Here is a 124,869-nt window from a genome sequence, read left to right as displayed (position 1 = left end):
TGAACTATAGAGTTTTAGCTGGCAACGGCGGATGGCACGGTGAATTGTGTTCACAGATAATGTTCTCTGGAAATATTCCTGAGCCCATTTTGTGATTTCCAATACAGAAGCATGCCTGTATGTGATGCAGTGCCGTCTAAGGGCCCGAAGATCACGGGCACCCAGTATGGTTTTCCGGCCTTGACCCTTACGCACAGAGATTCTTCCAAATTCTCTGAATCTTTTGATGATATTATGCACTGTAGATGATGATATGTTCAAACTCTTTGCAATTTTACACTGTCGAACTCCTTTCTGATATTGCTCCACTATTTGTCGGTGCAGAATTAGGGGGATTGGTGATCCTCTTCCCATCTTTACTTCTGAGAGCCGCTGCCACTCCAAGATGCTCTTTTTATACCCAGTCATGTTAATGACCTATTGCCAATTGACCTAATGAGTTGCAATTTGGTCCTCCAGCTGTTCCTTTTTTTGTACCTTTAACTTTTCCAGCCTCTTATTGCCCCTGTCCCAACTTTTTTGAGATGTGTTGCTGTCATGAAATTTCAAATGAGCCAATATTTGGCATGAAATTTCAAAATATCTCACTTTCGACGTTTGATATGTTGTCTATGTTCTACTGTGAATACAATATCAGTTTTTGAGATTTGTAAATTATTGTATTCGGTTTTTATTTACAATTTGTACTTCGTCCCAACTTTTTTGGAATCGGGGTTGTAGGTGAATATGTTTATTTTAACAATTTCAAAACTGCACGATCACAAAAGTATTTTGTGTGTGTGTGCATGCGTGAGTGAGTGAGTGTGGGTGAGTGAGAGAGAGTGTGTGAGAGTTTGAGTGAGTGATGGAATGTGAGTGAGTGAGAGAGAGAGAGAGAGAGAGAGTGTGAGAGTTTGAGTGATGGAGTGTGAGTGAGTGAGAGAGTGTGAGTGAGTGAGTGAGTGAGTGAGTGAGCGTGACAACGCAATCTAGCCGAGCCTGAATGGACTTCAATTGCTTTTTAAAAAATGTATGCCCTTTTCAATAGCAAAATACTAGACGGTTATTGGACAAAACCGACTAAAACGCTACATTCAGAGCCTCACTGGAGATGGGAGTCAATAAGAGGGGCGGGACAAGACTTCCCGAGAGGAGGCTCATCTCCAGCTGGTGATCAGAGGAGCAGCTGTGAACGCGGCTGGGCTGTTCATGATTGACAGAAAGCAGTCAGAGGTGGTACATCATGTTGTAAATAAAATGTGAACATAATAAGTTTGCTACCCGTTTTCATTTCCGTTCGAAAATACAACCAATGATCAAAACAATAGTGTCTTGTGTTCACGTTAGCCTATAGTCTGGTAAGTTAGCAAAATAGCTCAAGTCTCGTCAGCACCCAATAACTTCATAAACAGGTCACGACTGCCCAGCCTTTTCTGATCTGAAACGCACCAAATCAAATCGAGAGAGAGAATAAAAGAGTTTGTGCCGCCTGGAAAACGAAAATCCTATCTATAAGTGGCTTCGACTGTTGTTGCTTGAAATGCTAATTAAAATTGCACTGTTAATGATCATAAGCATTCCGGACTGGCAAAATTAACTCACCTTCTTCCCTCTTTCTTTTTCTCTCACTTGTTGACTTTCCTACTGCGGAGTCGGACCTTGATGAGAACACTTCTCAGCTCTTGTATATCCCGTGGTGCTTAGCTGACTAATATGAAATGTTTCCAACGTCGGATATTTCAGCTTCGTTTAAAAATGATTATGTGGACTTTATTTTTAGACAAACAAATGAGAACAGGGGGATGCAAGCTGAATTTAGAATTTTCCACCGATCAAAGTCAGAACGATTTTCATCATATATTAATTTCACATTTCTGAGTGAAAAAAAAAATACCGTGGGAAAAAAATGCTGAGGACATGACCTCGGTGTCCTCAATGGTAGTTACGGCCCTGTCCGGGTACTGAACTGGCCAGCCTGCAGTCCAGATCTTTCACCCATAGAAAACATTTGGGGCATCATAAAACGGAAGATACAACAAAAAAGACCTAAGACAGTTGAGCAACTAGAATCCTACATTAGACAAGAATGGGTTAACATTCCTATCCCTAAACTTGAGCAACTTGTCTCCTCAGTCCCCAGACGTTTACAGACTGTTGTAAAGAGAAAAGGGGATGTCTCACAGTGGTAAGTATGGCCTTGTCCCAACTTTTTTGAGATGTGTTGTTGTCATGAAATTTAAACTCACCTAATTTTTCTCTTTAAATGATACATTTTCTCAGTTTAAACATTTGATATAGCATCTATGTTCTATTCTGAATAAAATATGGAATTTTGAAACTTCCACATCATTGCATTCCATTTTTATTTACAATTTGTACTTTGTCCCAACTTTTTTGGAATCGGGGTTGTATGTCAGGGGAAGGGGCAGATAATTATCAAGGATATTCCAGAGTAAACACTTATCTTTTCAAGCCCCCAAGATGAGAAACTGCCAGTTCACTCAGTTCACAGCAGTCTTTCTCTGTAGCGCATGCGAGATGGAGAGATAGGTGGAGAGAGAGATATGCAAAACGTGGTGTTTACCTTTCATCATGGTTTCCTGAACAAAATTAAAAACAAATTGAGTCTTGCAATATTGCAGTCTGAGAGCATTTAACACGTTTCAGTTAATAATTAACAATCATTGTGCGCGCATTTTTCTTCCTGTTAAAGTGCATCAGATATGATAATATCAGATGTTGCGAGGGTGTAAATGTTGCTCATAATCGTACGTCTGGTGCAGGGGTGTGTGTGTGTGTGTGTGAGATAATGGGAGAATCGACGAACTGTCCAAACATCAAATCAAATGTCATTTATTAAATAAATGGGTTTCTTTTTGCTCCAATAATTCCCATGTGGTCATTCTGGTGGTGATGAACACTTGATGAATCAGGTCAGAGCCGGCCCGTGGCATAGGCAATATAGGCAAATGCTAAGGGCGCTGCGTCCATCCAGGGGCGCAGACACGGGGGGAGAAAAATTATGACTTCCACTATTCTGAAAACGAGTCAGCATTATAATGTCTTAGCCTAATTTAATTGTACAGCAAAGCATGTAGTCAGGGTGCGATTTGTCAAAAAAAGCGGGGTGGGGTGGGGTGGTTGTTAATCATGAAACAATAAGCGCTCAAGTGCGCATCCGCGGCTATTCTCTGTTTTGGCCATGTAATAGCCTAAAGTGTTGTTGGCTAAAGAGTGTTTTTGCATAACGTAGATAACTGATATAGATCTGTTGCTTGTTTTGAATATGGCTGCACTTGGAGCAGTCTGTCGGTGTCCTTGAGCAGTCTGGGCTGAAGTAAAGGTCTTTTATGCACCGAACACGTTTCGCAGCGAAATATTCCAATGGTGCCTGGCACGTTTTTTTTTTTTTTTTAAATAAAACAAAGTTGCTTTGTTGATCTGTGTTCTCATTAAAATGACAGTTTAGCAGCTCATTCAAGCAACCATGTTGCGAAGAGCTTCCTGGAGGAAAATATAATAAACGCGTTGAAAACAAGAAACAATCTCAGTGCGTCAAGACTGCAGGGAAACGAAACAAGCACTCAGATGTGTTCTCTTTACCAGCGCCGGCAATTGCCTAGAGTGCAAAGTGTGCCCAGGGGCGCCAAGGGCGACCAAAACCCCACCAAAAAGGAGGGATGGAGTTATTGAATGGAGATGTTACCAAGTGCATCAGTGGTGTACAGTGTTTTCAACCACTGTGCTGCCGAACTCTAGTACCGCGGAACACTAGTGTGCCGTGAGAGATCACCAAGTGTACTGTGGAAAATTATAGAATGACTGTATATTGTAAATATTGGCAACAGCGTTTTAGTTTCAGTCAACATTTTCTATTGGTGATGTGCCTTGAGATTTTTTCATTGAAAAAAGTGCGCCCTGGCTCATGAAAGTTTGAAAACCTTTTTTACAACACCTCTGATGCGGCTGGGGATGTAGAAATACGCGCTCCTTACCTCTGCTGTTACACTACCTGTGACAGTAGCTTCTGCTGAAAGAAGCTTTTCAAAATTAAAACTGCTGAAGACATACTTAAGGTCAACAATGAGTCAAGAACGTCTGAATGGGCTTGCTCTAATGAGCATCAACCAAGAGATCTCAAGAGAAATATCATTTGATGATATTATCAAGGAATTTGCCATTAGGAAGACCAGACGAGTCCCATTGTAATGTTACTTCAATAACAAAGTACCCATAATAGCACTTTTGTTTGAAAATACAGCCCATTGATGTCCTAACAGGGTGCTTAAGTTTGCACAATTTAGAATTGTAGAATTTTTTATTCATTTAATTTGTTAATTCTTCAGAGAGGTGGCACGGTGGTGTAGTGGTTAGCGCTGTCGCCTCACAGCAAGAAGGTCCGGATTCGAGCCCCGTGGCCGGCGAGGGCCTTTCTGTGCGGAGTTTGCATGTTCTCCCCGTGTCCGCGTGGGTTTCCTCCGGGTGCTCCAGTTTCCCCCAAAGACATGCAGGTTAGGTTAACTGGTGACTCTAAATTGACCGTAGGTGTGAATGGTTGTCTGTGTCTATGTGTCAGCCCTGTGATGACCTGGCGACTTGTCCAGGGTGTACCCCGCCTTTCGCCCGTAGTCAGCTGGGATAGGCTCCAGCTTGCCTGCGACTCTGTGGAACAGGATAAAGCGGCTAGAGATAATGAGATGAGATGAGAATTCTTCAGAGATAACTTTTAATAGCAAAAAAGAAACTAAAAATACTTTCTTGTTTATTGTCCATGCACTACACTTTGAACAGGGTGCGGAAGAGTTTTTGCCCATTATATGGAGATATGTATTGAATTTGTGTGGTCATTTTACTTTGTGACACTTTATGCGAATAATGATAACAATAATAACAATAATGAAAAGGATAAAAATGACTTCTTGTTTATTGTCCATGCACCGTACATTGTTTAATAGTAATAGAATATAGTGATTAGATTAAAGTGTTATTTAGATGTTATTAGAGGGTTTTTTTTTCTTGGGGGGGGCGCCAAAACTCAGTCTCGCCTAGGGCAGCCAAAGACCTAGAGCCTGCCCTGAATCAGGTTTATTATTAGTAGGTGACATGAAATCTGCCCACTTAGTTTGCACAAACCTCACCCAATGTCGCTTTAGATTAGTATCATTTCTCAGAAATTCGTGAACTGAATGTCCTGTTGTACATGGATTTGAACATCCAGACACAACGCAACACTTTACCATCGTTATTTTTGTAAGATTCCAATAACAATATCCAATTTCAGTGAGGAAACACACTGTAAAAAAAAAATAGTTGAGAATACTTGAAATTTCAAGGCAACAGTCTGCATTAAGAATTTTATGTTTTGCCAACGATGTGCCCATGATAATCCAAACTATGATAACACTGTTATCTTTATTAAGAATTCTTAATTAAGTCAATTTTCAATTCCTCATTCTGCCAACATAGATTTCTCTTTTTGCTGAACAGTGGCATTCACAGTAGTGCAAAAAGGCAATCACAATTTTTTTTTTTTTGGGGGGGGGGGTTGGGGTTTCACCTCTATTTGGATAGGACAGTGTAGAGACAGGAAATGAGTGGGAGAGAGACGGATCGGGAAATGACCTCAGGTCGGAACCGAACCCGGGTCCCCGGATTTATGGTATGGTGCCTTATCCACCTGAGCCACGACGCCCCTGCGGTTATCACAATTTATCATTAAACTATACATGCCTTTTTTCATTGTTCTACACAATTACAAAACTTCAATATTGAAATAAAGTTTTTAAAACCTACGTCGTGGGTGTGGCTCAGGTGGATAAGGCGCCATACCATAAATCCGGGGGCCCGGGTTTGATTCTGACCTGAGGTCATTTCCCGATCTGTCCCTCTCTCCTGCTCATTTCCTGTCTCTACACTGTCCTATCCAAATAAAGGTGAAAAAAGCCCCCCAAAAAAGTCTGATAACCTCAATTGCCTTTTTGTACTACTGTGAATGCCACTGTTCAGCAAAAAGAGAAATCTATGTTGGCAGAATGAGGAATTGAAAATTGACTTAATTAAGAATTCTTAATAAAGATAACAGTTTTATCATAGTTTGGATTATCATGGGCACATCGTTGGCAAAACATAAAATTCTTAATGCAGACTGTTGCCTTGAAATTTCAAGTATTCTCAACTATTCTTTTTTTACAGTGCAAGCACGGAGTCAGATGAACTGAAATGACCCAGATAACTGTGGTTCCACACGTGAAGTCATGTGAGATTAGTCCTGAGGCAAGGCTGCCTTTTTCTGGGATCCAGAAGCCGCGATTTATCGATAGTTTTGTGCTTGATAATAAAATAACAAATAATATTATTTTCCCCCTGCTTTATTAATTCAGTTTGGATATTACTAATGATATATATTCATTTTAAAGCATTACAATAAGGCATTACATAGGCTAGATTGAGAACCTCCCTGTAAACATTCCTGAAAGCAGTTTTGAGAGGTTATACATACTGTATACATACTGTATGGGCAGCACGGTGGTGTAGTGGTTAGCACTGTCGCCTCACAGCAAGAAGGTTCTGGATTGGAACCCAGAGGTCGGCGGGGGCCTTTCTGTGTGGAGTTTGCATGTTCTCCCCGTGTCTGCGTGGGTTTCCTTCGGGTGCTCTGGTTTCCCCCACAGTTCAAAGACATGCAGGTTAGGCTAATTGGTGGCTCTAAATTGTCCATAGGTGTGAATGTGTGGTTGAGAGGAGAAAACCTCTATAATAATCCAGTAGAAGGCAATGGGAAACCACTACTGTAATGTTCCCTAGAGACTTTGATGGCTGAAGTCATCAGAGCGGCCACGTCACTGTAGCGATATGCCAAAATGGATGGATGGATACATACTGTATATTACCTCTAACCATGGAGAAACATAACAGCTTTAATGGCTGATATTCTTCATATTAAGTATCTAGTATCTTTCACTAATATAAAAACAATGTTTCACATTATCTCAGGATATGAAGCTGGATAATTGGACAAGAACATCGCCCAAAAGTGTCAGTGCTACTGTGCTATAAAGTGTGAACACAACAGACAACACTGAAACACTACAATCTGCATTTTTTTAGACAGATTTCATTTAACAAAATGACCTTTGCTAAAAAATCTGTTAAAATTTCGAAGGCGTGAACTAACTGAGTCTCATCATTCTCTCAATGCTCGGAATTAACCTTACCCAACATCTGGTGTGGTTTTTGAAAGCAAGTCATTGCAGGAGAGGTGGGAAATGTCTGCAGGGCTTTCGCTGAGCTGAGGAGCTGCTGGAGTCAGAGCAGGAGTAGTAGCTGGAACTGGAGAGCTAATCACACAGTTCTAGTGCAAGTGTGAGTCTATACTCTCCAAAGGTCAATTTGTCTGAAAAGATAAGTGACCCTAGGTACTGTCCATATATTACTCCTGTGTGAATTGCTGTGTTCTAATGGGGTTATGATCACCATGTTTACAAGCTGATACTATAAGATATGTATTCATCTTTTCTCATATTTTATTGTTGGTAGGTTTTGGATCCTCTGTGAAGTACCAATTCATGGCTTATTTGAGGAATAGTTTGTATGCATTTGCAAATACCTCTGTCGAAAATCTTTATTTTGGGATTAAGATGGTAAATTAAATGACAGAAAGGCCAATGTACAAAATGTAGAAACATCGGATATGTCACGTATCAGGATTGCGATAAGAAGACTTGTCATATCGGGGAAACAAAGGGGTGGAAATTAGTTTTATAACCTCCCAGTTCTCATGAAAGCAGTGCAGCTACAGCAAGTGTCAACTTGTCCTTCTATTCTGGGGCATCTTCGTGCTTGGCACAGCAAGTGTTATGAAGATGTTCAACAATAAAATGAGCTCTGATAACTGTTGGAACTAAGACAACAACTATTTGCTACTTTTGAAACCTGTTTGTTTTTATAGTTCAGTTTACTATCAAAAAGATGTCACTTTTAACTTTGGAGTAAAGTAATTGAAATAATAATTGCCAGTAGCATGTCTGTGCATATAGTGTTATATGTAATTATGACCTGTTTGGTGTAATGCTTATTTTGGATCTGTGTTACTGTATACATCGACGATAATGGATAAGAGTGTACATTTCTATGCTGTAGAGAGTATTTTTGTTATTATTAGTAATGACTTGATGTTGTTGAAAGAGACGATATCCTAGACTGCCATGTTATCTGCCTGACAAAAAAGAATACTTCATCTCTTAATCTCACTTTGAGGAACAAAAATATTCACATAGTGTCTTTGGAACATTGATGCAAACTCCAAAAGCCCAAGAGACTGGATTGGAGCAACAGTTGCCTACATACAGGAATGTGAAAAACTGAACATTTTCTTCTCTTTTTGTGTCATTTTAGTGTTTATACCATTTACCTTGGACAGCATGTTGGTGTAGTGGCTAGCACTGTCGCCTCACAGCAAGAAGGTTCTGGGTTCGAGCCCAGTGGCCGACGGGGGCCTTTCTGTGTGGAGTTTGCATGTTCTCCCCATGTCTGTGTGGGTTTCCTCTCACAGTCCAAAGACATGTTGATTGGCTACTCTAAATTGCCCATAGGTGTCAAGTCAAGTTTATTTGTATAGCGCTTTTAACAATAAACATTGTCGCAAAGCGGCTTTACAGAATTTTAACGACTTAAAACATGAGCTAATTTTATCCCTAATCTATCCCCAATGAGCAAGCCTGTGGCGACGGTGGCAAGGAAAAACTCCCTCAGACGACATGAGGAAGAAACCTCGAGAGGAACCAGACTCAAAAGGGAACCCATCCTCATTTGGGCAACAACAGACAGCCTGACTATAATATTAACAGTTTTAACATGAGGACAGTTTCGTTGATGTTATAGCTCTTCATTGATGGAAACTTGAGTGCAAAACTGTTCATGATAACTGCAGTCCTAAAGTTAGCAAGACAACTGTAGTCCTCAGCCATAAAAGCATTACTGTAAGAGTCCAGAGCATCCTCCAGGTATAACCCTCAACTATCCTCATGGGACCGTCCTTCACAGGAGCAATGCGATAAAACTCCGACCAGACACAGGGCACCAGGATGGACCAAGCAGGCCCGAGGGGCAGAAGAGGCCAGCATCTCAATCCCAGGACCAACATGTAACTCAGAGGGACAGATGGGGGGGGGGAAGAGAGAGAGAGAAAGAAAACACATGTTAGGTATGCCCTAAAAATGACAAGTATTAAGTCTGTGTGGTAGGCTCACAGAGACGAGAGTCTTGACATCAGGCATAACACACAACAATAGCATGTTAATATGGTAAAAAATATATCAGGTGTGAATGTGTACTTGTCACCAGATGAGGGTTTGGGTCCCTCTGGTGTGCTATAATCACACAAGAGAATTCAGGGAAGCTAGTTGATAGCTTCCTGGATCGCCAACCCTCAACTATGAGGACAGTGACAGACAGACGTACCTGTCTACCTGTGCTCACTCTGTCCATGAACTCATTATGTGTGACTGGAGTCTTCCACAAGGTTAGACAGATATATTGAAGCTAGTGAGCTAGTCAACAGCTGTGAGTACAAACAAGAACCATGTTTGTTGTTGACATTCATTATGGTAACGTTAGTTGATTTTTTTGTTTGTTTTGTTTGTTTTACATGTGAGTGAGACATGAGATAGTTGGATATGACAACGATGTGCTCCTCCCCTCAACAATCTCTATCATGGACTCATTCTCCAGCAGTAGCCAGGCAGTGCACGTTCATATGTTTTGGAGGAGTGGTTTTGGAAGGAGAGCTGAAGGGAAAGGCAGGAATTTTTCAGTTGGATACTTTCAAAATCTAGCTTACTATTCCTGGTTTCTCCAAAATTACCTACCCTGCCTTTAATAATTACTATTTAACAGAGTATAAATAGAGAAAAATCACATATACACAAACATTACACCAACACTATTACTCTGGACTTGTCCAATGACAGGCCAGCCGTTAGCCAAGCAGTGACTGGGAAATGACCATGATAAATGATTTCCAGTTTATTTAACTGCCTATGTTGGAGTGCAACTGCTAGCTCAGCTAACTAAACCCATCCCTAACTCTCCTGTGAACTTTGTTAATAACCTTAATATGTTTTATTGGGATTTTATTTGATTGTAAGCTTGTTTTTTGTAAAAAAAAAAAAATAAATAAAAATAATAATACTCAGAAGCGGCGGCATTGTGGTGTAGTGGTTAGCGCTGTCGCCTCACAGCAAGAAGGTCCGGGTTCGAGCACCGTGGCCGGTGAGGGCCTTTCTGTGTGGCGTTTGCATGTTCTCCCCGTGTCCGCGTGGGTTTCCTCCGGGTGCTCCGGTTTCCCCCACAGTCCAAAGATATGCAGGTTAGGTTAACTGGTGACTCTAAATTGACCGTAGGTGTGAGTGTGTATGGTTGTCTGTGTCTATGTGTCAGCCCTGTGATGACCTGGCGACTTGTCCAGGGTGTACCCTGCCTTTTGCCTGTAGTCAGCTGGGATAGGCTCCAGCTTGCCTGCGACCCTGTAGAACAGGATAAAGCGGCTAGAGATAATGAGATGAGATGAGATACTCAGAAGCAAAGTTCTGCGAGACTACTGATGTTTGTTGTGTTGGAACTGTTTATAGTTGCAGTTGCATTTTCAGGCCTATAGAGGGCACAGTTTGTTTATTTATGTATTTTTCCCATAGTCTGTGTCAGCCAAAACCTAGTTACAGGAAGTTGTTCTTCTTCTGCTCCTTAGCGAGAGAAATGTTTTTAGCACACAGATGCTAACTCTTCCTCCAGCTGTTTGTTTGCACCCCTTGTAGTGGCAATATAATTTCACTGTACTGCTACACCCAGTGTGAATCCCACTGGGAGTCACACTGGGTGTAGCAGTACAGTGAAATTATAGCACTCGGTGAGGGACATCAACAAACTGTTGGACATTGACTAGAGAGCCAGTGACAGACACACACTCCCCTTCACCAGCTCTTCTCAGCCAAGCATAATGGAGACATCGAAGGCTCAAGGTCAAGATTGTGAGGAGACCAGATCACTCTCCGCTCACTCCTTAAAGTCCTCGAAATCTTCAGAAAGGCTGACTGTTAGATCATCAGCAGGAACTTTGAGAAGGTCAGTGTGGCGGTTCTAGTACAAGGGTGGAGCACAGAAGACGGCAGGACAGAGTACAGGTTGATATATAGCGTTTTATTGCTACACTTTTCAGTCTAACAATTAGGGAATTTACAGACACACACACACACTCAGCGTCTGGTTCGGGGAAGAGCTCCCTCTGCTCTCGCTCTCCCTCCTTAAGTAGGGCACGGTCACTGGGAAGACACACAAACACAGGTTAATTGCTCTCAGGTGTAGTGATTCTGCCACTTACCTTCCCTGACTCCGCCCCCCTGTCACCGACCAGCGCTTGACCACGCCCCTGCTGCCACATACCCCCACTGCCCGACTCAGGCCGGGCGGCTGTCCGGCCTGCAGCCGACTCCCCCCCCCCCCACTTGACGGGAGAGGAAGTCCGCCACGACCATCTGCGCCCCCGGCCTGTGGACCACCTTGAAATTAAAGGGTTGGAGTGCCAGATACCAACGGGTGATCCGTGCGTTGGCATCCTTCATGCGGTGGAGCCACTGGAGAGGCGCGTGGTCCGAACAGAGGTGAAAGGGCGTCCCAGCAGGTAGTAACGGAGGGCGAGGACCGCCCACTTGATCGCCAAGCACTCTTTCTCTATGGTGCTGTAGCGCCCCTCACGCACCGACAGCTTCCTGCTGATGTACAAGACTGGGCGGTCCTCCCCCTCCACCTCCTGGGACAAAACAGCCCCCAGCCCTCTGTCCGACGCATCTGTCTGCAACATAAAGGGGAGAGAGAAGTCAGGGGAGTGTAAAAGTGGCCCCCCACACAGTGCAGCCTTTACCTCAGAGAAGGCCCGCTGGCATTGCTCCGTCCACTGGACCGGATCTGGTGCCCCCTTTTTAGTCAGATCAGTCAGCGGGCTGGTAATGTCCGAATAATTAGGTATAAACCTACGGTAATAGCCAACCAGCCCCAGGAACTGTCTCACCCCCTTTTTGGTCTTGGGCCTCGGGCAGGCCGCAATTGCTGCCGTCTTATTAATTTGGGGACGCACCTGCCCGTTGCCCAAGTGGAAGCCCAGATACCATACTTCCACCCGCCCAATCGCACACTTCTTTGGGTTGGCTGTGAGCCCCGCTCGCCTCAGTGACCTAAGGACGGCCCTCAGATGTTCGAGGTGCCTCGGCCAGTCATTATTATAGACGATGATGTCATCGAGGTAAGCGGCCGCATAAGTGACGTGGGGGCGAAGGACCCTGTCCATCAGCCACTGAAACGTAGCGGGCACCCCAAACAGCCCAAAAGGAAGTGTGACGAATTGGTGTAATCCGAACGGTGTGGAAAAGGCCGTTTTTTCTCGGTATAGTGGAGTCAAGGGGATCTGCCAGTATCCCTTTGTCAAATTCAGTGTCGAATAAAAGCGAGCTGTGCCTAGTAGATCGAGCAACTCATCAATCCGAGGCATTGCGTACACGTCAAATTTAGACACCACGTTGACTTTTCTATAGTCCACACAGAACCGGACCGACCCGTCGGCCTTGGGTACCAAGACCACCGGGCTGCTCCAGTCACTGTGGGACTCCTCGACGATGCCCATTTTGAGCATGGCCTTGAGTTCTTCCCAAACCACCTTTTTTTTGTGTTCGGGTAGCCTGTAAGGGCGGCTACGCACTACCACCCCCGGGGGCGTCTCTATGTGGTGCTCTATGAGGTCAGTGCGACCGGGCAGGGGCAAGAACACATCTGAAAACTCGGTCTGCAACTGGCCGACCTCCGTGAGTTGGGTCGGGGAGAGGTGGTTTCCACAGGGTACCGGAGGGATACATGACGCTAATGCCCCTTTTTGAACCTCTGGCCCCAGCTCCGCCTTCTCCGGAACCACCGACACCAACGCCACATGGACCTCCTCATTCCAGAGTTTAAGCAGGTTGAGGTGGTAAATCTGTAGCGCCCCACCCCTGTCCGTTCGCCTCACCTCGTAGTCGACGTCCCCGACTCGCCGTGTGACCTCAAAGGGTCCTTGCCACTTCGCGACCAATTTGGAGCTCGATGTGGGCAGCAGTACGAGTACTTTATCTCCTGGTGCGAACTCTCTAAGGTGCGTACCCTTGTTGTACAGGCGGGTTTGACGTTCTTGGGCCTGCCGCAAATTCTCCTGGGTTAGGTGGGTGAGGGTGTGGAGTTTTGCACGCAGATCCATAATGTATTGAATTTCGTTTTTGCTTTGTGAAGGTCCCTCCTCCCAATTTTCCCGCAGCACATCTAGAATGCCGCGCGGCTTACGCCCATATAATAATTTGAATGGGGAGAACCCCGTGGAGGCTTGGGGGACCTGTCGCACTGAAAACAGCAAGGGCTCAAGCCACTTATCCCAATTACGTGCGTCCTCACTTACGAACTTTTTAATTATATTCTTGAGGGTGCGGTTGAACCGTTCAACTAAACCGTCCGTTTGTGGGTGATACACGCTGGTGCGGATCGGCTTAATCCCCAATAACCCATACAGTTCGCTCAGTGTTCGTGACATAAACGTGGTGCCTTGATCAGTCAGAATCTCTTTTGGGATTCCAACTCGGGAGATAACGCGGAAGAGCGCCTCCACAATACTGCGTGCTGAGATATTGCGCAGAGGCACTGCTTCCGGGTATCGCGTTGCATTGTCCACCAGAACTAATATAAAGCAGTACCCTCATGTCGACTGATCTAATGGCCCGACGAGATCCATCCCAACTCTTTTAAACGGGGTCTCGATTAATGGTGGGGGCGCAAAGGCGCTTTTGGAATGGCCGCTGGATTTACTAACTGGCATTCGCGGCACGCCGTACACCACCTACGAACGTCGCCGCAAATCCCCGGCCAATAGAATCAGGCCATTATTCGGGCTAGTGTCTTATCCTGCCCTAAGTGTCCAGCCATGGGATTAAAGTGAGCCGCCTGGAATACCAATTCCCGGCGGCTCTTCGGAATTAAAAGCTGCGTGACTTGCTCTTTCGTCTGAGTGTCCTGCATCACTCGGTATAATCTATCCTTCATAATAGAAAAATAGGGGAAGGACGGGGTGGCGTTCGGCGGGAGCGTTTGACCATCTATTACTCTCACTTGGTCAAACGCATGCCGCAGAGTCTCATCTCACGACTGTTCTAACGGGAAATCAGCAAGGGATTCCCCGAGAGAGAGAGGAGGAGCCTGTGGCTCCTCACTCTGACGCGGAGGTGACGTAGACGGCTCTGTGACAGCTGCTCCCGCCAAGGCGACACCGGGACCTCCCCCTGCTGAAGTACAGCAGGACCCACTCGCCACTAAATGGCTCATCAACTCCCCGAATCCCGGCCAATCAGTCCCTAAAATTATCGAGTGGGTGAGGCGAGGATTAACCGCCACCTTTACTATGAATTTTTCCCCTCGGAAAAAAATGTGGATCTACACCAAAGGGTAGCTGTGAACATCCCCGTGCACACACAACACCTTCACCCCTTGTGCTCCCCCCAATGCCTCGTTTTGCACCAGGCTTTGGTGAATTGAGGTTTGATTACACCCGGAATCCACCAACGCCTGATATGTATCCCCTTGAATACTCACCGGTATGCGATATGCTCTGACCCGATCGAGGGCGGCTTCTGGCGCGTCAGGGATCCGAACCACCACGCCCACCTCAATTGCCGTGCACTGCTGTTGGAGGTGGCCCGGCTCCCCGCAGCGCCAGCAAACCGGCCCGGGCTTCCTCTCTGCACCGGTGTTCTGGGGCTCACTCACCTGAGGGGGGGGAGAGACAGACACAGAAGGGAGAAATGGGAGGGCACCGCGGGTGCGGCGGGCCGGCTGGGGTGGTGCCGGCCCCTGCCTCCGCGGTGGGGGAATGGGGCGAGGATGGGACACAGGAGGAGGGAGAGAGAGAGAGAGAAAAGGAAAGAAGAGAAGAGAAGAGGCTGTCTGCTGTCCTGCCGCCGGAACAGCCGCCAAATGGTCCTCCGCCAGCCTGATGGCCTGATCCAGCGACGCCGGGCGGTGGCACTGGACCCACTCTGCGGTTCCTGTTGGCAAGCGCGCGATGAACTGCTCCAGCACCACCTGGTTGATGATCCCCTCGGCGTCGCAGTTGTCAGCCCTCAGCCACCGCCAGCAGGCCTCCCGGAGTTGCTGGCCAAACGCGAACGGCTGGCCGACTTCCTCCAAGCGCAAAGCGCAGAAGCGCTGGCGCTGCTGTTCGGGGGTGCGCCCCACACGCTGGAGGACGGTCCGGCAAAGGTCCACATAGCCCAGCCGGCGGTCGGCGGGGAGCTGTAGCGCAGCCAGCTGCGCCTCTCCCGTTAGCAGGGGGAGGAGGCACGCCGCGCGCTGATCCATCGGCCACCCCGAGGTCTCCGCGACTTGCTCAAAGAGCATGATGAAAGCCTCGGGGTCATCCTGCGGGCCCATCTTTGTCAGGGTGAGGGGGGACGGGCCCGCGGTGGGAGCGCCGGTAGACCCCGCCGACACGAGGAGGTGCCGGAACGCCCGTCGATCCTCTTGCTGGGCCAACACCAGGGCCTCGAAATGCTGCTCCTGCTCCTTCCTGGTGCTGGCTTTGCTGGGCCGTGGTGAGGGCGTGGACCAGGTCGGCGAACGGGGAAGACTCCATGGGGCGGTACGGCGTCTGCACTCCAGATTCCGGGTTTCAGCACCACTGTGGTGGTTCTAGTACAAGGGTGGAGCACAGAAGACGGCAGGACAGAGTACAGGTTGATATACAGTTAGGTCCATAAATATTTGGACAGAGACAACATTTTTCTAATTTTGGTTCTGTACATTACCACAATGAATTTTGAACAAAACAATTCAGATGCAGTTGAAGTTCAAACTTTTTGTTTGCTGTTTGTTTGTGGGCCTTTCTGTCTGAAGTTTAGTCTTTAATAAGTGAAATGCATGCTCAATTGGGTTGAGATCAGGTGACTGACTTGGCCATTCAAGAATATTCCACTTCTTTGCTTTAATAAACTTCTGGGTTGCTTTGGCTTTATGTTTTGGGTCATTGTCCATCTGTATTATGAAACGCCGACCAATCAGTTTGGCTGCATTTGGCTGGATTTGAGCACACAGTATGTCTCTGAATACCTCAGAATTAATCCGGCTGCTTCTGTCCTGTGTCACATCATCAATAAACACTAGTGACCCAGTGCCACTGGCAGTCATGCATGCCCAAGCCATCACACTGTCTCCGCCGTGTTTTACAGATGATGTGGTATGCTTTGGATCATGAGCTGTACCATGCCTTTGCCATACTTTTTTCTTTCCATCATTCTGGTAGAGGTTGATCTTGGTTTCATCTGTCCAAAGAATGTTCTTCCAGAACTGTGCTGGCTTTTTTAGATGTTTTTTAGCAAAGTCCAATCTAGACTTTTTATTCTTGAGGTTTATGAGTGGCTTGCACCGTGCAGTGAACCCTCTGTATTTACTTTCATGCAGTCTTCTCTTTATAGTAGATTTGGATATTGATATGCCTACCTCCTGGAGAGTGTTGTTCACTTGGTTGGCTGTTGTGAAGGGGTTTCTCTTCACCATGGAAATTATTCTGCGATCATCCACCACTGTTGTCTTCTGTGGGTGTCCAGGTCTTTTTGCATTGATGAGTTCACCAGTGCTTTCTTTCTTTCTCAGGATGTACCAAACTGTAGATTTTGCCACTCCTAATATTGTAGCAATTTCTCGGATGGGTTTTTTCTGTTTTCGCAGCTTAAGGATGGCTTGTTTCACCTGCATGGAGAGCTCCTTTGACCGTATGTTTTCTTCACAGCAAAATCTTCCAGATGCAAGCACCACACCTCAAATCAACTCCAGGCCTTTAACCCTTTGGTGACTGACCCCTTGAAAATGGTTCCTCCAGGAACGATGACGTTTCAGTTGTCAAGACAACGGAAAAACTAAAATACAAGAGCATTTTGTTTTGTGCACAAGAGCATTGTGACGTATCTTTCTGTTTTTGTATTTTAGTTTTTCCATTGTCTTGACAACTGAAAAGTCATCGTTCCTGGAGGAACCATTTTCAAGGGGTCAGTCACAAAAGGGTTAATCTGCTTAATTGAGAATGACATAACGCAGGAATTGCCCACACCAGCCCATGTAATAGCCTTGGAGTCAATTGTCCAATTACTTTTGGTCCCTTTAAAAACAGGGTGGCACATGTTAAGGAGCTGAAACTCCTAAACCCTTCATCCAGTTTTAATGTGGATACCCTCAAATGAAAGCTGAAAGTCTGGACTTTATGTCCATGTCCATTATATAACTATAACTTGAATATGTTTCAGTAAACAGGTAAAAAAACAAAATTTGTGTCAGTGTCCAAATATATATGGACCTAACTGTATAGCGTTTTATTGCTACACTTTTCAGTCTAACAATTAGGGAATTTACAGACACACACACTCGGCATCTGGTTCGGGAAAGAGCTCCCTCTGCTCTCGCTCTCCCTCCATAAGTAGGGCGCTGTCACTGGGAAGACACACAAACACAGGTTAATTGCCGTCAGGTGTAGTGATTCTGCCACTTACCTTCCCTGACTCCGCCCCCCTGTCACCGACCAGCGCTTGACCACGCCCCCACTGCCACAGTCAGCTCCATCAAGCAGAGCAAGTATGGCAGCAGCAAAAGCACAAGCAGAAGCACAGGCTGCTAAAGCCAGATTAGCCTATGCTGAGAAAGAAATGAACATCAAGCTTGAAAAGGCTCACTTAGAAGCAACTCTTGATGTACTTGAGCTCCAGAAAGAGGCTGATGCTGCCATGGCCAAAGTAGAGGTGATGGAGTTTGCTGCTGCTCAGCTCGACGCTGCAGAGCAAAGTGGTGAGTTTGAGTTCTTGCCTACCCAGGCAACCCCAGAGCAGAAAGTGACTGATTACATAAATAAACACTCCCACACTGAACTTCCTCAAAGTCAGAAAGACATGTTTATGTAGCATGATGACACCACCTATCAGCAGAAACAAGTGAAACCTTCGCCAACATTCATACCTTTTCAACAAGAACCAAATCGCCACCACTTCTCACCACTAGATGACAGTAAACCAACACTGCAAAGAGATGTAGTTCAACAAAGTCTTCCCCACAATGTGTCACAGCCACAGCATAGGTTTAGCGTGAACCACACAGCTACTGACAACACTGCCAGTGACCTCGCAAGGTTCTTGGCAAAGAGTCAACTCGTGACTGGAGGACTGACTAAGTTTGATGACCAACCAGAAAGCTACCTGAGCTGGACGACCACGTTTCAGAGTACCATTGCAGATATTGGACTCACTGCCAGTGAAGAAATAAACCTGCTCATCAAGTGACTGGGCCCTGAGTCCTCTGAACATGCTAAAAGGATGAAAGCAGTCAATATACATCACCCATCTGCTGGTCTAAGTATGACCTGGACAAGACTAGAAGAATTTTATGGTTCATCAGAAGCAATAGAAAGAGCCCCGTTTTCCACGATAGAAAACTTTCCAAAGCTCTCCAGCAAAGAACCTTGAAAGCTCCGTGAGCTGTCCGACCTGCTCTGTGAACTGGCAGCTGCAAAACTAGATGGATACTTACCTGGTTTAAGTTACTTTGACACAGCCAGGGGAGTGAGTCCAATTGTGGAAAAGCTATCCTTTCACCTTCAGGAAAAATGGACAGCAGTTGGGTCAAGGTTTAAAGAAGACTATAATGTTGCCTTCCCACCTTTCTCTTTCTTTTCTGAGTTTGTGAGGAAAGAGGCTAGAGCAAGGAATGACCCAAGCGTCACCACAGCTCATCTCTCGTCTGTCAGTTCCAAGAAAGAGAGGCTCCCAGGTAGTTACAACACAAGGCCATCAGTAACAGTGCACAAGACAGATGTGTCAACAGATGTAACCACAGCAGTTAAAAATGCAGCTGAAGATATAAGCAGGCAATGTCCCATACATCACAAACCACACCCACTGAAAAGATGCAGAGGTTTCCAAACTATGCTATTTGAAGACAGAAAGAAATTCATCAAAGACAATAACATCTGCTATCGTTGCCTTGCATCCACCAGTCATCAGACAAAAGATTGTAATGTCACCATTAAGTGTGTGGAGTGTGACAGTGGGAGGCACCTGGCAGCTCTCCACCCTGGCCCACCAACATAGACACCCAAGCTCCTCTCTTCCTCTAAAGAGCATGGTGCAGAGAGTGTGAGCTCATCAAACCCAGATGTTATGGCCACCTGCACAGAGGTATGTGGAAATGGAATCTCAGGAAAATCCTGCTCCAAGATTTGCCTGGTACATGTCTTTCCAGAAGGTCAGCGACATAACATCAAGAGGATGTACGCAATCATAGACAATCAAAGTAATCTGTCCCTTGCAAAGACTGAGTTTTTTGATATGTTTGACATCCAGGGCACAGTAGAACCATACACCCTGAAGACTTGTGCTGGCATAATAGAAACATCAGGTAGAAGAGCTTGTGGTTATACGGTGGAGTCAGCAGACGGGAAAATGAACTTTCCTTTCCTTGTACTCATCGAATGCAATGCCATCCCTAATAACAGGGAAGAAATACGTCCCTGAAGCCACACGTCACCACCACCATCTCAGGTCAATCGCTGCTGAGATACCACCCCTCGATCCAGATGTTGACATCCTCCTGCTCATTGGACGGAACCTTCTGAGAGCTCACAAGGTGAGAAAACAGTTGAATGGCAGACACAATGACCCATATGCACAGAAGCTTGACCTGGGTTGGGTTATCATCGGTGATGTGTGCCTCGGCAGCGCTCACAAGCCAACTGAAGTGAGTGCTCTAAAAACACATGTTAGATAATGGACGCCCCAGCTTTCTCACCCCCGTGACAACCGTTTCAGTGTGAAAGAGAATTTCAGCCTGATGGGTCACACAAAAGCGACTCCTCAACAGCCACAACCTTCAAACCCACACTCCAAGCCCACTGCAGAGAATTTAGGAGAGACTGTCTTTTGCCGCACTGTTACCGACAACCAGCTCGCACCTTCTGTTGAAGACACAATCTTTCTAAAGAAGATGGAAGGAGTCTTCAAAGATGAGACTAACAGCTGGGTTGGACCATTACCATTTAGGAGCCCCAGGCATCTGCTCCCAGACAACAGGCCCTATGCCTACAAGCGGCTTATGTCTCTTCACCGCACACTTGACAAGAAGGAAGATATGAGAGCCCACTTTGTCGAATTCATGCAGAAAATGATTGATAAACATGCAGAGCTTGCACCACCTTGTGATAAGGATAAAGAGAGATGGTATCTTCCAGTGGCGGCTGGTAGTCTTTCAAACAGGGGAGGCTGGTCGGTTATGATATTTCCAGATTTTAAAAGAAAAAAGAAAAAACACATCAATTTTGCCCATACTCTTGTCTCTGATCTGGCTGATTGTTGGCAGGGTCACAAACTGTGAAATAACAGGTTCTTTTGGCCCATTAGCCTACTGTCCAATATACATGATGGTGGTGTTTGGGGGGGTATATTTTAACATTTTATATTTTAAAATTGTGGCATGTTGTTTAAAAATTAATCATTATTGAAAGCAGCTCTTTGTCAGGAACCTCAGCAGTAACAGCAGAGTGTTCTGGAATAGGCACAAGCACTGACCTTGGGGAGCCAAACATAGAGCTGGGTGCCACACATTTCATTCAATGACACTTTCCCTATATTTTACTTATTTTGACTGAGAAATGTTTTATTGACAATTTTGATAACCCTTCACTTTTAATCCAGGTCTGTAGTGTGAAATGTTCTCGGCTGTGTTTTTGTTTAAAAATGTTTTCCAAATTGTAGCTGTGTTTAATTCATATCCAGAAAAATATATATTCCAATATAATATTGTGGCAGCGGGCGCGTGGTCAAGCGCCGGTCTGTGACAGGAGGGCGGAGTCAGGGAAGGTAAGTGGCAGAATCACTACACCTGACGGCAATTAACCTGTGTTTGTGTGTGTCTTCCCAGTGACCGCGCCCTATTTAAGGAGGGAGAGTGAGAGCGGAAGAGAGCTTCCCCAGAGGAGACTACAGTGTGTGTGTCTCTGATTGTTTATTTAAATTGTCAGAACTGAAAAGTACGGCAATAAAGCCTTCTGTTCACCCTGATCTCTGTCCTGCCGTCCTCTGTGCTCCACCCACCCGCAGGGAACGTTTACAAATATACTCAGCATAAACATTTTAAATAGATTCTATATTTTTGGTCCATCCATGACATATTACTAAAGTACCCTATTTACTGTTGTTGATGTGGGTCACTTGCTGTTAGCCAATTCACTTTCTCATACCAGGAGAGCTGAAAGGAACGAGTATTATTCCCTACCTTTTTCACCAAGTCAATTTGAGGCGTTGGTCTACCCTGCTCTTTAATTTTAATTTTTTCCTCGAAAGGAAGACTGGCAAATGGCTTCACCAAAATTAAATCAGCAATGCTTGGCATCCGTGCGCAGCTTTCTTGCTAGCTGACTAGCCCCCTCAAGTTCAAGTTCAGTCACTCAAATAAACGAAATTTCTGAAATTAAGATAGCAAACTTGACAACACTATATTTACACTTTATTTACAATGAAAATATATACAAACTAAAAAAGCTGGTAGAAACCGTATGTAATGAATGAAATCGAAATGTAAGCTGATCTCTTACAATACACCACAGCACTTGCGAATCCGCATGGGACTGAACTGAGATTCACTGCTGCCTGTCTATATTTGAAACAAGCTGTCAATCAAAGAAAATATCCGGCCGCTTTCACCAATCACCAGTCTCCTCGCGGAAAGCTTTGCCATGTCCCTCCCACTGTGAGGCTGGGAGTCCGTGGGCCAGGCGTTTTCGCAGTATTTGTCCAATAACCGTCTTGCATTTTGATATTGAAAAGCACATAGCTCCCAAATGCCATTGAAGTCCACTGAGGCTGGGAGTCCGTGGGGCGGGCGTTTTCGCAGTATTTGTCCAATAATCGTCTTGCATTTTGATATTAAAAAGCGCATGGCTCCCAAATGCCATTGAAGTCCACTGAGGCTGGGAGTCCGTGGGGCGGGCGTTTTCGCAGTATTTGTCCAATAATCGTCTTGCATTTTGATATTGAAAAGCGCATAGCTCCCAAATGCCATTGAAGTCCACTGAGGCTGGGCTGCATCGCGTTGTCACGAGGGGGAAAAACTCACACACACATTAGGCGAACTGGGGAAAGTTATAACGGAATGATTTCGCACTGTAGTTGGGTTGAGCACATATATTTCTATGATTCTGGATCTGAAATAACAATGTTATAAGGGCGGCTATAACATAAGCCTAGCGCAATTCATCCTACATGATGTTTGTCATTTTTAGAGGAGGCTGAGCCTCACTCGTTGTCTTAGAGCAATCGCCCGTGGTATCTTCCCATTTTTAGCATCTACCACCCACAGAAGCCTGGGAAGATTCGGGTGGTGTTTGACTCAAGTGCACAGTTCGATGGAGTGTCCCTCAACGACGTGCTGCTTAAGGGGCCCGACTTGAACAACACCCTTTTGGGCATGCTCCTCCAGTTTCGAAAGTAACCCATTGCCATAACAGCTGACATAGAACACACGTTTTATTGTTTTGTTGTTCGTGAAGATCACAGAGATTTCCTTCGTTTTCTTTGGTATGAAGACAACGATCTCAGCAAGGATGTGGTAGACTATTGCATGAGAGTCCATGTCTTTAGAAATAGTCCCTCTCCAACAGTGGCAATCTTCGGGCTGAGAATGGCAGAAAGGGAGGCAGAAGCTGGCATCATATGGCAGTGATGCACGACACTTCATAGAACAGGACTTTTACGTTGATGATGCCCTGAAATCCTTTCCAACTGAAGCTGAGGCTGTCAATGTCCTGCAGAGAGCTCAAAAGATGCTCGCTCTCTCTATTCTGCATCTCCATAAGATTGCCTCGAACAGAGTGGAGGTGATGAATGCCTTTTCCCCAGAAGACAGGGCCAAGGAAATGAAAGATCTGGATCTCTCTACGGATGATCTTCCTGTCCAGCGCAGCTTGGAGGTGAGTTGGAACATCATGTCTGATACATTCACTTTCCATATTCCACAGAGCCAGAAGCCTTTCACTCGGCGTGGGGTGCTTTCAGTTGTAAACAGCTTGTTTGATCCACTAGGCTTCCTTGCCCCTGTAACTATCAAAGGAAGACTTTTTCTCAGACAGCTCTCTAACAGTGACCTTGAGTGGGATAGCCCCCTACACCCTGACATGTATGATGGCTGGAGAAGCTGGCAAGAGTCTCTGCAGGATCTTTAGGCGCTGCATATCCCTCGCACATATGTCTCCTTCTCCATTTCACAAGCCAAGTGTATTGAGCTTTGCATGTTCTCAGATGCTTCAGTCAGAGCTATAGCTGCAGCAGCCTATCTGAAAGTCACACATGGAGATGGACACAGTGAAGTTGGCTTCATCATGGGTAAGGCCAAGCTGGCTCCAGTACCAGAGCTTACTATTCCCAGACTGAAGCTCTGCACTGTGGTGCTCGCTGTGGAGTTGTCAGAGCTCCTCACAGAGGAAATTGACGTGAAAATAGACAAAACTACATTCTACACTGACAGTAAAGTGGTGTTAGGATACATAAACAAATCAGCACAGAAGATTTCACGTATGTGTAAACAATCGTGTACAGAGAATCAAGCAATCTTCCCTACCAGACCAGTGGAGATATGTCTCAACAGAGCACAACCCAGCTGATCATGGCTCTAGATCTGTAGCAGTAGAGAAGCTTGCCAGCACCATGTGGTTATGTGGTCCAGCATTTCTTTTGCAGCCTGAGAGCACAACACCTGAGAAAGGCCCATTTGAACTCATTAACCCAGAGTCAGATGTTGAAATTCACTCTAATGTGACAGTGCTTGCCACCACAGTGTTTACAAATCATTTGGGTTCAGCACGCTTTGAGTGCTTCTCTAATGCCGCTTTTCCACTACAAACGCGGCTGAGCCGTGCCGTGCCGAGTCGAGCTGAGTCGAGCTGAGCGGGGCTGTTGGAGTTGCATTTCGACTACAACCGCGCTGAACCGTGCTGGCTGGAAGTGGGTGGACACATTGGGTGGAGTTAGCGAAAGTGGGTGGACGTCACGTGATGTCGTTAAACAGCGCAAACAGTGACATCAGTGACAGTGGCGGAACAAGTCAGAGCCGGGCCGGGGGCGGGGCAAATGACCGGGCCCTTTATTAAAGCTTATCATAACATCATTTTAGGCTACAAAATGTCCGCAACTGCGGTGTTTACCAATTTCAACACTACCGGGTGCAACTATGTTATTTAGTACATCAAGTCCTTCAAACGAACATGTAACTCAGAAACAAAAAGCATTAGGATACTGTACATGGCTCATAATAAAACATCAATAGCCTATACTGCACACATTATTTGAAGGGCATACGAATGAGCGCTCAGAGGTTGCAACGGTGACAGGAAGAGTCAGAAATAAAAGGAGGGCGGTGCAAACCTCACTGAATGCACTGTGTTTACCAATTTCAACACTACGGGGTGCAACTATGTTATTTTGTACATTAAGTCCTTCAAACGAACATGTAACTCAGAAACAAAAAAACATTAGGCGACATACTGTACATGGCTCATAATAAAACATCAATAGCCTACTGTGCGCATTATTTGAAGGGCATACGACGAGCCTTGCGCTCCGCGAACTCGTCCACGATGCTCTGTATGTCACTGATTCAGTGAGCTTTTAAGCGGTAGTCTCACGACCCGAATAGTAAACAATAAACATGGAGGACATGGAGTCGTTAGTGTTGCTGGTCTTGGTGCTGTGGCTTGTTGTCACCGACAACGCCAACAGATACTGGCAAGAGCGTATAGATGAGGCGAGGCACATAAGGCTTCAGAAATTCTCGTAATTCGTAATTATTATTCTTCCGGGTTTGCGGTGTTTACAGATCCCAGCGCGCTCGCGGGGCGTGTGTGGGCATGTGAGGACACTCCTCTTCACCAATCAGTGCACAGGGGAGTGTCTGCTCACGCCCCTAGCCTCACTCGGCACGGTTTGGCTCGCTTCAGCCCTACCCCAAAACGGTGCGAGTTTTAGGGGCTAAGCAGGGCTGAAACGAGCTGAGTCGTGCTGGTTTTTGGTAGTCGAAACGCGAGCCGTGTCGGGCTGAAGTGAGCTGAAGCGAGCTGAAGTGAGCTGAAAAAGGGTAGTGGAAAAGGGCCATTAGTGGACATCCCTCATCAAAGCAGTAGCTCACCTTCGTCACATCTCTCACAGCTTCATCAAATCTAGAGAAGACACCAGTTGTGCAGGCTGGCACCTCTGCAAGACAAGTCTCACAGATGAAGCTTTAAGTCAAGCAGAACACACAGTGATCAGATGTGTCCAGCACAAAGTGTATTCAGAAGAAATCAAATGCATCATAGCAAAACGAGATCTGTCCTCCAACAGTTCTCTTCACAAGCTTCATCCAGTGATTGATGAAAATGGCCTACTGTGGGTAGGAGGACGCCTTGCAGAGTCAAAGTTGTCAAATCATGAAGCCAACCCTCTTCTGATCCCAGGCAAGCATCACATTGCTACGCTGCTCATCTGTCATCATCATGTGGCTGTAAAGCATCAAGGAAGGCACTTTACTGAGGGAGCTATCAGAGTAAGTGGCTTGTGGATAGTAGGAGCCAAGAGGTGTATTAGCAGCATTATCCATAGATTTGTGACTTGCAGGAAGCTATGAGGCAGAGAGGAGCAGCAAATCATGGCAGATTTGCCAGCCGAACGTTTACAGATTGACCCCCCATTTTCTTATGTTGGCCTTGATGTATTTGAACCATGGGAGGTCATTGCACGCCACACTAAAGGAGGACAAGCCAACAGTAAGAGATTGGTGGTTTTGTTTACATGCATGTCCACTAGAGCTGTTCACATTGAAGTGATTGAAACTATGAGCTCTTCCAGCTTCATCAACGCACTTCGCAGATTCTTCGCGATCAGAGGTACTGCTAAGCAGTTGAGGCCAGACTGTGGGACCAACTTCATTGGTGCATCCAGGGAGCTGAAGCTGGATCCTCCAAAGCCTGGTGAGATGAGTGTAGACAACTACCTCCTCAATCAGATATGTGCATGGGTGTTCCATCCTCCCCACTCATCCCACATGGGTGGCACGTGGGAGCGCATGATAGGAATCACATGACGCATCCTGGATTCAATGCTCTTACAAGCGAGCCACTCCAAGCTGACTCATGAGGTTCTGATAACCCTGATGGCTGAAGTTACAGCTATTATGAATGCAAGACCTTTAGTGCCTGTCTCCACTGACCCAGAAGCTCCTCTGATTTTGACCCCCTCAACTCTACTCACCCAGAAGTTTGGTGCCCTCTCACCTCCCCCTGGAGACTTCACCAAAGCTGACATGTTTAAACATCAGTGGAAGAGTGTTTAAATTCTTGCTGACACACTCTGGGTTCAATGGCAGAAAGAATACCTCAACATGCTCCAGAGTCATCAAAAATAGCAGCTCATCAGGCCACACATGAAGTAACGGGACATTGTTCTTTTAAAGGACAAGCAACTGAAAATAAATGAATGGCCAACAGGAGTCATAGTGAAGGCTCTTCCAAGTAAAGATGGTGTTGTCAGGAAGCTGGAGGTCAAGATAACCTACAACAAGATTAAAGACCTTCCTCAGACCCATTTCAGAGTGTATCCTTCTCTTATCTCCAGGAGATTAGATTGTGTAAATTTGTTATTGTGGCATTTTTAAAATAATGCCAGGCGGGGAGTGTGTTGGAAGTGTTTATATTTGCATTTGCAGTTGCATTTTCAGGCCTGTAGAGGGCATAGTTCGTTTATTTATGTGTTTTCCCCATAGGCTGTGTCAGCCAATACCTAGATACAGGAAGTTGTTCTTCTGCTCCTTAGCGAGAGAAATGTTTTTAGCACACAGATGCTAACTCTTCCTCCAGCTGTTTGTTTGCAGCCCTTGTAGTGGCAATATAATTTCACTGTACTGCTACACCCAGTGTGAATCCCAGTGTAGGACAGGAGTCACACTGGGTGTAGCAGTACATTTGTAGTGATGCAATCCCTTACTTTGTCACATAAAATTCTAGCCAAAGGATCAACTCCAAGACTTTATTGTCTGCTTTTGATTCCCAACTGTAGAGATTCTGAGAATCAACTTTTTATTGGCCCTTTTACATTTAGGATAAACAGAAAACTTGGTTCTTAATTATTCAGTTGGTTAGTTGGTTGTGATATCTTGCTGTGTGTGTGTTCTTTAGGGGTCTGGGGCAGTGCTTTCTCCATACTTTTTAACCGAGTATTGGGGTAAAGGACATAGCTGGGGGAAGTATCATGGAGGAGGAGCTGGGTATGATGCAGGCAAATCTTCTCACACTACATAATGTCTGATTTCACATGGACATTTCACATACTTCTCATGTTCACGATCACATTTCCTGTCACTATTTACTGCATCAGAGCACAGACATTAAATAATCTGATGTTCTTCATGTATAACTGATGATAGCAGGCTTTTGTTTAAATTCAGATGATGAATATGGTAAGGGACAGCGCTACCCCATTCTGATATGACACCTTAGTGTGCAGGAGTTAACAGTTATAACTACCTCTTATGAAAGGTTATTACTGAGTTATCAGCTCAATAATATTTTATATATCAATAATATTAAAAAAAATATTTTAAGCTTTTATAAGTGGAATTAGTTAGTTACTGGAGAGGAAGAGATGAGAGATAAGATGTGCTCTCTGTCTGATTATTATCATATTACTGAGCTGATGTTTAGCCAGCTGTGGGCTTGTGTGGTTAAAAAAAAAAGCCATCTTATTTCCTGTAATTGGGGTTCTATGCTCATTTTGATAGTGTGAAAGCAAAAGAAGAATGTGTGAAGACCACAACTTCTTTTACTTAAATTATAAAAGCAAACTAATACTAATGTACTCTCTATAATAGATAAAATTCTAGCCAAAGGATCAACTCCAAGACTTTATTGTCTGCTTTTGATTCCCAACTGTAGAGATTCTGAGAATCAACTTTTTATTGGCCCTTTTACATTTAGGATAAACAGAAGACTTGGTTCTTAATTATTCAGTTGGTTAGTTGGTTGTGATATCTTGGTGTGTGTGTGTGTGTGTGTGTGTGTGTGTGTGTGTTCTTTGGGGTCTGGGGCAGTGCTTTCTCCATACTTTTTAACTGAGTATTGGGGTAAAGGACATAGCTGGGGGAAGCACCATGGAGGAGGAGCTGGGTATGATGCAGGCAAATCTTCTCATACTACATAATGTCTGATTTCACATGGACATTTCACATACTTCTCATGTTCACGATCACATTTCCTGTCACTATTTACTGCATCAGAGCACAGACATTAAATAATCTGATGTTCTTCATGTATAACTGATGATAGCAGGCTTTTGTTTAAATTCAGATGATGAATATGGTAAGGGACAGCGCTACCCCATTCTGATATGACACCTTAGTGTGCAGGAGTTAACAGTTATAACTACCTCTTATGAAAGGTTATTACTGAGTTATCAGCTCAATAATATTTTATATATCAATAATATTAAAAAAAATATTTTAAGCTTTTATAAGTGGAATTAGTTAGTTACTGGAGAGGAAGAGATGAGAGATAAGATGTGCTCTCTGTCTGATTATTATCATATTACTGAGCTGATGTTTAGCCAGCTGTGGGCTTGTGTGGTTAAAAAAAAAAGCCATCTTATTTCCTGTAATTGGGGTTCTATGCTCATTTTGATAGTGTGAAAGCAAAAGAAGAATGTGTGAAGACCACAACTTCTTTTACTTAAATTATAAAAGATAAAAGCAAACTAATACTAATGTACTCTCTATAATAGATAAAATTCTAGCCAAAGGATCAACTCCAAGACTTTATTGTCTGCTTTTGATTCCCAACTGTAGAGATTCTGAGAATCAACTTTTTATTGGCCCTTTTACATTTAGGATAAACAGAAAACTTGGTTCTTAATTATTCAGTTGGTTAGTTGGTTGTGATATCTTGCTGTGTGTGTGTGTGTGTGTGTGTGTGTGTGTGTGTGTGTGTGTGTGTGTGTTCTTTGGGGTCTGGGGCAGTGCTTTCTCCATACTTTTTAACCGAGTATTGGGGTAAAGGACATAGCTGGGGGAAGCACCATGGAGGAGGAGCTGGGTATGATGCAGGCAAATCTTCTCATACTACATAATGTCTGATTTCACATGGACATTTCACATACTTCTCACGTTCACGATCACATTTCCTGTCACTATTTACTGCATCAGAGCACAGACATTAAATAATCTGATGTTCTTCAGGTATAACTGATGATAGCAGGCTTTTGTTTAAATTCAGATGATGAATATGGTAAGGGACAGCGCTACCCCATTCTGATATGACACCTTAGTGTGCAGGAGTTAACAGTTATAACTACCTCTTATGAAAGGTCATTACTGAGTTATCAGCTCAATAATATTTTATATATCAATAATATTTAAAAATATTTTAAGCTTTTATAAGTGGAATTAGTTAGTTAGTGGAGAGGAAGAGATGAGAGATAAGATGTGTTCTCTGTTTGATTATTATCATATTACTGAGCTGATGTTTAGCCAGCTGTGGGCTTGTGTGGTTTAAAAAAAAAAAAAAGCCATCTTATTTCCTGTAATTGGGGTTCCATGCTCATTTTGATAGTGTGAAAGCAAAAGAAAAATGTGTGAAGACCACAACTTCTTTTACTTAAATTATAAAAGCAAACTAATACTAATGTACTCTGTATAATAGATGTACAACTAATTATACATTTGCTGACTTGACTTATTTATGAGTATACTAAATACTCATGTCTGCATATAATTAGGTACACATAATTAACAGATTTCTATAATGTATGTACAGTGGTGCTTGAAAGTTTGTGAACCCTTTAGAATTTTCTATATTTCTGCAAAAATATGACCTAAAACAATCATCAGCTTTTCACACAAGTCCTAAAAGTAGATAAAGAAAACCCAGTTAAACAAATGAGACAAAAATATTATACTTGGTCATTTATTTATTGAGGAAAATGATCCAATATTACCTATCTGTGAGTGGCAAAAGAATGTGAACCTTTGCTTTCAGTATCTGGTGTGACCCCCTTGTGCAGCAATAACTGCAACTAAACGTTTTCGGTAACTGTTGATCAGTCCTGCACACCGGCTTGGAGGAATTTTAGCCCATTCCTCCGTACAGAACCGTGGCAGGTCTGCCAATTGGTAACCTGGTGTACCTGATTACCTAATTACATCTCTGCCTTGTGGCAGGCGTTTTATTGTGTTTCAGGTGTGCCTGATTGGGAGGAGCTATAAAAGCCCCCCAGAACATTCCAGGAGTGTTGCTCTCCTCCTTGGGTTTTTGGATTCATTTGCGTGACACTGGGACTGACTACACTACACTCCATTATTACTGATTACCTAATTACATCTCTGCCTTGTGGCAGGCGTTTTATTGTGTTTCAGGTGTGCCTGATTGGGACACCTGATTACTACACTTCTCATCTCATTATCTCTAGCCGCTTTATCCTTCTACAGGGTCGCAGGCAAGCTGGAGCCTATCCCAGCTGACTACGGGCGAAAGGCGGGGTACACCCTGGACAAGTCGCCAGGTCATCACAGGGCTGACACATAGACACAGACAACCATTCACACTCACATTCACACCTACGGTCAATTTAGAGTCACCAGTTAACCTAACCTGCATGTCTTTGGACTGTGGGGGAAACCGGAGCACCTGGAGGAAACCCACGCGGACACGGGGAGAACATGCAAACTCCACACAGAAAGACCCTCGCCGGCCCCGGGGCTCGAACCCAGGACCTTCTTGCTGTGAGGCGACAGCGCTAACCACTACACCACCGTGCCGCCCTGCACTACACTTATTTATCATTATTTAATTCTTTATTGTAATAAATTATATCATTATTTGCAAACCTGTGTGGTCTCCCAGTTTATGTTGCCTTGCTGGAGCCGGCATTGCAACATAATGGGGGCTCGTCCACAAAATTGAATTTTGAAACTGGTAAGGTAAAAGTAATTTTTTTTGTAGTGGTAAAGTATACACATAGTCGTACGCAATTTGGTCTACTGTCGTATTTGTTTTTGGGCTGACACGTGTGGCTTGCCTGTGGCAGCAAGAGTAGCGCTGGAGAGACGCGCAGATTTGGTTAATTGACGCTTTGGAGTTAATTGAATAATTTTTGTTTTGCCTAATTGATTTCTACCCGGAGGAGGGGAGTAACCTTTGAGTCCTTGCAGTTTTGGTTTGTTGTTGTTGTTGTTGTTTTTTCTGCAGGACTCTCTGTGCCAGCTTAATTGGGCACAGGTGTCTCGATTAGGGGGAGGGAAGGTAGGTTAGACCCTACCGAGCTACATGTGAACCCCCGCGGCAGGTGAAGAACGCTTAACGCTTTTTGTTTTCCTTTGTTGTTTTAGTTTGTTGTTTGGTGGGTCGGACGCGCTGGTTCTGCTTTGCAGTTCAATTGTATGTGGACTCACCGAAGACTAGCATTAGACATAGGTAGGGATTGTGTGTTTAGTTAGATGCAGGGCAGCTCTTTAGTCTGTGGGATACTGGGGTGGTTTACCTGTGCCTAATAATTTTTTGGTGTTGCGCAGTGTGGCATTTTTGATTAGGTAATTTGTTTTGTGTGGCATTCGTCTTCGCATTGTGGTTCGTTATGTCGGCAGTGGAGGATTTTGTTGCGCAGCCATCCGAAGTTGCGCTTGATGGTCTCACTATCAATTGCGCAAGGTGGCTGAGCATTATAAATTTGATCAGGATCTTGTTAGAGATCTTAAAAAAACAGGCGTTAAAGGATCAGGTGAAAACTAAGTTGGCTGAATTAATGGTTATCTCTGTAAAGCCGGTTCCAGTTGCCATTTCTACATCGAAGCCTGAGGTTTCTCAAAGTAACTTAAGCTTTGAACAAAAAAAAAAAAAGGAAAAAAAAACTTAAGCTTTGAACAACAGGTGGAACTGTTGAAATTGCAGAATGAATTCAAGCGCAGGGAATGAGAAAATGAGTTTGAGTTGCTGCGAGCGCAAAAAGAGTTGGAGGCGCTGGATAGAGATAAGGAGCGGGCTTTGGAATATGAAAAGTTAAGACATGAGAATGAGCGGTTGAAATTAATTGCTGCTGGGAAAATGTCTGGGGAGGGTAATGGTTCTGGTGGGTCTCTGGGTTCAGCAGGGTCAAATGTAATTTGACAATTTTACCTCAATTTAATGACCGTGACCCCGACATTTTCTTTTCACTTTTTGAAAATATGGTGGATGAACATGGTTGCAGCAGCTCTCAACGGTCTTTGCTACTTCAAACCACACTTACTGGCCGGGCTCAGGATGCCTTTATTGCCCTTTCAACAGATGATCGTAGGGACTATGTGTGTGTTAAGGAGGCTGTGCTGAGAGCCTATGAACAGGTGCCTGAATTTTATAGACAGCGTTTTCGGAACTGGAAAAGATCTGACCGCCAGACCTATGCAGAAGTGGCCAGAGACCTTGTTAGTTTTTTCAAGCGGTGGTGTTCCTCGGTAAGTGTTAAAACTTTTGAACAATTATGTGACTTAATTGTATTAGAACAGTTTGTGAATCTTCTCCCCGAGCATGTTGCTACCTTTATTCGTGAACATAAGATCAGCACGGTGGCTGACGCTGCTGTGCTCGCGGACGAATACGTTCTTACGCATAGAGGTAAAAGTAGGGGTTTGTCGTGGTTCAGGGATTATTCTGAGGAGGAACACCGATTTAATTGGTCTGAAGGTAGAAGGGATGTCTAAACGCTTTAATGTAGACTCTGAAAATCATTGTTATTATTGTCTGGAGGCTGGCCATTGAAAGAATGAATGTCCTTTGTTAAACAATAAGACAAATGTCCAGCTCTAACAATTCTTCACCGAACCGGAAGCCTAACCAATCCAATAACTCTAAGTTTGTAGTTTGTGCAGCTCCTGTGAGACTACACACTAAGGTAACTCTATCACCTGCACCTGATATTAAAGCACTGGTGACGGCTGCGAGGTGCCGAATCCGCCACTAGATGAGCTACCTGATTGTGATCCTTCAGAAGAGCAGGTCGGTGAGAGTTTCGGCCCTTTTATTACTGAAGGTACCATCTCTTTACTAGGTGGTGCATATAGTAAGAAGGTTAAAATATTGCGCGATACAGGCGCTACTGAAACGTTTGTGGCCCAGACTGCCTTGCCCTTTTCCTCTGCGTCTAACACGGGTCAGTATGTCCTAGTTCGAGGTATTGGTATGCAAACTTTGTCTGTTCCTCTGCACAAAATTGTTTTGGATTCCGATCTTGTGCAGGGGGAAGTAACTGTTGCTGTTTGCCCGTCTTTGCCTGTATCGGGCGTGGATGTGATCTTGGGCAATGTGTTGGCAAAAGATCGTGTTTGGCCCAGTGGTTCTGCACCACCTGTAGTATCCAATGAGCCTATTGAGAATGCTCAAGATAATTGTTTCTGACTTCTCTGAAGTGTTTAAAGCTTGCGCGGTGACCCGCGCGCAAGCTCGCTCAAAAGCTGATGTTGAGAAGTGCAAACGTGTGTTTTCTCCATGGCCTGTGTTGCCATCAGCTTTTGATCAGGCAGAATTTATTGTAGCTCAAAAAGAGGATGTGTCTTTGTCAGAGATGTGGGGTGAAGCTATGCCATCTGATAAATGGGAGACTGAAGAGAGGATATTTTAAGCTCGATGGGTTGCTTGTACGTAAGTGTTTGTTTTATGACAGTGACAAGAAGGAGGGTTTATGTAAAATTGTCGTACCCAGCAAATATCGACAATCAGTGTTTCAGACCACTCATGGGGGTGGGGCGAGACACTTCGGTGTGCGTAAAACATATGATCGTCTACTTCAACACTTTTATTGGCCGCGGCTCAAACGAGATGTGGCAGAGTATAAGACCTGTCATACCTGTCAGCTGGTTGGTAAGCCCAACGAGGACATCAAGCCTGCGCCATTGTATCCCATCCCGGCTGTTGGCCAACCATTTGAACACCTGTTAATCGATTGTGTGGGTCCTTTACCACCTTCCAAGTCTGGGTCGATTTATTTGTTGACGGTGATGTGTCAGACAACGAGATATCCTGCTGCATTTCCGTTGAGGAGTATTACCACCAAGTCCGTTGTTAAAGCCCTCTCCCGATTTATTTCCACGTTTGGTATACCCAAAGTGCTTCAGTCTGATCGAGGAAGTAATTTTACTTCAAAAATGTTTTCTGAAATACTACAGCAGCTTCAGATAAAGCATAAATTGAGTAGCCCTTATCATCCTCAAAGCCAAGGCGCTTTAGAGCGATTCCATCTCACATTGAAGTCTCTGCTTCGCGCGTACTGTTTAGAGCAGGGGTCACCAAACTATGGCCCGCGGGCCAGATCCGGCCTGCCACCCCCCTTTGACCAGCCCCCCAGCCTCTGCCCCCCATCACTTGAACCGGCCCTATGAGGCAATCCCCAAAAGTGGTCATGGCCTATTTTTTTTTTAAATTGCTTTTTGGCAAATAATAACATGTCTGCATCTTGTATTTTGTTGATTTTATCAATTAAAATTGATATTTAGTTATAAAATGAACTATTCATATTTTCCAAATTTTCATCATATGCTCGCGATCAAGCAGTGACAGGCAGTGCACACGCAGAGAACTGTCAGTGTTCAGGACAGCAAAATGGCGAGCGGTAAGCGAAAAGCTGACAGAGTGCAGAGTTTTTAAAGAACAGTGGACCACCGATTATTTTTTCGTTCAGTGTAAGGACCGTGCAGTTTATCTTGTATGTAAAGAAAGTGTGCCGGTTTTCAAAGAATATAATCTGCGTCGTCACTATGAAACCCGCCACAAAGAGTATGCTAGTTTGCGAGGGCAAACAAGAGAAGACAGGATTCGGAGGATGAAATGCGGACTGGCTGCACAACAGAATGTATTCCTTCACCAAACCCAGATCAACCAGACTGCTGTCCGAGCTAGCTATAAGGTAGCTCACCTACTAGCTACCCATGGAAAGCCGTTTACTGATGGGGACTTTGTTAAAGTATGCATGCTTGCTGTGGCCGAGGAGGTGTGTCCCGACAAGAAGGATGCACTCAATGCGGTGAGTCTCTCCGCACCTGCTATGACCAGGCGAACCGAAGATTTGGGGGACAACGTGTATGACCAGCTGAATGAGAGCATCAGAATTCGAGTTTTTTGCTTTGGCCATGGATGAGAGCAATGACGTGCAGGACACAGCACAACTGCTGTGATCTATTGATCTATTGCTCATATTATAATTTCACTGTTTTTTAAAATGTATTTATTTTATAGGCCTATTTATTTGACCTTTATTAAGTGCTGCATACAATTATTATTTATATTATTAATAATATCAACAGGCCTACCTACAATTTATAATTTTCCACTCACCTTTGCCAGTGTCAATCACCTCAAATAGGCAGATGTTTCTTACCTTGACAGCTTTGATATTTTTATTAGAAAATAAATAAATGGCATATCAGTGGTATTTCAAATTAAAACAAAGTGTGAAGACTTGATTACTACTTTTGCAAACCACTAGTAAAGATAAACAAATATGTGCCAGGAATCAAGTGTTGATACAGTAGTGTGGATATAGTAGTGGGGATGGCCGTGCCAGGCTAGTAATCTCTACTACACAATGAGGCCTGCTGGTGGTCATATTTGTCTGGGTCATACAATTCTATGCGATATAGCTGACCCGACCTCGGCCCCCATCACAGTCAGGAACGACGATGTGGCCCCCAGAGAAAAAAGTTTGGTGACCCCTGGTTTAGAGCTACAGCGCGACTGGGAGGAGGGGCTCCCGTGGCTGATGCTGGCAGCCTGGGAGGTCATCCAAGACAGTCTGGGTTTTAGCCCAAATGAATTAGTTTTCGCTCACCAAGTCCGAGGTCCGTTGACTGTCCTAAAAGATGGTTTGAAAGAGTCTGAGCCTCCTGTTAATTTAATTGATTGTCCATGGGTTTCGTCGCCGACTATTTTTAGCGTGGAAATGTGCTGTTAAAAATCTTAAGTCACAGGGTCGAATGAAAAGATATTTTGACAGGCGAGCTGAGTTCCGAGTGTTCAACCCTGGCGATCAGGTTTTGGCTTTACTGCCAATTCCAGGTTCTCCTTTCCGTACGAAATTTTCTGGTCCATATACAGTAATCCAACAGGTTACAGAACGGGACTATGACGTTGCTACACCTAATCGGAAGAAATCGTCTCAGCTTTGCCATGTGAATTTGTTAAAACCGTATTATGCCCTGTCCTCCAAGTCTGACGTAACTAAGGATGCAGTTCAGTCTGCAACGTTGGCCGTTGGTGGAGCGCCTGGTGCTCCGTCTCAGGTGGCAGCTGAGGTGGAGGATGAGGTTGTCCCCAACGATGCAGTGTTATTACCACGTCTTAGAAATTCTGAAGTGTTGAAAAATCTTGACTGTGTGTTACATTATTTGCCTGTTCAACAGAGGGGTGAACTGCAGTCTTTACTTTTGTCTTTTCCTGAGTTATTTTCTGATGTACCCACGTGCACAGATTTAATAGTGCATGACATCCAGGTTTTTGATGATGTCATGCCTATTAAACAGCATTTCTATCGTGTGCCACTTGTTAAACAGCGAGTGCTGGATGCTGAGGTCCAGTATTTGCTGGATAACGGATTGGCTGAACCATCCTATTCGAGTTGGGCATCACCCTGTTTGTTGGTGCCCAAGCCTGATGGCACGTATAGATTTTGTACTGATTATTGCAAGCTTAATGCCATAACTAAGCCGGACTCATTCCCTCTCCCTAGAATAGAGGACTGCGTAGACCGTGTGGGTGTGGCAAAATTTGTGACAAAGTGTGACCTCCTAAAGGGCTACTACCAGATTCCCCTGACTCCACGTGCACAGGAAATTGCAGCGTTTGTCACTCCATCAGGTCTTTACTCTTATAAAGTCATGAGCTTTGGGTTACATAATGCCCCTTCCTCTTTTCAGCGCCTGATGAATTATGTCATCTCAGGGCTGGAGGGGTGCGCGGTGTACCTAGATGACTTGGTGACCTGGGGAGATGCGTGGGAGGAACATCTGGGTAGGCTCAAGGCAGTGCTGGAGAGGTTGGTTGCAGCCAAGTTGACCCTTAACCTGGCAAAATGTGAGTTTGTGCAGGCCACCGTGGTCTACCTAGGGAAGGTGGTGGGTCAAGGTGAGGTGCGGCCAGTGCGTGCTAACGTGGCTGCAATTGATTGTTTTCCGCCTCCTGTAAATAAGGAGCTAATGAGGTTTCTGGGCATGGTGGGGTACTACAGGAGTTTTTGTTGTAGTTTTTCTTCTGTTGTTTCACCCCTCACAGATCTGTTGAAGGCAAATAGTCAGTTTGTTTGGACCCCTGAGTGTCAGAAGGCTTTTGACCACGCCAAACTTTTGCTCAGCACAGCACCGGTCCTGGCAGTTCCACGGCTTGACTGTCCCTTTAAAATCCAGGTGGATGCCAGCCAGGTGGGGGGCGGGTGCTGTGCTGTTGCAAGAGGATAGCTACACTGTTGATCATCCGGTTAGTTATTTTTCTCGTAAGTTTAATAAATATTAGCTTAATTATTCCACAATAGAGAAAGAGGCTCTAGCCTTAGTCTGGGCATTACAACATTTTGATGTGTATGTGGGTGGTGGGGCTCATCCAGTTATTGTATATTCAGACCACAATCCACTGACTTTTCTGCATTCTCTTCAGAACCCAAATCCACGTTTGATGCGGTGGGCGCTGTTCCTGCAGCCCTATAATCTTTGTATCAGACACATTAGAGCTGTTGAAAATGTTGTGGCAGATGCATTGTCCCGCGCTCCAAGCACAAATGCACAGACTGCCTGATTTCTTTCTTGCCTGATCGGTGTCTCTGTTCTTTTGTCCACCTTAAAGTTGCTTTTCCAGGTGCTAGGAATTGCGGAGGGCCAAGAGGTCAGAGGGCCAGGAGTGGGTGAGAAGTGGGGGATGGATGTCTGATTGTAAATGGGGGTTGTGTACATCTGTCCTATAGTAGTGGTATTGTGTATTTAACCATCTTGTTTATTGCCTACTTGTATCTATTGCTGATAATAGTGTTTGAATCTGGTTTGGTTTTTTTTCTTTCTCTTTTGGTGTATGGTGCAGAATCGAATTACATCTCTGCCTTGTGGCAGGCATTTTATTGTGTTTCAGGTGTGCTTGATTGGGAGGAGCTATAAAAGCCCCCCAGAAAATTCCAGGAGTGTTGCTCTCCTCCTTGGGTTTTTGGATTAATTTGCGTGACACTGGGACTGACCACACTACACTACACTCCATTATTACTGATTTGCACTACACTTATTTATCATTATTTAATTCTTTATTATAATAAATTATCATTATTTGCAAACCTGTGTACTGGAGCCGGCATTGCAACAACAGCTTCAACTCTGGGATGTTGGTGGGTTTCCTCATATGAACTGCTCACATCAGGTCCTTCCACAACATTTCGATTGGATGAAGATCAGGACTTTGACTTGGCCATTCCAAAACATTAACTTTATTCTTCTTTAACCATTCTTTGGTAGAACGACTTGTGTGCTTAGGGTCATTGTCTTGCTGCATGACCCACCTTCTCTTGAGATTCAGTTCATGGACAGATGTCCTGACATTTTCCTTTCGAATTTGCTGGTATAATTCAGAATTCATTGTTCCATCAGTGATGGCAAGCTGTCCTGGCCCAGATGCAGCAAAACAGGCCCAAACCATGATACTAACACCACCATGTTTCACAGATGGGATAAGGTTCTTGCGCTGGAATGCAGTGTTCTCCTTTCTCCAAATATAACGTTTCTCATTTAAACCAAAAAGTTCTATTTTGGTCTTATCCGTCCACAAAACTTTTTTCCAATAGCCTTCTGGCTTGTCCATGTGATCTTTAGCAAACTGCAGATGAGCAGCAGTGCTCTTTTGGGAGAGCAGTGGCTTTCTCCTTGCAACCCTGCCATGCACACCATTGTTGTTCAGTGTTCTCCTGATGGTGGATTCATGAACATTAACATTAGCCAATATGAGAGAGGCCTTCAGTTGCTTAGAAGTTATCCTGGGGTCCTTTGTGACCTTGCCGACTATTACACGCCTTGCTCTTGGAGTGATCTTTGTTGGTTGACCACTCCTGGGGCCAACAATGGTCTTGAATTTCCTCCATTTGTACACAATCTGTCTGACTGTGGATTGGTGGAGTCCAAACTCTTTAGAGATGGTTTTGTAACCTTTTCCAGCCTGATGAGCATCAACAACGCTTTTTCTGAGGTCCTCAGAAATCTCCTTTGTTTGTGCTTTGATACACTTCCATAAACATGTGTTGTGAAGATCAGACTTTGATAGATCCCTGTTCTTTAAATAAAACAGGGTGCCCACTCACACCTGATTGTCATCCCATTGATTGAAAACACCTGACTCTAATTTCACCTTCAAATTACCTGCTAATCCTTGAGGTTCACATACTTTTGCCACTCACAGATGTGTAATACTGGATCATTTTCCTTAATAAATAAATGATCAAGTATAATATTTTTGTCTCATTTGTTTAACTGGGTTCTCTTTACTTTTAGGACGTGTGAAAATCTGATGTTTTAGGTCATATTTATGCAGAAATATAGAAAATTTTAAAGGGTTCACAAACTTTCAAGCACCACTCTATATCATATACATTACTTGTAACCTTTTTAACATGTATGTAGAGAAGCGGTTTCAACCCCCGTTTACTCTAAATTCATTTTATATTCAGCACACACCTCTTGTGCTATCAAAATAAAATGAATTTAACTCTTCAAACTAACCGGCAAACAGATGATTTGTTTTAAAGCCAGTTCGTGAGCTCCCAAATCGCACACTGTTCAATCACTCAGTCTGTCTTCAGAAGATCGAGTCCTGAGGATGCCATACACTTCCTTTCTCACTCAATAGAAAAAGATGCTGAGGCCCAGTAGTTTTCAGATTGCTCTTTTGTGCTATGGGGTGGGGCTAGATATTTTTCTTCTTAAAGTGTGTTCTCCAGTCAGTATGTCATTTGCTTTGAATGAAAGTACAGTCCTTAAATAAGTACAACCCCAATTCCAAAAAAATTGGGACACTGTGTAAAACATAAATAAAAACAGAAAGTGAAGATTTGCAAATCATGGAAACCCTATATTTCATTGAAATGTATCAAATGGTGAAACATATCAAATGTTGAAACTGAATTTTTTTTTTTTTAAATATATGCTCATTTTGAATTTGATGTCAGCAACAGGTTTCAAAAAAGTTGGGACAGGGGCAATAAAAGATTGAAAAAGTTGTGTAATGCAATAAATAAATAATTTGGTTAATTGGCAACACATCAATAACATGATTGGGTATAAAAAGAGCATCCCAGAGAGGGGTTCTCAGAAGTAAAGATGGGGAGGGGTTCACTGCTCTGTGAAAGACTGCATGGGCAAACAGTGCAACAATTTAAGAATAACGTTCTTTGCAATGTAAAACTGCAAAGAATTTGGGGCTCACATCATCTATGGTACATCATATCATTAAAAGTTTCAGAGAATCTGGAGAAATCTCTGTATGCAAGGCTGAAAACTGACATTGGATGCCTGTGACCTTCAGGCCCTCAAGTGACACTGCATTAAAAGTAGATGCGTGTGTAGTGGAAATCACTGTATGGACTCAGGAACACTTCAGAAAAACATAGTTTTTGAAAACAGTTCATTACTGCATCCACAAATGCAAGTTAAAACCAGATATAAACAATATCCAGAAACATCACCGCCTTCTCTGGGCCCAAGCCCTTTTACGATGGGCCAAGGTGAAGTGGAAAATTGTCCTGAGCTCTGATGAATCAAAAGTAGAAATTATTTTTAGAAATCATGGACAGTACGTCCTCCAGGCTAAAGAGGAGAGGGACCATCTGGCTTGTTATCAGTGCACAGTTCAAAAGTTCAGTTCAGTTCATCTGTGATGGTATGAGGGTGCATTAGTGCACATGACATGGGTAGCTTGTACATCTGGGAAGACATCATTCATGCTGAATGATATATACACATTTCAGAGCAATATGCTGCCATCCAGACAAAATCTTTTTCAGGGAAGGCCTTCCATCTTTCAGCAAGACAATACCAAACTGCTTTCTGCACATATTAAAACTGCATGGCTCCATAGTAAAAGAGTGTGGGTGCTAAACTGGCCTGCCTGCAGTCCAGACCTGTCTCCCATTTAAAACATTTGGTACATTATGAAGTGCAAAATATGACAAAGGACACCCTGAACTGTTGAGCAACTGAAATTTTATATCAGGCAAGAATGGGACAACATTTTCTTTCAAAACTACAGCAATTGGTCTCCTCAGTTCCCAAATGTTTACAGAGTGTTGTTAAAAGTAGAGGTGATTCAGCACAGTGGTAAACATACCCCTGTCCCAACATTTTTTGAAATGTGTTGCTGACATCAAATTCAAAATGAAAATATATTTTAAAAAAAAACAGTAAAATTTCTCAGTTGCAACATTTGATATGTTGTCTACTATTTTCAAGCGCCATACCATAAATCTGGGGACCCGGGTTTGATTCCGACCCGAGGTCATTTCCCGATCCCTCCCCATCTCTCTCTCCCGCTCATTTCCTGTCTCTACACTGCCCTATCCAAATAAAGGTGAAAACCCCCCCCCCCCAAAAAAGCTAAAAAAAAAATAGGGTATTGATGATTTGCAAATTATAGTATTATGTTTTTATTTCCAGTTTACACAGCGTCCCGACTTTGGTTGTATGTGGCTAGAGTACAAACAGTATCTTGAAAGTGTAATAAGTTTACTCACACACACACACACACACACACACACACACACAGTTAGGTCCATATATATTTGGACACTGACACAAATTTTGTTTTTTTACCTGTTTACTGAAACATATTCAAGTTATAGTTATATAATGGACATGGACATAATAAAGTCCAGACTTTCAGCTTTCATTTGAGGGTATCCACATTAAAATTGGATGAAGGAATTAGGAGTTTCAGCTCCTTAACATGTGATACCGTGTTTTTAAAGGGACGAAAAGTAATTGGACAATTGACTTAAAGGCTATTTCATGGGCAGGTGCGGGCAATTCCTTCGTTATGTCACTCTCAATTAAGCAGATAAAAGGCCTGGAGTTGATTTGAGGTGTGGTGCTTGCATTTGGAAGATTTTGCTGTGAAGAAAACGTGGTCAAAGGAGCTCTCCATGCAGGTGAAACAAGCCATCCTTAAGCTGCGAAAACAGAAAAAACCCATCTGAGAAATTGCTACAATATTAGGAGTGGCAAAATCTACAGTTAGGTACATCCTGAGAAAGAAAGAAAGAAAGAAAGCACTGGTGAACTCATCAATGCAAAAAGACCTGGACACTCACAGAAGACAACAGTGGTGGATGATCGCAGAATAATTTCCATGGTGAAGAGAAACCCCTTCACAACAGCCAACCAAGTGAACAACACTCTCCAGGAGGTAGGCGTATCAATATCCAAATCTACCATAAAGAGAAGACTGCATGAAAGTAAATACAGAGGGTTCACTGCACGGTGCAAGCCACTCATAAGCCTCAAGAATAAAAAGGCTAGATTGGACTTTGCTAAAAAACATATAAAAAAGCCAGCACAGTTCTGGAAGAACATTCTTTGGACAGATGAACCCAAGATTAACCTCTACCAGAATGATGGAAAGAAAAAAAGTATGGTGAAGGCGTGGTACAGCTCATGATCCAAAGCATACCACATCATCTGTAAAACACGGTGGAGGCAGTGTGATGGCTTGGGCATGCATGGCTGCCAGTGGCACTGGGTCACTAGTGTTTATTGATGATGTGACACAGGACAGAAGCAGCCGGATGAATTCTGAGGTATTCAGAGACATACTGTGTGCTCAAATCCAGCCAAACTGATTGGTCGGCATTTCATAATATAGATGGACAATGACCCAAAACAAAGCCAAAGCAAAGAAGTGGAATATTCTTGAATGGCCAAGTCAGTCACCTGATCTCAACCCAATTGAGCATGCATTTCACTTGTTAAAAACTAAACTTCAGACAGAAAGGCCCACAAACAAACAGCAACTGAAAACGGCTGCAGTAAAGGCCTGGCAGAGCATTAAAAAGGAGGAAACACAGCGTCTGGTGATGTCCATGAGTTCAAGACTTCAGGCAGTCATTGCCAACAAAGGGTTTTCAACCAAGTATTAGAAATTAACATTTTATTTACAATTATTTAATTTGTCCAATTACTTTTGAGCCCCTGAAATGAAGGGATTGTGTTTTAAAAAATGCTTTAGTTCCTCACATTTTCATGCAATCATTTTGTTCAACCCACTGAATTAAAGCTGAAAGTCTGAACTTCAACTGCATCTGAATTGTTTTGTTCACAATTCATTGTGGTAATGTACAGAACCAAAATTAGAAAAATGTTGCCTCTGTCCAAATATGTATGGACCTAACTGTGATATATAAATAATCTTCTGTAGGAGCTTTATCCTGGTCATGGTTGCAGTGGATCTTGTACAATTATAGTACATTTTTGCAGAGAGACTTCAAAGAGGGAGCTAGTATTTTTTGCAGGATGAAATTTTTTTTAAGTTTTATTTTGCAGTTAAAGCAAGGAGCTCTCGTTAGGCCCTCCTTAATAAGGCAAGAGTATGTGACTAATCAGTGGCCGTGAATATGTATTTGTCTCGCAGGACATATAAAACCTGAGCATATTATGGGAGAAGACAGCTTAGACACTGATGAAGAGTCACGCAAAGGTGAGAAACTACATTATCCACAATGCACAGGCACATTAGAAACTGCTTTTTACTGTGGTTTGTTCTTTCACCACATGGAAAAAAGGGAGAGAAAATATTACACATAGCTTACATAAAAATGTCAATTCTTATCGAAACATGATTTCATTGCTTATGCTAAATGTGATTTAAACATGGATTTGATTATTAGTTTGAATTATGTTGAGTGAGTGTAAGCAATTCACATAGTATTAATGTAATCCAGTTACATTTTAAAATCTTGTGAGGATGTTGGCACTGACAAGAAGAAAAGTCTTTTTGGCCGCGCACCCCCTTCTATACTCCAACCAGGTTGACACCCCCCCAGTTCCCCAGTTTCAAAAAACACACGCTTTCTTATAAAGGCAGCATCTTTAATCATGCTAAAATGATAACAAACATCGTTTGCCACACCTGCAGGAAACCACAAAAGTAAAAAAAAAAAACACCAAAGCTTTCTTATGGCCCTTTTCCACTACCCTTTTTCAGCTCACTTCAGCTCACTTCAGCCCGACACGGCTCGCGTTTCGACTACCAAAGAACAGCACGACTCGGCTCACTTCAGCCCTGCTTAGCCCCCAAAACTCGCACCGTTTTGGAGTGGGGCTGAAGCGAGCCAAACCGAGCCGAGTGAGGCTGGGGGCGTGAGCAGACACTCCCCTGTGCACTGATTGGTGAGGAGGAGTGTCCTCACATGCCCACACACGCCCCGCGAGCACGCTGGGATCTGTAAACACCGTAAACCCGGAAGAAGAAGAATTACGAATAATGAGAATTTCTGAAGCCTTATGCACCTCGCCTCATCTATACGCTCTTGCCAGTATCTGTTGGCGTTGTCGGTGACAACAAGCCACAGAACCAAGACCAGCAACACTAACGACTCCATGTCCTCCATGTTTATTGTTTACTATCCGGGTCGTGAGACTACCGCTTAAAAGCTCACTGATGTCACTGTTTGCGCTGCTTAACGACATCACGTGACGTCCACCCACTTTCGCTAACTCCACCCAATGTGTCCACCCACTTCCAGCCAGCACGGTTCAGCGCGGTTATAGTCGAAATGCAACTCCAACAGCCCCACTCAGCTCGACTCAGCCCAACTCAGCACAGCACGGCTCAGCCCAACTCAGCCGCGTTTGTAGTGGAAAAGCGGCAATACAAAGGCAGCACGTCGTGCTCGAATGAGAACATCGAATCACATTAACATATTATGTGCTCTCGTATTTGAATTAGATAGAATTTGATTGAAATGTAACAGCTTTAAAACGTTGCAACACGGTAAATGCACAAATTCATTACAAAGGGAGATCACATCGAGGCATGTAGTCTACCAGCCAGATATGGGGAAAATATATGATTTTCATCCGTGTTTAAAACACTAGCAACACAACCCAGTCATTACAAGGTTATGAAAATGAATTGAGAATGAATTTAATTTGCAAAAAAGTTAACATATAATAACAGTAAAAATCGCAATGATAATTATGAACATATGCATTTTAAAGAGATACAACAATTAAGGAGCATATCAGGAACAGATAAAGAAGAGGATCCATCTGATTGTGAAGTGCAGCGCTGGCGGCTCAGTCTGCAGCGAGAGAGAGAGACAGACAGACAGACAGACAGACGGTGGGTGGGTCAGTAGGCTATATAGGTCCTATTTTCAGTAGCAGTATATATTTTTAGCAAGATCAATGCCATTTGGCCAAATACATACCAGTATTAATGCGACGGATGGGCCTGCATCTTGGCACAAAGCTCTCCGATGTTTGGGGTAATTGAAGACAGTCTCAGCCTCAAATCTTTCTCAACATCTCCCAGTCTTTGCCGATGTTTAGTTGCCGATCGGCATTTAGTTTTGCCGATTTCAACCAGTTGAGCATCGCGAATGAATGAATGAATGAAGCCACAAACTACTGCAGAACATAGACATCCTAATACATAGACGGAGAGTTGGCTGTTCTGACGCAAGAAATACGGTCGCCATCTTGGAGTGGTGAGAAAGCGCGAGATATCAAGGTACCGTCTATTAGTCTAGGGGGATTCAGTTTGCCCCTTTATCCATTAAAGAAATTAAATTTGGAGTGTTTTTAAATAATAACAAAATTGAATATGGTATTAATAATTTACTACTTTTAGGTAAACATTTTATTCACAAATGTCGTTTTATTTAAAACTAAACCTTATGTTACACACTGGAAGAATGACCTCAAGCTTTTTGCCAAATCTTTAAAGTTAGTTGAAAATAAGGATGTTGGTTATTTTATATCTTTTTTGGATGACTTTGATTTACTCGATTAACATATGTAAAGATAGTTAAGTAACCCCTTTCTTGTTCATATTTTTTACTTTATTGCTATGTGTGTGTTTTACTATTTTGATGTTTTGGATCTGTATATATATGGTGCTCTTTGTTTGTATTTTGAATGTTTTGGGAAATAATAATAATAATAATAATAATAATAATAAACTAGAAGATGACCACGCTGTCCATTAATGTAAATATGATGGCTAAACATGCTGCTAACATTAGAGTAGCCAGGTATGCTGCTGCTCATTTAGACATATTAAGGCGCAGCAACAGGTCTGAAAAGCTACATTTTCCCCCGTATGTTTCACAGTAACTCAAATATGGGTCAATATATGACAAAGCATTCAGTTGCTGTCCCACCAATAATCCCTGCAGGACAAATTTTAATCATGACATGTTAATTGAATTTAAGTTAGCTTAACCAAGCCAACTTTAGCATGAAGCTAGCGGTCCCATTCATTTTCACCAGGTCATGGTGTTTTGGAAAACTTCATCGGAAATTCATCACAGCCTGACTGTTGAGTGACATTAAAGGGCCCATGGCATGGTGGTTTGTTGATGCTTTAAACGGGCTCGTGGAGGTTTCCAGATGTTATATCCGCAGCCTTTCTCGAAATGAACCCTCGGTACATAGATATAGCCTCCTGGGAGAAAGCCCCATTTCAGCGCTTTTCCCAGTGCGTCGTTTTGCTAATGAGAAGCAGGAGGCGGGGAAGGGTAGACGGTGGGGGCGTGCCATGGGGGGGAGGGGCTGCCGTCTGCCTCCCAAGCCGGCCGAGAGTGCTCCTCGTCGGGCACGGCCAGGCGGGCGAATGCCCTGGTCCGTCCGCCCTGTCTAAAAAAAATGGTACAACTCAAGCCCATGGTAAAACTGGGACTTTGTCATTTTTTTCCTGCCTGAGGCCCATGGTAAAACTGAGCAGTGGGACTTTGTCATTTTATTCCGCATGAGGCCCATGGTAAAACTGCACTTCCAGGAGGGGCTGCCGTCTGCCTCCCAAGCCGGCCGAGAGCGCTCCTCGTCGGGCACGGCCAGGCGGGCGAATGCCCTGGTCCGTCCGCCCTGTCTAAAAAAATGGTACAACTTGAGCCCATGTACCTGGCTAACTGCAGGAAGCGGTTAGCTGCACAGCTAATGTAGCCATTGCTAGGCTAACGCACCGATTTTAAAACACGGCAAAACGACCAGTTATACACTTACTTATAGTTAATTTTTTTTTTTCTTTTTTCCGACATCTAATTTTTGGGTTTGTTTACCTGACATGTTTCGACGTACAACTTCCGTCTTCCTCAGAGTGTCACCGGATGTTAATTGGTGACGCATCTTTTATCAGCTGCTGTTTCTGAAGGCGTGGCCTTCCTGTCTGGTTTGACAGGTCGGTCATGCCTTATACTGTCTGTTCGTCCCCTGCAAGATGTCACTCCAGGTATGGGAGAGCATGTATGCTCCCTCATCCCGGTTGATGGTCCTCGGGCTTCGCTTACGGATCTCTATGGCCTCCCTGATCCAGCGCTGATGTTTGTTATCTTCTGTGCGGATGACTCTGGCATTCCCCCAGTCCATAATGTGGTTCTCCCTTTTACAGTGATCTGTTATAGCTGACTTATAATTTTCCTGTTGTGCCTTTTCTTTTATTGTTCGGGTTTGTCTTGTAGCTGTCTCCTTTTCGCACTCTTTCTTATGTTCATGTTTTCTTGTGTTGAAACTCTTTCCTGTCTCCCCAATATAAGTTTTATTGCATAATTTTCATGGAATCTCATATATGGTGTTGCATCTGTTGTCCGGATGTATTCTGTCTTTGGGATGAACCAGGATCTGACGGAGTGTTGTGTGTGGTTTGACAGGTGTGTTAATGTTGTGTTTCCTCATTACTCTTTGAATGCGTTCAGTTATTCCCCTGATGTATGGTAATGTAACTACTCCCCTGTGTTCTTGTTTGTTAGTTTGTTTTTTCTCTTTCTTCTGTGTTTTGTTGTTCTTAACCTGTTCCACCCCTTTGGATATTGCCCATTGTGGATATTGACATGCCTTCAGTGCGTGTTGTATATGTTGTTCCTCCTGTTCTTTGTCCTGTGGATCTGTAATTATTGCTGTGCGTTCATGTAATGTTCTAACTACGGATATTTTGTGCATTATGGGGTGTTCGGAAGTCCAGTTTAAATATTGGTCGGTATGTGTGGGTTTTCTGTGTACTTTTATTTTGATGTCCCCATCTTCTGTGTGTTGTATTTTTAAATCCAAAAATGCTATTGACTGCTCCGTTTCTTCTTCATGTGTGAATTTTATATTGCCGGTATTGTCTATGGTGTTGAGATGGTCGGTGAGCTGTTGAGTGTGTCCCCTCTTTACTTTTTCCAATATGTCGTCCACATACCGTTTCCAGAGTGTTGGTCTGTATTCCGCTGGTATTGTAGTGAGTGCTTTCTGCTCCAGATCCTCCATGAAAAAGCCGCACATGATGGCTGATAGTGGGTCTCCCATGGCAAAACCTTCCTTCTGTCTGTAGATTGTATTCCTGAACTGAAAGTATGTGGATGTGGCGATGAATTGAAGGAGCTGAGTGATGTCTTGTACGGTGAGGTTTGTGCGTTTCTTGAGCGTCCTGTCTGTTTTTAATTTGTCTTGTACTATCTGTATGGTGGCTTCCGTGGGTGTTCTGGTGAAAAGAGGAAGACGGAAGTTGTACGTCGAAACATGTCAGGTAAACAAACCCAAAAATTAGATGTCTGAAAAAAAAAGGAAAAAAAATGAACTATATTTAATATAAGACATAATGAACGTAATCGAAAGATTAAGAATTAGTTACGGAGACGAAAGCATCAAGGAGTTTCGCCGCCTAGAGCGATTGACACGGAAACGGGCACGCTACAGGAATCACCTGAGATTCAGCCTGCGCTGCCGGGATGAGGAAGTCGTACCGGCCAGCCTGAACATCAAGAACCCGATTCCAACCAGAAACGCGGAAAAGATGATCAGGAAAGTGCGGATGACTCTGGTAAAAGAACGGATACGGTGCACAACGGATAAACTAAATAATATCAACAGCGAACTACACAGAGAGACGGAAACTTTCAAACGCCGGTTTCCCCAGAACAAGGAAATGGAAATAGCAATACACGGACACTTGGCAGACATACACGAACAGGAATTCACAGAGACAAAAACCCGACAAATACGAAAACTGGACAAACTCATCGCACAGAAAAAGAAGGCAGAACCGGAGCACGCACACATCAACGACAAATGGATTCATAACATATCAAGGTACAAACTCTCACAAGCAGAACGCAATATACTAGCAAAAGGACTCAACTACGCTGTCACACCGAACCATATACCACACGACGAATTCATTCTGGCAACTGAATTAGCATGTGAGAAAATACAGGATCACGGACAAAAAGCAGCACTAAGAAACGCAATAGCTGGTATATTGAAAACGGCCAAACCACCACCCAGTAACATCACAAAACAGGAAGCCAAAGCCATGAGAACATTAGCTAAAAATAAAGATATCACAATCCTCCCAGCAGATAAAGGCAGAACAACAGTTATTATGGACACTGATGAATATGAACAAAAAATGAATGAATTACTCAGCGACAACGCATTTGAAATATTAAAAAAAGACCCAACAGAAGACAAGAAAAAGAAACTTAAAGCACTACTAAAACCACTACTCGATGAAAATAAAATAGATAAGCAGGATTACAATCATTTAGTACCCACAGCCAATGTCATCCCCAGGATTTACGGTACACCAAAAATACACAAACCAGGAACACCATTACGCCCCATAGTAGATAGCATTGGTTCAGTCACATACAACTTATCAAAAGCACTCACCGAAATAATTAAACCATTACTAGGACTCACAGACCAACACTGCAAAAACTCAAAACAACTGGCAGAAGAACTAAAAAACATCAAAATGCAGCAAGATGAAGTTTTCATTTCACATGATGTCATATCTCTTTTCACCAGAACACCCACGGAAGCCACCATACAGATAGTACAAGACAAATTAAAAACAGACAGGACGCTCAAGAAACGCACAAACCTCACCGTACAAGACATCACTCAGCTCCTTCAATTCATCGCCACATCCACATACTTTCAGTTCAGGAATACAATCTACAGACAGAAGGAAGGTTTTGCCATGGGAGACCCACTATCAGCCATCATGTGCGGCTTTTTCATGGAGGATCTGGAGCAGAAAGCACTCACTACAATACCAGCGGAATACAGACCAACACTCTGGAAACGGTATGTGGACGACATATTGGAAAAAGTAAAGAGGGGACACACTCAACAGCTCACCGACCATCTCAACACCATAGACAATACCGGCAATATAAAATTCACACATGAAGAAGAAACGGAGCAGTCAATAGCATTTTTGGATTTAAAAATACAACACACAGAAGATGGGGACATCAAAATAAAAGTACACAGAAAACCCACACATACCGACCAATATTTAAACTGGACTTCCGAACACCCCATAATGCACAAAATATCCGTAGTTAGAACATTACATGAACGCACAGCAATAATTACAGATCCACAGGACAAAGAACAGGAGGAACAACATATACAACACGCACTGAAGGCATGTCAATATCCACAATGGGCAATATCCAAAGGGGTGGAACAGGTTAAGAACAACAAAACACAGAAGAAAGAGAAAAAACAAACTAACAAACAAGAACACAGGGGAGTAGTTACATTACCATACATCAGGGGAATAACTGAACGCATTCAAAGAGTAATGAGGAAACACAACATTAACACACCTGTCAAACCACACACAACACTCCGTCAGATCCTGGTTCATCCCAAAGACAGAATACATCCGGACAACAGATGCAACACCATATATGAGATTCCATGTAAATTATGCAATAAAACTTATATTGGGGAGACAGGAAGGAGTTTCAACACAAGAAAACATGAACATAAGAAAGAGTGCAAAAAGGAGACAGCTACAAGACAAACCCGAACAATAAAAGAAAAGGCACAACAGGAAAATTATAAGTCAGCTATAACAGATCACTGTAAAAGGGAAAATCACATTATGGACTGGGGGAATGCCAGAGTCATCCGCACAGAAGATAACAAACATCAGCGCTGGATCAGGGAGGCCATAGAGATCCGTAAGCGAAGCCCGAGGACCATCAACCGGGATGAGGGAGCATACATGCTCTCCCATACCTGGAGTGACATCTTGCAGGGGACGAACAGACAGTATAAGGCATGACCGACCTGTCAAACCAGACAGGAAGGCCACGCCTTCAGAAACAGCAGCTGATAAAAGATGCGTCACCAATTAACATCCGGTGACACTCTGAGGAAGATGGAAGTTGTACGTCGAAACATGTCAGGTAAACAAACCCAAAAATTAGATGTCTGAAAAAAAAGAAAGAAAAAAAAACTAACTATATTTAATATAAGACATAATGAACGTAATCGAAAGATATACACTTACTTGTTCGGTGTTTGTTGCTGATGCGGCAGGGATGCTTGGCACAGACCCAGGCTTCAGTGACAGTTGATGTGCAAAACATTCATCAGGAAAATGCTTCTGACAAACATACACCGTCTTAGGTAGACTCGACAGTGTATTATTGAAGTAAATAAAATTAAGCCACTGCGTCTTCAGGGGCTCTCCCGTCGGCAGTAAAAACAGACTCCTTTCTGTGTTGTCACATCCATGTACAGCGCAATTTCCATGTTGTGTCTTCTATGGCTCCTCACTACAAAATGTAGTCATGTGTTCTGCGCATGCGCAGTAGGCTTCGCGCATGTGCAGTAGGCTTCGCGCATGCGCAGTAGGCTTGGTAGGACAAACAGCAACTTTTGAGTTGGGCGGGCAATCCATACAGTGGGTGGGAATCCAGAGGGGGGGGGCGTGGGGATCATCTCCCTTGCTGATGTAGGCAAGGGAAGAGTTTATCAACGCGCCGTTTTGACGCGCCATTCTGAAATGTTGGGCATAGTTTGGTTTACACATTATGAAATTTCTAGCCACTGGAGTGACTTAAGAAGGTCAGAGGAACTCATTTTAACGTTAAAAAACCTCAGAAAGTGAAAATTTCATGCCATGGGACCTTTAACCAAAGCTAGCAAACGTATACATGATCTGTTAACAGGATTTCTTGTAATGTTAACTTACCGTCGCAGAAATAGCAGCATGGTGAGCCTTTAGATGCCTCTTGAGATTGGTCGTATTCTTGCCACGTAGTTTATAGCCACAGCGTGTACCTCTGTCTCCCACTACAAGGCATTCCGTTTTATTTTCTGCTGGATTATGTGTAAAGTATGTCCATAAATCATCATGTCTTTTCCGCCCACCAAGCCCTTGTGCTGGCATTGCCGCCGCCATGGTCCATGAACTGTGTGCGGCTGCCCCGGTGTGCACTGTGTATGACTGGTGGTGGGCGTGACCAAACAAGGACAGGATGCAGGTACATTGCTGATATTTTCATCATTTGGCAGACAGGTTGCACGCACCGTTGGAGGAAACGCCTTGCATTTGATAGTCCTATAGCCAACCCACTAACATTTTTGTCTCGTCAATGAAAACAACAGATGCGTCTCATCATATTTTCGTGATCAAAGAGTTATGTTTAGCTCGTCACTGTCTCGTTTTAGTCATGAAAAAAAGGTGCGTTAACGAAATCATTTCGTCATCGTCATCATTAATGAAAACAAAACTGGTCCTGAGCATCTTCCTTCTTCATGTTCCCTTATTTGCAATTTGATATATTATTGATCATGATGAATAACTAGTATGCAAATTAGTCTGTGACGTCAGCCTACAATTTAAGAGTTTATAAATCTAATCTGTGTACCCATACCATATATTTTCACATTGTCTTTAATTAATGTTAACCTAAAGCAGTTGCAGAACAGGCCTTCAGTGCACTCAGTGAGGAAAATCCCACTCTTTATGCAATGCATGATCAAAATACATGAAAACCAGAAATGCCCCCCCTTTTGATGAAAACATTAGATGTTTTATTTAAGGATATTTTCACCACCGAACCCAAAAGGTCCTCGGTTTTCTTCTCAGAAATCTGGTGACTTTAGTTTATTGTATATTCTAAATGAGCAATTTCCTTCTTCCTGTGCCCTCATTTGCAATTTGATATTTCACTGATAATAATTAATAACTAGTATGCAAATTAGTCTGTGATGTCACCTAACAACTTCCAGCAACTTTTTGATCTTGCTTTAGCTGCTTTCCCCTGAAAACAGTCAGCAGAAGAGACCTTCTGGCTGTGCGCACTTTTTTGCCCACACATGCGCAATGCTAAAAAAAAATTATCTCTTATATTTTGACAGAACCTGACACGAATGTCGACAAATGCTGACCGCATGAACAGGACTGATATCCATGAGACACGTAAGTGTGAACAGTATTTGCAGATATAATAATAATAATAATAATAATAATACATTTTATTTATAAGCGCCTTTCATGACACTCAAGGACACTTGACAAAAATAAAACAGAAAAAAAATAAACAATGGATAAAAACTACATAATATAAAATGGAAAGAAGAAAAAAAATATTGTTAAATAGCTGTGTTAATTTCCAGATATTGTTATACAGGTGCACAAGTCTTTTTCCACATGTTAATATTGTTGGCAGTTTTCTGACATCATAGATTGCTTTGACTTTGAAAGCCATTGTTGAACTACAATGTACACCGGCATCTTTTACTTGTTAAGTAAGCTGGAGAAAGAAAAATCTGGAGAGGTGGTGTAGCCAAGTGGGTACTTTGACTAAGCCTTTTCCATTAATTCCTGGGTTCATGGTTCAAACCATTAGCACTCCCATGCATTTTAATAATTTGTAAATATATATTTATTACATTACATCACTGATGCTAAAACTCCTCTGACTTGCAGTTTGTGGGACTTGGTTGTGTTTCTGTTTACACTTTGAATAGTAAAATGAGTCTAAAGACGGACAACAACAAGTACAAGGGTTGGATGGTGCCCCAGACGCTTCACCCACACCTTTATTAATTAGTTCAATGTCTGAAATGGGGGTGACAGGGACAGTACGGGGGTGGTTCAACACTAAATACCCGAATGTGTTAGACTGAGTCAGTCAAAGCCCGGACTTTAATCCAATTGCTGTTCAACACCCACCACTATTCAGTCTGACACAGCTCAAGTCAGCATATTAATTTAATATCTTTCAGTTTCTGAATCAGAGTCTTCTTCTCATTATTATTTTTATCATTCTACTTCTTCTCGTTATTATTATTATTATTCCTATTATTATTATTTTTCCCTATCTATAATAGAAACTCACACGCTTAGAGCACTTCATAAATACGACTTAGAGCTGCTTTGCACTCGCGTCAGTTTAGCTAAGCGGTTACTTCGATTGATTTCTTCAATTGTGCACCGGGGCGACCCGAGTTCGAACCGCTGGCGCTGTCTGACGTTTTAATCATTTCGAAATAAATTATGTCTGAGCATCTTTTGGGTGAGATTATTAGGCGGAATACTCTTCAGACTTTCAGCTTGTATTCATTCATGACCAAGTAACGTGCTGGGTGCTTTTTGTGACCATTTGTACCCATTGAGAGATATTCCATTGCATATCTCTCTGTCTATTTTTTAAATATTTGTGTAAATATCTCCACCACCTTTTCTGGGCCCAAGCTCATTTATGATTGACTGAGGCAAAGTGGACAACTGTCCTGTGGTTTGACGAATTGAAATTTTGAATTCTTTTTGGAAATCATGGATACCATGCGTTTCAGGCTAAAGAGGAGCTTGTTATCAGTGTTATCATTCCACATGTGAATATTGTTGGCAGTTTTCTGACGTCATAGATTGCTTTCACTTTGGAAGTAAACTACAACAATGTGCACAGGCATCTTTTACTTGATAAGTAACCTGGAGAAAAAAGAAACCTTTTTTTTTCAGGTAATACCAGGCTTACGGTTCGAACCAGTAACACTACCATACATTTTAATAATTTCTCGAAGAATAATTTGTAAATATATATTTATTATATGATATCATTGATGCTAAAAATCCTCTGAGTTGCAGTTTGTGGGACTGTGACACGGAAATGGGACTTGGTTGTGTTTCTGTTTACACTTTGAATAGTAAAATGAGTCTAAAGACAGACAACAAGTACAAGGGTTGGACGGTGCCCCAGACCCTTCACCCACACCTTTATTAATTAGTTCTCTGTTAGAAATGGGGGTGACAGGGACAGTACGGGGGTGGTTCAACACTAAATACCCGAATGTGTTTGAATGAGTCAGTCAAAACCCGGACCTCAATCCTAAAGTTTCTGTTCAACACCCACCACTATTCAGTCTGACACAGCTCGAGTCAGCATATTAATTTAACATCTTTCAGTTTCTGAATCAGATTCTTCTTCTCATCATTAATATTATTACCATTATCATACCAAATTATGATAATTTTGTATGTCATTAAAATATTATCATCATTATCACATTATCATACAAAATTTTGAATGTGCATTATGAAGTGCAAAATTATATATGAGACAAGAATGGGACAACATTTCTATTTTAAAAACTACAACAAATTGTCTTCTCAGTTCCCAAACATTAACAGCATGTAGTTAAAAGTAGAAGTAATACAACACAGATTCTTCTTCTCATTATTATTATCATCATTCTTCCTCTTCTTCTTCTCCTCCTCCTCATTATTATTATTATCATCATCATCATCGTTCTTCTTCTTCCTTTTATTATTATTTTTTTTTCTATCTGTAATGATGCTGCTGGAATCTTAATTTCCCTGAGGGAACCAAAGGGATCAATAAAGTTTTATCTAATCTAGTACATAAAGAGAGGTGCGGTTTCTCCTTTTGACCACAAGGTGGAGTATCCGCTAAAGTGAGCACTGCTCAGGAGTAAACAAGGCAAGCACATGTACTGTAGGGCCAAGCGAGAGACCGTGTCAACACAAGCGCCTCACCATCTACTACTATATCTGTGTATTTTGCAGTTTGGCAAGAACCCAGTAAAGGAAGAGATAAAAAAAAAAAATCACACTGAGTTTTCATTCAAGTGTGCAACACTAGGACTAAAAACAGGTGTCAATAATAGCTGCTGAAATTAGCAAGGGTTCAAGATTGAAGTGGTGAGACAAGCTCCCAGACTCTGGGCAAACTGATAGTTAACATTATTAGCTGGAGGCAATATTCCCCAACATCAGCTCTCATTATTTTTGTGATGCAAGTCCTAATTTCGTTCAGGAAATACAAAATCATATGATAAGATGATTTACTGTACTGTAGGCAACTCATCGAATATAGCGCTCCCGCGTCATCCAATGTGTGCCGGTCTGCACTTCGCCGCATCGGCTTCTTTGGAAAGTTATTGGCGGGATCACGTAAATTTTACCCGGATACAACAGTGTTAGGTAGCGACATTTCTCAATTTCTTGACTGGTGTGTGGCAAGCTATTTCTGAACTCTGCGGGAAACCGCTTCGGGAAACCGCTTGATCCCTGCTCTTCGTCCACATTTAAAAAAAATAGCGGTGCACCTTGGTCTAGTAATTTCTGTGCGTGAGAGACACAAGGTGTGGCGTGTGAACTGCTTGAAATGCGCGAGACTTGAGAGTGTTTTGTTCTTCATTTTAGGGCTGTGCGATGTCCCCTTAATTGGCATCGACGATGTTTACAGTGCAAACATCGTGATGGACGATGATATCGTGGGCGGGGGGGATTTTAATACCACGTTATTAAATATATTATTATTATTATTAAAAGTATTAGATACTCATCCGAGGCTTTGGCACGTAAAGGAAAAAAAAAGCGCTAGGTGATGTGGAATATTTGGCCTTGAACCTGGCCATAACCAACTCGCTTGCGCAACAGAGGGCCAGTACAGACCGAGCGTTTGGAGTTTGCCGAGTAGTCAACACTGCGTTTGCGCACAGCTGGCTTCGGAGAAATGAGCTGCGCAAAGCGCAGGTGGAAATGAACCTCCCCGAGCACTCACTGATCACGGCAAGATATTAATCTGCTCTAACGATGAAAGACTAGTATTCAAACTATGAGAAGAAACTACACTTAAGCTATTACTCATTGTTTATTTACACCATATCAATTGAAGATGCGTTTCGGCCTTTAGTGCGCACTTGAACGCGCTAATTTTTCCAATTTATTAGTGTTTGAATTATTGCGCCAGCTTTTAAAATCATGATTTAATATTGTTTTTTTTTTTTAAACTGTCTTTACATTTATCAGAATCACCTTCATTCTTCCATTTGGTTTGACATTATGGCTTAGAGTGGACCATTTTGAGTCTGAAAGTAGGCCTATTTACCAGATTAAAGTTATTTGACTTCTGCCGAAGTCTGCGCTTCACTGCCGTTTGATAAGGTGCAATATTTCCCGACTGTTAATAGTGGCTATTTGTTTGAACAACATGACAAATTTTACATTAAAAGTATAGTGTAGGCTAAAAAATGAAGTCGAAATTTATTATTAGTAGCATACTGTATTTGTGTAACCACGTTATGTTCACTAGCACGTCCCTGCACCATAGCCTACGTGAACAAGCGGTAATAGGACATTACTTTATAATGATTTATATAATTATGTATTTATATATGTTATATAATATATTTATATATTAAACAAAACTAACTAACTAAACTAACAAAAAACTAACTTTTTAGGTTAAATAGGCCCAGATGATACCGTATATGCATGTTTATGACAGGAGGGGGCGTGGTATCACGATGGTGGCTCTCCATCGTGATGGATGACCACCATCGTCGATGGACGATGGCATCGTCTATCGGCACAGCCCTACTTCATTTTGAAATAAAAGAACGTTGTTTAGCAGTTTGTATTTTATTAAACACGGAGCATATTGACATGCGTCTTCACTGAATCATGTCTGTGCTAAATCTGATCTGTGCACAATGCTAACCATTCATTAATAAGGAACGCTACTGACACCTTGTGGTAGGAGGTAGAATTACACATATCATGATATCCCCCTTTCTTTAAAGTAGATACTCACCAAATTAAATGCATTACAGGTGTCAGGTTTTTTTTAACCATTTACCTTAGATAACTTTTCATTTAACTTGCATAACTCATCTTACTATTGGTAGTAGCAGCTCATAACTCATTTCTCAGTACTCAGCTACTGTAAATCACAATGGCAAATTACTGTGACTAACTTGAGCATTAATGTAACCATAACACACAACATATAACAAAGCTCATTAACTTTTTTTTTTACAGGTCAAGTCTCATTAAATCTCTTTTTTACAGGTCAAGTCTTTCAGGTTTCTTGATTGTTCTTGTGGATCTTCTTGTTGCCGTTTCACCTGTAATAAATGCATTGGTTAGATTTTCAGTGTGTGTATGTGTAGAGTTGGACTCAGACTCAGCTTGTGCTTGACTGAGCTCTTGGTCTGGAACAGTCTCTGGTGTCGTTGGTGTCTTCAGGAGACTGCGCCGATTTCGTCTGATGATCTGTCCTTCTGGCGTTCTCACGGTGTAGGATTGTGGAGTGACCTCTTGAACAGTGGCTTTCGTCGTCCATCCTTCAGGACTTTCAATCCTGACTGCGTCATCCCTGGACAGTGGTGGAAGCTGCTTTGCTGTTCTGTCATAGAAAGTCTTTTATTTCATTTTCTGATGTTTCAACTTTTGTTCCAGCTTAAGGTGTTTCTTTTGCTTTGAACAGGTTGGAGGTGTTGTTCGGAGCTTTCTTTTCATCAGCAGCTCAGCAGGTGACAGCCCGCACTCCAGAGGTGATGCTCTGTAGCTCAGTAGAGCCAGGTAAGGATCGGAGTCACTATCTGAAGCCTTCTTCAACAGCTGCTTGAGGATGTGAACGCCTTTCTCAGCTTTGCCATTAGACTATGCATACAGAGGGCTAGATGTGACATGCTTGAAATCATAGACTTTTGCGAAGTCTTGCCACTCTTTGCTACTGAAGCATGGTCCATTGTCACTCATTATTGTATGTGGAATGCCATGTCTGGTGAAGATGGATTTGGCATGTGTAATGACACAGTTGGACGATGTACTTGAGAGTAATGCCATCTCGGGGTAATCTGAGAAATAGTCAATGACTACTAAGTAGTCCTTTCCTTTCAGTTGGAACAAGTCCATTCCCACTTTGTGCCACGGTGCTGTTGGCACATCAGTTACAGTCATTGGTTCTTTTGTTTGTTTGTTTCTGTATTTTTGGCATGTCTTGCATCTGCTTATCATGTTGTCAATGTCTTTGTTAAGTCCAGGCCAGAACACCATCTCTCTCGCCCTTCTTTTACATTTTTCGACACCTAGGTGTCCTTCATGAATTCTCTGCAGTAGCTCTTGTCTGAGCGTGCTTGGAATGACTATTCTGTTTTGTTTTAACAAAAGTCCATGAACTACACTCAGCTCACCTCTGACGTGGTAGAACTGTGGACATGATCCTGCAGCCTATCCATTTTGCATGTTCTCCATCACGCCCTGTAGTTCTGGATCTCTTGCTGTCTCATCGATGATCTGCCTGGTCTTGGTGTCGGACACAGGAAGCGTTGCAGACACCGTGTTGATGTTAGGGCTGCACGATTATGGAAAAAATGATAATCACGATTATCTTGATCAAAATTGTAATCGCGATTATTAATCACGATTATTCTTGATGTTAGGGAAATCACTTAAATTTTATTTCACTATATTCAAACTAGGGGTGTGCGATCTGACGATAAAAAATCGTTAAGAATAAGAACGAGTAGAAGATCGCAGACGATCTGCCAAAGTGGAGAAATCATATAGATCGCCTTGGCCAATGAGCGCAGTAACTTTTTTTTCCCTTTGGGTACAATAACTTGACGTTCTATGCTGGTTCCCGCCGACGCGGCAGATGTAAGACGTCCTTAACCTGTAGAGGGACTGAAAATCCGCGATCGCGGAAAACGGGCGGAAATTGCAGAATTATGCATCTGAAACGGAATTTATTGTCAGAAATGGAATCTACACATTGTAAGCTTGGGGAGGCTGGAGCTGCCGATGGGAAAACGAAACTAAAGCCGAGCACCGTGGCTCTTCGTCGGGCTGGAGCCCGGGATAGAAACGAAACCTAAGCGGAGGCGCGCCGCGGGGCTCCGCTTAGGTTTCATTTCTATCCCGAGGTGGCGCGCCGTGCCCGCGCTGGTTCTTTGGGCAGAGTGCAGAGGTCTCTGCTGTCAAGTTTGGGGAAGCTTCTTTAAATATAAACTACATTTCGAGCACAAGAGGCTGGTGCTAGCAACATTCAAACAGCCACAATAAAGCTATGCAGAAGCCTCCCCACCACCAGTCTGGACCATTTTCAAAAAGCTATTTGGTGTTTTGATACTTAAATCATTTCAAAATAACCGAAGACTGTGTGTTATTCAACATTTCATATTTTACTTTCTTTTTTATATTCTAAGAATGCACTTTATCAGAGTGATGTTTACTTTATCAGAGTGATGTTTACTTAGTGTTGTTGTCTTCACAACCAATAGTGCACTTTATCAGTGTTATCAGTGTGTTTACAATGTTTGCACATGCAAAATTGCTACTATTAATTAAAATCTGTTCAGAAAGGTTTGTAGCCCCAAAATGCCTGTTTTTTTTTTTGCTTGTTTTTTTGATAGAAGATCATGATAAAAAAATCGAAATCGAGATTTTATGTTAAAAAATCGTGATATGACATTTTTGCCATATCGCCCACCCCTAATTCAAACAAACGATATGAACAGCTTTCAGTGCAGAATGAAATTTAAAAGAGAAATTCTGATTTCCAAATGACAAATAAATGAAATTTATCCAAGAAATTACCAAAGGATGAAGGAACTGAAAACTCAGTTGCAACAATTACATAGCATTATACTGAGGCCTACAAGTTTTTAGCTAGAAAGAGCAGCTTATCAACATGCTCTGGCTTTAAACATGAGCGAAGGCAGGTCACAGCATTGCCTCCAGTGCTAAATAGTCTGTTGTTCCGGCATAGCTTTTCTCCCTCACCTCAATCTGTTACCTACTCTCACGCCATTAGGGGGCGAACCGACGCATGTAAGGTTTCATTACTCCGCCTATTTAGGCGGAGTAATGAAACCTTACATGCGTCGGTTCGCCCCCTAATGCTTTGGCGGAGTACTGGTCAAAAAGTGCTCAATCATATGCAGCAGAGCTCGGATTTTAAATGGAAATAAATCGCGATTTTCATTTAATTTAATCGTGGCAGCCAAAATCGCGATTTTCGATTAAATTCGATTAATTGTGCAGCCCTAGTTGACGTGCACCTGGACATCCTCTTCGGTCGTGCTCGCACAACCCTTTACAGGTGCTTTTTGCTAAGTTCGCTAGCATGGCAAATCTTCACTGCTTCTTCTAGCTTCAGTTCAGTTTCTCTTAGCAGTCTTTCCCTAACCTTCTTATCTTCGATGCCAAACACGATCTGATCCCTGATCATTGAGTCTTTGAGAGTGCCGAAGTTGCATGACTGTGCCTTTATCTTGAGGTCTGTTACAAAACTATCAAAACTTTCTCTTGCAGCCTTGAACGGAATGCATATCTCTCGTATGTCTCGTTTTTCTTAGGAGAACAATGAGCTTCGAACTTGGCTAGTACAGTGTCCAACTTTAAGCGGTCTTCTCCCTCCTCATAAACGAAAGTATGGTATACTTCAATGGCTTGTGGCCCAGCTATAGTTAGCAGTAAAGCTACCTTTCTGGTGTCCGGTTTCGAGTCCAGCCCCATTGCTTCGATGTAGAGCCGAAACTGCTGCTGAAAAGTGCGCCAATTGCTATCGACATTCCCGGTCAACTTCAGGTGCTCCGGTGGTTTCAACTCCATCATCGTCGATCTCTTGGCATTGCAGTCAGCTTTTCGAACCGTAGGCTCACTCAGTTTACTTTGTTCACTCCTGGTACCATGTTTTGTTCTTCATTTTGAAATAAAAGAACGTTGTTTAGCAGTTTGTATTTTATTAAACACGGATGATATTTACATGCGTCTTCACTGAATCATGTCTGTGCTAAATCTGATGTGTACAATGGTAACCATTCATTAATAAGGAACGCTACTGACACCTTGTGGTAGGAGGTAGAATTACACATATCATGACAGAGAGCCCTGCCATTCTAATGCCGCTTTTCCACTACAAACGCGGCTGAGCCGTGCCGTGCCGAGTCGAGCTGAGCGGGGCTGTTGGAGTTGCATTTCGACTACAACCGCGCTGAACCGTGCTGGCTGGAAGTGGGTGGACACATTGGGTGGAGTTAGCGAAAGTGGGTGGACGTCACGTGATGTCGTTAAGCAGCGCAAACAGTGACATCAGTGACAGTGGCGGAACAAGTCAGAGCCGGGCTGGGGGCGGGGCAAATGACCGGGCCCTTTATTGAAGCTTATCATAACAACATTTTAGGCTACAAAATGTCCGCAACTGCGGTGTTTACCAATTTCAACACTACCGGGTGCAACTATGTTATTTAGTACATCAAGTCCTTCAAACGAACATGTAACTCAGAAACAAAAAACATTAGGATACTGTACATGGCTCATAATAAAACATCAATAGCCTATACTGCGCACATTATTTGAAGGGCATACGAATGAGCGCTCAGAGGTTGCAACGGTGACAGGAAGAGTCAGAAATAAAAGGAGGGCGGTGCAAACCTCACTGAATGCACTGTGTTTACCAATTTCAACACTACGGGGTGCAACTATGTTATTTTGTACATTAAGTCCTTCAAACGAACATGTAACTCAGAAACAAAAAAACATTAGGCGACATACTGTACATGGCTCATAATAAAACATCAATAGCCTACTGCGCGCATTATTTGAAGGGCATACGACGAGCCTTGCGCTCCGCGAAATCGTCCACGATGCTCTGTATGTCACTGATTCAGTGATCTTTTAAGCGGTAGTCTCACGACCCGGAGAGTAAACAATAAACATGGAGGACATGGAGTTGTTAGTGTTGCTGGTCTTGGTGCTGTGGCTTGTCACCGACAACGCGGACAGATACTGGCAAGAGTGTATAGATGAAGCGAGGCGCATAAGTCTTCAGAAATTCTTGTAATTTGTAATTATTCTCCTTCCGGGTTTGCGGTGTTTACAGATCCCAGCGCGCTCGCGGGGCGTGTGTGGGCATGTGAGGACACTCCTCCTCACCAATCAGTGCACAGGGGAGTGTCTGCTCACGCCCCCAACCTCACTCGGCACGGCTTGGCTCGCTTCAGCCCCACTCCAAAACGGTGCGAGTTTTAGGGGCTAAGCAGGGCTGAAACGAGCTGAGTCGTGCTGGTTTTTGGTAGTCGAAACGCGAGCCATGTCGGGCTGAAGTGAGCTGAAGTGAGCTGAAAAAGGGTAGTGGAAAAGGGCCATAATAATTGAAACCCACACGCTTAGAGCACTTCATAAATACGACTTAGAGGTGCTTTGCACTCGCATCAGTTTAGCCAAGCGGTTACTTCGATTGATTTCTTCAATTGCACACCGGGGCGACCCGAGTTCGAACCGCTGGCGCTGTCTGATGTTTTAATCATTTCGAAATTAATTACGTCTGACCATCTTGCCGCATCTCGCTCGAGGAGCGAGGCTGCGCGAGAGCGGACCGAGAGGCTGCGCGGGAGCAGGCCTAGAGGTAGCGCGGGAACGTAACAACAACCAACGCAATGCCCCCGAAGAAAGCTCCTACGGTCGAGGAGATAGACGATATTAAAAAATCCCTTGACTTTCTGGGTGAAGAAATCTCTGCTGTCAGGATGCAGCAGAAGACCATCCTGGACCTGGTAGAAGAGGTCAAAGCTCTGAGGCTGCAGAACACGGAGAAGGAAAAGAGGATCGCCATTCTCGAGAACCGAGTGGAGGAGCTGGAGCAGTACACTAGTGGTGTGTCGTTCACGAACGAACCGTTCTTTTTGAACGAGTCTTCGAAGTGAACGACTAGAACTAGTTCGCGCTGCCTCTCGTTCTCGGTCGTTCGCGAATCAGCAGTCTCTGCTCGCTGGCAGCAGGGCGGTCGCTGAATCTCAGTCGTTGGCGAATCAGCAGGATCTGTTCAGTAGCAGAAGGGCGTCCAACTTGCATTTTGATCTGTGCAGAGCAGCGCCACTTTACTTCTTTAAGGGCTATCTGAGCCCTATTATCAGAGCGTTGACACATGCCAGGTCTTTATGCCGCTTTTCCACTACAAACGCGGCTGAGCCGTGCCGTGCCGAGTCGAGCTGAGCGGGGCTGTTGGAGTTGCATTTCGACTACAACCGCGCTGAACCGTGCTGGCTGGAAGTGGGTGGACACATTGGGTGGAGTTAGTGAAAGTGGGTGGACGTCACGTGATGTCGTTAAGCAGCGCAAACAGTGACATCAGTGACAGTGGCGGAACAAGTCAGAGCCGGGCCGGGGGCGGGGCAAATGACCGGGCCCTTTATTAAAGCTTATCATAACATCATTTTAGGCTACAAAATGTCCGCAGCTGCGGTGTTTACCAATTTCAACACTACCGGGTGCAACTATGTTATTTAGTACATCAAGTCCTTCAAACGAACATGTAACTCAAAAACAAAAAACATTAGGATACTGTACATGGCTCATAATAAAACATCAATAGCCTATACTGCGCACATTATTTGAAGGGCATACGAATGAGCGCTCAGAGTGGTGACAGGAAGAGTCAGAAATAAAAGGAGGGCGGTGCAAACCTCACTGAATGCACTGTGTTTACCAATTTCAACACTACGGGGTGCAACTATGTTATTTTGTACATTAAGTCCTTCAAACGAACATGTAACTCAGAAACAAAAAAACATTAGGCGACATACTGTACATGGCTCATAATAAAACATCAATAGCCTATACTGCGCGCATTATTTGAAGGGCATACGACGAGCCTTGCGCTCCGCAAACTCGTCCACGATGCTCTGTATGTCACTGATTCAGTGATCTTTTAAGCGGTAGTCTCACGACCCGAATAGTAAACAATAAACATGGAGGACATGTAGTCGTTAGTGTTGCTGGTCTTGGTGCTGTGGCTTGTTGTCACCGACAACGCGGACAGATACTGGCAAGAGCGTATAGATGAGGCGAGGCGCATAAGGCTTCAGAAATTCTCGTAATTCATAATTCTTCTTCTTCCGGGTTTACGGTGTTTACAGATCCCAGCGCGCTCGCGGGGCGTGTGTGGGCGTGTGAGGACACTCCTCCTCACCAATCAGTGCACAGGGGAGTGTCTGCTCACGCCCCCAACCTCACTCGGCACGGTTTGGCTCGCTTCAGCCCCACTCCAAAACGGTGCGAGTTTTAGGGGCTAAGCAGGGCTGAAACGAGCTGAGTCGTGCTGGTTTTTGGTAGTCGAAACGCGAGCCGTGTCGGGCTGAAGCGAGCTGAAGTGAGCTGAAAAAGGGTAGTGGAAAAGGGCCATTAGTTTACAATTTAGAGCTCTCACTCAGCAATACATTTCAGTTCACAGCGAACGAGCTCAGCAGTTCGCAAACGAACGAACAGCCAGCAGCCAGCCTGCCTGCTGCCATACTGGGCTGGGCGCATCTTGCTCGAACAGCTGGAAAAGGTCTCGCTAGACGTGACGTCAATCGAATGTTCGTGCATAACAACCGTTTCCATGTCCATGACCAGGCCAAACAATGAATGATCATGAATGCAGCAGAGAGACATCGCAGGCTACTGTTTGCTGAATACGATGACTTGTAAAGTTGTTTATTCTCTGAAATGAGTGTTGCTGTTAAATAAGCAATTTTTTTTTTTTTGCTTAATGGGTTTGAGAGAACAACTGCATAGCCGGCAGACCATGGCTCTACTAAAATAAATATAATAAATATAAAAATAGCTTTATTCTCATCTACATTTAATTAACTTTCAGAGCTTTGTTTATGTAGTCTTTTTCAGATAATGCTAGGATAATGTTTTTCTTCCATCTTTTTCTCAAGCACATTGTAATGTATGAAAATCTATTGTGGATGGCACCTCTGCCGCCTCTCGTTCACTCAAGATGAACTAAACTTCGGACGACAGCCATTGTTGTGCCGCTTTGGTGTGACGTCATCAAAATGAACGAGTGAACGAACTGAACGAACGAATTTCTTTGCTGAACTGACCGACATGAACGCGCTGGCGGAAATGAATCGCCATGTCCCACCAATACAGTACACCCGGATAAATGACATAATTGTGACCGAACTGCAAATTCAACCCCGCTCATATGCTGGAGCAGTGGCGAGAAGAGATGGAGAGGAACTGAACAAGGAGAAACTCTGTGGAGCAACAGGTGTTAGCATTCCTGCACTCCAAGGGGATTGAGGTAAAAAGCACTAACATTGAAGCATGTCACCCTCTCCCACGGAGAAGCAACACAGGCAAACCGGTGGTAATAATGAGATTTGCCAACAGAAAGCATAAGATGAATCTGTTAAAACAAGGGAGGAAACTGAAAGGCTCAGATGTTTTTTTAAATGAGCACCTAACCAAAAAAAATGCAGACATTGCAAAAAAGGCGAGACTACTAAGGAAACAGGAGAAAATCCAGAACACTTGGACACAAAACTGCAAGATTTTCATCAAGCTGAAGGGATCTCCAGAAGAGGCCAAGATCTTGGTCATCCGAGATATTGGGGAACTGGACATATTCTGAGGGAGCCAATCAAAGCAATTTACAATCATGACACAAGGATTGGACACTGGACACAAGAACCGGACACTTTCCTTTATACTGAGCACAAAACACAAGATATGGAAAATAATATTGATCCGGAAAATAATCTTTTCAGCAACATCAATATCAGCTGCCGGTATTACACTGAATATCAATACAATGCAAAGATCAGAGATGGAAATAAAATATCGATTATTCATTTCAATACCAGAAGTCTGTATGCCAATTTCCATAAAATGAAGGAATATCTCAGTCAGTTCAATACTCCATTCAATATAATAACCATATCAGAAACTTGGATCAACGATGAGATGGGAGTAGATTTTGAGCTGAACGGGTATGAATTAAATTATATCAATAGAAAGAACAAAAGAGGAGGGGGAGTGGCAATATATGTTGATAATAGTTTGGAATATAAAATTAATAATAAAATGACGGTAGCTGTTGATGATTGGATGGAGTGTATTACAATAGAAATATGTTGTGAAAAAATGAAAAATATAACCGTGAGCTGTATATACAGATCTCCTGGATCAAGCATAGAAGTTTTTATAGATTGGATGGAAAGTATGTTTATAAAATCAACTCAGAAGGTCATGTACATCTGTGGCAATTTTAACATTGACCTCTTTAATCATAAGAAGCACAAAATGACAGAAGAGTTCATTAACTCAATGTTCAGTATGGGACTGTATCCAACTATTACCAGACCAAGCAGAATCACTTCTCACAGCACCACTTTAATAGATAATATATTTACTAATATCCTGGAAAATAATATAGAGAGTGGACTACTATTAACAGACATCAGTGACCACCTACCTATTTTTAATGTATATTACTGTAATTATAGCAAGAAAAAGGATACTAAAAATTATAAATATATAAGAGTGAAAACTGAAGAAACCATGATTGCACTAAAAAATGACTTAATAATACAGGACTGAAATGTAGTTTATAAAGAAAAAGATGTTGATAAAGCATATGAGGAATTTTTAATAATATTCAATGAACTATATAATAAAAATTGTCCTATGAAGAAATACAGTAATATACATAAATATACAAATAGTCCGTGGGTCACCAAGGGGCTACAAAATGCCTGCAAAAAGAAAAATATATTATACAGAAAATTCTTAAAGCATCGAACTATAGAGGCAGAGGAAAAATATAAAAAATATAAAAATAAATTAACTAATATTATGAGGATATGTAAGAAAGACTATTGTAATAAATTAGTGGAGAAAAATAAAAACAATACTAGACCGGACAATTCCCCGGGGGAAATTGTGAGAGGATGCAGTGCGCGAAGCAATTCGGTCACGCATGTTTGCTGGCCGTGAATGTGTGACCTGCAATGATGTTTCAGTGCAATGATTGTGTGTGTGCTTGAGACAGCAGCCGTCATGAAGAAGAGCTATTCAAGAGTATAAACAAAGTGACTACAGGCGGAAATTAGCATGTACTGCTATAACCTGGGACAGACATCTGCCCTTACCACAAGGATAATGTTTAATTTGTGCACTGTCCCTTTTAAAAATAAAATAAACTCTAAACTCTAAGAAGAGTGTTTGTAGTTTGTATGTACGAACAGAAGTTTTCCTAATAAAGTGGGCGGCTAAGCTGAAGTGTCATGCCGACCGAGGCTGTTTTTTTTTTCACAAAAAAAAGAAATTCACAAAATTCTTTCACAGTGAGCGCTAGAAGGGTCTCCTGAATAGACTGATGTAATTTTTTGTCTGTAGTGTTAAAAATGAGAGACTTTTCTGTCACTTTTATAATGGGTGTCAATGAGCTAAGGCAGCTGGGCCATAGAAGGTTCACGCTGCACGCTGCATGCTGCACGCTACATGCTACACGTTCATGTGAAGAACCGGACCCTGGGCCATTAAACTTCATGCTTGGATGTTCACGTGTTGCGTCTGTTCTACTTTGACTGAGTAACCAACAATATGGACTCTTCGGATGACGACGATTGCCTCATTCTGCTTTTACTGAGACAGAGGAAGAGAAAAAGGAACAGAATTTGGAGCCGAGAACACTTCCTTCTGAGAGAAACCCGTGGTGAATCTCACCGAACATTCTATAATCTGCTTGACAATCCCGATGAAGAACTATTTTTCAATTATACCATTCAATTATATTTTTTCTGAAGTTTTCCCCTGAAAGCATAGAGTTATCTCCCTAGACCCGTTCTGATTGGCTGGAGCGGCGGTGACCGCATGCATTGACTGGAATTTCCATCTTCACGCCTAGAAAAAAGTGTGCATGTTCATTTCTCGCTTCACGCGTGAAGTGTGCAGCGTGCAGCGTGCAACGTGAACGCCGTTCTATGGCCCAGAGCAAGTCATGCTACGTTTGTCCACTTTTCTTTACACGCGTGTAGCGTGCAGCATGCAGCGTGCAGCGTGAACCTTCTATGGCCCAGCTGCCTAAGACACACAAGGTATGGAGTTTTGTGCTGTTTTATATGAATGACCAGGCCTCGAACAATGACAAATAACTCGACAACGGAAGCAGCTATTCACAAAATTCTTTCACAGTGAGCGCTAGAAGGGTCTCCTGAATAAAATGATGTATTTTTTTGTCTGTTGTGTTAAAAATGACGACACTAGAACGATTTAAAAATGAGAGACTTTTCTGTCCTGTTTATAATGGGAGTCAGTGAGGCCGCTCACCTGTGCTCTCCTCACTTTGAGGCTTCTCATTCAAAAACTGTAAATCCTATCATTTAGGTAGACACATTGTGTGAATCAGGACAAGTTTTCCTACTACTTTTGAGAAAATCATGTCTGTAGAGTGAAATTTGTGGCTGAAAACACAGTTTAAGCGAGAAAGTTTGAGCTTTTTTTTCAAGCTGTCTACACTGTAAGCTTAACGACCCTCACTGGTGTGTAACGCAATAGACACCCATTCAAAAGCCGGATTTTCTCCCGGAACCCACATGGCGTTTGAGCCGGGACTGATCCGAAAGTGTAGAACCTAGCAGAAAAGTTGAATGCCAGATCCACAGAGGAGAAGTTTTCCTACGTTTTTGAGTTAGAATCACGTCTCTAGGTGAAAGCATGCCAGAGCAGTGGATGTTTGAAAAAGTGCTTTTTTTTCAATTAATTCCATAGAAATGAATGGGGGTTTTTTTGGATGATTTTTTCGCGACGTAGTCGCGAAAAAATTGTATTCTGTAGAGAAAAGTAATAGCATAGCGAGTCCGATCGAGCCGCACGTTTTGATGTATTGTTTGTCTGTGTGCGACGTACGGTTATTGAGTTATTCGAAATCGAAATTTGCGTAGGAATAATAATAAGAAGAAGCGGAAGAAGAAGAAGAAGAAGAAGAAGAAGAAATACGTAGAAGAACAATAGTTGCAGTGCTTTGCACTGCAACCTATGGGCTCCCCTAGGGGAGCCCATAGGTTGCTGTGCTGCAGCACTGCATCCTAAAAAGTACCGTCTATTACTGCACGACTGAAGAAGAAGACAAGAGACAAGCTGCCAGGCTGGTGCTCAGCGTACTCCTGCTCAAACGAGCAAACCGTTTCAAAGAGAAGCAGGGGGATTACTTTTCACAAGTAAGATTTAACATTACCGTACTATTTGTTGTTTTTTTTTAAATAGTATATTACCAGAGCTGAGGAGGAGCTAAGAGACTTAAATCGTCATCAGGTAGTGGTTTCACGAGTGATGTTTTAATGTTGTATGCTAATATTATATATATTATTAAATGTTTATTCATATACTACCTTTTTTATTTATTTACTAGTTTATTTATTTACTACATTGTTATATTTTTTATGTTTGACATTAATTTGTTATAAATAAATGTTTTGATATGCTTTAAAACAAGACAAAAAATGTTTGTGGTCAATATATGGTCATCACACATTATCCTACATACCAAACAAAGTGCCCCACTCAACCTGAATACATCAGCTTTGCTGAAGGGGGGTCAGATTGTGTTGAAAGATGTAAAAGGCTCTTATAAATTCACTGACTACATTAATTTCCCCTTTGATATGTTCTTAACAATCTATTTAAAGAAAACATACACACATTTGAATCATTATAATGGATTTAGATTGTTAAAACCGCATTTTATTTGCAACAGTTTGGTGGCTGTAGCTGATAGAAAAACGTTAAGCTGTTTACATCTAATGTATTTAGTATTACACTGAGTTCAGCGGATCACCACTCCAAGATGGCGGCCCCGCGTCTCGTCAGCGCTTTTAGAATTTACATTGGATGCTCCGTCTATGTATTAGGATGTCTATGCTGCAGAACCGTTACGGCGTAGTAGAAGAGTTAAAAATCGCCATTACATTTTTTTATCTTGCGCACCCCCTAGTGGCAGCTCGCGCACCCCCAGGGGTGCGCGCACCACACTTTGGGAAACCCTGGAGTAGAATATTAAGTTGATCTGTTTGACACATGTGCAGCAGTTGGTAACATAGCTTCCTCACAGCACAAGATCCTGGGTTCAATCCTGAGCTCAGGTGAGTGTGCAGTGATCAATTTTATTCCAGGTTTTTGAAAATACATGATCAAATGTTGACTGAATGAAAACAAACTGTGTTAATGCAACTCAGGTCATTCACATGGAACCGATCTACACATTTGAATTAGGTCAATTCAATATACTTTTTCAGTGCAGGTTCTAAACATTTTCTCTCCATGTCTTTGTGATTGCTCTTTAGTTAGCATGCAGAATGACTATCAGCAAGCACAGGCCAGCTGGATGCAGCACATCGTCACCTCGCTGTTCACCAACTCCGCCCTGTTTAACACACGTGACGGCAGAGCGGGGAAAGTGCACAACTTCATGCTGGGTCTTAACTTGAACATGAGCATCTCTTTCTCACCCTTCAGAGATGTCCTGAACCAAAATGGTCCTGTGGAGGAGGTAGATGCTGTAACAGGTATAAAATAATTTGGTCTGGAAATACTAATGTTGTATATGATCTTGTTTTTGTGAAGGCACTTGTATATTTCAGTGAATCTCAGGGCAATATCACCAGGAGCTTAACACACCCAGTAGCGCCACCTTCAGTAAACAGATTTTGGAGGAGACATCAGACAAAAGCATGCTACTTACGCCAAGGTGTACGAATGTCTGCATGAACGTTGCCTGTTATCCCATCCACGGTATATTCCCACCTCATGCCCAGTGGTCCCAGGATGGTCTCCAGATCCACTGTGACCCTGACCAAGATAATGCCTCGGTCACAACCGGCCGTACGTGCTCCTACGGCCGGTCTACGTGCAAAAAACGCAAAGAAACGCACGGAGGGCGCGCGTGTGACGTGCTGATTTTCGAGCCGTAGACTGGCCGCAGACCAGCCACAGAGGTTCTTTGTCATGTCAAACAAACTCTACGGGTGCTTACGTTTTATTCAGGTTGCAAGACAAACTTACGGCCTTGTGTGTCTTCCGTACGGCCGACGTGCGTCTTTCGTACGATTTGCTGGTGTCAGGTTTGGGCAAAATGTAAATTTTTTTCGTAAGTCGCACTTGCGGACTCCGTATGTGTGTCGTGCGCCCCACATACGTAATTAGTGCGGCCAACGCACGTTCAGATATTTCATATGTCATCCATGCGTGTCAAGTAAGTCGGCTGTGCATTGGCCGTACGGCGAGATGGCGTCAATCGCACGAAAACTCGGGTATATAAAGCTGCAGGGGTGCCTACGGCCATTTGTACACATAGGCTTTGACTGAGAGAAAACTCAATTTCATTTAATTTCATTTCATTGCATTGCATCGCTTCAATTCAATATGCCAAAGGCAAAAGGGAAGAGGAGGATAGAAAAGGTGTCGGAGACAGAGGAGAGAGAGACGGCGGCAGAGAGGGAGGAGAGAGAGAAGACAAGGAGCAGTGAGGAGGAGGATGAAGACCACGACAGTGGCCAGCAGTTTGAGACTTTGCGGAGGGATTGCCATTTTCACAGTGAGAAACCAAAGTATGCCGAAATATATATAACCCTCTCCAATCGCCGTAGTGCGACAAACGAACGCCGTTGGTATGCACAACGTACAGATCGTGCACAGTTCTTGCAACCTTCATATGAAGCCTACATGGAACGCACGGTCAGTACGATTAGTGCACGTTTGAAGGTGCGTTGGCTGTATGAATGAAGTGACAGCCGTACGTCCGAGCAGCCTCAGATTTCGTGCGTGGTATGCACATTCGACTTCCGGGTTGTACGTTGGGTGCGCGGTGATCTTACTCCTTCATGGTCACCACAACTACGTTCTCCATCAGCTAAGCCTAAACACCTTCTGAATTGAAACTAAATGTTAAGTTTTTAATAACTGTTGCAAAAAATAAGATTGTCCCTCACTGACTATTCATTATGCATTTAAGGGCTTTCCCCACCACTGGGTTCAGCAGAAGATTGGCATGGGGAAAAATATCAACAGCAAAAGAACAAATAAAATGCTTAAACAGTAAGCAAAATGTGCATGTGCTACAAGATACATTAAAATGATTAAGTTTGAACAGTATTGAAACACAAAAAGCTGAACCTTGGCCATAGGTGGGAATGTGCACACAAAGTTGGGCTTAAAAATTTTGGTTATACTTAAATAAGCTATGTTAATATATTTCTAATTAATTTATTTCTTATCTATGTTTCTTATTAGTAATAGAGCATTCGTCAGGGCCTGTTATCTGACAAATATTCTCTACCTGTCTTGCCCTCTTTGAAACCCTGTCTCCTCAATATATTGTTCTCTGTCTTTTTTTTATTATTATTCACAAGTTCCAGTTCTTTGATATTACAGGTGACCATGCTTTATTTACTTTAACTGAGCAATTACATACATCATAAATAATTAAAAATAAATACCCTGTAAATAAACAATAGGTATGGTGGCTAATGGCTCTTCTTGCATTTGTAATATTATCTCTTACTTGCTTTATTTTACAACATTTCCAGTATGGCTTCAAATAAAGTCATAAAGTATGATAACATACAGTAAACAAACTAAAAATGCTCCTTAATAAACGTGTGCTAAGGAGGTGCTCTCCCGTGCTGCTTGTTGGGGAAGATAAAGGCTGTGGCATGGCAGTAAGCCTATAATGATTTAGCATGCCTAGTACACAGCTCTCAATATGGCATTAAATATTTTCACAACACTTATAGGCTAAAACGATTAAGAAACTTTATAAAGTTCATAATTACGCCAGTAACACCACACATTGGCGTACATATGTACAAACCTGTCTGAGACACCCGTCTTCAACTCGGATACCTTCTTCTCTCTCCTCTTCCTCTAAATTGACGGTAGGCAATTATCCAACTTCCGGTGAGTGCAGCATCATTAGATGCGCCACCTACCATAGGGGAGTGTGTACAGAGGGAACACCTCTCTACCTGTTTAGCTGTACGTAAGGGCCTCTGCATGCTCTTGCGACAAGGCTTTCACAGATAGCTTTTCGCAGACAGTTGTAACTTATCGTTGAGCGGGGAGTAATAGGCGTGCGCGATGTTATTCACCGCCACAACGCAAGGGGGCGCGAAGTCGCGAAATCGCTAGGAGTAGTTGGTGGGTGTGGTTAGTGGAGTGTTTATCCTCCGGTTACTGATAACGACTAGAACTGGAGTCGTATAGATGTACGTACTTCCTCACTTCCTTGATCAACCGCTCTTCGTGCTGCTCCATCTTCGCTCGTGTTTTTAAAAATGGCGGTCGTGAAAACAAAACAAACCGGGAAAGTAGGGAAGCGGAAGTGCGTGTACAGCAGATGTAGAGTGGACCAATCAGAGCCCTCTTGTCTGCGACGCTCTCTGCGAGGCTGTCTGCGGTGGTCACAATTTTTGGGAGGTGCGCGCAGAGCATCTGCGAAGGGGGGGGCTTTGCAGACACCATCTGCGACGCCATCTGCGAGGACTGAGTTGTCAGCATAAATTGGCTCTAAGGCGTAATTGATCAATTGCAAGTGGTTGGTGCGACACAATGGGTAGCCTAGATCAGATAGATAAACTAGATTTTTTTCTAGCATGAGAAATCGGAGGTATGGCGTGTGAGCGTGTGAAGACAATCAAATGCGTGTGTCTCATGCTCATTGTGTGAGAGTTGGCAGCCCAGTTATTCTTCTATTACTGTTTCTATTTCTTGACTTCTTAAATAGGGCGGCACGGTGGTGTAGTGGTTAGCGCTGTCGCCTCACAGCAAGAAGGTCCGGGTTCGAGCCCCGTGGCCGGCGAGGGCCTTTCTGTGCGGAGTTTGCATGTTGTCCGCGTGGGTTTCCTCCGGGTGCTCCGGTTTCCCCCACAGTCCAAAGACATGCAGGTTAGGTTAACTGGTGACTCTAAATTGACCGTAGGTGTGAATGTGAGTGTGAATGGTTGTCTGTGTCTATGTGTCAGCCCTGTGATGACCTGGCGACTTGTCCAGGGTGTACCCTGCCTTTCGCCCATAGTCAGCTGGGATAGGCTCCAGCTTGCCTGCGACCCTGTAGAACAGGATAAAGCGGCTACAGATAATGAGATGAGAGATGAGACTTCTTAAATCATATTTTCAAACTTAAACTTTTCTGTATTTACATATCTCTTCTGTAAAACTGTTACATTTCGAAGCAACATTTTCATTTCAGCATGAACATTTGACAAAATCTTTTTTTTCTCACATAGTGTTTTTTTTCAGGGTTTTTTTTCTTTTTTTTCTTTTTTTCTCTCCCACTCATAAGTCCAGTCTAGTGTGTTGTTTGATGGCTCTCCCGGACCTGGTTCTGGGAGTGGAAACCTCTGGAGCGGGAACAGGAGACCCCAAAGCAGGTGGTGTGCGACCCTGCTCTAGGACCGGCAGTGGCTCCTGTAGCTGCTGTCCAGCCTCATCCTGTGATGGAGACTGGAGTGGTATCAGCTGCAGGCGGTTGCGTCTTACCACCCCATGTGACGCATCCACAAGGTAAGATCTCGGCGAGGTGTGATTCTGGATCACTGTCCCTGATGTTTTGCTGTCAGTTATCCACACCTCCTGACCTGATGACAGGCTACTGAGTGGTTTTGCACCATGTCGCCTGTTGTAGTTTGCAGCATCTGACATCCTCTTCTCCCTTTCTTTCTGGACCAGCATGCTGCGGTCGGGCAGTGCAGGGCGTAGCTCAGAGGGATGAGTTGGCACCGTGGTGTGGAGACGTCGACCCATGAGTAACTGGGCCGGGCTGTATCCATTCTGAAGAGGTGTGGCCCTGTATGCAAGAAGAGCCATGTACGGGTCAGTCGCCTTTTTCAGAAGATTCTTAATGGTCTGAACGGCTCGCTCAGCCTCGCCGTTGCTTTGCGGGAATTTGGGGCTACTGGTAAGGTGTTTGAATCCATAAGCTGTGGCGAAGGAAGCGAATGCTTGCCCAGAGAATTGAGGGCCGTTGTCAGACACTAAGCACTCCGGGATGCCGTGCCTTGCAAACATTGATTTCAGATGATTGATTACATCATTGCACTTTGTGTGTGTTAACAGAGCAATTTTGACGTACCTGGAGAGGTAATCGACGACAAGTAAGTATGTTTTCCCCCCAGTTCAAATAGGTCGGCCCCCAGCTTTTGCCATGGGCGCTCGGGGCAGTCTGATGGCAAGAGTGGCTCACTGTGGTTGTGGCGCTCTTGTGGACACGTTCTGCATCTCAGCACCATCTCAGTGATCTGCTGTCCGAGTCCAGGCCACCACACAGATTGACGGGCGCGTGCTTTGCACTTAACGACACCTTGATGGCCCTCATGCAGTCTGTCCAGCACGTCATTCCGCATTGTTGCTGGAATGACTAGACGTGTGTCTTTCAGCAAAAGTCCATCTTGCACTGTGAGTGTAGCCCGCTCAGGCCAAAAGTGTTTCAACAGTGGTTCCTGCGTTGCGTGCTCTGGCCATCCATCTGCACACATTTTCATGACACGAGAGCATACACTGTCAGCCTCCAGCTGTGCTTTGAGTGTGTCCATGAACGTGGGACTGACAGATAAGTTGTTGACAATGCAGTCCATGTAAATGTTGGTGCTCTCCATCAGTTCTGTGTCATTTGCAGTCATTTGCGCTTGTACGGGTGAACGTGACAACATGTCGGCAGTCCAGAGTGTCTTTCCAGAAACATGCATGATGTCATAGGAGTAGCGCATGAGTCTCATTCGAAAGCGCTGTATCCTTGGTGGCAACAAGTCGAGTGCTTGTGCGCCTAGTAGGGAAAGGAGTGGCTTATGGTCAGTCTCTAGGCAGAAGTGCTTTCCTAACAAGAAGTCCCGGAAGCGTTCACATGCCCAGGTTAGACCCAGGGCCTCCTTTTTGACTTGCGCATAGCGCTGTTCAGTGGGTGAGAGTGAGCGGGATGCGTAAGCTACCGGCCTCCATTCACTGTCCCATCTCTGGAGGAGCACGCCTCCCAGTCCATAAGATGAAGCATCTGCCGATCCTTTTGTGTCCCTGCTCGCGTCATACATGGCCAGGACCGGTGGAGAAGATAGTGCTTCTTTCAGCACTTTGAATGCTGCTGCCTGGTCAGCACCCCACAGCCAACAGTTCTTCTTTGAGAGAAGGTCGCTAAGAGCTTTGTCTTTCTCGGCCAGCTGGGGTATGAATTTTCCCATCTGGTTTACCATCCCCAGGAAGTTCCTTAACTCGCTCACGTTTGTAGGCTCTTTCATGTCCCTGATGACCTTTGTCTTCTCTGGATTGGGTCTGATGCCTGACGCGGTGATGACATGCCCGAGGAAGACCACCTCACTCCTGGAGAGCTCACACTTGTCCATGTTCAAGGTCACCCCTGCTTGCTCGAGCTTTTGCAGCAGGGCATGGAGACGAGCATCATGCTGCTCTTGGTCTTTTCCCCACACCAGCAGGTCATTGATGTGGCAGACCACACCATCCAGTCCATCTATGACCTCTGCCATGACACGCTGGAAGTGTTCAGGCGCAGAGTTGATTCCAAACGGAAGACGCTGGAAGTGAAACCGTCTGAAGGGTATTATGAATATAGTGTATTTAGCTGACTCCTCAGCTAAAGGAATCTGCCAGAATCCCATGTTTGCGTCTAGTTTACTGAATACTCTGGCTCCAGCTAGCATTCCTAGACTCTGGTCGACTGATGGCAGAACATACTTTTCGCGACACACATACTGGTTCAAGCCAGTGAAGTCCACACACAGACGTAGTCGCTGGCTGTTCTTCTTTGGTACGACAACAATGCCAGCGCACCATTCCGTAGGCTCTTCGACACGCCTGATGACCCCCATCTCTTCCATCCGTTGGAGCTCCTCTTTCACCTTTCCCATCAGAGGCAGGGGAATTCTCCGTGGTGTTTTTAAAGAGAATGGCACAACGTTTGGCTTGAGCTTGATGTGGTATGGTCGTTGGATGTCACCTAGGCCCTTGCACAGTTTTGGGTAGGCTGCCTTTAAAGAGTCCATTGTGACACTGTCGACTCGAATGAGTAGGCCCAGGGCAGTAATGGCTGGTAGCCCGAGCAAAGGTGTGCTCAGGTTTTTGACCACGTAGACTTTCTCCTCAGTCTGCTTGGATTTGTAAGTAAGCTGCATTTTAGCAAAGCCTTCTACCTCTAACTGAATCTTTCCTGGACCCAGCAAGGGTTTCTCTGGCTTGTGGAGAACAGGCATTTGTGCCCCAGCGAACAAGTCTTTCACGTCACTTTCAGAAATGGCAGTTACGTCTGCGCCAGTGTCAAGTTTAAATTTAAGCACTTTCCCTTTAATCTGCACATCAGCTGTCCACATAGTGTTCTCACATGACACAGAGCCCAGGAAGAAACTTTTCTCCTCTTCTTCCTCGATACATGCTACTACAGCCTTGTTCCGACAAACACGCTGATAATGGCCTTTTTTCCCCACAGCCCTGACATTTTGCACCGTTTGCGGGACACTCCGCTTTGGGGTGAGAAGGCCCTCCACATTTGTAGCACTGGGCGCTGTGCATGCCTTTGTCTTTGCTTTGCATGTGCTGGCACGGCCTTGCACCACTGTTTTTCTGGTTTGTGTATCTCTGCTTTTCATTTTTCTATCCTTTCTTTATCAGTCTGTCTATGGAGCTAGCCTTCATCTGCATCACACTGCTGGCTTCACTCCTAAGTGCGCTCTGTTGTTTTTTTTTATTTCCTCAGACTGTCTTGCCATATCTATGGCTTTTTGCAAAGTCAAATTTTCCTCCATCTGCATGCGTTCCGAAAGTTTGGTGTCTGCAAGCCCCACTACGATCCTATCTCTTATGAGTTCATCATGTAAGTCTCCGTATTTACAATGCTCTGCTAAAGCATGTAGGGCAGTGACGAATGCATCGACAGTCTCGTTAGCTTCTTGTTTTCGCATATTGAAGCATGCCCATTCAAAGACAATGTTCTTTTTCACAATAAAGAAATCACGAAATCCATCTTTTACTTTATCATACTTTTACACGTCAGCGTCACTCAGCTTTAACCCTCTCAATACATCGTCGGCTTCGTCCCTGATACAATATATTAGAGTGTTAACCTGATTCTCCTCCAAGTTCGTAGTCAAGTTGCTCGCTTGGCAAAACCTCTCGAACCTCCGGATCCATTTTGTCCATTCGAGCGGCTTGCTGAAATCGAAGGGTTCAGGTGGCTGAATGTTGAATGTTGCAGTGGGTGCACTAGCCGCCATGCTCACTCCCCTTTGCTGCACATTAACATTTTCCTCAGGTTGGAACATAACATCCACCAACGTCTCTACCTCCGTCTCTGTCGCCATGGACCGTCTTTTCTTGTGCCTTTTCCTTTTTGTCATAAACACAGTACTTCTGACACCATGTCGTATCTTCTATTTATGAAGAATTAAAAGAGCGTGGAACAATCTGTGTCCAGACATTGCAAGCACTTTATTGAACTGAACACCAACCTGTAGGACCCCCCATCACATGACCCACACACTCAATCTCATTGGTCTATTCTAAACTGATAATGTAAACTGCGTCAACCATTAACCCTTCATACACTGTTTATGTTCAGATGTTTATGTTCAGATACACCACACTTTCCTGACTTTGCACTTGCAAAGCAACACCTATTTCTTCCTTAGAATCATTTGATAATGCGTTGCTGAAATCATTTCCTAGGTGTGGATAGTCCTTTTCCCGAGGTTCATACAGATATCTGGTTTCTCCGCTATCCATATTGACTTGAAGATAATGTTTTCATCTGACTAACTCCAAGCTAACAAGTATGTTTATATCGGCTACACTTAACTTCCAGTACCTGGCTATTAATGATTTGACACCACAGCCCGGGTGGCATATTGGTTGCCCATGTGCAACAAAGCTTGATGTGCTGAAGGATGTTTAAGAACTTAAAGCTACTTACAATAGCTAATCAGGTGACTGCACTTTGGGGCATTATTACAACTTGGGCTTGTACTACTGATAGTGATCATATTTAAATGCTGTACAGTTACCCTTTAAAGCTGTCTACACCCATTCACACCTCTTTCATTAAACATTAAAGCATGGTAAATGAATAATTATTATGGTTGACTAATGTCAGAATAGCACAAATACCCTGGTTTAGAATGGATTCACCTACTCTATAACTGTGTGAAACACAACATAGTGTTGCATAGGCAGATGAGATTAACCAATGTACAGTGGTGCTTGAAAGTTTGTGAACCCTTTAAAATTTTCTATATTTCTGCATAAATATGACCTAAAATAACATCAGATTTTCACACAAGTCCTAAAAGTAGCTAAAGAGAAGCCAGTTAAACAAATGAGACAAAAATATTATACTTGGTAATTTATTTATTGAGGAAAATGATCCAATATTACATATCTGTGAGTGGCAAAAGTATGTGAACCTCTAGGATTAGCAGTTAATTTGAAGGTGAAATTAGAGTCAGGTGTTTGCAATCAATGGGATGACAATCAGGTGTGAGTGGGCACCCTGTTTTACAACTCCGATTCCAAAAAAGTTGGGACAAAGTACAAATTGTAAATAAAAACGGAATGCAATGATGTGGAAGTTTCAAAATTCCATATTTTATACAGAATAGAACATAGATGACATATCAAATGTTTAAACTGAGAAAATGTATCATTTAAAGAGAAAAATTAGGTGTGTTTAAATTTCATGACAACAACACATCTCAAAAAAGTTGGGACAAGGCCATGTTTACCACTGTGAGACATCCCCTTTTCTCTTTACAACAGTCTGTAAACATCTGGGGACTGAGGATACAAGTTACTCAAGTTTAGGGATAGGAATGTTAACCCATTCTTGTCTAATGTAGGATTCTAGTTGCTCAACCGTCTTAGGTCTTTTTTGTCGTATCTTCCGTTTTATGATGCACCAAATGTTTTCTATGGGTGAAAGATCTGGACTGCAGGCTGGCCAGTTCAGTACCCGGACCCTTCTTCTACGCAGCCATGATGCTGTAATTGATGCAGTATGTGGTTTGGCATTGTCATGTTGGAAAATGCAAGGTCTTCCCTGAAAGAGACGTCGTCTGGATGGGAGCATATGTTGCTCTAGCTCAGAGGTGGAAAGTAACGAATTACATTTACTCACGTTACTGTAATTAAGTAGATTTTTTGTGTAATTTGTAATTTTTTAAGTAGTTTTTGAAATGGGTAATTTACTTTTACTCAAGTACATTTCGAACCAAGTATTTTACTTCGCTACATTCGAAAACCACCCATTACTGAGTAAAAAATTAAATGCGGGGAAAAAAAACCCAATTGGCCTGAACTGAAAGGAAACTGGCACAGGCGCGTGCGGAATATCCATATTAGCCTACATGTATGGTTGGATGATGGCTGGTGCCAAGGTAGCCGAGCAAGAGATAGAGGAGGTCATGGAAGAGGTTGAGGATTGCCAAGAAGAGAATTCCCGTGGAACAGATGCACCGGACAGCGAGGGAAATCCTTGGCCGTATCTCAGCCAGTACTTTGCATTCAAACGCAAACGAGGCAATAACGTAATAATGCAATGCAAAATGTGCCTGCCCTGCTGTACAGAGCTATCAGTCTACAAAACTTCCACATCAAATCTGCGGAAGCATGTGGTGGTAAGTAGATATGTGCATTTACCTGTGTATCCCAAACGTTATATTTATTGTTTGGTTAAAACCTTCCACTGTTGAGTAAAATGTGCCTTCATTATCAATTCTTTTGGCTGCCTAGCATCCATACTGATCACTAACGTTTCAAGTGAAGTAGCCTAAATAAAATGAATCACCTCATGTTTACAAATTTGTTTTATCAGAATGATAGTCAGAAATAATACGAGTGCATGGTTTTAGCTGCAATTGGTCTCTTATGAAAAAATCCTAATTCATGTATAGACTAGCTCCTGGGTTGTTAGCTGTAGCCTAGACTAGAGCTTTGGGAGGTCACTGATAGGCCATCAAAACATTTTCACTGTCTTGGATACTTTGTTTGATTTTGGTTTTCTTTTCTTTTTTTATTGTGGTGTTTGAGTTGGACCATACAATTCAGAATTTGGCACTTTGCTTAAAAATGTTTTATGGGGTGGTCTCAAAATAGTTTGCACATTACCTCTCGACACGTTGTAAACATTATGCAGTTAATTTGTCAATTATATTTTCTATATAAGGAAGAGCACAGTGCTACTAAGGAATCGCTTAGCTGTCTTTAAATCGTGAGAGTCCTGGACACTTTGAGTTTGGTTGGTTTATGTTTAATATGTGTCATTTAGTTAGTCTGCTTTAGTGGCTTTAATAGATTAGATTAGATTAGATTAGATTAGATTAGATTAGATTAGATTAGATTAGATTAGATTAGATTAGATTAGATTCACTTTATTCATCTCCCATCGGGGAAATTCACATGTTACAGTAGCAAGAAAATGTCAAACATAACAAATAAAACTGAAATACAAATTAGACAAACGAAGGATTAAATACAGAGGGCTATTTGCATTATCTACCATGAAAAAGTATAGAAAAATTGCCTTATTGAGAGGCTCGGAAAAATTGCACATTACAGGTAGACTCTGTATATATACACACATATATACATAAATAATATTTATATATAAATATAAATATAAGTATGCATAAAAATAGCAGGCGTTTGTCAGTAAAGAAAAAAATGGATGATAGAATTTACAACTTATGCCACTTGTACTTGAAAATGTTTTATGGGGTAGTCCAAACAAAGCTTTATGCATTATAATGCCTGAAATGTTATTATGTGGACTAATAGTTCATTAAAAACAATTTGGTTTATGACTTGTCCTTTCTTTTTTTACATCAAATAATTGAAAGTAACTAAGTAACTTTTACTCAAAGTACATTTTAAATTGAGTACTTTTTTACTTTTACTTGAGTAGAATTTAAGCAAAGTAAAGATACTTTTACTTAATTACAATTTTTCAGTACTTTTTCTACCTCTGCTCTAGAACCTGGATATACCTTTCAGCATTGATGGTGTCTTTCCAGATGTGTAAGCTGCCCATGCCACACGCACTAATACAACCCCATACCATCAGAGATGCAGGCTTCTGAACTGAGCGCTGATAACAACTTGGGTCGTCCTTCTCCTCTTTAGTGCGAATGACACGGCGTCCCTGATTTCCATAAAGAACTTCAAATTTTGATTCGTCTGACCACAGAACAGTTTTCCACTTTGCCACACTCCATTTTAAATGAGCCTTGGCCCAGAGAAGACGTCTGCGCTTCTGGATCATGTTTAGATACGGATTCTTCTTTGAAATATAGAGTTTTAGCTGGCAACAGCGGATGGCACGGTGAATTGTGTTCACAGATAATGTTCTCTGGAAATATTCCTGAGCCCATTTTGTGATTTCCAATACAGAAGCATGCCTGTATGTGATGCAGTGCCGTCTAAGGGCCCGAAGATCATGGGCACCCAGTATGGTTTTCCAGCCTTGACCCTTACGCACAGAGATTCTTCCAGATTCTCTGAATCTTTTGATGATGATATGCACTGTAGATGATGATATGTTCAAACTCTTTGGAATTTTACACTGTAGAACTCCTTTCTGATATTGCTCCACTATTTGTCGGCGCAGAATTAGGGGGATTGGTGATCCTCTTCTCATCTTTACTTCTGAGAGCCGCTGCCACTCCAAGATGCTCTTTTTATACCCAGTCATGTTAATGACCTATTGACCTAATGAGTTGACCTAATGAGTTGCAATTTGGTCCTCCAGCTGTTCCATTTTTGTACCTTTAACTTTTCCAGCCTCTTATTGCCCCTCTCCCAACTTTTTTGAGATGTGTTGCTGTCATGAAATTTCAAATGAGCCAATATTTGGCATGAAATTTCAAAATGTCTCACTTTTGACATTTTATATGTTGTCTATGTTCTATTGTGAATACAATATCTGTTTTTGAGATTTGTAAATTATTGCATTCCATTTTTATTTACAATTTGTACTTTGTCCCAACTTTTTTGGAATCAGGATTGTATTTCAAGAACAGGGATCTATCAAAGTTTGATCTTCACAACACATGTTTGTGGAAGTGTATCATGGCACGAACAAAGGAGATTTCTGAGGACCTCAGAAAAAGCATTGTTGATGCTCATCAGGCCGAAAAAGGTTACAAAACCATCTCTAAAGAGTTTGGACTCCACCAATCTACAGTCAGACAGATTGTGTACAAATGGAGGAAATTTAAGACCATTGTTACCCTCCCCAGGAGTGGTCAATCAACAAAGATCACTCTAAGAGCAAGGCGTATAATAGTCGGCAAGGTCACAAAGGACCCCAGGGTAACTTCTAATCAACTGAAGGCCTCTCTCACATTGGCTAATGTTAATGTTCATGAGTCCACCATCAGGAGAACACTGAACAACAATGGTGTGCATGGCAGGGTTGCAAGGAGAAAGCCACTGCTCTCCAAAAAGAACATTGCTGCTTGTCTGCAGTTGTCTGCTCTTCTGCTCCTCCTACTCAAGCGAGTAGGATGCTTCTTTGCTTTGCTCCTGCTTTCTTGATCTTTATTTCTATACTTTACTTTCTCATTTAATTTCCACTATTTTTTTCATTTTATTTTTCATCTTTATAAGCTTTTAATTTAATTTTAATTTAATTTCCACTATTTTTTTTTTTCATTTTATTTTTCATCTTTATAAGATAAGTTAGTTTTTAAAACAAAATGCCAGGGAGCAAAAAATCCTGCAGAAAATGCATGGAACTAGAACAGAGGATTTCTATTCTGGAATCAAAGATTGATGCTCTGCCAAAGACGGACGAATTAAAAGCGATATCTCAGGAAAGGAGTACAGAAACAGTGGCTGAGAATGCAGAGATTGCACTCCGACAGACCGATGGCATTGCAGATCAAGTGGATGAATTCATCAATCAAGCTGGGCAAAATGTGAGTACAGAAAACTGGCAAATGATGGGTGGCAAGCCCAAAAATAAAAACAGAAGAGTAATTACTTCAACACCAGCTCATTCTACAAATTACAATAGGATCTACAATCCTATGGAAAATCCACAGCCCATAAGGCTTCAGAACAAATTTGAATGCCTCAGGGATTGAAACTCATGTCCGAGCATAAAACTATTAAACATATTGTTGTGCATGTGGGAGCAAATGATGTTTTCAGAGAACAGCTGTTTGTCCAAGATGATTTCAGAAAACTTTTTTCTGAGCTCTATAAGACTGAAATTCAATCTTTTATCAGTGGCCCACTTCCAGCGAGAGGAAGTTTTGCTTTTTCTCGACTCTTCAGTCTTAACACCTGGCTTGGAAAAACTTGCTTTTCATTTGGTATGAACTTCATAGACAATTTTAACCTTTTCTGGAATCGCAGAGAATTTTACAAGCCAAATAGCACTGAACTCAGCTGGATTGGAGCCAAAGTCTTAGTAGACCATTACAGACTTGCAATCTCTTCTCAGCCAGCATTGAGGAAAACAGTTGATAAGATGTCGCAGACTGACATAGTTACAAAGCTTAAACAATCATCTTTGCAAGTCTTCATCAAGGACACACAGACATCTGACCTGCAAGACTGCCAAGATTCAAAGACAGACTGCTAAAAATCAGAGGACTCCATTTCGCCATCTCTATCTTCCCCTCGGATGGATTTCCCAAATAGCATGAAAAAATTGCTCCCAATGGCTGCACTCTCTTTTTCCAGCCCAAATCTGTCGCGACAAGCAGTGTACCCAGTTCATCAAAATTGTGTTCGCCCAGGACTTTCAGCTGGCTACAAATCTTTTTCACCATCCAAAAGATACATGTCATCTCCAATCCTTTCACCCTCAAACCAAATGGAACATTTAGAAAGTCTTGTTTGATGTACTCTGGGTCCCTGCAAATGGGTGTAGTTTTGAAAACCAGCTGGGACCCAATGTGCCTATGCCATTCTCTATTCCTGTGTTGATAAGAAATAGAAAACATAGAGCACATTTAACCCTGGGGGTGAACCAATCTAATCTCCTTCCTGTTTTAAAACAACATCAGAGTGCACAAGCAGATATTACTTCTAGACTTTCTGTAAAGCTAGCTCTTCTGAACGTTAGATCACTTTTAAACAAGTCATTTTTAATTAATGATCTTATTTGCAAATGCAATCTTGATTTTTTGCTTCTAACTGAAACTTGGCTGGATCAAGCAAATAGTGCTACCACCCTTATTGAAGCAGCTCCCCCAAATTTTAATTTTTTGAATGTTACCCGACAAGGGAAAGGTGGAGGGATCACAAATATATTCAAAGTCTCTTTTCAATGTAAACAATCCTCACTTGGTGATTTTATGTCCTTTGAACACTTATGTGCACTTGTTACATGCTCTCCTAACATATTATTATTAACTATTTATAGGCCTCCGAGACATTCAGCCAAAGTCTTTCTTGAAGAGTTTGGTGAACTGTTGTCAGTCATTTGCTTAGAGTTTGATTGTCTTATTATATCTGGGGATTTTAACTTGCATGTAGATAATACTGATAACACTTATGCCAAAGAACTACTTGCAATTATTGACAACTTCAACCTAGTACAACATGTACAGGGGCCGACCCACTCTCGTGGTCATACTCTTGACCTCGTCATCACAAAGGGTCTTACTGTTTCTACTACTGTTGTTGACCTGGCCTTATCCGATCATTTCTGTGTTTTCTTTGATGTTTCTATGTCTCCTCACATTCAGAACAGCTCAACGACTATAGGTAGGAGAGTCATAAAAGACAACACATGTGCTCTCTTTGAGCAAGCTCTCTCTCAGAACTCAACCAAAATGTCAGACTCTGTAGATGATTTACTGGAAATTTTTAATTTAAATATGACCCAAATTATGGATGATATTGCTCCATTCAAAATCAAAAGAGTCAGTGATAAGCAGAAAGCACCATGGAAGCAGCACCCAGCTGTTAAACTGCTAAAGAAAGAATGTAGAACGACTGAAAGAAAATGGCGCAAATCTAAACTTCACATCCATTATCAAATCCATAAAGAGATGCTTTGTAATTATAATTATGAAATTCATAAAGCAAGACAGTCTTTCTTCTCCAACATCATCAGCAGGAATATGAACAATGCCCGTGTGCTATTTTCAACAGTAGAGAAGCTAACTAATCCCCCACCACAATTAGCACCTGAACTTCTCTCAGTTAATAAATGCAATGAGTTTGCATCCTTTTTCAAAGGTAAAATTGATAAAATACGGCAGAATATTCCTCATAATATATCTCAGTTGCAAAAAATTGAAAAACTGCAATCACCAATGACACAGATAGATAACTTCAACACAATGTCAGAATTTTGTTTAACTGATTATGAGACTCTTGAAAAAACTGTACAAAATCTCAGTTCCTCAACATCTGAATTGGACATTCTGCCCACCAACTTTTTTAAGTCTGTTCTTCATCTTATAATTACAGATGTGCTTCAAATTATAAATACATCCCTGGAGACTGGCGTTGTTCCTGTGTCCCTAAAAAAAGCCGTTGTAAAGCCCCTACTTAAAAAAAATAATCTGGATCCTTCAGTATTAAATAACTACAGGCCAGTATCAAATTTACCATTCATCGGGAAAATCCTTGAAAAAATTGTCTTCAATCAATTAACTGCCTTCTTGATATCAAACAGCCGTTTTGATAATTTTCAGTCAGGATTTCGTGCCAATCATAGCACTGAAACAGCGCTGATTAAAGTTATAAATGACATACGTCTTAATACTGATGCAGGCAAAACATCAGTCCTGGTATTACTGGACCTCAGTGCAGCTTTTGATACTGTTGATCACAACATACTGCTATATCGACTTGAACACTGGGTTGGATTGACTGGTAAAGTTATCAATTGGTTAAATTCATACTTAAAAGATAGAAGCTTCTTTGTTACCATGGGAAATTGTTCCTCAATGTCAATGTCCTTGACCTGTGGTGTCCCCCAGGGGTCGATTCTTGAACCATTACTTTTCAACCTTTATATGCTCCCACTTGGGCAAATTATCAATAACAATTCAATTTTGTATCACTGCTATGCAGATGACACCCAAATTTATTTTGCTCTATTACCTAATGATTATGCCCCCCTTGAATGTCTCTACCAGTGTATCGATCAAATCAACAGCTGGATGTCACAAAATTTTCTTCAGCTGAACACCGATAAAACAGAAGTAATTCTATTTGGAAAAAAAGATGAAAGACTCAGGATTACCACTATTCTTGACACAAAAGGGATTAAAACTAAAGAAATGGTTAAAAATCTTGGTGTTTTCATTGACAGCGAGCTAAACTTTGACAGTCACATGAAAGCAATCACTAAAACGGCATTTTATCACCTAAAAAACATTTCCAAACTAAGAGGACTTATGTCAAAAAATGATCTGGAAAAACTAATACATGCCTTCATCTCTAGTAGGGTTGATTACTGCAATGGCTTTTTCACAGGCCTGCCAAAAAAGACCATCAAACAACTTCAGCTGGTTCAAAATGCAGCGGCTAGGGTTCTCACACGAACAAAAAGAACAGAGCACATTACTCCAATTCTAAGGTCCCTTCACTGGCTTCCAGTAAGCTACAGAATTGACTTTAAAGCATTGCTGCTGGTGTACAAATCTCTAAATGGTACAGGGCCCAAGTACCTCTCTGATATGTTGCAGCGGCCTAACCCAATCAGATCTACCAGATCGAAACAGAAAAATTTACTATTAAAACCAGTTGTTAAAACAAAGTATGGTGAAGCAGCTTTTAGCTACTATGCAGTACAGCTATGGAACCAACTGCCAGAGGACATTAAAAATGCTCCTGCTGTTGGCAGCTTCAAATCTAGGTTAAAGACCAAGCTGTTTTCAGATGCTTTCTGTTAAATAATTAATATTGTCTTCTTTACATTTTTTATAATCTTTACTTTCTCTGCATGTTTCAAATTTACTTTAATTTTATTCTATTTTATTCTGCTGGTTTCTTTTTTTTTTCTTTTTCTCCTCCTATTTGAACTACTACTTCGTTTTATTATTTTATTTCTACTATTGTTTAATTCTTATTATTTTCTTTTAATTCTCTTAATTCTTTTAATTAATTGTTTAATTGTTTAATTCTTATAATATTATATATTAGAATAAAAATAAAATTATTTTATGTAATTTTATTCTCTATTGTTTACTGTTTTGTTTTTACTTCTGTAAAGCACATTGAACTGCCATTGTATATGAAATGTGCTATATAAATAAACTTGCCTTGCCTTGCAGTTTGCTAAAGATCACATGGACCAGAAGGCTATTGGAAAAATGTTTTGTGGACAGATGAGACCAAAATAGAACTTTTTGGTTTAAATGAGATGCGTATCTGTGAAACATGGTGGTGGTAGTATCATGTTTTAGGCCTGTTTTGCTGCATCTGGGCCAGGACGGCTTGCCATTATTGATGGAACAATGAATTCTGAATTATACCAGCGAATTCTAAAGGAAAATGTCAGGACATCTGTCCATGAACTGAATCTCAAGAGAAGGTGGGTCATGCAGCAAGACAATGACCCTAAGCACACAAGTCATTCTACCAAAGAATGGTTAAAGAAGAATAAAGTTAATGTTTTGGAATGGCCAAGTCAAAGTCCTGACCTTAATTCAATCGAAATGTTGTGGAAGGACCTGAAGCGAGCAGTTCATATGAGGAAACCCACCAACATCCCAGAGTTGAAGCTGTTCTGTACGGAGGAATGGGCTAAAATTCCTCCAAGCTGGTGTGCAGGACTGATCAACAGTTACTGGAGTTATTGCTGCACAATGGAGTCACACCAGATACTGAAAGCAAAGGTTCACATACTTTTGCCACTCACAGATATGCAATATTGGATCATTTTCCTCAATAAATAAATGACCAAGTATAATATTTTTGTCTCATTTGTTTAACTGGGTTCTCTTTATCTACTTTTAGGACTTGTGTGAAAATCTGATGATGTTTTAGGTCATATTTATGCAGAAATATAGAAAATTCTAAAGGGTTCACAAACTTTCAAGCACCACTGTAGAGCCATAATTATAAACAGCAAGGTCAATAACAGACCAATAAACAAAACACAGGTAAAATGGATGATCATGGGGAAGGAACAGAGCAGAGAAAAGGTGTGACAAAATCTTTGTCACAACATCCATTCAACCAGTCAAGGACTGTTTAGCAAGTTTGGCCAGTACACTCTAAAAAAACATGTTGATGAATAAACACTGGATACACATTCCTTCATGAATCCTGTTAGATAACAAATAGTATCTTTAAAAAAAAAAGCAATAATACACTTAGGTTACACCCTGTATTTTTAAAATGGATCCGGTTCTGACCATTTACACCTCCCAGCAGTTTTCTTTTACTCTTCTTTTTTGCTTCTGGATAATAAATACAGTAATTACTCTTTACATCGAGGTAGTGGGTGATCATATAATATGTATGATAACTGGAATAAAAGTTGTTTGTAATTCCATGAACCAGATGTGTCAAAATCGGTCATGGTTGTATCCAGAGGTGGAAAAACCCGGGTGCAGAAAGTAAAAACCCTGCCACATTTTTGCTCCAGCCAATTCAATGAACCAGCTGATCCTAATTACCACATCCCCTAAGCCAGGTTGATGAGCTAATTGGTGAAATCACCTGTGTTGAGAGCACAGGCAGAAGGAAAACCTAAGCAGGACTTTTACTTTGTCAATCCAGTTTTTCCACCTCTGGTTGTATCATCATATCACTTCACATCATATCACAAAGCAGTTGAGACAGAATGGGTGTGGGATTTATTTATTTTATTAGTTTTATATTAGTGGAGAAAACCGCTATAATAATCCAGTAGAAGGCAACGGGAAACCACTACTGTAATATTCCCTAGACACTTTGACGGCTGAAGCCATCAAAGTGGCCACGTCACTGTCGTGATATGCCAGAATGGATGGATCGATCTTTCACACATGTAAAAGCAGTGTTTTACATTATCTCAGGATATGAAGCTGGATAATTGGACAAGAACATCACCCAAAAGTGTCAGTGCTACTGTGCTGTGAAGTGTGAACACAACAGACAACACTGAAACACTACAAGCTGCATTTTTTAAAAGAAATATTTCATTTAACAAAATGATCTCATTATCTCTATAGCCGCTTTATCCTGTTCTACAGGTTCGCAGGCAAGCTGGAGCCTATCCCAGCTGACTACGGGCAAAAGGCAGGGTAAAAAAAAAAGCTCTGATAACCGTTGGAACTAAGACAACAACTATTTGCTACTTTTAAAACCTGTTTGTTTTTATAGTTCAGTTTACTCTCAAAAAGATGTTACTTTTAACTTTGGAGTAAAGTAATTGGAATAATAATTGCCAGTAGCAAGTCTGTGCATATAGTGTTATATGTAATTATGACCTGTTTTGTGTAATGCTTATTTTGGATCTCTGTTACTGTATATGTCAATGATAATGGATAAGAGTGTACATTTCTATGCTGTAGAGAGTATTTTTGTTATTATTAGTAATGACTTGATGTTGTTGAAAGATATGATATCCTAGATTGCCATGTTATCTCCCTGACAAAAAAAAAAAACTTCATCTCTTCATCTCACTTTGAGGAACAAAAATATTCATATAGTTTCTTTTGACCATTAAATTAGTAATCCATCTCACAAAGTGATGCAAACTCCAAAAGCCCAAGAGACTGGATTGGAACAACAGTTGCCTACATACAGGAATGTGAAAAACTGAATATTTTCTTCTTTCTTTGTGTGATTTTAGTATTTATACCATTTACCTTGGACGGCATGGTGGTGTAGTGGTTAGCACTGTCGCCTCACAGCAAGAAGGTTCTGGGTTGAGCCCAGTGGCCGACAGGGGCCTTTCTGTGTGAAGTTTGCATGTTCTCCCCATGTCTGTGTGGGTTTCCTCCCACAGTCCAAAGACATGTAGATTAGGTTGACTGGCTACTCTAAATTACTCATAGGTGTGAATGTGTACCTGCCACCAGATGAGGGTTTGGGTCCCTCTGGTGTGCTATAATCACCCAAGAGAATTCAGGGAAGCTAGTTGATAGACTTGTCATATTGGGGAAACAAAGGGGTGGTGATTAGTTTCATAAGCTCCCAGTTCTCGTGAAAACAGTGCAGCTATAGCAAGTGTCAACTTGTCCTTCTATCCTGGGACATCTTTGTGCTTGGTACAGTAAGTGTTATGAAGATGTTCAACAATAAAATGAGCTCTGATAGCCGTTGGAACATTTGAATGTGCTGTGAGTAGAAGTTAAAGGAGATCTCATTAACATTAAGTATTTGTATTTAATATTACTGAGTGCGTTTACATGCACATAGAGAAAATCGAATTTCTGCCGTTGCTCGACTGAAATCGAAGTTCTAAATGGCATGGAAACACCTTAGCTAGGCTGAAATTGAACTGAACTTGATTTCTCGTAATCGAGCTACACGACCTAGATTATGCGATTTTAGCCGAACTACTTAGTGCATGTATACCCTATCGAGCTACGTAGTCGAGCTACTTACTTCAGCACTGCCCCTTCCGGAAGTGACGAGTGACGAGACCACAAGCGAGAAACACGACAGCCTCGGTCGGCATGACACTTCACCTTAGCCGCCACTTTATTAGGAACACTTGTGTCTGGGCATGTATGCAGTGCCGTATTAAGCCAATGCGGAGCCCCTGGGCACTATACCTCAAGTGCCCCACCACCACCACCCTGCGCGCACGCGTTCAGTAACCTCCTGCACACACAAACCTTGCCCTTTGCTGTCAAAAGTAGTAGCATATACATAAACAATAGTACACATAAACAAGGTCATTCTTCCTCATTGAAAATTTATTAAGTAGGCTACATCAGCCCATCAAATTCACTGAAAACAACCAACGATATGCATGTAGGCATATTGAAATGTTTTATTCAAAAATGAGCAGCATATATTTGTATGTCTCAATAAAAACCTTCAAAGCATCCATACTCTATTCTATCCATATTAAAATGTCTCAATTCAAAATGTGTATCAATTCAAACAGCATCAGCAATTTAAACAGCATCCATCTATATACAATACAGCATATTCAAATGTGTCAATTCAAAATGTGCATCAATTAAAATAGCATCGATCTAGGCAACATATTCAAATGTCTCAATTCGAAATATAAATTCAAATAACATCCAGTACGGCATATCCAGATGTACAATGTACATACGGTATGTGTATCAATTCAAAGAGTATCTGTTCTGTATGAACCTAGACATGTTCTCCCCATAGCACAGGATCAGTTGAAATAGAGAAGTGTTCTACTGCGCTGGGTTGACATCCATAACACCCTTGTCTTCCTTCTTGTCACCATGGTGTGAACTGATCTCTACCTGGCTTAAAGTGGCTTCGCACATATCCTCCTCCCCGGCTTCAGCGCTGGTAGTGACAGCAGTTGTCGATGTTTTTATAAAAAAATGATCTAACACTGGAACATTTTTAATTGCAACTACACGCCTGGAGTCTCTCTTTTTTTATTTTCTCTTCGCACAACCACTCAATTGATGTCTGTCCATTTTTCATTTCTACCGTGGTTTTAAAAAAATTGATGCATTTCACCGTAGGTGGACTGGCTCAACTGACAGGTTGAGGAAAGGGGGGTTAATGGTCACATAGGCCACTCTTGCTCAGAATTATGATTATTGTTGTTGTTCTTATGAAATTAGTGTTCATAATGAATTATATATGACTATTTAACAATGTCAAGTGTATAACCATTTTAAGTGTACAAACATTCACGAAAAATATTTTTAAAGTTTCTGTCATGTGGTGCCCCCCCACTGGCTGTGAGTGGTTAGTGCCCCTGGGCACTGTGCCGCAGGCCCATATAGTTAATCCGGCCTTGCATGTACGCACCCATTTCCAATTAGTTGGTAAGTTATTAGCATGTTAGCAGGATAACAGTTAATATGTTCACCATTACGGATCAACTTCAACTTAGTGGCCATTTTATTAGGAACACTTCTGTTCGTACATACAAACTACAAACACTCTTCTTGTGAACACGGAACTGACAACTTTGTTTATACTCTTGAATAGCTCTTCTTCATGACGACAACCGGAAGTGTACCAACACGATGGGGCATGTAGCGCCACCTGTGGCTCGGATGCACAATGTACCTCACACAATAGCTCGATTTCCTTGTGTGCATGTAGGATTGGATTTCTCTGGCACCCCTGCTGGGACCCTTAGCTCGATTACCGACAGCAGTTCGATTTGGATGTGCATGTAAACGTACTGAGTGTTCACCTATAAGTTGGACTCTGAATGGTTTTATTCTTAACCATAAGAACATAACATGGTGTCAGAAGAGGTTTTTTTCTTCTTCCATGAGAGACGCGAGACAACGTTGCTCTACGCTGTAACTGCTGTGGAAAGGAGAAAAGTGAGTTTGCATCGAGTGAACCGAAGTTTAGCATGGACCAGTTCAAGCTCCTTGCACTGCTCATGCTCACCGGCAATTTAAGCGAGAATTGGCGACACTGGGAGCAATGTTTTAAGTTGTACATGACGGCAGGTGCGGGTGAGAAGGATGAACCGGTGAAAATTGCTATCATGCTGCACACGGTCGGAGAGGATGCTCTAGAGGTGTACAACACCCTCAACGTTGAGTTTGCTGCCGAGCAAGCCACGTTGGAAGAAATTTTGGATGCATTCAGAAAATATTGCATACCAAAGAAAAACATCGTGTTCGAGCGCCATCAGTTTTGGTCGCAACCTATGCCAGAAGGAGTCACCGTTGACAAGTTTGTGACCAAGCTTTGCCAGAAATGTAAAAACTGTGAGTTTGGAGTGATTGAAAACGATAAGAGATAAGCTTGTGTTTACTGTGCCTGATGCTCGCGTAAAGGAGAGACTGCTAAGAGAAATGGACTTGACTCTAGATAAAGCAGTTGATATTTGCAGAGCGGCAGAAGCTGCTAAATCTCAAATGCGTGTAATGGGAACAGTGCAGCCAGAGGCATCAGTGGAGGCACTATGCAGGATGGCGGCTAGCTCTGAGAAAACTAAAGCAAACATAAAAGGAAAGCCAAGACCATTAGATAAAGTAAAAGCACAAGCAGCTAGTCCAAATGCATGCAGGAAATGCAGCAGGACACATAAGCCATGGCAATGTCCAGCATTTGGTGTCATATGCCATAATTGTAGCAAGAGAAATCTCTTCGCCAAAGTGTGCACCTCATCTCAAGACAAGTTAGGCGCTGTGAGAAGTGTAAATGACCTTGACAGAGAGGTCGAATCTCTTTTCATAGGCACTATGTCCTGTGTAGGATTAAATCGCACGGCTCAGCAGGCTGACAATGCATTGTATACCACAGCCATCATAAAAAACACTGTTGTCAAATTTAAACTGGACACTGCCGCAGATGCAAATGTGCTACCGCTGAACATTTTTCGGAAGATTCCAGGTCCCAATCATCTGAAGCCCACCCAAATAGCTCTCGTAGCTTACGGAGGAGCACACCTGAAACCATAAGGTACTGAGTTTCACCTGTGAAATGGCCAGGACAAAGTCAGATCTACAGTTCTTTGTCACCAAGCACTCCTCCACTCCGATCCTGGGCAGAAAAGCATGCGAGAAGCTGCAGCTGGTAAAGAGAATGGAGATGATTGCAGTTAAGGCACCAGCCACGAAAGAGGAGTTGGTGGAGGCCTATCCGTCCATCTTCAGTGGCCTGGGCCAGTTTCCAGGGGTGCATCACATTCACACTGACCCCGATGTGACCCCAGTAGTACACAGCTGTAGAAAAATACCCATCGCTGTCATGGACAGATTGAAAACAACACTGCAAGACCTCATTGACAGAGAAGTCATAGAACCCGTGACGGAGCCCACAGAGTGGGTAAATAGTCTTGTCATCACAGAGAAGAAAAACGGGTCTCTGAGGGTGTATTTGGACCCTCGTGATCTGAATAAGGCTATTAAGAGGGCGCACTTCTCAATACCCACCCCGGAAGAGGTCCTGTACAGGTTGTCAGGGAAATCCATTTTCACCATCTTAGATGAGAAGGATGGATATTGGCAAGTGAGACTTGACAAGCCCTCATCAATGTTGTGCACATTCAGTACACCATGGGGCAGGTTTCGTTTTAAGAGACTTCCTTTCGGCATTAAGTCTGCCAGCGAGGTTTTCCAACAGAAAAATTGTGAGACATTTGGAAATATTGATGGAGTGCACATAATTGCAGACGATACGATAATCGCCGCTGCATCTGAGGACGAGCATGATGCTATCCTACAGAAAGTCATGGACACTGCACAAAGAGCCAACATCAAGTTCAACAAAGAAAAGATTCAGTACAAGGTGGACTCAGTCAGGTACATGGGGCATGTCGTCACGTCCAAAAGTGTGAAACCTGATGAGTCCAAGGTATTGGCCATCAAGAACATGCCACAGCCTGAGGACAAGAAAGGGCTGCAGAGGCTGCTGGGAATGACAAGTTATCTTTCCCAGTATATTCCAAACGAAGCCATGATAACCAGCCCACTCAGGCAGTTGTTGAGAAAGGATGCTGCTTGGCACTGGAACCACGAACACAATGCTGCACTGGACAAGCTTAAGTCCACCCTCATGCAAGCCCCAGTGCTCCGATTCTATGATCAGACCAAGCCACTTACCATACAATGTGATGCATCAAAAGATGGGCTTTGCGCCTGTCTGCTTCAGGAAGGTAGGCTGCTGTCTTACGCTTCACAAGCACTTACAGAATCTGAGAAGAATTATGCTCAGATAGAGAAAGAGCTGCTGGCGATAGCTTTTACAATGAAACGCTTTCACCAGTATGTTTATGGCAACACAGTGACTGTTCAGTCAGATCACAAACTGCTTGAAGTAATTTTAAAGAAGCATTTGAGCAAGGCACCAGCACGGCTACAGCGCATGTTATTGCAGCTCCAGCGCTATGATCTGAAAATAACTTACACCTCAGGCAAGGACATGCACGTTGCTGATACCCTGCCCCATGCTGTTGTTTCTGACTGCAAAGATGACACGAAAGAGGATCTGTTTGAGGAGAGAGTGGTCCATGCAATGGAAGCCACAGCCACATTGGACACAGACACTCTCACAACACTGAAGGAGGTCACAGCTGCAGACAATGTACTGCAACAGGTAATGGAAATGCACCACAAAGGCTGGCCTAGAAGACAAAGCAGTATTGCCATCAATCTACACCAGTACTGGCCTATGCAAAATTCTATTAGCATCAGGGATGGCATACTTATGATTGGTGATAGGGTTGTGATTCCTCAGAGTGTGAGGCAGATGATGCTTGACAGACTGCACCTTGCACATCAAGGGATACAGCAGATGAAAGCACAGGCAAGAAAGGTGATGTACTGGCCAGGGATGACACATGATATTGAGCATATGGTGGAAAGCTGTGCTCCATGCCAACAGCTCCAGCCACAAAATCACAAAGAGCCTCTGATTCCACATGAGGTACCTGAGCTGCCATGGCTGAAGATTGGGACTGACATCTTTGAGCTTCATGGAAAGTCACACCTTGTGATGGTGGATTATTTGTCGAAATACCCAGAGGTGCTCCATCTACCTGATAAGACTGTCTACACAGTCATACGCAAGATGAAAACAGTCTTCGCCAGATATGGAATTCCGAAAGAGCTGGTAAGCGACCATGTTCCTTTTGCGAGCTGTGAAATGAGAGAGTTTGCAGTTTCATGGGGCATAAAGCTTGTCCATTCTAGTCCTGGATATCCCCAATCAAATGGCCTCGCAGAGAGGATGGTGAAGACAGTAAAGCACGCACTTAAGAAGGCAACACAGACAGGTACATACCCACACTTAGCTCTCCTATCACTGAGAAACACCCCAGTGACTGGCACAGAGTTTTCACCAGCACAAGTTCTGATGGGAAGAGTACTATGAAGCACCTTGCCGAGCTTCACAGCTGTGCTACAACTGGCTATTCCAGATGGATTTCACTCCAGGCTAAAACATCTACAAGCCAGACAAGAGCACTAGCTACTATAACTACAACTCAAAACCGTTGCCTGAGTTCGCTCCTGGTACCACCGTTCACATGGCGACACGGCGTGGATGGGACCAGCTACAGTCTTAAGCAAAAGAGTGGAACCACGTGCATATGATGTACAAACTCCCAGTGGTGTCACTTTCAGGAGAAACAGACGTCATCTGAGGAGAAGTCTGCAGAGAGAAGATGATGCTGAGCTGCTGGAGTAACCAGTGAACTCACAAAAAGAGGATTCCGGGTTACAGGCCATGCAAGACCAGAGTACATCCGCCTGTGAAGACAACAGTCCCACTCCAGCTACTCTCATCTGCAGCATCAGAAGTGGGAGACACGTAAAGCTTCCTATAAAGTTCAGAGACTTTGAGTTGAGCTAATGCTTAGATTTAGCCCATTGATGAGTCAAGTTCAGGCTCTGGGTGTAGCCTGTGTGTGAGTTTTATGAGTCGTGTTTGACTTGTTTGTTTTGATAATCAACAGAATGACAGGGGGAAAATAAAGGCAAGATTGAAATTATATAATTTGTTTAAAAGTTCGTGTTTTGAGCAATCTAAAGAGATAATTTAACTGTCTATAACAGGTGTCATTTCAGGTTTAGTTATTAAGGATGTAGTATATTGCAGGAATGATCAGTAGATCATGCATCGATTAGTTGACCCTAGAGGCTGTACCAGGGATCGATATGTAAGGCTGAGTTCTCATGTCAGTGGAGGAGTACGAGAGACAATAAAAGTCACATACACAGTGTTCACCTATAAGTTGGACTCTGAATGGTTTTATTCTTAACCATAAGAACATAACAGTTTGCTTGATAGTATAATCTCCGTGACTGTTACTTGTCCTGTCAGCCCACCACCCGGGGGGCAGTGTGGGTCGGGGGCTATGTGAGCCGTCAGCAGGCGAAAGCAGGGTGAGCTGGACATGACACAAGGCTGCATACAGCCCGGCTGAGGAGAGAGCCATCTAATACCCTGCTTAGCCAGCTGCCACCACGACCGGTCTCAGTTAAGCAGATAGAAAATAGATGAATGGAAGGACTGTTCATAATTATGTTATGTTAGTTTTAATCACTGAAACTCAGAAACGTTAGCTAATGTGCTGACAACAGTGGCATCCACACAGCGTTTTAGCTCTGCTACCAATTCACTTTATTTAACAGAGGTAACTTCAGTTTTATGTCCTCAGTTATTTAGTTCTGCTACATAACGTATTGATGATGATGATGATGATGATGATGATGGGGTTATTTTTATTTTTATTTATTTATTTATTTATTTATCTCAGACATGCAGACAACGTACAGTCCATAATATTATAAAATATATAAAATTGCATAAAAAATATAAAATCTATAAAATAAAAACAGAACACATGAATTGCACCATGATAGGCCATTGACTAGCATCTGTAATAAAAAAAACAACAGTATAAAAATCACAGCAGAATAGTTAAGACATATGATGACCAGCATACAACAGGTTTTTCCATTTTGTGACTAATTTTGACTCGCGACAAATATCAGAATGAATGATGCTATGAATAAAAAAGTTCTCAGAATATTCAAGCCGTTTTTTAAGACTATAGATAACAGTTCTTAGTAATTCCTGATAAGACTTAATGCCATTACTAACAAACATCTGACTAGCACTGCTTCTGCGGTTATGATTCAGTAGGCCCCTTAAGACATTATTGAAGGCAACACATACAATATTTCTGTAATTAACACGATAATTTACCCATAGAGTACATAAGTAAATGTTGTTACAATATGATGAGAATAACTTAACCTTAACAGCATTTGAACAAAAGTAAAATTTTCTGGCAAGTAAATTACCTCGACCGTATAAAGCTCTCTGTTTACTTTTCATATCCTCTTCATCATTAAGATGACCATCAATGATATGACCAAGATATTTATATCGATTAACATAATCTAGGACTGAATTAGCTAAAGTTATGTTGGGTTTGACTTCAAGATGTTTCTGATCAAACAACATCAGCTGAGACTTGGTACAATTATATATCACATCGTGGTGCTGACCATATTCAGTACAAACATTCATCAATCTCTGCAGACCTTTGGCAGAGGGTGCAAATATAACTAAATCATCAGCGTACATTAGATAGTTGATTGTGGTACCAGCACAACAACAACCAACAGAAATCTTATTCAAGGCATTACTTAGATCATTCATATAAACATTAAAGAAAAGAGGGGACAAAACACCGCCTTGTCTTACACCATTACTTGTGTAAAAACCATCACTGATAACCTGTCCCCATCTAATATGATACATTTGATGACAATACCAATAAGCAATAAGCCTGATGATATACAGTGGTGCTTGAAAGTTTGTGAACCCTTTAGAATTTTCTATATTTCTGCATAAATATGACCTAAAACATCATCAGATTTTCACACAAGTCCTAAAAGTAGATAAAGAGAACCCAGTTAAACAAATGAGACAAAAATATTATACTTGGTCATTTATTTATTGAGGAAAATGATCCAATATTACATATCTGTGAGTGGCAAAAGTATGTGAACCTTTGCTTTCAGTATCTGGTGTGACCCCCTTGTGCAGCAATAACTGCAACTAAACGTTTCCAGTAACTGGTGATCAGTCCTGCACACCGGCTTGGAGGAATTTTAGCCCATTCCTCCGTACAGAACAGCTTCAACTCTGGGATGTTGCTGGGTTTCCTCACATGAACTGCTCGCTTCAGGTCCTTCCACAACATTTCGATTGGATTAAGGTCAGGACTTTGACTTGGCCATTCCAAAACATTAACTTTATTCTTCTTTAACCATTCTTTGGTAGAACGACTTGTGTGCTTAGGGTCGTTGTCTTGCTGCATGACACACCTTCTCTTGAGGTTCAGTTCATGGACAGATGTCCTGACATTTTCCTTTAGAATTCACTGGTATAATTCAGAATTCATTGTTCCATCAATGATGGCAAGCCGTCCTGGCCCAGATGCAGCAAAACAGGCCCAAACCATGATACTACTACCACCATGTTTCACAGATGGGATAAGGTTCTTATGCTGGAATGCAGTGTTTTCCTTTCTCCAAACATAACACTTCTCATTTAAACCAAAAAGTTCAATTTTGGTCTCATCCGTCCACAAAACATTTTTCCAATAGCCTTCTGGCTTGTCCATGTGATCTTTTGCAAACGGCAGATGAGCAGCAATGTTCTTTTTGAAGAGCAGTGGCTTTCTCCTTCCAACCCTGCCATGCACACCATTGTTGTTCGGTGTTCTCCTGATGGTGGACTCATGAACATTAGCATTAGCCAATGTGAGAGAGGCCTTCAGTTGCTTAGAAGTTACCCTGGGGTCCTTTGTGACCTTGCTGACTATTATACTCCTTGCTCTTCGAGTGATCTTTGTTGGTCGACCACTCCTGGGGAGGGTAACAATAGTCTTGAATTTCCTCCATTTGTACACAATCTGTCTGACTGTGGATTGGTGGAGTCTAAACTCTTTAGAGATGGTTTTGTAACCTTTTCCAGCCTGATGAGCATCAACAACACTTTTTCTGAGGTCCTCAGAAATCTTCATTTTTTTCGTGCCATGATACACTTCCACAAACATGTGTTGTGAAGATCAGACTTTGACAAATCCCTGTTCTTTAAATAAAACAGGGTGCCCACTCACACCTGACTGTCATTCCATTGATTGAAAACACCTGACTCTAATTTCACCTTCAAATGAACTGCTAATCCTAGAGGTTCACATACTTTTGCCACTCACAGATATGTAAGATTGGATCATTTTCCTCAATAAATAAATGACTGAGTATAATATTTTTGTCTCATTTGTTTAACTGGGTTCTCTTTATCTACTTTTAGGACTTGTGTGAAAATCTGATGATGTTTGCAGAAATATAGAAAATTCTAAAGGGTTCACAAATTTTCAAGTACCACTGTACATAGGTACACCAATCACCTTTAGTTTAGATAACAAAGTGGTGTGGTTCAAACGATCAAATGCATGAGAGGCATCCAAAAAGGACACAAACATCAGAGAGCCATGATTAGTATAGTATCTGATGAGTTCTTTGAGAACAAACACACACATTTCTGTTCCATGTTTAGATTTAAAACCGAACTGATTATTTGTTGTAACTAAATAAGTATCCATTCGTTTCATTATTACTGATTCAATTATTTTAGTACAAATATTAGACAAACCAATAGGTCTGTAGTTATTTTTATCAGAGATCCTTTTATTTTTATTCTTTATAATTGGAACTATAACTGACTGAATCAACATTTCAGGAAGATACCCATGTACAAAAACTGATGACAACAATAGAGCCAGTACAACTGGTACCTGCATACTTCAAATGCTCTGCAGTGAGCCTGTCAGGGCCAGGAGCCTTACCAACTGCTAATGATTTAATAATAACAATAATTTCATTAGCTGTAACATGAGGTACATTAGGAAATTGTTCTGATTCGCACAAGTTAATCAAGAACTCTTTACAGTTACTGTTAGGGACACAATTAAAAATAGACTCATAGTGTTGCTTCCACATAACAGGTACTTCATCACCAGAACAGTTGTCAATGGAATTAGGCAGTTTGACTTTGGAGTTCAACTCTGATTTTATGAACCTCCAAAACTCTTTGTGATTTTTGAGCTGATATCTGTTAGCCAGCTTGTCAGCTAGAACAGTATTAGTATTATGTTTACATCTTCATAAAGCATATTTGAATTTTGCACGAGAGCTCTTCATCAGACCATGAATAGCACCAGACCTTGGTTTGCCAGCAGAAGACCATAACTTGTATGCATCTCTGGCTGTATTATGATAAGGTGCAACAAGGTCATTCCAACCAGGAACAGAATACTCATTTTTTTTTACTTATGTTTGGCTGTGGTCAATTTACTGCCACATGTAGACAGAGCCTGGACTATGCACATGTAGTACTGATCAATGTCGTTTTTGTGAGATGGTTCGGTACAATTAGTATTGGAACATTTCAGACCTTCAGGTACATTGATATTATTAAACATCAGACTGGTGTCACAGCGATAGTTCTCAATTAACCCAGTAGACAACTTATCCCATAATATTTTAGGATTGAAGTCATTCACAGGAGATTTTGAACATGAGGCAGGCAACACATCGATATCGATATTACATGCAAGAGGGTGATAGTCTGAGATAATACAACTATAATCAATAGCTGTATTAGTGACACAATCAGTGACATCCGTAGTACCAACAATATGATCAAGCCATGAGGTAGTAGACCAAGCATGACTAACATAAGTATATGAGTTGGCAGGGAGTTGATCAAGATCTAACATGGTTAAGCTATTATCATCACAGAAATTGAGTAAAATATCACCAAACAAGGACTTTTTTGCAATATCAGCATTGAAATCACCAGTAACCATTACACAAGAGCTGGGTGTTTCCTGAATGACAACATACAACTTTGATAGACAATCATGGTATAAATTGAAATTTGAATCAGATTCATAAGGAAGATAAACATTGATCAAATATAATTCATGGGAGGAAGCTGATATTTTAATACCACATATCCAATCAAGGTCATACTTTAACTCTGTAATAGAGAGATCAATGGTTTTCCGCCATAAGATGCCAACACCACGACCAGTAATACTGGGCGACCAGTAAGAATACCTTGGGTTGGATCTACTGGAGAGACACCAAATCCAAAATAGTCATCATGTACATTATTAAGAATGTTACATTCAGGTTTGGTTATCATAAGTTCTTGTAAACATAGAATGTCACAGTCACCTAGCAAGTCTTGCAACAGAGACACTTTGCTTTTAAAGCCATTACAGTTGAAAGATATAACATTTAAACCCATAGTGACATTAAACAATACTGAGTTATTGTTTCACAAAAAAATTTCTCACAAGAACACCGGAGGGCCAAGATTCTGGATTATATAAAATTGAAGGATTATCACAGACTACATCAGTTTTGAAGGATGCATAACTGTCAAATTTTGATTTCAATTTTTGACATTTAACAGACAATTTCAGTGAATCTTTAGCATATTTAATAATGTCTTCACAGGAGGTATCAGGTGAAAGTCGTGACATGAACACTGATGAGAAACATCCACTGGATGCCTTCAATTGTGAGTTTACGTCACCAGACCCGATGATAGACTTTGTCTTGGTTTTCTTTCGTGTGACGAGTTGAAAACCACTGGGGGAGGCCTCAGTTTCTTTGCACTGGTTCAACTGTACGGCATCAGCATAGGTTTGAGATACTGTCTCAGTCGTAGAACATCCTGCGTTATCACTGGAATCAGACTGGTCCTGCCTCTGAACAGGTACTAAGCAAGATTTCACCTGAGAGCCACAGACAGGGTCAGAAGATGATTTGTCATCTTTGATATCAACATGAGGTGTCACCTGAGTTTTCGCCTGGGAACCAGAGACATGGTCAGATGAAGACTCCTGAGTGACAGCTTGAGGTCTCATATGGGAAACATTAACTTGTTGTTTCACACTAGATCTACCAGCTTGTGTATTATCAGAGGGCATTTCAGTTTGATACAATAATTTCAATTCCTTCATTTCGTCTTTCATTGAGGCAAATTCTTTGCGCATTGCTGAAAATTCTCGAAACATGGAAGACATATCAAAGCTGTTGAGATCCACAGGTGGTACATTGGATAAATCATTGGCACAGAACATAGGCAGTTCATTAGGGTCACATTTATGAAATGCTGTCACAATATCGTTAACATTATTGACATCCTTTAAAGGACCTTGCCTCTTGATGAGACGGGTACCTCTCTTTTTGACAGTGCTGAAGCCAAACAACAGTTTCTTTGCATCCTCTATTTCAGATTATTTATAGAAATCGGCAGCAGTTTTCACAAGAACATCATAAACCAGAATGTCCATTTTGTTTGAAACGAAGCAGAGAAGCTCACTGACAATAACAGACTTGGATGTGTCACAGCTATCTGTAGCAGCAGACATATTCATGGACTTATCTGACATTTCTGAAGTATTCTCAGGAGACTCCCGGGGGCCACCGTTGCTGCACCAGTTTCTTCTTATCCGCGAGCCCGAAAACCTATAACCTGTATTAAATCTATAGTAGATAGTACCACAGTACTGAGCAAAGCTACGGATGTAGCTAAGCTAGCGCTAACTGTTAGAGAATAAATAAATAAATCACTTTCACCGTTAGCGAGCACTAAAAGTTCTTCCCAGCACAAAACAACCAGCAGCGACCCTGTATCTATTAAAGGAAGCGAAAAGAAAACCGCAACAGCAAACAAGTAAACTCTACTCTCACTCTACTGTTTCTGTTGTTTTCCAGTGTACAAGCAGCTCCTCTTGTTTATTTCGAACATGTAAACAATTAATAAATAAGCAGAAAACAAGAAAAGCAAAACAGCATTTGCAACAAGAACATGTAAAAAGCTACTAAATTAGAAAATAAACCCTAAATAATATAGGTAATAATAATATATCAAAACAAAAATACAAACAAGGACGCCCTAAGCAGTTTTGAGTTTACATGTCCGAAAAGGGGTGGACTGAAGTAAACACTTATTTAATCCCATCCCTCTTCTTTAGTCAATATAAATTGATTATCTAGCTTCCTTTTATATATATACACTACCGTTCAAAAGTTTGGGGTCACTTTGAAATTTCCTTATTTTTGAAAGAAAAGCACTGTTCTTTTCAATGAAGATCACTTTAAACTAATCAGAAATACACTCTATACAACCCCGATTCCAAAAAAGTTGGGACAAAGTACAAATTGTAAATAAAAATGGAATGCAGTAATTTACAAATCTCAAAAACTGATATTGTATTCACAATAGAACATAGACAACATATCAAATGTCGAAAGTGAGACATTTTGAAATTTCATGCCAAATATTGGCTCATTTGAAATTTTATGACAGCAACACATCTCAAAAAAGTTGGGCCAGGGGCAATAAGAGGCTGGAAAAGTTAAAGGTACAAAAAAGGAACAGCTGGAGGACCAAATTGCAACTCATTAGGTCAATTGGCAATAGGTCATTAACATGACTGGGTATAAAAAGAGCATCTTGGAGTGGCAGCGGCTCTCAGAAGTAAAGACGGGAAGAGGATCACCAATCCACCTAATTCTGCGCCGACAAATAGTGAAGCAATATCAGAAAGGAGTTCGACAGTGTAAAATTGCAAAGGGTTTGAACATATCATCATCTACAGTGCATAATATCATCAAAAGATTCAGAGAATCTGGAAGAATCTCTGTGCGTAAGGGTCAAGGCCAGAAAACCATACTGGGTGCCCGTGATCTTCGGGCCCTTAGACGGCACTGCATCACATACAGGCATGCTTCTGTATTGGAAATCACAAAATGGGCTCAGGAATATTTCTTGAGAACATTATCTGTGAACACAATTCACCGTGCCATCCGCCATTGCCAGCTAAAACTCTATAGTTCAAAGAAGAAGCCATATTTAAACATGATCCAGAAGCGCAGACATCTTCTCTGGGCCAAGGCTCATTTAAAATGGACTGTGGCAAAGTGGAAAACTGTTCTGTGGTCAGACAAATCAAAATTTGAAGTTCTTTATGGAAATCAGGGACGCCATGTCATTCGGACTAAAGAGGAGAAGGACGACCCAAGTTGTTATCAGCGCTCAGTTCAGAAGCCTGCATCTCTGATGGTATGGGGTTGCGTTAGTGCGTGTGGCAAGGGCAGCTTACACATCTGGAAAGACACCATCAATGCTGAAAGGTATATCCAGGTTCTAGAGCAACATATGCTCCCATCCAGACGACGTCTCTTTCAGGGAAGACCCTGCATTTTCCAACATGACAATGCCAAACCACATACTGCATCAATTACAGCATCATGGCTGCGTAGAAGAAGGGTCCGGGTACTGAACTGGCCAGTCTGCAGTCCAGATCTCTGACCCATAGAAAACATTTGGCGCATCATAAAATGCAAGATATGACAAAAAAGACCTAAGAGAGTTGAACAACTAGAATCCTACATTAGACAAGAATGGGTTAACATTCCTATCCCTAAACTTGAGCAACTTGTCTCCTCAGTCCCCAGACGTTTACAGACTGTTGTAAAGAGAAAAGGGGATGTCTCACAGTGGTAAACATGGCCTTGTCCCAACTTTTTTGAGATGTGTTGTTGTCATGAAATTTAAACTCACCTAATGTTTCTCTTTAAATGATACATTTTCTCAGTTTAAACATTTGATATGTTATCTATGTTCTTTCTGAATAAAATATGGAATTTTTAAACTTCCACATCATTGCATTCCATTTTTATTTACAATTTGTACTTTGTCCCAACTTTTTTGGAATCGGGGTTGTACATTGCTAATGTGGTAAATGACTATTCTAGCTGCAAATGTCTGGTTTTTGGTGCAATATCTACATAGGTGTATAGAGGCCCATTTCCAGCAACTATCACTCCAGTGTTCTAATGGTACAATGTGTTTGCTCATTGCCTCAGAAGGCTAATGGATGATTAGAAAACCCTTGTACAATCATGTTAGCACAGCTGAAAACAGTTTAGCTCTTTCGAGAAGCTATAAAACTGACCTTCCTTTGAGCAGATTGAGGCTACGTTTACATTAGACCGTATCTGTCTCGTTTTCTTCGCGGATGCACTGTCCATTTACATTAAACCGCCTGGAAACGCCGGGAAACGGGAATCCGCCAGGGTCCACGTATTCAATCTAGATCGTGTCTGGTCCGGTGCTGTGTAAACATTGAGAATACGCGGATACGCTGTGCTGAGCTCTAGCTGGCGTCTCATTGGACAACGTCACTGTGACATCCACCTTCCTGATTCGCTGGCGTTGGTCATGTGACGCGACTGCTGAAAAACGGCGCGGACTTACGCCTTGTATCACCTTTCATTAAAGAGTATAAAAGTATGAAAATACTGCAAATACTGATGCAAATACTGCCCATTGTGTAGTTATGATTGTCTTTAGGCTTGCCATCCTTCCACTTGCAAGTGGTAAGTGATGTGCGCTGGGATCTCACACACAGCGGCTCAGTCCCGAATCACTGCTCATGCGCTATACTCGCGTGCTCTGTGAGCTATGCAAGGCCGAAGTGCGCACCCTCCAGAGGGCACTCGCTGTTCAGGGTGGAGTGATTTGGAGCGCAGGATGCCTGCGGAGCCGAGCGTATCTGTGTATTGGCGTTGGTGTGTGCACGCAAATCGTGTATTGGTGTTGCTGTGTGCACACTAATCGTTTTAAAAACGTTAATCTGATGATCCGCTGATACGGTCTAATGTAAACATGGGCTGAGTTTCTGGAACATCACATTTGTGGGGTCGATTATGTTTTCATTAGACCATATCTGTCTCGTTTTCTTCGCGGATGCACTGTCCGTTTACATTAAACCACCTGGAAACGCCGGGAAACGGGAATCCGCCAGCGTCCACGTATTCAATCCAGATCGTATCTGGTCCGGTGCTGTGTAAACATTGAGATACGCGAATACGTTGTGCTGAGCTCTAGCTGGCATCTCATTGGACAACGTCACTGTGACATCCACCTTCCTGATTCGCTGGCGTTGGTCATGTGACGCGACTGCTGAAAAACGGCGCGGACTTCCGCCTTGTATCACCTTTCATTAAAGAGTATAAAAGTATGAAAATACTGCAAATACTGATGCAAATACTGCCCATTGTGTAGTTATGATTGTCTTTAGGCTTGCCATCCTTCCACTTGCAAGTAGTAAGTGATATGCGCTGGGATCACACACACAGCGGCTCAGTCCCGAAAACACTGCTAGTGTGCTTCACTCGCGCGCTCTGTGAGCTGCGCAGGGCCGGAGTGCGCACCCTCCAGAGGGCACTCGCTGTTCAGGGCGGAGTGATTTGGAGCGCAGGATGCCTGCGGAGCCGAGCGTATCCGCTTATTGGTATTGTTGTGTGCACGCGAATCGTGTATTGGTGTTGCTGTGTGCACACTAATCGTTTTAAAAACGTTAATCTGATGATCCGCTGATACGGTCTAATGTAAACATGGGCTAAATGCTCAAAATGGCCAGAAAAATGTCTTGACTATATTTTCTATTCATTTTACAACTTATGGCGGTAAATAAAAGTGTGACTTTTCATGGAAAACACAAAATTGTCTGGGTGACAAACTTTTGAACGGTAGTATATATATATATATATATATATATATCTCATCTCATCTCATTATCTCTAGCCGCTTTATCCTTCTACAGGGTCGCAGGCAAGCTGGAGCCTATCCCAGCTGACTACGGGCGAAAGGCGGGGTACACCCTGGACAAGTCGCCAGGTCATCACAGGGCTGACACATAGACACAGACAACCATTCACACTCACATTCACACCTACGGTCAATTTAGAGTCACCAGTTAACCTAACCTGCATGTCTTTGGACTGTGGGGGAAACCGGAGCACCCGGAGGAAACCCACGCGGACACGGGGAGAACATGCAAACTCCACACAGAAAGGCCCTCGCCGGCCCCGGGGCTCGAACCCAGGACCTTCTTGCTGTGAGGCGATAGCGCTAACCACTATACTACCGTGCCGCCATATATATATATATATATCTCGTCTCTCGTCTCGTCTTCTTCCGCTTATCCAGGACCGGGTCGCGGAGGCAGCAGTCTAAGCATGGAAGCCCAAACTTCCCTTTCCCCAGACACCTCGGCCAGCTCCTCGGGAAGAACACCGAGGCGTTCCCAGGCCAGCCGAGAGACATAGTCCCTCCAGCGTGTCCTGGGTCTTCCCCGGGGCCTCCTCCCGGGGGGACATGCCTGGAACACCTCCCCAGGGAGGCGTCCAGGAGGCATCCGAAAAAGATGCCCGAGCCACCTCAGCTGGTTCCTCTCGATGTGGAGGAGCAGCGGCTCTACTCCGAGCTCCTCCCGAGTGACTGTGCTTCTCACCCTATCTCTAAGGGAGCGCCCAGCCACCCTGCGAAGGAAACTCATTTCAGCCGCTTGTATCCGCGATCTTGTTCTTTCTGTCATTACCCAAAGCTCATGACCATAGGTGAGAGTCGGAACGTAGATCGACCGGTAAATTGAGAGCTTCGCCTTTTGGCTCAGCTCCTTCTTCACCACGACGGACCGGTAAAGCGACCGCATCACTGCGGAGGCTGCACCGATCCGCCTGTCGATCTCACGCTCCATCCTTCCCTCACTCGTGAACAAGATCCCGAGATACTTAAACTCCTCCACTTGAGGCAGGACTTCTCCACCAACCTGAAGAGGGCAAGCCACCCTTTTCCGGTCGAGAACCATGGCCTCGGACTTGGAGGTGCTGATTCTCATCCCAGCCGCTTCACACTCGACTGCAAACCGCCCCAGTGCATGCTGAAGGTCCTGGTTTGAAGAAGCCAACAGGACAACATCATCCGCAAAAAGCAGAGATGAAATCCTGTGGTTCCCAAACAGGATTCCTTCCGGCCCCTGGCTGCGCCTAGAAATTCTGTCCATAAAAATTATGAACAGAACCGGTGACAAAGGGCAGCCCTGACGGAGTCCAACATGCACTGGGAACAGGTCTGACTTACTGCCGGCAATGCGAACCAGACTCCTGCTCCGTTCGTACAGGGACCGGACAGCCCTTAGCAAAGAGCCCCGAACCCCATACTCCCGAAGCACCCCCCACAGAATACCACGGGGGACACGGTCGAATGCCTTCTCCAGATCCACAAAGCACATGTGGACTGGTTGGGCAAACTCCCATGAACCCTCGAGCACCCTATGAAGGGTATAGAGCTGGTCCAGTGTTCCGCGACCAGGACGAAAACCGCATTGTTCCTCCTGGATCCGAGGTTCGACTATTGGTCGAATTCTCCTCTCCAGTACCCTGGAGTAAACTTTCCCTGGGAGGCTGAGAAGTGTGATTCCCCTATAATTGGAGCACACTCTCCGGTCCCCTTTCTTAAAAAGAGGGACCACCACCCCAGTCTGCCACTCCAGAGGCACTGTCCCCGACCGCCACGCGATGTTGCAGAGGCGTGTCAACCAAGACAGCCCCACAACATCCAGAGACTTGAGATACTCAGGGCAGATCTCATCCACCCCCGGTGCCTTGCCACCGAGGAGCTTGCAAACCACCTCAGTGACTTCAGTTTGGGTAATGGACGAGTCCACCTCTGAGTCATCAGCCTCAGTCTCCTCAGTGGAAGACATGACGGTGGGATTGAGGAGATCCTCAAAGTATTCCTTCCACCGCCCGACAATGTCCCCAGTCGAGGTCAACAGCTCCCCACCCGCACTGTAAACAGTGTTGGCAGAGTACTGCTTCCCCCTCCTGAGGCGCCGGATGGTTTGCCAGAATTTCTTCGAGGCCGACCGATAGTCCTTCTCCATGGCCTCCCCGAACTCCTCCCAGTTCCGAGTTTTTGCCTCCGCAACTGCCCGAGCTGCAGCACGCCTGGCCTGCCGATACCCGTCGGCTGCCTCAGGAGTCCCGGAGGTCAACATGGCCCGATAGGACTCCTTCTTCAGCTTGACGGCATCCCTTACTTCCGGTGTCCACCACTGGGTTCGGGGATTGCCGCCACGACAGGCACCGGAGACCTTGCGGCCACAGCTCCGAACAGCTGCGTCCACAATGGAGGTAGAGAACATGGTCCACTCAGACTCAATGTCCCCCGCCTCCCTCGGAAGCTGGGAAAAGCTCTCCCGGAGGTGGGAGTTAAAGACCTCCCCAACAGAGTGCTCGGCCAGACGTTCCCAGCAGACCCTCACCATACGTTTGGGCCTGCCAGGTCTGTCCAGCTTCCTCCTCCGCCAGTGGATCCAACTCACCACCAGGTGGTGATCAGTTGACAACTCAGCCCCTCTCTTCACCCGAGTGTCCAAGACATAGGGTCGGAGATCAGATGACACGACTACAAAGTCGATCATCGACCTCCGACCTAAGGTGTCCTGGTGCCACGTGCACTTATGGACACCCCTATGCTCGAACATGGTGTTCGTTATGGACAAACTGTGACTAGCACAGAAGTCCAATAACAAAACACCACTCGGGTTCAGATCGGGGAGGCCGTTCCTCCCAACCACGCCCCTCCAGGTGTCACTGTCATCGCCCACGTGAGCATTGAAGTCCCCCAGTAGCACAATGGAGTCCCCAGTCTGAGCACCCCTCAGTACCTCTCCCAGGGACTCCAAGAAGGCCAGATACTCTATACTGCTATTTGGCCCGTAGACACAAACAACAGCAAGAGCCCTCTCCCCAATCCGAAGGCGCAGAGAGGCGACCCTCTCGTTCACTGGGGTAAACTCCAACACATGGCGGCTGAGCTGGGGAGCTATAAGGAAGCCCACACCAGCCCGCCGCCGCTCACCACGGGCAACTCCAGAGAAGTGGAAAGTCCAGCCCCTCTCGAGGAGCTGGGTTCCAGAGCCCAAGCTGTGCGTGGAGGTGAGCCTGACTATCTCTAGCCGGTACCTCTCAACCTCCCGCACAAGCTCAGGCTCCTTCCCCCCCAGCGAAGTGACATTCCATGTCCCAACAGCCAGCCGCTGTGTCCGGGGATCAGGTCGTCGAGGCCCCTGCCTTCGACTGCCACCCAATCCACACTGCACCAAACCCCTACTGCTACCTCTGTGGGTGGTGAACCCACAGGAGGTCGGGCCCACGTCACCTCTTCGGGCTGAGCCCGGCCGGGCCCCATGGGCAAAGGCCCGGCCACCAAGCGCTCGCATACAAGCCCCAACCCCGGGCCTGGCTCCAGGGTGGGGCCCCGGCTGCGTCCTACCGGGCGACGTCACGGTCCTGGATTTTTTCTCCATAGGGGTTTTTTGGTGAACTGCTCTTGGTCTGGCCTGTCACCTAGGACCTGTCTGCCTTGGGAAACCCTAACAGGGGCATAATGCCCCCGACAACATAGCTCCTAGGATCATTCAAGCACACAAACCCCTCCACCACAATAAGGTGGCAGTTCTAGGAGGGGATATATATATATATATATATATCAGTGGCGGCTGGCTTTTGTAAAAGTGAGGGAGGAAGGAATGCTTGGTTGAAGGTCACGGGCCCCAATGCGACCGCACCTGCTGGACCGGCTATAGTTACACGCACAGGTTGAGTTGATAATAGTTTTTCCTGAATAATTCATTAACATCCTTTCCACGGTGTCAAACAACTGGCAACAGTCAACAAGTAAAAGAACAACAATAACATTATTTCACAACTATTTACATGGGATATAGCCGTGTTTAAGACAAACATTGATGTTAAGGAATGATTCAGGCCAACTGATTGAGGCTCCCTATTTATATATCAAGTCAATTCTCCGTGCTGTCTGATTTGCAAATCTATCTGTGACCTGATCGTACCACGCTGGATCTTTTTGGAGTGTCTTGAGAATCTTTTTTTCAATTGAAATAATGGCCAGATGTTTTAATCTCTCCTGCCCCATTGCGTTGCGTGTGTACGTTTTAATTCTCTTGAGGCACGAAAAACTCCTTTCAACCCCTGCAGAGGTTGCGCCAATTGTTCCAATCAGGGACATGAGCCTGTACAACTGTGGCATCGCCCCATCAAGACCGCTGGACTTCATGAAGCCAAGGGCATCGCAAAGTTTTCTTGATGAATTTATTTCTGCATTGTGATAAAAATGCTGCAGTTCGATTCTCAGCTTTTCTTGATCAAAAAGGTGGCCATATGTCTCCATCAAATTTGACAGTAGCTGCGTAGGAAATGATATTTTGAACGAGTCGAATTTCGCCGCATCCAAAAGCTCCATGAAGCGCAAGCGGTCGAGGTGTTGAAAGCGCTGAGTTATTTGAGTGCGCAAGTTGTCGTGGATGGAATCATAAAGTGCTCTGTAGGACTGACGGGGATTAAGCAGCCTTCTTTTGACCCTGTGAGACAAGTCAGGGTCTTCTGTTAGAGAGGCAGCCCTGGCGTAGATTTTGTCAAAGGCGCTCTGTACTTTTAGCTCATCCAATATTTGCAGGAGATTCTCTATTCGCCGTTTGCAAAAGGCGACATCCATGGATTTGTGCTGCAAGATGTCAAACACCACGTCAGTGTGCGAAAACAACTGCTCAAAAGTGAAGAGTAAAAACGCAAATTCAAACTCTTGCATTTTCGACCTCAAACCATCAGCTAAACGTATTGTCTCATCATCCATCATTGGGCGCTCAGTAATGTTCTCGAAAATCTGAAGTAGTTCGTCATAATTTGAAGCAACCGTGTTCACGACCCTAGAGGAAAAGTTCCAGCGAGTGGGAGCGCTCCGGGGAATGCGGGCGCAACTGAACTCCTCGAGTAAAGAAACCCTCTTGCTGGACTTGGAGAAAAAAGACGTGAAGCCACCCAAGTGAGCAAAGAAGTATTTTGCTTGGGGAATGGTCTTAACACCCTGACTTAAAACTAGGTTTAAGCGATGTGCATAGCAGTGGACAAACGTTGCACAGGGAGCCAATTCTCTCACTTTAGCCTGAAGGCCATTCAAGTCCGAGGCCATGACCGCGGCACCATCGTAAGTCTGAGCGACAAGTTTATCCTTGAAATTGAAACCTGACAACTCAGTCTGCACGAAATCGAACAAGGATTGTGCACTGCGACCACTGGACACATCAAAAAATCCTAGAAAGCGTTCCTGAATTGTACCTTGATTATCGACATAGCGCAAGATGACAGACAGTTGTGAATGACAGCTTATGTCTGTGGTCTCGTCGATTTGCCACGAGAAGAAGGGTGCCGTGTTAAGTTGCTTTTGGATTTCTGAATTAATTGAACCAGCTATAGCGGATATTAGATCATTCTGGATTGTTTTTGACATGCCTGTGAAGACAGTCGAACTTTCCAGATGCTCTGCCAGAACACGATCATAGCGAGCAATAACCTCCGCTAGCTCCCTGTAATTGCCCTTATTGTCCGAATTCCCCCCTTCTTCATGTCCCCTCAGTGACAACTCTTGCATGCCTAGGTAGGCTGTTGCATCTATCAGACGTTTTAATACCTCTCTATTGCGACTCACTTTAGCATTGTGCTGCTGGATTTGCAGCCGCACACCCTCGTCTACCACCCTATCTATTGGCATGGTGCCTAGTAAGGACAGTCGGATAGCAGCACCAACGTGGTCTTGACACTTCTCATGGCGTTTGGTTGCCCTATCTAGATTTTTTAAATCATTGAAACCATGAACACTCCACGCTTGTGATTTGGCATTGTTCATTAGCAAACAGGGCCAGCAATATAATCGATGGGTGGTAACGCTACCAGTGAGCCATGTGTACCTAGCAAACCATGTAGCATTCACTGTACTGCCTTTGCCATTGGGTTTTGTGATTTCGATTTTAGGGGTTGGTCTACCTGCTGCTTTGATGGCTAATTTTTCACTGTAGCTCAGCCCATGGAAGGGTTTTGCAAGCAAAACATTCACCACGTCCTCTGTTTCCATTACTTTATTCGTAGAATATCTATAACATAGTCAATCCACTTCCACCTCGCCGTTCTCACTCTGACTGCCGAAGTGCCCGAGTCACCGGATCTAGAAGTTAAGTTTGATAAGATAACCCCTCCCCCCAGGCAGCTAAGGCCTCTACTTATTGGTTCATTGCGCAACTAGGGCTGCAGCCTATTGGTTGATATTTTGTAGCACTTGTCAGATCTCTTAGCTAGTCCCACCCTCTTAGAGGAGGATTTTCCTCCTCTCTCTCATTGAAGTCTATGTTAACCACGAGCCGCCAGTGCCGGAGACTGTTTGAATCGGAGTGAATGGGAGCCGAAGGGAGGAAGATCCTCCGTGCAGTAATTTCTAATAGCGAGCGATAGGGGGTGCTAATGTAATTTCACCCAGAGAAACGAATATAATGTACATGTCGTATTTGGCAGTAAAATAGTAATATTCAAGGACAGCAATTCATTAAATTGGTCAAGACAATTTCAACTTTTTATTCTTAGAATTTTTAAGGAGGATCTTCCTCCCTCTCCTCACTGGAGAAGCCACCTGTGATATATATATATATAAATTAATTATATATGGATATACATATATAATTAATTATATGATATAGTCATAGAGAATTGATATCTGAATAGTTGAATAAGTAATATACAGTATATATATATATATATATATATATATATATATATATATATATATATATATATATATATATATATACTGTATATTACTTATTCAACTATTCAGATATCAATTCTCTATGACTATATCATATAATTAATTATATATGTATATCCATATGTCTGCACAAGTTTACTACTAATACCACGCTCACAATGGAGAACAAGATAAAAACAAAACAAACAGACAATGACTCAAAAAAGAACAAAATAAAAAAATACACAGTAAAGAGCCAGTTATGATTAATCCCCTTCATCCATATACCTTGTGAAAATCAAATTTTTCTACATCTTTTTAAACCGCTTCATGTCTGGACATCCCTTGAGCTCCTCATTTAAACTGTTCCACCGCTTCACCCCACAAACAGAAATACAAAAACTTTTCTTGGTTGTGCGCACCCTATAATTTTTAAATTTAAATCAACCCCTTAAATTATAACTCCCTTCTCTTTCAGTGAACAGTTTTTGAATATTATGTAGTAGTTGATTATTGTTTGCTTTGAATAATATTTGTGCCGTTTGATAGTCCACCAGATCGGCAAATTTCAGTATTTCTGACTGTAAGGATAATGTATTTGTATGATCCCGATAACCAGCCTTGTGTATAATTCTTATTGCTCTTTTTTGGAGAATGAATAATGAATGTATTGTATTTTTGTAATTATTGCCCCATACCTCTGCACAGTAACTTAAATAAGGTGAAACCAGGGAACAGTAAAGAATCTGGAGTGAATTGTGATCTAGAAACTGTTTGACTTTGTTTAATATTGCAATACTTCTTGATACTTTGGATTGTATGTTTTTTATATGTGGTTTCCAGCTGAGTTTTTCATCAATAGTTGTTCCAAGAAATTTGATTTCCTTAACTCTTTCTATAATAACCCCATCTATTTGAATATTTATTTGTGTGTTTGTTTTGTTGTTACCAAATAATATTACTTTGGATTTGTTCAAGTTTAATGATAATTTGTTACTGTTGAACCATATTATTAATTTACTTATTTCTGTTGTGATCTCCTGCAATAGTTCCATTAAATTATCACCAGAAAAGAGGATATTTGTATCGTCAGCAAACAAGACAAGCTTCATTACTTTAGATACACTACATATGTCATTGATATATAGTATAAAAATTTTGGTCCTAACACTGACCCCTGGGGAACACCACAAGTTATGTCCAAACATGAAGAACAATCTCCCAGCTTCACAAACTGTCTCCTGTTACTTAAGTAGCTTTTAACCCAGTTTAAAACTATACCCCTGATGCCATATCGTTCCAGTTTTTTATTAATATGTCGTGATTTATTGTATCAAATGCTTTTTTTAAATCAATGAATATTCCAACTGCATGTTTTTTTCTGCTGTATGGAATTGGTGATTTCTTCAACTAATTCTATTAAAGCCAGTGATGTTGATCTATATGCTCTAAATCCATATTGACTGTCACTAAGTAGTTTATGTTTGTCAATGAATTTATCCAATCGGTTATTGAAAAGTTTTTGGAGAATTGCGGAAATAGTGAGACAGGTCTGTATTACTTTATGTAGTGGAGCTATAACCTCACTAACCTCATTTATTTAACTTTGTAAAACTAAAGACATTAAAATCATGGACAGCTGTAGCTCAGGAGGTGGAGTGGTCAATGGTTTGATCCCAGTTCCCCCAATGCGTATGTCAGAGTGTCCTTGGGCAAGACACTGAACCCCAAAATTGCCCCGATGCTGTGTCAAGTAAGTCGCTTTGGATAAAAGAGTCTGCTAAATGACTAAATGTAAATGTAAAATCATGAGAGAAAGGGAGATGGGGAGGGAGGGTGATGTTAGTCAAGACCAGAGTGTTCCTGACAAAAAAGTCAAATCTTCAGGGTGAATTGTGGGGGGCGGTGAGGGAAGCTGGGGGCTCATGGCTCGTGAGACCGGTGGGTATGCTGACTATGAAAATGGTCAAGCCATTCCTACACCCATTGAATATTCTGTGGCAAGTAATTTTTCCAACTACTGTGGGCCACACAGCAGTACTAATGTCAACCACAAGAGCCAATGCTTGGATTGTCTGTTGGGGCTACTGCTAGTCTGTCCATTCCTTCTGTAGACGTAAACAGTTCATTTCAAGGTCACAAAAACATGATTCTTATTTCACGATTATACACTAATGAAAACATATTTATGAAGCTTATATTCCATTTTTCCTGATAGATTCCCATAAGTCCTCATGTTCAGATGTAACTTGATTGAGCATTAAACGAAATGAAAAGCCTCTCATTTGAGTCGGGTCTTGTCAGTTAAGTAATTTCTATTACTCAAGCAATTGCAAGTTCATCTATTATTTGTTATTTAAAAACAAAGTCTTATCAACATATTTTTCTGTGACCAGGAAGCAGACTAGTACAATCAATTGTACATTGAGGGCCTGGCAGGATGAGTGACTGTTCTAATGTTGAAACGTTAGTCTAAGGTAAGTAGAAATCAACGCCTTGAAAAGGAAATCCCATGGTGAGAAACATCCTGCAAAAAACTGCAAGTAGCTGAAGCGAGCAGAGGTGAACTACCTTCCTCCACATCCAAGTGGAGAAACAAGTGGCAGTCTATAGATGGAGAGACAGAAGCTTTTTAATGAGGTTAAGAAGAAGGACAACACTATGGTGATTCAAGAAAAGATGACCGAAACGTTCTCCTCTCAAAGGCTTGAGGTTGTGAGTGGTAGTCTAGCTGCTGATGACTTCAAAGAGAGATGGCCTGCTTTGTTTTGTGAAGCTGAAGTAGGTGAATCTATAAAACCTTAAATTTCACCTACTCCATTGGGCAGTTGCCACCTGTCCCGGTTTTTCCTGATTGTCCCGGATTTTCATGGTCTGTCCCGGAAAAAAATAAAAATAAAAATCCGGGACACTGAATGTCCCGGTTTTTTGTACATGATGGGCAAAATGTGTATTTCAACTTGCGAGCCAGCTGAGAACCAGTTTGCTTTTCCAAGCTCTTTTTTTTTTTTTTAGGATTTTTTTTTTTATTGATGCAAAAAACAGAATACATAAGTAACCGTACACAACATAATAATACAAATATCTAGACGTGACAAACTGACACGACATAAAAGGATAAATGAGGAAAAAAAAACACCCAATATATTATAACAATATACAATGTACAGGCGGCACGGTGGTGTAGTGGTTAGCGCTGTCGCCTCACAATAAGAAGGTCTGGGTTCGAGCCCCATGGCCGGCGAGGGCCTTTCTGTGCGGAGTTTGCATGTTCTCCCCGTGTCCGCGTGGGTTTCCTCCGGGTGCTCCGGTTTCCCCCACAGTCCAAAGACATGCAGGTTAGGTTAACTGGTGACTCTAAATTGACCGTAGGTGTGAATGTGAGTGTGAATGGTTGTCTGTGTCTATGTGTCAGCCCTGTGATGACCTGGCGACTTGTCCAGGGTGTACCCCGCCTTTCGCCCGTAGTCAGCTGGGATAGGCTCCAGCTTGCCTGCGACCCTGTAGAAGGATAAAGCGGCTAGAGATAATGAAATGAGATAATGAAATACAATGTACAAAGGGGAAAAGAAACAACAGTCATATATTAGAGAGAGGATGACAATCAATTTTTTAATACTAAATGTAGAAGGCACAAAAGTCTGTCATTTTTTTGATTATTTCTAACGACGTGAAGAGAATTGAAGAGCGAGTCCATTTCTAGCTTGAAGGCACAGAAGGAGGGCTGTACGGTTGCTTTTCCAAGCTCGCCGTGCTAAGCGGATCACGTCATTACATCACTGTATACGTCCCTTACGTCGCTGCATACGTCAGTTACGGCGCTACGTTTGCATAAACCTTGGCGCGAATATCAAAGCAAAAACAACACGGAAGAAGCAACAACAACAACAATAATAATAATAATGGATGACTTCGCGTTTGTACAGCTGCTGCTTCTCGTCGCTTAAAAATGGCGATCTTTCGCGGTCTTGTTATTGTTGTTGGTCTTAACAACTCCGCCCCCCCGCTGACGTAAGCGGTTCTTTCCTCTGGCCCAGCAGAGAGTTGGTGCTAGCCTGGAACCGGTTTTTCTGGCCCCAGAGCCGGTTCTTTGTCAGTGGAAACAGAAAACCCGGTTCCAAACTAAGCACTGGCCCCGAACCAGCCCTGGAACTGCTTTGGTGGAAAAGGGGCAATGGAGGATGCTTGGACTGATAAAAGAAACAGACTCTCTGTTGCAATGGTGAAGGCTGAGCTTCAAGTCAGGCTAAACTTTCAGTTGTCCTGTACTGAGTTCAAGACATTCATTGAAAATCAGCCAGGACTCATAGCAGCAGCAAAGAAAAACACCAAATATAAATGGAAGATTAGGTAAGGTTTTGGTGAATTAAATGAAATAGTGTAGTGTAGTACATACTCCTGTATGTGCCCAGTTATATCAGTTACATGTCCTCCTATGTATTTGTTTAGCCAAGAGCAGCAGAGGCACAGGCAAGCACACACCACACTCTAAGCAATCAGGTAAGCTGTTTGACACTACACCTTACATTGTTACATTCAGGTATTCTTAGATACAATGAAAAATTATTTATTTTTATTCCACATAAGCAAACAAACAGAACTTAATTACAGTATGTATTCCCCTTTTACCTGTGCCCACTACTGCCCCCACGTGTCCACAACCAAAAACTGTTGGAAATAAACCAAAATAATGAAGACCTGCTATATTATGTAAAGCAATTAACTAAACAAATAACTAGCAAAAGCGTCATTTTTACTAATTAGAGCAATACAATTTCAGCATAGAAGGGCGATTTTTGTCTTGGGTTAGATGTGCGAAGGGCGCCGTTGCTTACAAGCAAAAAGGTCGATTGGATGGTCGAAATGTCCAGGATTTTTGTCAGACACAGGTGGCAACCCTAGCAGTAATAATAATTTGTTTTTGTGTGTTATGAAATACTGTTGCTGATTGAACACATGAACATAAATACACTTGAAACAGTTCTCTCAAAGTTAAAACTGGAAGTCAAACTAGTTTTCCTTGTTGAGCTGATAATTATTAAAAATATGAGCTTGTTCATTCTGCCATTAATTTCAAAATGTCATGAGAAAATGTACTCTCCTTTCATCCTGCATTAGACTATTTAGCCTAGTTCCTGATATTCTTGTTTAACATCCTTTGGAATCTTGTCATTTCAGATTAAGAACGAGTTCAGGAGAATAACTACTATTTTCTGGAACAGGCCTTCATATGCAAACTTGATCACTACACACCAAAGCTTATTGCCCTAATGAAGGACAAGAGAGGTGTTATGGGGACCAAACTGAGGTTGTTTCTGGATAAACTAAGTCATGTGTGTAGGACTGTACCTGACTCAGAATTTTGTTAGTCAACTCAACACTGATATCAGCCTACATAACTATGTTTTACCAGGAAGACCTGCTTATAGTTCAGGAATAAAATTCCTGCACACCAGGGACTATAATCTTTGACTTTTGGGGGACAGCCCTACAGGTGTGTTTGTTAAAAATGTGCTAGAAGAAACTACTGTCTCACTCGTACACACACGTGCACACTGCGCCACATATACAGTATATAGCACACGTCCTCAGACTTGGTAGCTTCTCTGGCCCATCTTTCCACTATGGCTTTTGGCTCTATGTGCTCAAATTGCCTGCTCCTTGCACATACAGTATGTGCGTTTGTGTTCTCATTTTGAAAGTTAATTGTGTATGAATAATGCTTAAGTATTAACACAATATTAATTTGTTCACAGAACCAAAGTATTGGGATGAGACGTAAAGCTGTTATCTGCAGCCTCATACTGTATCTTGGAAAGAAAGAAGAGGAACTTTTTGAAGATTGCCTGGGAAAATATAATTTTTTTTCTATTTAACGTTTTTTGTAATGAGACAGTTTAAAATTTTGTGTCATCATTTAAAGTTAAAATTAACTAAACTGCAGTATATGCCCAATAAAACAGCACTGAATAAAAATATTTATCTACAGCCATCCATCCATCCATTATCTGTAGCCGCTTATCCTGTTCTACGGGGTTGCAGGCAAGCTGGAGCCTATCCCAGCTGACTGAAGATGAAAGGCAGAGGACACCCTTTACAAGTTGCCAAGTTATGGCAGGGCTTATTTATCTACATATTTATCTATTAATCTAGGTGGAGCAGAGTGTGTTGCTGAGCCAGAGAACAACTCACCCTGCTCTGGTTTTGTTTTTAATCCCACAGACTCATCCTTCACTACCCATCAGCAATCTGCATATGCTGCTCTGATAATTAAGTGATTTTTAAATGATTTAAGCAGTTCTTTCTTTCTTTCTTTCTTTCTTTCTTTCTTTCTTTCTTTCTTTCTTTCTTTCTTTCTTATTGATTGATTGATTGATTGATTGATTGATTGTAAATTATATCCAGTTGCAGTGATGCCACTCAGCATATCCTCAAGATCTTGGTTGTCCATGGGGTTAATGGAGAGGAACCAGTGGATGTATCCATCCTTCTTGAAGGCAAAGAGATGTTGCCAGGATGTGACAGTACTGGTAAAGCTTGTGCGCTGCTTATGGGGCTGGTTTATGCCCTCAATCTTGCATACCCCCAGTACTGTGCTACACTTTTGAGGTGTTTCAGAAAGTTTTCTTAGAGCTGGATGGGATTAAGCTGTCCCCCAAATTACAGGCTTTAAAGTTGAAGTTACTGTTTTAAATGCTGCTATCACCACACCATTGCTATACAATCTCAGCTGCTGGTATACCCTAACTCACTTCTCCATCTTGCAAAGACACTCTTGGCTCTAAAGACAGTTGGATGGCCAGGACTTGTTGAATTTGAAAACTACCAGTATGTAGATGTTTGTAAGCTGGTTTAATGCAAAAATGGTCACAGTGCAATGACAATGTGTTGTGCACCAGGGTGGAATATCAGTATCCCTGTCATAAAAAGTTTAATCCACACTATGTAGGTCTTTAATGATGTCCTACTTATACCCTTGTGCAGAATTAGCATCTTGCCTGTGAGTTCACCCTGACTGACTAGCTGTGGGAAATTGTCTGTCTGAAATATTTCCTGTTCTGTGTTAACTAAGGCTACTGGTTTACTGTCATTCATGTTTATTACATATGAAAGATAAAGAAAATGTTCACATTTTATTCTTTATGTAGAAATGTTACCACCTTTGCTGTTTTAATGTATAAACATTTTATGGCATACTTAAGTGCACCAGTCCGAAGTTCTTGTTTAAATGTTACAGTTGCACTGTTCCAGATCTTTGAATGCTGCTTTTCTTTTTTTTTTAATGAGCAGGGCAAAATTGACACAAATCTTTGCAGTATTCACTGACAAGTCAGTGATTGTGTTCACTGTGATAAAAAAAAATAATACTGAGTAATGTTTTTATATGGATTTAACCAAACTGTTTAGGCACTGGTTATGTTGCTAATTCTCGAAAATAAATATTTAGAATTTATGCCAGTAGCTCTGTCAGGTTAACACCTTATCTTGTTTTAGTCAGTTATGCCAGTGTTCCATTTATGGCTACTGAGCATTACTCTTTACTTTAGTCTTTTAAAGGGCTCTGGCACTAAAACTATTTACACAGTTGTTTGGTATTTAATGTTTATGAAGTAAACTGTTTAATTGTTCTGTGTTTGTTTTGTGATTTGTGTTGAAAGTATATAAAGACTTTTTTGGTAACATTTACATAATTGTTGTGAGTCAATTTGTATAACTAAGTAATGTAAAGTATTAAACAGAAAAGTATCATAAAATCTACTTAATTGCTTCATAACAATATATATTAAGGATATGTAAGATTTACTTAATATTTTGATAAGAGCCATGATCTTTTCCATGAAAAAAATTAAATAGACTTAATTAGTTTAAATACAGATAATTTCTAACTAAAAATAATTTAGGATCATTTAATATTTTCACAAACAATAAGTTTATAGTGGTAAGTGCATGTCACTTGATACTAGTTAGTGAGTTGTACTTCTAATTTATATATAATTAAGTAACATTTACTTAATATTTTCACAAACATTAACTTTAGTGGTAAGTAAGTTTTACTTGATATTACAGCACAAATTTTACTTAAGTGTGAGTTCAAATTGTTATGATCTTTTCAAGTTCTTTTTTTTTCAGGGCACATAACCCAGTCAAGGTTATTCTGAACAAACAACGGATCAAACTTATGGGCAAAGTGAAGTGTGGGGGATCCTGTGTAATGCTAATCGGGCAGCAGACATGTGATGAACAATCCTAGGCTGAGTGTTTTTGTTGTAACCAGTGGCCAAGATCATATCTAATAGATTGATTTCACAGTTCAACCTGTATCTGTGGTGGAGGATGGAGAAGGCTGGGCTGACCTTCTCAGCATCCATCCATCCATTATCTGTAGCCGCTTATCCTGTCCTACAGGGTTGCAGGCAAGCTGGAGCCTATCCCAGCTGACTATGGGTGAGAGGCAGGGTACACCCTGGACAAGTCGCCAGATCATCACAGGGCGAACACAGAGACAAACCATTCACGCCTACGGTCAATTTAGAGCCACCAATTAATCTAACCTGCATGTCTTTGGACTGTGG

General features: G+C 42.6%; 1 protein-coding gene and 2 long non-coding RNA genes across 8 annotated transcripts; 1 reads left to right on the top strand and 2 right to left on the bottom strand.

Moving 5' to 3' along the window:
• The first annotated feature begins 43,746 nt into the window (after positions 1-43,746).
• On the top strand, positions 43,747-90,083 carry LOC132883705 (uncharacterized). Of its 6 annotated transcripts, none has more exons than XR_009654380.1 (7): positions 43,747-43,807; positions 53,485-53,545; positions 58,622-58,957; positions 71,500-71,721; positions 75,495-75,715; positions 75,881-76,024; positions 89,446-90,083. XR_009654380.1 is itself a non-coding variant. In XM_060917639.1 (6 exons), exons 1-4 carry the CDS (start codon positions 58,538-58,540, stop codon positions 75,602-75,604), a joined length of 651 nt encoding a protein of 216 aa, XP_060773622.1. In that variant the 5' UTR covers positions 58,010-58,537; the 3' UTR covers positions 75,605-75,715; positions 75,881-76,024; positions 89,446-90,083. The 6 variants fall into 6 exon arrangements, 1 of the variants encoding a protein (XP_060773622.1); XR_009654381.1 differs by lacking the exon at positions 43,747-43,807 and having other exon boundaries at positions 53,394-53,545; positions 58,622-58,758; positions 58,863-58,957; XR_009654382.1 differs by lacking the exon at positions 43,747-43,807 and having other exon boundaries at positions 53,394-53,545; positions 58,863-58,957.
• LOC132883710 (uncharacterized) lies at positions 45,232-50,915 on the bottom strand. Its single transcript, XR_009654392.1, has 2 exons — positions 45,543-50,915; positions 45,232-45,413 (listed from the first exon to the last, which is right to left on the bottom strand). It is a non-coding gene; the product is annotated as an uncharacterized LOC132883710 (long non-coding RNA).
• Positions 51,483-52,522, bottom strand: LOC132883711 (uncharacterized). The gene is made up of 3 exons (XR_009654393.1): positions 52,313-52,522; positions 51,626-52,118; positions 51,483-51,546 (listed from the first exon to the last, which is right to left on the bottom strand). It is a non-coding gene; the product is annotated as an uncharacterized LOC132883711 (long non-coding RNA).
• Positions 90,084-124,869: the final 34,786 nt, after the last annotated feature.

Source organism: Neoarius graeffei, chromosome 3 (genome assembly GCF_027579695.1).
Source record: "Neoarius graeffei isolate fNeoGra1 chromosome 3, fNeoGra1.pri, whole genome shotgun sequence".
In the NCBI taxonomy this organism is placed as follows: Eukaryota; Metazoa; Chordata; class Actinopteri; order Siluriformes; family Ariidae; genus Neoarius; species Neoarius graeffei.
This window is presented reverse-complemented; position numbering and strand designations above follow the sequence as displayed.

Excerpts from the sequence above, each read along its gene's own strand:
- LOC132883705 (XM_060917639.1), top strand. The coding sequence starts at position 58,538 with ATGTGTAGAGTTGGACTCAGACTCAGCTTGTGCTTGACTGAGCTCTTG. Across the intron at positions 58,958-71,499 it reads CTGTAGCTCAGTAGAGCCAG|TTAGCATGCAGAATGACTAT; the intron begins GTAAGGATCGGA and ends ATTGCTCTTTAG. Across the intron at positions 71,722-75,494 it reads GGAGGTAGATGCTGTAACAG|TCCAGTCTAGTGTGTTGTTT; the intron begins GTATAAAATAAT and ends CCCACTCATAAG.